This window comes from Mus musculus, chromosome 9, assembly GCF_000001635.26.
Source record: "Mus musculus strain C57BL/6J chromosome 9, GRCm38.p6 C57BL/6J".
Classification (NCBI taxonomy): domain Eukaryota; kingdom Metazoa; phylum Chordata; class Mammalia; order Rodentia; family Muridae; genus Mus; species Mus musculus.
In genome coordinates, this window is record NC_000075.6 from 40,875,834 (window position 1) to 41,020,012 (window position 144,179).

Consider the following 144,179-nt stretch of genomic DNA (forward strand, 5'->3'; position numbering starts at 1 on the left):
ATTAACCGCATAGCACAGTACTCAGTGTTTGTTGGTAGGGGTCTGGATAGATGCAGGTGGACAATCCTTGTCCAACTTCGGACTTTTGCAAGCAAACTTTGAAGGCCTAACAGATAACTGGAAGTGTGCGCAGGTTCTGAAGAAGTTTCCCCAGAAAGATATATTTTTTCTTTTTTCTTTCTTTTTTTTTAAAGGGCCTCTAGATCTTTTATCTATTTTTCTTTTCTGTTTTCTTTGCTGTTTTTTATTTGAATTTTGGGATGGCCTTCTAGGAAAAGATCCCCAAGCGCTATTTTGTGGCTCCTCTTCCGGCTGTTATTGAGAGATGGGTTCCAGGAGCTTTGGAGCAAGTAGGAGAGAGGGAGGGAACGCTGGGCGCTGGGATGGAGTGGAGCGGGAGGATGGAGGATGCTTCCTCCGAATGCGGGCTCTGTCCGTCAGACTGCTCTTGTCTCTGTAGGGATGCCGGTCCCGGCGCTGTTCCCGCACCCGCAGCACGCGGAGTTGCCCGGGAAGCACTGCCGCCGCCGCAAAGCTCGCACGGTGTTTTCTGACTCGCAGCTCTCCGGCCTGGAGAAAAGGTTCGAAATCCAGCGCTACCTGTCGACGCCAGAGCGTGTGGAGCTGGCCACTGCCCTCAGCCTCTCAGAGACTCAGGTGAGCAGGAGTCGGGAGGATGCCCCGGATTCTGCGTCCTGCTCTTCCCTCCTCAACTCTGAAGTAGTTCCACAAGGATCAAGTACAAATGATCCTCCCTCCTCGCCTTTCAGCATGTTTCCAAGATCCGACAGAATTTATACCCAATTTTTACATTAGGCTTACCTACCCGGCTCTACTGGAGAGGGAAAATCACTTTGATTCGGCTGTCACCTCCAAGTCACACCATGGTTCTTTTTATTTCTCTTCTGCCCTTCATCCTAAGGGTGTGACAAGCTGGGTTAGAGAGGGTCTTGTTTGTGGAGGAACTTGAACAATTTACTCTTTGTTTTGTTTAGGAGAGGGTATCACTATGTAGCCCAGGCTGGCCCAGAACCCAATCTTCCTGCGTCAACCCCTGTGTGTGGGCTGCCAGTTCACACCACCCCTCGGCTTTCCTCTTACCCCTCCTCACTGCACCCCCCTCATGTCTTATTTCAGTCAACCTTACACGCACCTCAGCAAGTCTGCACAGATACCCCAGGGTGCTCTACATAGTTTACCTCTCCTTTTTTCGTTTTTGCTCTCTCTCTCTCTCTCTCTCTCTCTCTCTCTCTCTCTCTCTCTCTCTCTCTCTCTCTCTCTCTCTCTCTCTCTCCCTCCTTTCCTTCCTTCTCTCCTTTCTTTTTTGTCTTTTGTCCAGCCCCCCACCTCTTCCTTCATTTCACCTCATGATCTTGCTGTGAAATCATTAGCCATTCAGACTAAAATCCCCTCCAAAGAAAACCAGTCAGTTCATTCCACTCGCGACTACTAATCCACGAGTCCCGTTGGACCCGGGATTTAGGTGTTTTCATCACAGATCATACATTTAGTGTAAAGGAGACCCCAAGTACACAGCGCTTGCCCCCATTAATTACCATTGACCCTTGCCACTCTTCTGGGGCAATATCTCCTAGAATTTAGCCTAAAAGGATAACGTGTGACTTAATCAAAACGCGAGGCGACCATGGCGGTAGGACCGAATTCAATTCAGTAGACAGCGAGCCCCCCCCCCCAAGCTCCACCGATCACCCAGACCTTTCAGTCACCGTTTGTGTGAGGAATGATATGATCTTGTTTGTCTCCCCGACATCAGGTGAAAACGTGGTTCCAGAACCGGCGGATGAAGCATAAAAAGCAGCTGAGGAAAAGCCAAGACGAACCGAAAGCGGCAGACGGGCCGGAGAGCCCCGAAGGCAGCCCTCGTGCTCCCGAGGGCGCGCCCGCCGACGCTCGGCTGAGCCTGCCCGCCGGTGCCTTCGTGCTTACTGAGCCCGAGGACGAAGTGGACATTGGGGATGAAGGCGAGCTCAGCTCAGGGCCGCATGTGCTCTGAGTGGCCAGGCTGGGAAGGGAGACCCGGGCGAGGAGGCCGCGGGGCCAGACCGGGTTCTTCCCGGGTGGGAAGACTCGCGGAGACTCCAGACTGCTCCTGCGACCTGGGCTGGAAGAAAGAAAGGCAAGCGCAGTCCACTTAGCAACTTGCAGCCGCCAGCGACTCCTTCCCATGCCTCCACCCCGTCCAACGGTTCCCTGTCGGGGATCACTAATGTGATCGCTGGTTCCCGCGCCCCGCGTCTCCAGCGCCCCGGGACCTGCCGAGTGTCGCTGCTCAAACTAGCAGCTGGGCTCACGGTGGTACAATTCAACCGAGCGCCTCCAGCTCCGCGCGCCGCCAATGCAGAACCCCTCCATCCTCATGTCTCAGCCACTTGTCATCCAGCTCTGTCACTCTGTCCCCGCGGCCTCCCCACCTAGGCGGTCGCTCTCCCTAAAGCAGTTTAGTTGACCACAGATAAAGGAACCAAGTGTCTGGGGCTATGCCGGGATCCAGGCAGCGCCCATCGGATTCTCTAAACCTTCAGAGCCCTTACTGTGTTGTTGGCGGCTGTTGACTACTACTGCTCACACCCCTACCGGGACCCTACATCTCTTATTGAAATCTTTAGGCGAACCCCTTCTTTTGACTGCGCTTCCATCCTCGGGTGTCCCAAAAGTCATGGGTGCGCTCGGCGTCATGGGTGCGCTCGGCGTCCCCGGGGCGCTTGTAGCGCTGAAGGGCTGGAGGCCTCCACAATCCCCTCCCTACAGAACTGTGGGCAGAGAACGTCCACAGCGCAATTTCTGCTTCCTGAACTTGTTGCACTCTTGTCCCGCAACCCTTCCATGTCCCAAAGACTAAAGAGATTTTAAGCGATTGTCCTCGGGTTGTTTGCGGGTGCGCTCAATTCTGTGCAGTGTTTTAGCAAGGCTTAGCCTCGCGACGAACGCACTCAACTGCCTTCCGAATTAAAGCCAAGGGGGATGTGGGAGCGCACCTATTGGGGGGCCATTGAAGCTGTCTCTGTCGCGTCCCTCTTCTCCTTTGCCCCTGGAAGGTCTTCTATTCTCTTACTAGGTCTGCAGTCTATTTAGATAATAAAGGACTTGTGGGGCAAAAAATGGAAAGGAGCGCAGGTTTCCGGGAACCGTTTGTTGCCACGTCCCGCTGCTAGCACATCACCTCCCTTGTCCCAGACACTTTGTTATTCCCAAAAGAAATGAATTTGGCTAATAACCTTTACTTAACAGATTCCGCCTCCCTGACCCCGACTTTCCTGTTTTCAATAATTTGATTAATAGAGATTAATGAGTCTCATCCACGTGAAAAAGGTCCCCGCAAACAGTACCTTTTCACCGCAAAACGCTGAAGGGAGCGGGGCCTTTGGTATTTGGAATGTGTAACTATGCCAATGAACTAAGCGAGACGCGTCTCCAACAGAGCAGCCCTGGGGGTGGGGACTTCCGACCTGTCTAGGCTTCTGGCTGTCTTTAGGTCAGTGAGCCCTGAAGACTGGAAAGGAGTGAACTTAGCAGCGTGTTCCTCCTCCTCGGGACCAGAGATAAATAATTACAGGACTGCAATGGTGTGAGTTTTGGTTACATTTTATTCTTTTGTTTTCTTTTTTCTTTTCCACCAACGAGGAAAACAATCAAGCGAGAGAAAGAGAGCTTTATCTAGTCTGCATCATTTTGGAGGCAAAGGCACCAATCTTTAAAACAGAAGTGTACATAGTGTAGCCTTTGGACTGCCCAGAATGTTTGCTCTGTAATTAAAGGGGGTGTGAACCACAGATCAGGAAACTGAGGCTTGCGGAAGTTGAGGAATGCAGCCATGAAATCCTGGCTAGCTAACAGTGGAGGTGGAGACAAATTGATCTCCTTTGACTCTGCTACCTTCTTTCTGTTTGCTCTCTTCTTCTGTTTATTTACTTTCTGGTGCCGGTGCCTTGACTTGCAGTTTGCTGCCCCCCCCCACCCCCCCTTATTACAACGCTATCATCATTTCTTTAGTTTGTGTAGTTGTGGCCAATGCTACAAATCCAGGTTCAGATTTTTCCTCTTCTGTTTACATAATGATAGCATTTTTTCAAATCCAGACTCTCTCCAGGCAAGCCATCTACTTCCAAACCATACCCCGAGCCATACTGAACCTTTTCAAAGGAAGTAGTTTATAGAAAATTGTAGGTTTGGGTTTTTCAGAAAATGCAACACACATACACAACAATAAAAACAAACAGCAAAAAAAAATCCTTGGGTTAAAGGAGAATGATTTAACAGAAAGATGCTCTTACATGAGAACATGGAGCCGGGGGGCGGGGGGGGGGGACGACACACTTACATTGTTCCAGTCCTGCACACAACTGCTAACAGGTTTGAAAATAATCTTTAAAATGAGTGAAAAAAAACACGAGAGAGAGAGAGAGAGAGAGAGAGAGAGAGAGAGAGAGAGAGAGATTGATTTTAAATTAGAGGATGAACAGAGAACACAAATTCGAAAGCACAGGGCATTTATCTTTTCTGTTCTCAGAAGATGCAGTTGACTTACTCTATGAGGAATGGAGTAGGGCATCTCATGAGCTTTTGTCTTGAACAATCAGGTAAACAGAGAAGCTTCTAGCTTAAGAATAGCTCTTCCTGATTGGGGCACAGTGAGTCTGGAGCCTTGGGAACTCCAGTCTGACTTAGGAGCATTGCCTACTTGGGAAGATGTCCCTCCTGGCTACCCTGGACTTTACTACTGGAAAGGCTGGGGTGGGGTGGATTCTGAGTGCAGAACCAGTTGTATGACTAAGACAGGGTTTTCTTACCAGCCCCACTCCTACCCTGGAATTGTGGTAAATAAAATAATAGCTAAGCCCTGTCCTCTCCTCTCCTCTTCTCTGCTCTTCTCGCCCCCCCTTCCTTCCTTTCTACCAGATCAGAGATGACTTTAAAAGACAGATGCAATTTAGTCTCAACTGAATGTAGCACAGCAGCAGGTTTTTGCTTTTGACTTTTGAACCGGATTGAGTCCTCAGCAGTCTGAAAACGTACCTTGTTGAACTGGTCCAGGCTTTTGTCTCAACCCAGTTCCACTGGTTAGTAAAGATGCAACAGCACTATGTTCATTATATTATAGAAAGACACATGGGCCTGATTTTGAAGAAACAAATATCTTTGAGTAGCTGAGGAAGGCAAATAATTTCTCATTTGATCCCAGATGGGGTCCGCCCTCACCATTTTTGTCTCCAAGACTCTGATTTTGAGGGACTTGACTTCAAAGCTTCTGAGAAAGACGTCTGGTAACATTTCTCAGCTTAGTGTTGGCTGACTGTCACACTAAGACGTGCTTAACTCGAATGCATGACGCCACTTAGAGAGGATTGATTCTCTGAAAAGCACCTGTGTGGAGAGGGACACTAGCTGGAACTTCCTGGAACTGAGGGACTCATGCAATCAGCAACTCCCTGGCTCTGACTGAATTTGACTCAGTCTACAAAATAATGAATTAATTGACATACTTATATGTTTATGTGTTCCTGCCACTACACTTCAAAGAAAATATTGACAAGCTAAAATTCCCTGAGCATGCAGAAACCTGGGTACTTATTGCTGCTAAAAGACAAAACAAAACAACCCCCTCCAAAAAATACCCCATAAATAAAGAACCATTATTAGCCTTTTGGCTTGTCAGAGGAAGGCTTTAGGGAGGGGTAGATGAGGGGGCTAGCTGTGGTAGCTGTAGGGGCATCTTTTCTGCCATTCTAAAGATAAGACTGACTCTAGGAATAACTGAGTTAGTCCACAAGCCACTAAGCACATTTTCACTAGGGAGATTTAGGCTGCAGTAACAAGACAAGTCCAAGGTATTTTCAGTGTGAAGCTGGGCTAGATACCTCCTCCTGGGAATCGAACCCACAGCCTCGTGTATTTTAGGCAGGGCAGTGCCACTGAACATGATCTCCAGCCTTTATGTATGTGGTTCTGAATCTTTAAGCTCTGACATCATATGTCCTCTTTCTCCAAGAAAGAAAGCACAGGTTTCACTTTATTTAGATGGTCTGCCATTTCATGAAGACTTCAGTTTATGCATCCTAATTTAAATAAATAGATCCACAGCAATTATAAGACTTAGGAGAAATGGAGCAGGAGGAGAGTGCATATTTTAATCCATTAGATTCCAGTGCTTCACTCTAGAAAGTGGATGAAAACAAACTAGCATTTTAGTAAGTTAAGGACAAAGCTACTCTCAGGAAGAAGTTATCAGTATTAGAAGACACAGTTAATGAGTCTAAGCCCTTCACTTTATACATGATATGTGGGAGAAACCAAGTCTCAGATGACCACAAAGACAGAGTGGCAGGCTTAGAGTTTAATACCTTACAAACCACTCAGGTTGTTATGGGATGGCAGGTCTTATTGTAGCAAGAGGAGGAAAGAATTGTAGCAAGAGGAGGAAAGAATTGTAGCAATTTTGGATGTAAGACTTAAAAAGAAGTTGTAGTTGGCAATTGTCTACTAAAATCTCAGGTCAACTTTTGAAAACTCTTCTGGCCAAGAGTAATCTGAACTTGAAATGACTTTCCCTGTGAGGTTCTGAGTCCCTTCACACTCTTCATTCAAGCCAAGGTTGGGCAATCCCTTACTAAGTAAGGTATTGCATCTAAAAGGATGAGATAGATCTTCCTGAAGAAGCCTCATGTTTGCACCTCTCTCTTCTAAACAAAACAAAACAAAACAAAACAAAACAAAACAAAACAAAACCCAGCTAATCTCATTACAAATGAGTCAGTTATTCATACACACAGAGAAACATGCTTAGTCATACAGCTTGTTTGGGCCATAGAGTTGGTACATCTAGTTGGTCAGAGAAAATTCTAGTAAATATTTATGAGTGGGAAGAAAATTCCAAGTGGTGCTCGAATCTTTCTCCAGTGTATTTTGTAGTCAAGTCCCACCGTGTAGGGCAGGCTGGCCTTGAGCTCATGATTCTTCTGTGTTAGTTTCTCAAGTGTTAGGATTGCAAGCTTGCGACCCATGCCCAGGGCCCTTGCATTTTTGATTGTTGTTACCCCTCCCCTCCTATCTCTTAGAGTTACTAGAGGATGTACCAGATAGTCAAACCTCTGTGATTTTGTTTGTAGTTACCCCTTTCTCTTTATCTTGCGCTTTTCTTGTGGTACTGGGGAGTCACAGTGGGAGTTCATAGCCCTTGTCTGGATATGCCCCATAAAGGAGTCAAGAACAGTAGACAGAGTGAAGGGTAAGAGCTGTGTAAGGATCTATTATGCTGGCTCAGCTAGAAAAATGTAACAGATTACAACGTGGGTCAGAACGTATCAGTTATAAAGTCCCTGACACCAGACTACATAGGATCTCGACCCGTTTATATATGTCACATGGTTCAGTAGATACCTAAGCTTCACTACTTCGTCACAAAGGGGTTGGAAAGTCCCCAAGGAGCTGTGTGTGGGGTCCTTTCACATTTCATCCTAGTTTTTGTTCTTAGAGAGGAGTTTTATTTCCACAGCCCAGAAGGCATTAGTAAAAATGGCTTCCTTCCACTGTGCCTTCCCTTGCTTTACCTATCCCCGACCCATTCTGCCCTAGGGTTTCTGGTATCTGGTTTGGTGACAGGGCATATAGAAAGGGAGGTTCAAATTCATAGGGACCTTTTTAAGTGACAAAGAAGTGCCTACAGTCTTCAACCTATGAAGGGAAAGACAGAATTTAGGTTCTAGCTGAATCTTTAAGGTATCTCCTAGGAGCGCAAAACCAAAAACCAATTCCCTCCAAAAGCCAAAACAAACTTGGGCATAATGGTCCACATCTGCCATGTTGGCATTTGGGAGGTGGAGGCAAGAAGATCAGAAGGAAATTCAAGTTCACTGTTGGCTTGACATATGGATAAGGAGAGAGAGAGGGGGGGGGAGAGAGAGAGAGAGGGGGAGAGAGAGAGAGAGAGAGAGAGAGAGAGAGAGAGAGAGAGAGAGAGAGAGAGAGAGAGAGAGAGAGAGAAATGAGGATAGAGGAAGGGTGAGCCCAGTCTGTGGAGGCTGGAGAGATGGCTCCACAGGAAAAGTGTGTACCATGCAGGCCCAGAGACCTGAGTTCCATCTGGGGACCCATGTAAAGGTGGAAGGAGAGAAACAACCCCACAAAGTTATTCTCCGACTCCCACATATCCACCATTTTAAAAACTAGTTGAAATATTGATGAATATATTCTTTAAGGAGCAACTGACTTTCCCTCATTCCTTGTCTCTCTAGAGTCCACATTATACTTCATGAGGTAATAATTTGCTTCAGTGTAAGCCAAAGAAGAGCCCACTGATGTTTTATTTTATTTTTTAAGATTTATTTTTATTATTTTAGAATCATGTACACATGTGTGGTTTTGTGCATGTGTAAGTGCAGGTGCTTGCAGAAAGAATGTGGGATCTTCCAGAGCTAGAATTACAGGTGACTACGACCCACTCAACACGGTGCTGGGAACCAAGCTCGGGTCCTCCATAGAGCAATGTGTACTTTTAACCAATGAGCCCTCTCTCCAGTCCCATAGTAGATTTCTTGGAGACAGGGTTTTGTGTAGCCCAGGCTGATCATGAACTCACTATATAGCTGAGGATGGCTTTGAACTTGTAATCTTCTAATCTCTACTTCTTCTGTGCTGAGGCTACTGGTATACACTGCCACACCCAGTTTATGCAATGCTGGAGGCTGAACACGAGGTTTCATGCGCACTAGACAAGCTCTGTACTAATTGAGCCACACCCCTGGCTACTCAGCTAGCCTTTATTCTGCTACCACAGTGCTTCACTTAGGATTTCAAATGGGAATTTATAAGCTAAGGGCAAACAAAACAAAATAAAACACAACCCCCCAAACAAATACAAACAAACAAACAAACAAAACCCCCAAACCATATGCGTGTACACGAATGTGTGTGTGTGTGTGTGTGTGTGTATCATAGCATATGTGTGTATGTCAAAGGATAACTTACGGGAGTTGGTTTTCTCTTTCTACTATGTGGATTCTCAGGGTTGAACATAGGTTAACGTTTACCCACGGAGTCATCTACTTCACTGACCAAATCTTTCCATTTTCTTTACTACAGGGACAACTAACCATTTTCCATCTTGGGCTGATGATTTTGGTGTGTCTTCTTATTTCTAAGAGATGCCACTAAGTCGTTGCTTTTTAGTATTTCTGGTCTAAGAGCCTCCTAGAGCATCAGGCCAGAAAAGATGGAAATAGTTTTCTATCTTTTCTGCTTCTGCTACACATGTGTACTCTGTCCTTCTCTCTTCTTAGTAATGTCACGTTAGGTATGTCACGATGATGATATACCTGTGCAATATCCAGCTACCCAATGACCTCACTGTGGGGCTTACTTTCCATTGACTGAATTATCTCATTAAAAAAAAAAACTTACTGTGTTTGTGACTCATTTACTTTTAAGCTCTCCTGTCTGTCTCCCACTCCTGAGGTAGTCATAGACTTCTAACATTTTGTTTCCCTGAAAAAAAATCTCTCTCTGAGACCCTTCTGGGATGCAGTCTACTCTATCCTCAGGGTCAAAGCACCATCCTTCTTTGTCACCCTGGGGATTCCTTTCATTTTCTTCTGTTCTTTCCCATACAATCTTCTTTCTTGTGTTTCCCTCTCTTGTTTGGGTTTTGTTTTATGCTTGGGACTAAGGATCAAATGGCCGTCAAGAGCTTGACTATGGAGCTACAGCCCTCGCTTTGGGAAACGAATCTGCTGTGCTTTCTGAAAACCGGTGCCTGATGGGTAAAAATATGGAACTCACGCTTATCTAAAGCAAATCTTTATTCTGAGGTCGTGACTCTTAGCGTTTCTAAGTAGAGATGATAATTTATGAGTAATTCTGACTTCTAGACTCCATTGGTTCAGCTGCCAATTGCAGTTGTTAATCCGAATCCCCCTTTGTTCTTGACCGGTTGCTGGGCTGTTTCTCTGTGTCCTTTCTGAAGCCAGCAGGATCCTCTCTTTGCAGCTAGTGTACTGAAATTCGATTCTGCAGCTGGCTTTGGCTCTCTTCACCTCTTCTTCTGCACACTCAATGGGCACCGACAGTCGGAGTGTCCATTCGGTCTTTCAGTGAGAAGCGGTTTGCTTGAGTTGTTTCTTTGCTGACTCTCTGTTTCCCTGTTTCTACCTTATCTCATGCTCATGCTGTGGATCGTTACCCACCAGATTCAGTCCCTACGCTTCTTAATCTCTTTCCTTTATTCCCGTCCCTTTGCATTTCCACTCTGATCGCTGGGGAAATTCTTTTCTGTCATTTTCTAACCCTCCTGTGCTTGTGTTGATTTCTGCTGTCACTCCGTCCCTTGTCTCTAACTCAGATCGTCTCTTTTAAGGTCCCTTTGTTCTCCTTCTTTTTGAAGGTGTCCCGTGTAATATGCTCAGACGCTTGGAAATCCCAACATTCTTACCCTATTTAAATGAAAGATGGACATGTCGGTGAGAATCTAAGAGTTCTGGGCTGGGGTGAGACGGGAGCTCTATCACAGGCAGCTGAAGAACCTCTGAGGCCAGGATTTTTAGGTCTTGACAGAAGAGTCTTGTGTAACTTAAGTGGAGTATGTATTTAAATGACGATGAATTTGAACTTCTAGCCCTCTGCCTCTATTTCTGCGGTGCTGAGATTATAGGCATGCACGGCATTTCCAGATTCTGTAGTCCTGGAGATGTAACTAAGTATGCTGTGCAGGTTTGGAATCACTCTACCAACTGAGATACATTTCTGCCCCCTAAAGTATGGTCAAAACAACCTCAAGTTAATAGTTTCCTCCCCTCCCCTCCACCTCCCCAGTACTAGGGATTGAACCTAGGGCCTCCTGTATGCTATGGGATTGCTCTACCATTGAGCTCCAGCCCCAGGGCTTTTCTTGTAGGCTAGTCAGACTCCCTAAGGAAGAATTTTCTAAACTCTTCCTTGTGAGATGAAGTCTCAGCTTCCTGAAAGCCAAGTGAAAGAGGACTAGGTGCCTCCATGTGTGCACACATGCCTCCTGCAGTGTCCCTTTTTCCAGAGGCCCTCTTCTGACATCTCCAGAAGGTGGACCATTCCTGGGGCAGGAGAAAGCTGTGGCTTAGTGGCATGGAGGGTGGAGGATGACACAGGTCTACCTGCTTTTGAACACATTTTTACCCAGTCCTCATTTACCTCCTCATATATACTCCATTCTCTTTCTTCTCCATCTTAAAAAATACCGTTATTCTCTTAAAATATGTAATCTTAGTTTATGCATATGGGTGTTTTGCCTGCATGTATATGTATGTGCCACATACATACAGTGTCCCTGAGGGTTGGAAGAGGGCATTGAAATTCCTGGAGCAGGAGTAACAGATGGTTATGAACTGCTATGTGGATGCTGGGAACCAAATTGAGTCTTTGCAAGAGTAGTAAGTCCTCTTAAGTCCCTGGGCCATGTCTCTAGCTCCTCGGCCCTTGTTCTAGAGGTGATCGCGACCCTATCAGCTCTTGCACAGCCTTGCTGTTTACTAAAGTGAGGCAGAATGATTCAAGGCTTTTTCCAGTGCTAGTTTATAATATACTGCTTCTGGAGTTTGTTAATTTTTCTGAAGTGTGGCACTCATCTGTTTCTTCCTGCTTTTAAAAGTTCGTTACTGCTGTCGATTCGCCTCCTTGGGACTTGTTAGAATGATTGTTGTGTAGCATTTTTCTCTAAGATTAAAACCTTCCACCTTGAGGTAAAATTACTCTATATTCTAGTGAGAAGGTGAAACGTTCCATCCTGCAGGGAAGCTGCTAAGGACATAAACACCTCAAAAGACATGCAGGAAGTCCCTGAAACGGATCAGATTCACTGGGTTCCTCCTCTTCCAAGCAGGTGCATAGGCTGTAAAGACAGCTGAGAACCACTCTCAGACAAGCTGTGCTGCTTAGATGAGCTCATGCTGAGCAACCTGGGGGAAACAAAGACAAGACAATTGACAGAACTGCTCGAAACAAAAACAGAAACAAAGACAAACAAACAAACAAACAAAAACCCAGAGACCAGCTGAGCTGGCTGGAAAAGGCTCAGACCAACACTGTACTGCTGGGAAAGGACACCCTCAGACCTGTTGAGCTGCCTGCAGACTGTGCAGTGTGCTTCAGGGTCCCTCTGTGTGAGCTGTCACCCATGCTGGGGTGCACCTTAGTGATGCAGCTGTCTTTGAGTCATTTCTGCTCCTGTAAGTAACCCTCACTCATATTTCTATAAGTAACCCCAATGAAATTCATTGGCTCACTGAGTTTGGTAGCATCTGTACTTTGATCTGTTGTGGGTTCCCTATCTGGGATTAGTGAACTTGTTCATATTTCCCCAGGAATAGTGTTACACAACTGTTTCTTAGGATTCATCTTGAAAATGAAACGAGTGTGTGTAGTGTGTCTGTGTGTGTGTTCAGTCTACCATATTTATTCAAAAGTTTTACTATCTGAAATTTTTTGTTACTTTTGGCCTTTATTTGTTCTGACATTGGAATTGAATTGATTCTTCATCTTTTTTTTCCCCTTGGGAATGAAATAAATTGGCTGAGATATGGGGAAATCACTTTATCAACTAGAACAGATTTAAATCTGGGGACATGGGGAAGCTCACAGCCCAGTAACAAGGTGGGGACAGGATAGCTGGGCTCATCAAGGTGATTTTGACAGTGCTCTAGGTGGCCAGGCTAAAGTACAAAATTAAGATGAGGGATACATTTGTCACCAAAAGCAAGTATGTAAAGAGCCCAAAGAACTTTAGCATATACTTACATTCAGTGAATTCCCTCTTTTGTGTAGAAGGAAGGAAACACAGAATAGCCCTCCTGACGTCACAGTAAGAGATGTATACGCACGGCTTGGGAGTTATGAGGATAAGAGCATAGAACCTCAACATTGCGTCTGTGGAAGGCTCTGAATAGCTCTACGTGTTTGTGGAAATCGCAAGGAGTAGATTGGAGACATAACTCAGTGGGTAAGGGCACTTGTGGCTATTCCTGGTAAACTAAGTCCCAAACTCAGGATTCACATGGTGGAAGGAGAGAGCAGTCTCATGCACATAGAGACATGCAAAATAGCTAAATGTAGTTTAAAAAAAAATTCCTAAACATGGTTCTCTGCATTCGTATGATGGGGTCCACAACTGTGGAACCAATCACCCATTGAGAATATTTGAAAAGATATGTTTTCTGTGGGAACACGTTCAGTCTCTTGTTGTCACCATTCCCTGAACAATGCAATCTGACAGCCATGTTTATGGCATTTACCTGTGCTATGCTAAATGTCATAAATAACCTAGAGTGGGAGGATATGCAGAAGTTTTACACACACACACACACACACACACACACACACACACACACACACACACACTCCACACCATTTTAATCAAGGGCCTTGGATAGCCACAGAGTTTTCCTAGCTGTGGGGAGTCCTGGATCAAATTCTGAGGATGTTGGCTTGCCATTTTCTTGAATCAGGCTTAATTTAAAAATCTAGGAATGTAGCTGAGTGAAGAGAGGGGAGAAGCAGGAGAAAAGAGAAGGTCTGACAGGACACAGACAGATGGACGGATGAATGGACAGACACGCTTGCATATGCAGGCTCTCAGGAGAATGAGATGAACAGGACAGGCAGAATTGGAAGGTGACCAATTAAGACATTAAGTGTTTTGTGACACACGGACGCGTCTGTATTGGGCGCTGATAACAAGGCCATCAGCTCATTTTCAGGGGGCTGCTGCCTTCTTCAGCTCAGTCCTCAGATCAAAGCGGAACTGTCCGCCCGCTTTTTTCACCCGGAATGGGGATGCTAATTTATACTCCTTAATGTGTGACGGTGAGAGACCCCTTCAATTAACTGAATTCTATAGCCAGCAAAATAAAGTGTACACAGAAAAGAGGTGCAGGCTGGAAGAGCCGAAATTCTCATTAAATCAAAAGGTCCAGTATTCATTACCTCATGCATCTGAGGCTAAACACTAAACATGGGGATCATCAAAGGAGATTTAATGGGTTAAATTGAGACTATAATCTAATTAAAATATTAGACACGGCTAAATAGTTCTTTGATATTCATCTAAAGCTTTCATTAAAAATAGGTGCTTGAGGTTTGTAACATAGGAGATTATCAATTTTAAGTAGGGACAACAAATTTAGGGACCTCATCTGCACCACTTCAAAGTGTCACCACTGTGTGGGTGCAGGGAAAACAGGGAGGGACCTCACTGCCAGGTGACAGAACTGCAATGAGAGGCAGGGCCAGCCAGTCTTTATGATGCCAATTTCACCACCACTTGGATGTGAAAGACCATCCTGAAGTACTAAATGGGGAGAGGGGTTGCCATAAAGGAAAAAAAAAGGGCCCTAAATTATTCATTGTAGTTTATTCAGAGTATTCTCTGCCTTTCTCTGTGTAGTTTTTCAAAAGACTAGTTTTTTGAGTTTTTTTTTTTTTTTCTGTCATATTCAGAGTATGGGTGTAGACTTGGGACCCAGGGCCGGGGAGACAACATGGTGGACAGGAGTGCTTGGTTTGTAAGTGTAAGGGCCTGAGGTGGGATTCCTAGCTGGCTGCCTAGGCTAGACCTCAGCACTAGGAAGTAGAAACAGGCAGCTCAGCAGAGCTCACTGACTCCGCACCTTGGCTAAAACATCTGTGAGCTTCTGGTTCGGTGAGAGACCCAGTCTGAAGGCAATAAAGTAAAAAACAGCAGAGAAAAACACCCAACGTTTTGTCCTAGCTTCTTGCATTGAACATGGCTGTAGATACATAAATTTACACAGAGCTTGGGACTACAACAAAGATGATCAACCAAAAGGCAGGTTAGCGGTCCCCTGATCGTGGCTGGCCTCTAGGAACTGACATTGCAATAAAAGAGTCTGTATGAGGTCTTCGGAGGAATGCCAAGGCCTAACTAACTAAATTTGCCTAGAATTCTCACATTGCTGTCATCCTTCCAACCTGTTAGAGCGATGTAATAGCAAAGACCATTTATCCAGCTTATTGAAAATTAATTACTTATGTGACCTAGGTTTGCAAAGGGGAAATAAAAAGGCAATGGAGAGGCAACAAGAGACATAAACCTATCCACCAAATTCTTTTTCTCTCGTTTCACGTTTTCTAAAGAGCACTGCTCGACAGATAGCTGAAAAAAAAATACCCATTTATTTTACACCTTATTGAAGCCCCAGCTTTCCAGTTAATTTGCTGCACAAAATTAAGTCGTCAACAGTAAAATCTGTGGATGTCTCAAGCTGTGTAGTGATTTAGGGAGTGAGCTGAGCAGATGAGAAACTGGCTGCCAAAAGCTGTTAGCCTGAGAAGTCGGTATCTATGTTTTCTCAGTCGCTTTATGAGAGGGGTGTGTGCTGCTGCTGCTGCTGCTGCTACTGCTGCTGCTGAAGGAAGCCACCGAGTGGAAGTGGACATGATACTCAGTATGGAAGCAGTGGGCAGGGGACAGTGCTGAATGCCACTGGCTTTCAACCGTGCTGAGTTTAAAAAGTGAAATAAACTAAACTTAACTTTGAGTGTGCTTGCAGGCGCATGCTTGTGCGTGCGTGCATGCATGCGTGCGTGAGTGTGTGTGTGAGTGTATGTGTGTGTGTGTTTAGGTGAGGGTCAAGGGTAGATGCTGGGTATCTTCCTCAGTTGCTCTAGTTTCTCGTTGACCTCGGGGCTCATTGAGTCTGCTGGGCTGGCTAGGATTACAGATGTGTGGGTACCGGGGATCCAATCTCAGACCCTCACACTAAGCCATCTCCCCTGACCTTAAATGTAAGCTTTTTTCTCTAGTTGTAAATTGTCAAAGACTGCATGTTTCACCTTATTTTTTTTCCTTTATAGCATAGAAATAGTATTGTTTTCTTTGACATGATAGACAATTTCTTTTTCTTTTTTCTTTTTCTGATTTTTTTGAGACAGGGTTTCTCTGTGTAGCCCTGGCTGTCCTGGAACTCACTCTGTAGACCAGGCTGACCTTGAACTCAGAAATTCGCCTACCTCTGCCTCCCAAGTGCTGGGATTAAAGGCGTGCGCCACCACTGCCTGGCTGATAGACGATTTCTTATAAACACCAGTGTAGAGTGAGCACCATGGACCAACAAAATCTGTCCCAAAGCAGAGATTCACTTTGTTGCTAAAGTCTCCAATCCTTTCCTCCCTGGGAAATAACGAAAGAGGCAGATGGAGTATTTTGGTGCTCTTGTCTGTTTCTATCCACTGGGAACAGACACTATGGAACCATACTGAGCCGTAGGGATGGGATGCACTCACTATGCCTAGGAGTACTTGAGAGTTGGCTAAAATTTTTATTATCCATGCTTTGCTACATGAAGTAACAGTAATACTAAAAAGATCATACTGGGGAGAGCAATTGTAATTCTTTCTTAAGAAATTCCTATTTCCAAATGTTACTTCTAATGCAACTATATATATATATATATGTATATATATATGTATATATATGTATATATATATCATGATTATGTATATGATATGTATTTATATACCAATAACATCTTAGGGAGATTTAGCTAAACTTGGTATCTGCAGACTGATGGCCAAATTCAATTTCCTTCCGTGCTATTTTTCAATAAGTAATTAGAAAAGAAACCCCGTCTGAGTTGACCGAGTCTGCTATTGTAGGCTGTTTGCTGTCAACTCAAAGTTCTCAATTAGCTCCAGTGTTGGTATAATTACTGGACGTGTTTTCAAACAACTCCCAGTTAATAACTGTTGGGATGAAGAGTCATTTTCTCACTGTAGATGAGACTGTGCACGCTCGTGCTTGCTGTGATGTTTTGACAATGATTCATTAACCAATAATAAGCCCCAATTGGACCCATTAGGCACCATTGCCTGCGCTAGGCTTACCTTTCATTTGGTTCCTCAATATTGTCTTTTCTTGACTTGGTTTCTGGATATGTCCCAAGAGACTCCTTACTACACAAAACAATATTAAGAAGACAGCTGTCATTAAATTCAGCTACTTGTAAAAAAAAAAAAGGCTCCATGTGAGAGGATGCTCTTGTTGAAACTTAAGATGAACAAAGCACTGTGAAAAGAAGGCTGTGATAAGGAGAATGCACGGCTTAAAGAGCCTTTATCTGGACCAGCTACAGAGACTGGGCAGCCTTTCAGCAGCTCATATAATGCCTGGTCAAATACATCCTCCTCCCCAGCACCCCCCTGCTGTTTTCCTCACACTACCACTCAAACCTGAGCTTCTCCTTGCTTCTTTCCTTCTTTGCTTACATGCCTCTGCTCTTTCATTCTAGTAGCCATATCTATCCGTGTGTCTGTCTGTTCATCTGTCCACCCATTTGTCTGTCTATTTATGTATGTATGTATGTATGTATGTATGTATGTATGTATGTATGTATGTATGTATTTAGTGTGTCAGAGGACACCATGCAGGAGTCAGTCCTCTCTTCCCACTCTGGGCCCCAGTGGATGAACTCAGGCTGCAAGGCTTGTGTGGCAAGCACCTTGACCTGCCGAGATTGAGACTCTTGCTAGCCCTCCATGTGTTCCAATAGAAGATTTTGTGCCTTGTTGGTCGATATGGTAGTGTTCATGGTTTCCTCTTTTTTTTTTAATTTCTGAAACAAATGCTATAAAATTAATCACTTAGGCTTATGAAATCAATATTATGCAATGAAAAGAAAGAGAAACAGAGACAAAGCATTAGCCCTTCGCTGTTCTGGCTCTTATCTGTGTCTGGACGATGGTAACTTAGTGACATTTCACTGAATTTTTTTTTGTTGTTGTTGTTGCTTTTGTTTTTGTTTTTGTTTTTAGAGACAGGGTTTCTCTGTGTAGCCCTGGCTGTCCTGGAACTCATTTTGTAGACCTGGCTGGCCTCGAACTCAAAAATCCGCCTGCCTCTGCCTCCCGAGTGCTGGGATTAGAACATTATGAGCATATATCGAGGTTACAGGAAGGCCCGTTGGATTCGTTCTTTGGCCTCAACCCCAAACTGTAAGCAGCTATTGTATTTCTTTAGCTGAAGTATTTTAAATGCCATTTGGCTCTGAGTAAAGAATCGTGGTGTCCTAGGACAGTAGTTCTCAACCTTCCTATTGCGTCCACCCTGTGATACAGTTCCTCCTATTGTGGTGACCCTTAGCCATCAAATTATTTTGTTGCTACTTCATAACTGTATGAAGTACATTTTCTACTGTTATGAATCATTATGTAAATATCTGCAATATAGGATATCTGATAAATGACCCTGGGGGTTATGACCCACAGGTTGAGAACCACTGTTCTAGGGTCGGTGCGCACGAGAGGGGTGGGGGGGATCCTGTGAAATGGTGTCTGCAGTCTACCAACCCATTTCCCCTCCTTCAGCTAAGCAGTGGCTCCTGAATATGAGTGTGGAGGTGGTGGGAGGAATTGAAATTCGTTAACATCTTTTGGCCACAAGTAAGTGAACTTGGCTATCAGCTCTGTTTGCAGCTGTGAGTGGAGGATTCCCACAGGCAGTGTTCGTACCTATCAGACACATGCAGTGCAAATACAACTCCAAAGTGTGTTTCTTTTGTTGTTGTTGCTTTTGTTTGCTTGCTTGTTTTGTTTTCTGAGACAGTGTTTCTCTCCGTAGCCTTGGCTGTCTAAGAATGAAGAAATCGGCCTATCTCTGCCTCCTAAGTGCTGGGATTAAAGGTGTGTGCTACCACTGCCTGCTACATTTAGAGTGAATTTCTAAAGTCAATCCTTCTACCATGTGCATAGATTTACCTTTGGTTGTTAAAATAGCCCATTTCTGCACATACTCATCAAAGGATGCAATATCCAGCAAGCAGTAAATCTTTTAGTAAATTTGTTGTTGTTGTTTTGAGACAGACGATCACTATTTGTTACTATATATCCTCCACCTTGAAACACCCCCACCCCCACTTCCTCAACTCTCCAGTGCTCAGAGTACAAACACAAGCTGACACTCCTGACTCTTCAGTAATTCTAAAACTATGAATTTTGATAATGCTTCTAAAGAGAAAGAAATAAAATGAATATGAATATTTACATTCGTCGTAAACTCTGAAGTACAGGCATTTAATAATATTTGAAGATAACCACAATGATAACAAGATGCCCCATAAATTTATAGATGTGGAGTCAGTGGCTTTGACCATAAAGTGATCTGCGGTGGATTTCCCTACACTTGTGGGATTTATGATTAATGCCTTAGTCTGAGTGATGTGTTAGAACGAGATCAGGATTTTTTTCCTATTTCAATCTGCATATCTAGATGAATTTTCAAATTGTCAACTTTATATATAAGACTTTTTTGAGACTTGAAAGCAAAAGTATTATTTTGGACATGTTACCTCTGTGACGAGGTCAGCCAAACTCATTTTCAGGAAAAACTGAAGTATGTACATATGTTATGTTATGCTATGCTATGCTATGTTATGAAGAAGCGCAAAGGTAGTTTGACAAATCAGAAGATCCAATATAAAACCAAAGGCTTTATTGTCTAGCCATCTATCTGTCCAAATTCTAACAGATTTGAAATAAATAATTGTATGTATTTTTCTTTCCAGAAGGTTAAACACACCACCATTAACTTCTGCACAGTGCAGACAAGGGTGGCGGGCAGGCGGCAGTGCCAGCTTACCACTCACTGTGGAACTGTCTACTTTTTTTTCTCCATGTCCCTTGCATAGCACTTTTGATCCCCACTAAACGCTGTCTAGACGATGTGAAGGACTTTGAAAGCAGCCACAGCCTGCTTTTCCCGCTCGTGTCTGCTCTGCAGGATCTCCAACAGGGAAATTTCTGGTAAGCCTCCTTCTTTTTCACTGTGCCTTGAGTTCTTAGTTTTCTTTGCTGTTTGATCAGGTAGATTTGGTGGTTTGGGTTTGGGGATGGTCTTAGCATAGTCCAAAGCCTAAGGGCATAACAAGAAAATAAAAACTTCATTTAAACTGGGAAGTTAGTCTTAGGAGAGGTTTATGATATATAGATGGAGAGAGTTGCTGTAATATGGGCAGAAATGGTGATCATATAGAAAATGCAGACGACACATTGTAAGGCATAGGCTGAACAAAATAAGTTAGTCATGGACAGCATGCAATGAAGCAAAACGAAGCCGGCGAGGGATGTGGACAGCTGCTATGTCATTTGGACGTTTTATACAATGAAAGATTCTCGTGTTTGCAAACTGATTTCTCGTGTTTAATCTGCCACCTCTCTGAAAGTCTTGCTAACTTCAAACTTCTAATAGAATTACACCTTCAGTTAAGCCTTTCCACTCAGCAAAGACTTGTAGCTGCAGACTGAAGGCATCGCCTGCAGTTGATGGGAACTGAACTTTGTTCATTACCTTGGATCCTCTGAAACTGATGTTACAGATGGTGGGGAGCTATGATATGGGTGCTTGGAACTGAACTCCCGGACCTCTGTAAAATAGGGAGTGTTTGAAAGCCCTGAACTTTGTTTTGTTTTGTTTTGTTATTTTTGAGACAGAGTTTCCCTGTGTATCCTTGGCTGACCCAGAACTCCCTCTGTAGACCAGGCTGGCCTTGAATTCAGAGAGATCTGCCTGCCTCTGCCTCCTGTATACTGGGATTAAAGGCGTGAGCCACCACTACCTGCCTAAACTTTGTATTTTAAGAAGGATTTATTGAAAACTTATATGGGAATGGATAGTAGTTTCAAGTATCAGAAGGGGAGGGGGAACCCAAGTCATAAAAAGTTCACATTCTACACATGAATGAGATAGCTATGGGAAATTCCGTAGATTTGTTGCTGGTGAACAACTTTATGGAAATGTAATTGGCTGGAGAAAGAAAGAAACGGCACCATAGGCATTTGGTGAGGACGACGAGGTCATCAAGGTCTGAGGAAGAATTGATAAGACGATTGGCAAAGGAGAGCACGCAGCACACGTTTCTAAGGGCAGCATGTTCCTCCTGCGAGGAGTCCCCATGGCAGTATAGGAGTAAATCCACTGAGGCAGGGGGTTGCAGTGTGTTGCCACAGTACACATTTCACTCACATCCGACTCTTTGTTGGATGGCATCTCGGAGGACGGATGCTCTGTATTTTTTGAAATACCCCCCCCCCCACTGGAGGAACCCATACAATCCCTCTGGAAAAGCACAGAGAAATGAACTTAAAATCAACAATCAACGGTTTGTTTGTTTGTTTGTCTGATGTGAAGAGCAACAAGAGAGCTCTGTTCCCTTGAATGTTGCTTAATGATAGAGAATGAAACCGAGAATTAATTTGACTGCAGGCTCTTACCGAGAAATCACTTTTGTTATTTCTATGTGTGACAAAATTAAGACAATATACTGACCCGTGTGTGTGTGTGTGTGTGTGTGTGTGTGTGTGTGCTCATGAGCATGTGTGTGTTGACATCAGTATTTGTGGATGACCTGTAAGTGTAGGAATGACTGTTTCTGAACATCCAAGCTCATCTCTTGAGGTGAAGAGGTGACCAAAGTGTCCCTTTTAGTTCTGACTGAAGCAATAAACGCCCCACACGAGCTTCTTACCTTCTTCCGAGAAATCGCAGATTTACTCTCGGTTTTTGATGTCTGTGGTTTGGACAGAATGGACAGGGCCTTCATGTTGTAATCCTTGACTTGCTGTGCGTATTCTTTTTGCTGCATTAACATTTGCATCTGCTCGGAGAAATGGAGGAGAGTGAGCGACTCTCTGCTAATTCTCTCGGTGACATTGGTTTTGCAGAGGTGGGCGGCTCAGGAGGGTGACCCGTGTACGGGTGGCAGCAGTGAACTGGTTAACGTTTCCCTGGAGAATCTGCTGAGTGCACCCGCTTCCCCCCCCCTCCCCGCACCCACAGTGTTCTCTTGACAGGGGCTGAATCCTATTCAGCGTCTTCTTTGTTGCATTTACCCAATTTATTTTCATTTTTGCTTCCAACTTTGAACTAGACTCTTTTTATGCCTGAGTGCAACTGTAGTTCAAACACATTAAATGAAGATCTCCTTTCACCAGAGGAAAAGGAATAAAGTGGATGCAGTTCCTAGGGCTTGGGGAACTCAGATCCTAAGTGTCTTCTCTGTAGCCACTTCAAAGTTATCAAGACAACTCTATCAGGGAGCCCAACAGCCGCACAACACACACATCCTTTTCCACACTCACGCGCCCGCTCTTCTGGGCGGCTTTCAAATCTAACGGAAAGGCAGAGCATAAAATAACACAGGCTAAGAAGTTTTTTTTTTTTCCAGCAGAATCTGGGACCCTATCATGTCTGCATGGCTGTTTGTGAGGGGCGTTTACTCAGTGCCAGAGGTTTGCACTGGCGTTTGATGCTGGGGTGCATCTTTACCCACACGGCTGAGAACAGGTAGAGGATACTGAGGCTGAAAAATCCCACATGCTGCTTACTTTGTCTCTGACGGATGCAAAGTCAGGTCCCAGGCCTCCAAGCTTCACGTCTCTTTTCTGATAGCCTTTCAGCTTGGAACTCTGAAAATACAACCACAGAAATGGTTCTTTCCAAGGACTGGTGTCCCTTAAAGAACTCACTGGGGCATAGGGAAGGAAGTACAGTGAAGACCAGAAGCTCTGGTGGGAGGCGGGCGAATGAGTATATTTCTTGGCAATGGTGCTATTTCATGGCAGTTACTGATCGTAGTCTATTTGGCATTTGTAGCTGGTTAGCTAATGTGTTCTGAGCTTTCTACTTCTGAGATAAAAGAAATTGAAATTCTGAAATAATAAGTAATGTCAAGGAAATAATTCGCTCTTTGGCTAACATTTTTTTTTTCCATTTTTTATTAGGTATTTAACTCATTTACATTTCCAATGCTATACCAAAAGTCCCCCATATCCACCCACCCCCACTCCCCTGCCCACCCACTCCCCCTTTTTGGCCCTGGTGTTCCCCTGTACTGGGGCATATAAAGTTTGCAAGTCCAATGGGCCTCTCTTTCCAGTGATGGCCGACTAGGCCATCTTTTGATATATATGCAGCTAGAGTCAAGAGCTCCGGGGTACTGGTTAGCTCATAATGTTGTTCCACCTATAGGGTTGCAGATCCCTTTAGCTCCTTGGCTACTTTCTCTAGCTCCTCCATTGGGAGCCCTATGATCCATCCATTAGCTGACTGTGAGCATCCACTTCTGTGTTTGCTGGGCCCCGGCATAGTCTCACAAGAGACAGCTACATCTGCGTCCTTTCAATAAAATCTTGCTAGTGTATGCAATGGTGTCAGCGTTTGGATGCTGATTATGGGGTGGATCCCTGGATATGGCAGTCTCTACATGGTCCATCCTTTCATCTCAGCTCCAAACTCCGTCTCTGTAACTCCTTCCATGGGTGTTTTGTTCCCAAATCTAAGGAGGGGCATAGTGTCCACACTTCAGTCTTCATTCTTCTTGAGTTTCATGTGTTTAGCAAATTATATCTTATATCTTGGGTATCCTAGGTTTGGGGCTAATATCCACTTATCAGTGAATACATATTGTGTGAGTTTCTTTGTGAATGTGTTACCTCACTCAGGATGATGCCCTCCAGGTCCATCCATTTGGCTAGGAATTTCATAAATTCATTCTTTTTAATAGCTGAGTAGTACTCCATTGTGTAGATGTACCACATTTTCTGTATCCATTCCTCTGTTGAGGGGCATCTAGGTTCTTTCCAGCTTCTGGCTATTATAAATAAGGCTGCTATGAACATAGTGGAGCATGTGTCCTTCTTACCAGTTGGGGCATCTTCTGGATATATGCCCAGGAGAGGTATTGCTGGATCCTCCGGTAGTACTATGTCCAGTTTTCTGAGGAACCGCCAGACTGATTTCCAGAGTGGTTGTACAAGCCTGCACTCCCACCAACAATGGAGGAGTGTTCCTCTTTCTCCACATCCTCGCCAGCATCTGCTGTCACCTGAATTTTTGATCTTAGCTATTCTGACTGGTGTGAGGTGGAATCTCAGGGTTGTTTTGATTTGCATTTCCCTGATGATTAAGGATGTTGAACATTTTTTCAAGTGCTTCTCTGCCATTCGGTATTCCTCAGGTGAGAATTCTTTGTTCAGTTCTGAGCCCCATTTTTTAATGGGGTTATTTGATTTTCTGAAGTCTACCTTCTTGAGTTCTTTATATATGTTGGATATTAGTCCCCTATCTGATTTAGGATAGGTAAAGATCCTTTCCCAATCTGTTGGTGGTCTTTTTGTCTTATTGACGGTGTCTTTTGCCTTGCAGAAACTTTGGAGTTTCATTAGGTCCCATTTGTCAATTCTCGATCTTACAGCACAAGCCATTGCTGTTCTGTTCAGGAATTTTTCCCCTGTGCCCATATCTTCAAGGCTTTTCCCCACTTTCTCCTCTATAAGTTTCAGTGTCTCTGGTTTTATGTGAAGTTCCTTGATCCACTTAGATTTGACCTTAGTACAAGGAGATAAGTATGGATCGATTCGCATTCTTCTACACGATAACAACCAGTTGTGCCAGCACCAATTGTTGAAAATGCTGTCTTTCTTCCACTGGATGGTTTTAGCTCCCTTGTTGAAGATCAAGTGACCATAGGTGTGTGGGTTCATTTCTGGGTCTTCAATTCTATTCCATTGGTCTACTTGTCTGTCTCTATACCAGTACCATGCAGTTTTTATCACAATTGCTCTGTAGTAAAGCTTTAGGTCTGGCATGGTGATTCCGCCAGAAGTTCTTTTATCCTTGAGAAGACTTTTTGCTATCCTAGGTTTTTTGTTATTCCAGACAAATTTGCAAATTGCTCCTTCCAATTCGTTGAAGAATTGAGTTGGAATTTTGATGGGGATTGCATTGAATCTGTAGATTGCTTTTGGCAAGATAGCCATTTTTACAATGTTGATCCTGCCAATCCATGAGCATGGGAGATCTTTCCATCTTCTGAGATCTTCCTTAATTTCTTTCTTCAGAGATTTGAAGTTTTTATCATACAGATCTTTCACTTCCTTAGTTAGAGTCACGCCAAGATATTTTATATTATTTGTGACTATTGAGAAGGGTGTTGTTTCCCTAATTTCTTTCTCAGCCTGTTTATTCTTTGTATAGAGAAAGGCCATTGACTTGTTTGAGTTTATTTTATATCCAGCTACTTCACCGAAGCTGTTTATCAGGCTTAGGAGTTCTCTGGTAGAATTTTTAGGGTCACTTATATATACTATCATATCATCTGCAAAAAGTGATATTTTGACTTCCTCTTTTCCAATTTGTATCCCCTTGATCTCCTTTTGTTGTCGAATTGCTCTGGCTAATACTTCAAGTACTATGTTGAAAAGGTAGGGAGAAAGTGGGCAGCCTTGTCTAGTCCCTGATTTTAGTGGGATTGCTTCCAGCTTCTCTCCATTTACTTTGATGTTGGCTACTGGTTTGCTGTAGATTGCTTTTATCATGTTTAGGTATGGGCCTTGAATTCCTGATCTTTCCAAAACTTTTATCATGAATGGGTGTTGGATCTTGTCAAATGCTTTTTCTGCATCTAACGAGATGATCATGTGGTTTTTGTCTTTGAGTTTGTTTATATAATGGATTACATTGATGGATTTTCGTATATTAAACCATCCCTGCATCCCTGGAATAAAACCTACTTGGTCAGGATGGATGATTGCTTTAATGTGTTCTTGGATTCGGTTAGCGAGAATTTTATTGAGGATTTTTGCATCGATATTCGTAAGAGAAATTGGTCTGAAGTTCTCTATCTTTGTTGGGTCTTTCTGTGGTTTAGGTATCAGAGTAATAGTGGCTTCATAAAATGAGTTGGGTAGAGTACCTTCTACTTCTATTTTGTGAAATAGTTTGTGCAGAATTGGAATTAGATCTTCTTTGAAGGTCTGGTAGAACTCTGCACTAAACCCATCTGGTCCTGGGCTTTTTTTGGTTGGGAGACTATTAATAACTGCTTCTATTTCTTTAGGTGATATGGGACTGTTTAGATGGTCAACTTGATCCTGATTCAACTTTGGTACCTGGTATCTGTCCAGAAATTTGTCCATTTCGTCCAGGTTTTCCAGTTTTGTTGAGTATAGCCTTTTGTAGAAGGATCTGATGGTGTTTTGGATTTCTTCAGGATCTGTTGTTATGTCTCCCTTTTAATTTCTGATTTTGTTAATTAGGATTTTGTCCCTGTGCCCTTTAGTGAGTCTAGCTAAGGGTTTATCTATCTTGTTGATTTTCTCAAAGAACCAACTCCTCGTTTGGTTAATTCTTTGAATAGTTCTTCTTGTTTCCACTTGGTTGATTTCACCCCTGAGTTTGATTATTTCCTGCCGTCTACTTCTCTTGGGTGAATTTGCTTCCTTTTTTTCTAGGGCTTTTAGCTGTGTTGTCAAGCTGCTAGTATGTGCTGTCTCCCGTTTCTTCTTGGAGGCACTCAGCGCTATGAGTTTCCCTCTTAGAAATGCTTTCATTGTGTCCCATAGGTTTGGGTACGTTGTGGCTTCATTTTCATTAAACTCTAAAAAGTCTTTAATTTCTTTCTTTATTCCTTCCTTGACCAAGGTATCATTGAGAAGAGTGTTATTCAGTTTCCACGTGAATGTTGGCTTTCCATTATTTATGTTGTTATTGAAGATCAGTCTTAGGCCATGGTGGTCTGATAGGATACATGGGACAATTTCAATATTTTTGTATCTATTGAGGCCTGTTTTGTGACCAATTATATGGTCAATTTTGGAGAAGGTCCCGTGAGGTGCTGAGAAGAAGGTATATCCTTTTGTTTTAGGATAAAATGTTCTGTAGATATCTGTCAGGTCCATTTGTTTCATAACTTCTGTTAGTTTCACTGTGTCCCTGTTTAGTTTCTGTTTCCACGATCTGTCCTTTGAAGAAAGTGGTGTGTTGAAGTCTCCCACTATTATTGTGTGAGGTGCAATGTATGCTTTGAGCTTTACTAAAGTGTCTCTAATGAATGTGGCTGCCCTTGCATTTGGTGCGTAGATATTCAGAATTGAGAGTTCCTCTTGGAGGATTTTACCTTTGATGAGTATGAAGTGTCCCTCCTTGTCTTTTTTGATAACTTTGGGTTGGAAGTCGATTTTATCCGATATTAAAATGGCTACTCCAGCTTGTTTCTTCAGTCCATTTGCTTGGAAAATTGTTTTCCAGCCTTTCACTCTGAGGTAGTGTCTGTCTTTTTCCCTGAGATGGGTTTCCTGTAAGCAGCAGAATGTTGGGTCCTGTTTGTGTAGCCAGTCTGTTAGTCTATGTCTTTTTATTGGGGAATTGAGTCCATTGATATTAAGAGATATTAAGGAAAAGTAATTGTTGCTCCCTTTTATTTTTGTTGTTAGAGTTGGCATTCTGTTCTTGTGGCTGTCTTCTTTTTGGTTTGTTGAATGATTACTTTCTTGGTTGTTCTAGGGCGTGATTTCCGTCCTTGTATTGCTTCTTTTCTGTTATTATCCTTTGAAGGGCTGGATTCGTGGAAAGATATTGTGTGAACTTGGTTTTGTCGTGGAATACTTTGGTTTCTCCATCTATGGTAATTGAGAGTTTGGCCGGGTATAGTAGCCTGGGCTGGCATTTGTGTTCTCTTAGTGTCTGTATAACATCTGTCCAGGCTCTTCTGGCTTTCATAGTCTCTGGTGAAAAGTCTGGTGTAATTCTGATAGGCCTTCCTTTATATGTTACTTGACCTTTCTCCCTTACTGCTTTTAATATTCTATCTTTATTTAGTGCATTTGTTTTTCTGATTATTATGTGTCGGGAGGAATTTCTTTTCTGGTCCAGTCTATTTGGAGTTCTGTATGCTTCTTGTATGATCATGGGCATCTCTTTTTTTATGTTTGGGAAGTTTTCTTCTATTATTTTGTTGAAGATATTAGCTGGCCCTTTAAGTTGAAAATCTTCATTCTCATCAATTCCTATTATCCGTAGGTTTGGTCTTCTCATTGTGTCCTGGATTACCTGGATGTTTTGAGTTAGGATCCTTTTGCATTTTGTATTTTCTTTGACTGTTGTGTCGATGTTCTCTATGGAATCTTCTGCACCTGAGATTCTCTCTTCCATTTCTTGTATTCTGTTGCTGATGCTCGCATCTATGGTTCCAGATCTCTTTCCTAGGGTTTCTATCTCCAGCGTTGCCTCGCTTTGGGTTTTCTTTATTGTGTCTACTTCCCCTTTTAGTTCTAGTATGGTTTTGTTCATTTCCATCACCTGTTTGGCTGTGTTTTCCTGCTTTTCTTTAAGAGCCTGTAACTCTTTAGCAGTGCTCTCCTGTAAATCTTTAAGTGACTTATGAAAGTCCTTCTTGATGTCCTCTATCATCATCATGAGAAATGTTTTTAAATCTGGGTCTAGATTTTCGGTTGTGTTGGGGTGCCCAGGACTAGGTGGGGTGGGAGTGCTGCGTTCTGATGATGGTGAGTGGTCTTGATTTCTGTTAGTAGGATTCTTACGTTTGCCTTTCGCCATCTGGTAATCTCTGAAGCTAGCTGTTTTAGTTGTCACTGTTAAGAGCTTCTTCTTCAGGTGACTCTGTTAGCCTCTATGAGCAGACCTGGAGGGTAGCACTCTCCTTAGTTTCAGTGGGCAGAGTATTCTCTGCAGGCAAGCTCTCTTCTTGCAAGGCAGGTACCCAGATATCTGGTGTTCGAACCAGACTCCTGGCTGAAGTTGTGTTCCACTCACTAGAGGTCTTAGGATCACGTGTGGAATCCTGTGTGGGCCCTTGCGGGTGTCAGGCGACTCAGCTGGCAAGGTAGCCCGGGGCTCGAGTGGAGTGGAAGGGGTTTGTGCCCCAGATCAAGCCCGGGTAGCCTGCTTCCCTATGTACCGCAGTCTCAAGTTCCGCGCGATTGGATTGGGGCAGGCACTGTGATCCACTCACCAGAGGTCTTAGGGTCCCGTGGGGAGTCCCGTGTGGACCCTTGCGGGTGTTGGGCAAGACTCTGCTGGCAAGGTAGCCCGGGGCTCGAGTCTCGAGTCGAGCGGAAGGGACTTGTGCCCCAGATCAGGCCCGGGTAGCCTGCTTCCCTATGTACCGCAGTCTCGAGTTCCGCGCGATTGGATTGGGGCAGGCACTGTGGTCCACTCACCAGAGGTCTTAGGGTCCCGTGGGGAGTCCCGTGTGGGCCCTTGCGGGTGTTGGGCAAGACTCTGCTGGCAAGGTAGCCCGGGGCTCGAGTCTCGAGTCGAGCGGAAGGGACTTGTGGCTAACATTTTTAGCTGATGCATATATATAATACAACTCTCCCCAGGCAGCTATCACCATGAGCAGTTAGAAAAATCAAAAGAGCCCTCACCAATGGCAGGCAGCCAATACACTGATTCAGAAAGTCCCTGTCCACGGAGGTGAATCCTGCCTTCCAGAGACACCTCAGAAGACAATGCAACTGCAGTTCACTGGTAGAACAAGAGATAACGCTGAAGATGAAAGTCAACTGTCATACATTGATAAGACTCAAAAGAGAGCAGTTGAGTCTTGGCAAGACCTGCTGAGAAATTCATTTTGCTCTGTTAGTTAGTGTGACTTTGGAAAATTTGATGGGCACCCAGAAGTCAGAAGAGCGTGTTGGATCTCCCAGAGCTGGAGTTACAGATGGTTGTGAGCCACCATATGGGTGCTGGGAACCAAACCTGGATCCTCTGTAAGAACAAGTGCCCTTAACCGCTAAGCTACCATGCCATTCTGATGGGCTGTATATCTGGTGAGCCTTTTCTGAGGTGCAGTTTGGCAATGATTATCCGATGAATGAAAACATTTTTCTCAGACTTCCTTCATGTAACTCCATGATCCTAAGAATGAACTATGCATACATTGTATCAACTGTCCGTCCCAATATGGTTTTTACTTATAGCTCCACTGGTTTCTCCCTGGACCCCTCCCACTGCAGAAGCTGGGAAATCCACTACAGTTAGTCGTCTCATATCACCTGTGGGTATTTGGTTTCCAGGGCATGCTGTGGATATCGCAGGCTAAGATGCCCAAGTCCTTATACAACGAGCAATATCAGCCTATAACCTGTGTACACTGCCCATATGTTTGCTTCCTCTCTGGATTACTAAGACCTGTCATAATGTAAGCACCACTTGGAGATGCTATAATGACTTGGAAAAGTCAGTTACATTCGACAAAAGGTACACTGTTTCCAGAACCCATGGATATGGTCCAACTCTTCCCCTGAAATCTCTGCAGCACAGAGTTCTGGTCCCATGAACTATATTTGAGTTTGGTAGGGAGGCTGGCATGGTCCCTCCCGAGTTCTCATTTTTATTTTTTATCTCCAACCCAAAGTGGATGGGATTCCTAGAGCTGGAACAGCACTCCTTCAGGCCGGGGGAGAAACAGGAGAATCACACAGTTCTTGGTTCTGATGGTTTGAGCTGTGGACACCCTAGTGTTAGCAACTGCTTACCTCTGGGTTAATTGTATGAAAGAAGAATGAACCCATGGTTTTGAAATTGCTTGACAGCCTGTCACCGCTGTGAAAGGCAATATCCCCAGCAGGCCGGGGGCTTCAGTGTTACTATTCAGAAGGAGCAAAATAATGTACCACTCAGGTGCAACACTTCTGCACTTCAAGGATTAAAGGCTCTGTCAACAGAACTGGCCCTGTCACGATGCTAAACATTTATGCTCAAAACTCTCTCAGTGCATCAAAGTCTAAAGAATGAGAGAAGGTATGATTTTATTTTAAGGAAGCCTTTGGTCTGAAATCATTAAAACTAACATTAAAATAGACGTGGGGAATTATTGTTTATCGAAGGACATGCTAAAAGTGCAAATCTTTAGGAAAACAGTCGTTCCCAAGATAGAAGCACCAGCTCTGCTCATGTCTACTGTGTGTTTGTTTGTATCTTCCTTTTGGGAGGGTTGGGCAGGCACTGTAACCCTGGCTGTCCTTGAACTTATACCTTCTTCAGCCCAAGTGTTGGGATCACAAGCATGTGCCGCTGTGTTTGCCTTCTTCACACTCTTGTTTTTAATACGAAAGAATTTTTAGTTAAAAGCATTTATTTATGTGTGCTTGTGTTCTTATATCTATAAAAGCATTATATACTACAATTATTTTAGTAATTTTACTAAACCATTTTGGTACTATACTTACCTGACACCAAGCAGATTTCAAAAATGTGAATTTTAGGCAAATATTCTATCATCGAGTATCATTAAGTAATCTAGTTATTTCTCTAAATGTTGACCATTGAAGATACACTGAGGTAAACACTGTATGTTATTTTAATTCTTTGAAATAAATTGATTGAAGTATGGCTATTAAGATCTAATGAACACTTACAGCCACCAGTCAGTATTTCTGCCACCACGGGAGTGGGAAGACGTTCCTTTTTCGAACCTTGGTTACAAAGTTGGACATTAACGCTCCTTAAAAACTTCAGTTGTTTTTAATAGTTGGCTGAGCTCAGAAAGCCTACGCTTATGACTACAAGTCTAGTCCTCTTTCATGTGCCTTCTGTGTCACTGTCTTGAAATCACTAACTTATGATCTATTTGCCAAAGTAAAAAATAAATTACTAAAATAGGTTAAAAAATAACAACAACAAATAAACCACCACTCATACCCAAGCCATAAATCCAATTTGTTCAGTGATGATGAGAAAGAAATGATCACTGGGCAGAAACCTTATCCTTAGCCTGGTGCAGCTTAACTTTTAATCATGCTACCAACTCACAAAGGCCGTGCCAGGAAGCATGGATAATTGTGTGTCGCTCTTCAGCCGTGCTTCTTGCTAGCAACTTCAGTAAGCATCAAGGTTGGGGGTGGGGGTGGGGGCAGAGCCAAGGATCTAGCATTCCATACAGACTCAAAGGGAGAGCATGTGGCCCAAATGGGCCATCCCCATGGCTGCTGATCCCTTTACAGGATGAGCTGCCCACAGCACTGCGACATTTCTCAGGGGACAGGGGGGTGGCTCCTGGGGGAGTTTGTTCCGGGTGACTGGTGGTGAGAATCTTGGATCTGCTTAAGTTTGGCGCAAGTAATCAGGGAGAGCCCGGCGCTGTGATTCTGTTTGATCTCTCTCCACCTAAAGCCTTAACAGCACTGTTGGGGTGTAATTCTCATATCACAAAATTCACTCATTTAAAGCTGTTCAATTCTTTTTTTTTTGGACAGTCACTGAATTGTGTAAGCATCACCCAATCTAATTGCACAACATTTTCATTATTCTGAAAGAAATAAAACAAAACAAAAATCCTCCAGGACCCATTAACCCTCATTTGTCCTGCCCAGTCCCTACGTGTCCAGCCCTAGGTAGCTAAGCTACTTTAAGCTTCTTCAATAACCTTTTACAACCAAACAATCCCCAACAATGAAGATGTTATTTTCATTTACTTCTTGGTTTCCAAAAGACTAAAAAGCAGCATAATGCCAAAACAAAGATGCTGGTGACATTGGTGATAATGACAGTGACACTGACAATTCTAAGAAATAAAAATTGACAGTCCTGCTGAGTCTCTGAATACAGGGATCAGACAAATGAATATAGAGGCACACTCTAGACAAATGTCTAAGCACTTATCTTCACTTATCTCTGCATAAAGCTCACAGGAACCCAGGCTCGGTGGCTTTCGCCTGTAATACTAACACATGGTAGGTTGAGGCAGGAGGACCACCAAGAGTCAGGTCAACTTGGGTTAGAGAGTGAGTGACACCCTGTCTTAAAAGATGGGGCTTTCCTGGGGAGGAGGTCCCTACTAATCATTCATGATTCTCTCAAGCAAGGTGTATGACTGTCACTGTGTGCTTCAAAGAGTATGGCTGAATTGAAGGGACACACTGGCAGGTCTGGAAGCGTTTGTTTCGGTTCAGAAATGTTAAACCCTGCTGGGGGTGGGGGGAAATGGCTGCAGATCTATTCTCCAGAAAATTCCTCCGATGCGCAAGACTGAAAGTTACTGAAAACAAGATAAAAACAACGCCTTGGATGCCGGACAGCAGCCAGCAAAGGATATGTGCTCTGCGGTCACTAAAATTAATCCAACTAAACCTGTTCTTAGGTGCAGCCAAGCAGCAAGCCCCAGATTGTCTGTGACAAGAAACACCGGTTAATTACAGAAGCTCAACTCTCATCTGCCAGGGAACTCTCTACCAAGCCCTTATTTAGTGGTGGCTGGAGCCAGCAGAAGGATATTTTGCTAGTTTGGTGTCCGCTGTGCTGTGTTGATTTCTTAGTCTTAAGCCTGGATTTGATGATGGGAACAATGCCTTACATTCTGAAATCGCTCTCAAACTGCACTGCCAGAAGAGGAAGGGGGCCTCAGGCCTATTATCTTTACAAATCCTCAAAATTTTTACTGTGATTCGGGACGATTCCCTTGGAAACCAAGAGATTTGACGTGGCCAGCAAATGGGCGTGATGTGGATAATGACTCCCTCTGTCTGGTGCCCGGACTACCTGCTGTCCTATACAAATCACTCAGGTCCAAGTCACTTCAGCTTCTGGAAGGGCTTAAAGGATAAAGAGCACTCCTCTGTGTGTGTGTGTGTGTGTGTGTGTGTGTGTGTGTGTGTGAAATGTTGACTAGAGGTACTGGATTGGGAAAATGGATATGTATGGATTGAAGCCACCCTAGCAGAAAGTGGGGAGGGCTGGTCAAGAGCAGGAAATTACCCCTGCTCTCCTCATCTTTCCATGGCCTTAGCTTCCTGGTATCAAACACTTCTACCAGGGCCTTTTCCTCTATCCTTTCTTAGCACAACATGGACTCAATTTGTGAAGAAGGAAAGGGAAATGGCATTTAATCAATGTGTAACCTTTGCTAGGGAATAAGCCGAGGTGTTAGTACATTATTTCATTTACACTTACACCACATCTGAAAAAAAAAATGAAGAGTAATTCTGATTGTTCTTATGAGTAATCAGGGACGGTGGTAAGTCAGTAACTCTTCAATTGAGAAAATCCCTCCATGAGATGTGGCTGTAGGCAAGACATTTTCTTAATTAGTGATTGATGAGGGAAGGGCTCAGCCCACTGTGGGTGGTGCTGTCCCCTGGGCTGGTGGTCCTGGGTTCTCTAAGAAAGCAGGCTGAGTTAATTGGTGAGAAGCAAGCCAGTGAGCAGCACCCCTCTAAAGTTGCTATGAGATGGGGCTGGACCAAGGACTGCCGCTGGGAATTCAGTTCAAAAGCTGCTGTTTTCAACCATAGGAAAGTTCTCTTCTGAGAGGCTGTGTACCTTGGGCCCTGGGGATCTATACGCTCTGGAGTGATCAGGCAGCTGCTGTGCTGTCAGAGGTGTGGGTTGCAAAGGCTGATTGCATGTCTCCATGGAAATGATAGGAATGATGCCTGCTTCCCAGTCTGGTCTATCTGTCTTGGCTTATTTGAAAAACACTTGAAAGTGGTACAAGCAGTACTTTAGAATGGAACAACCATGCAATGACGTTTTTCTGGGAGAAGTGACCCGTGAACCCCAGAACTCAGGCCTCCCTGTCTACACGGGAAGTGGGGTCTTCCGGTGCCAGGCTAATAGGAGCTCTTTCCATGTCCCAGAATCATGAGCTAAATAAACTTCATCATAAAATAACCTGCCTTCGGTATTTTATTATAATAGTGAAAAACCAAACATTATTCTGCCCTAGAAGCAAGTGGTCTTCCTGAGAATTAAAAAGGTAGCTTTTAACAAGATATGAAGAGACTAAACTGTTCAAAAGAGCTCACTGCTTTTTGACCCAAACTCTAGATTAAGAATTCAGCGAAAACCGAGTGGTTTGGATAATTTGCTGTCGAAGATGAGTTGAGATGTGCACCAAGAGGCATGTTTGATGCCGAGGAACCAGTGGTGGAGGGTGAGAGACTGTGGCTTACACTCAGCCCCACTCTCTCTCCAGATATGAAGACATGGGACTCAGTTTAGAAGTGGGGTTGGGGTGAGGAAAACTGATGGTTGAACTGAGGATAAAAGCAGGACTATTATTGCCTACCTGCAATGTAGACTCTTCCGAGAGCGGACATGAGAAGGAAGTAGGAGTATGTACCCTTGGCAACAGAAACTTCTGGAAAGGTGGGGAGGGAAACTCAGGGAGTAGTTTGGACTGGAGGGGAGGAGGGCTCTCAGTTCCTGGACCACCTTGCTGCGTGAGAAGCTAAGTAATGACCAGCCCTATTCCAGGCCTATCTGTGTCACCAAAATTCACGAGCGACTTGGCTGACAAGCATGCTTTTATCACCTTTGTGCTGCTTCGCTTCCTGTGTCTCTTTCCTCTCTCCAGCTGAAGCAGGTAGCCTTCCGAATTACTACGGGCCATCTTCACCTGGTGTCTGTGGCTTCTCTCTGAATTGAGCTGCGATTCACTTTCTACCCTGGACAGGATAGGTGGGAGTATGATGCTGGCCAGAGAGCCCTCGCTGGGCTGCACCTCTGCCAGCTGCATCAAGGCTTGCTGGTGCTGTTCCATGATCTGGGCAAGCCGGGAGTCTGGCGAGGCACTCGCGGGTTCCATGTCTGAGGAAGAGTGGAATTTCCTTTGGAGAAAACACAAATGTTTTTTTGTTTTTTTGTTTTTTTGTTTTTTAAATAAAACTTGAGACAGAAGATGGCCTAGTCGGCCATCATTGGGAAGAGAGGCCCCTTGGTCTTGCAAACTTTATATGCCCCAGTACAGGGGAAACACCAGAGTCAAGAAGTGGGAGTGGGTGGGTAGGGGAGCAGGGGGAGGGGGAGGGTATAGGGGACTTTTGGGATAGCATTTGAAATGTAAATGAAGTAAATACCTAATAAAAAATTGGAAAAAAATAAAACTTGAATCCATAACACTGCTTTCTGTTAGAAATCTTTAGGAACCATTAATCTTTTCAGGAATACATTGATTTCTTGTCTTCAAACCCTCCTCTTTTTCTTTGGGACATTCTGATTCCTTTTTAAAAACGTTTATCTCATTTACTTAAGTGTCTCTCTATATGTGTACATGCGCATGCAGGTGCCCTTAGAGTCTAGAAGAGGATGTCAGATCCCTACACCTGGAGTTACAGGCATCGCGAGTGAGTGCTAGGAACTGAACTCAGGTCTTCTAAAATCATATTCTGCTCTTACCTGCTAAACCATCTCTCCAGCCCCTAACAGGAAAGTCTCCTTAAAGACTTTCAGTTAATGCATGAAGCATAGGATAACAATCAGGTAAGCAAGCAAGCAACCAAACCTATCCAAACCACCACAACAAAACCCGACACATCATTTTGAAAACCAAAGAGCTTCCCGTTACACAACAACTAGAAATGATGTATTCAATTGAACAAGCATCCTTTAAATGCACAGTTGAATGTGCCAGGGAAAGTGGGAATCTCCAGGGGTGGAAACAAAATGGAATTAAAGCCAATCAGGTTCTGGATCAGCTAAAGACATGGCTTTTGTGAGGGACTTTTGGGTAAGAAAATTCAAGTTTTAAGAGTTATACTGGCAGTCTGGGAATGTAGCTCACTTGGTGGACAAGCCAGCAAGCAAATCTTGAGATTTTCTTCTCAAGTTGGGAGGCAACTGTCCTTTCTGAATGTGCACACCTTTGAGATTTGCATTTATTTATTTATTTATTTATTTATTTATTTATTTATCTATTTATTATTTGTAAGTACACTGTAGCTGTCTTCAGAAAGAAGAGGGTGCCAGATCTCGTTATGGATGGTTGTGAGCCACTATGTGGTTGCTGGGATTTGAACTCAGGACCTTCGGAAAAGCAGTCGGGGGCTTTAACTGCTGAGCCATCTCACCAGCCCGAGATTTGCATTTCTGAAGACAGAAAAATGTTCTTATATGTGTGAAGTATCAGGGATAGAAATTAATTGGGCTGCCTAAGGAAAAGACTGAGAACTGGCAGGAGGAGCCTTCAGGCGGTCCACTGACCATCCCACAGAAATCCAGAGTCAGTAGGGCTTTTCTCAGCTTTCGGAACAACAATATGAACTAACCAGTACCCCGGAGCTCTTGTCTCTAGCTGCATATGTATCAAAAGATGGCCTAGTTGGCCATCACTGGAAAGAGAGGCCCATTGGACTTGCAAACTTTATATGCCCCAGTACAGGGGAACGCCAGGGCCAAAAAGGGGGAGTGGGTGGGTAGAGGAGTGGGGGAGTGGGTATGGGGGACTTTTGGGATAGCATTGGAAAATGTAAATGAGAAAAATACCTAATAAAAAATTAAAAAAAAGAAAAAGAACTGAAAAAAATTTTCAGATTGCCAGACAAGTAAGACCAGTCCTAACGCAGATGCAAAAACAGGTAGAGAAAGAGAAAAAACCCAACCAACCAACCAACCAGCCAACCAAACACAACCTACCAGCACCAACCAAAACAAGGAGGAAAGGAAATTAACAACATTTAAAAAAATGTCAAAAAAGGCCCTTACTTGCCATCTCCCTGGTTGAGAATGGAGGATGCCAAGGACTGTTGCTGCCTGCTTGGTGAGAGGCTTGCTGAGGACTGTCCAGTCCCCAGCACTGGGAAACCCAGCCAGGAGGATTGCCAGGAGTTTGGGGATAGCCTCGGTAACACACTGACCATTTTAGGCCCTAGCAAGTACTCTAAACTTAAACTCTGTCCCCCAACCACTCAAAAGGAGAAAAAGTAATAGCAGGAAATAAGAACGTGACTACAGATATACAAATGTGAAATAATAGGAACCAATGGCGTGAAAAGTTTAATGGTAGCCCTTCATAAAACCGGAAAAGTATTAAGTTTTCCTAGAAAATGTAACTTATCAGAGACTGACTAAAGGTGAAACAGGAACAGCGTAAATGAAGTTGAAAACCCATGATGATAACGAGTAGGGGGTTCAAATCTGCTCACAGGCAGTAACTGAAACAAGGCTGGACACAACCTTGATCCAAGGGGAAAAAAATCTATTGTACTTTTATGTAACATGTGCTTACAGCCTGTCCCAAAGGATATAAAAGAGTAAGAGAGCCCAGGCTTCAACATATGCATAGACATGCCCCATGCTCAGGTCACCCCTTCCTCAGATAGCCCAGTCCGACCAGTCTGACCAGGAACTCAAACCGTTATTACTGGACTCCTCACCTTGACATGACCTTGAGCTCCTGATTCTTCTGCCTCTATCTCCCAGTGCTGGGACTGCAGACCTGTGCCACCCTACCTGGTCTGATAGCATATGGACAACACATCTGGACAAGCCCAATGGGAGATAGCAGAGATGTAAGCCTATCTTCCTTCATGCCTATGAAGGTCATTAAATCCTAGACAAATAAATTAAGCAATCTAATCCGGTATGAAGGGCGGGGGATATAGCGTGTGGTGGAGTCCCTGCCGAAAATGTACAAGGCTCTGGGTTCCATCAACAGCACCAGAAACAAAGAGAAGACCAAGATGACAACAAGGTGGGCTAATTTTAGGGACAAAAGGACAGCTCCACAGTAAAAGCCTGGGAATGTATTTCATTACATTATAGAATCGATGAAACATTTGATTAAGTTACAAGCTCATTTATAACAGACGTGCTTTGCAAAGAAAAATAGGAACAGGCAGGAATTTTCTACTAAAAACTAAAAATTATTTATTTTTATTTTGTGTATGTGGGTGTAGTGTGTTTGCATGCATGCACATGTGCGTTCATGTATGTTCGTCTGAATGATGACATTCACATGTGTGTTCCAGTGCATGTGTGGAGGTCAGAGGGTAAAGTTTGGGACTGGAACTTGAGGCATTAGGCTTACAGATGTACTTCTTGTTTGCTGTCAGGTTAACACTACCCAGCCTAGGCTGTCCTTGAACTCAGTATCCTTCTTCCTCAGCCTCCTGCGTGGTGAGATATGACAGGGGTGCACACAACCACACCCAACTTAAATATTATTTGTAATGATAAAAAGGTCAGAAGTCATTACTCCAAAGCCAGAGAGAAGATGACAAAAGTGTTTGCCAACCATCGCTGTCTCTCCAGGGAACAGACTCTGAACCTTACTAAATGTATATCCTAGACTGTCTGGTATAGAATTTATCTCCCTTCTAATTTATAAAGTTGTGCCCCACTCTATTTTTGAAAACAAGTCCCTTGAAGGTGCCCCATGGTATCAGACTGTGTGTGTCTTCTGTGTGCTTTAAAGTCAAAGTCATCACATGTCAAGTGTCCAGAAAACACATTTGGTTAAGGAACATCAGGGATGGTGTCCTGAAATTACTTTTAAAAATTGACTTTCTTTTTCTTGTTTATAGAAGTAATGGATCTACAGTGTAGGGAACTCGAACAATTCTAACTCTAAAGAAAGAATGAAAAATAACTTGATTTCTCTTGCCAGAGATAACCACTATTTCTTTTCAAGGTTTGAAAAAAGAATTTAGTTCTCATTTATTTACTTATTCACTTATTCATTTATGACAGGGTCTTACTGTGTAGCCTTGGCTGGCTTGGAGTCTGTTATGTAGGCCAGACTGGCCTTGAATGCATAAAGATATGCCTGCCTCTGCCTCCTGAGTGCTGGAATTAAAGTGGTGCACCATCATACCTAACAACTTTTATGTGTCTGGATATTTTGTTTACATGTATGTCTTACACCACATGTATGCTCGATGCCTTCAGAGAGCAGAAAATGGCATCAGATTCTCTGGTACTGGAGTTACAGATAGTTGTGAGCCACTATGTGGGTGGTGGAAATCAAACCCAGGTGCTCTTAACTACTGAGTCAGAAATAACCATCACTCACCATTGGGTGGGCTTTCCTTCCATGTGCTCATTAGGATGGTAGAGTTTATAGTTCTTGGGTGTAACCCTGCACCTCATTTCCCTTCCCTCCTCCTCCTCCTCCTCCTCCTCCTCCTCCTCCTCCTCCTCCTCCTCTTCTTCTTCTTCTTCTTCTTCTTCTTCTTCTTCTTCTTCTTCTTCTTCTTCTTCTTCTTCTTCTTCTTCTTCTTCTTCTTCTTCCTCTCCTCCTCCTCCTCCTCCTCCTCCTCCTCCTCCTCCTCCTCCTCCTCTTCTTCTTCTTCTTCTTCTTCTTCTTCTTCTTCTTCTTCTTCTTCTTCTTCTTCTTCTTCTTCTTCTTCTTCTCCTTCTTCTTTTTTTGGTTTTTCGAGACAGGGTTTCTCTGTGTAGCCCTGGTTGTCCTGGAACTTACTTTGTAGACCAGGCTGGCCTCGAACTCAGAAATCTGCCTGCCTCTGCCTCCCAAGTGCTGGGATTAAAGGCGTGGTAGCCCGGCCATTTCCTTCTTCTTACAAGAGCATTTCCTCAGAGGCATATTTGTTAAATGGTCACAGGAGACTAAATATCACAATTTCCCTTAAACCTTTTCCCACCATTGGATTTTTAGGTAATTTCTGTTTAAGTGATGGCGTGTCTGTGTCTACAAGCTCTTTTCTAGGCTATGCCACTCCAGGCTGGAGATAACTGTTTCTCCAGCCATTACTCAAATCTTTCTAAGCATGTTAATTTACTTTCCCTGGGTCCCTGTACCCTCCCCTTGCTCTAACTTCTAGCTTCATTACCATGGAAACAATAGAGGGGATTAGAAGAAAATGAAGACTACCAGAAGTCGGGCAGGAATCTGAGGCAAGGGAGGGGTTAGTTGGTTAGTGGCCTCACCTGCCCAGGGACTCCACTGTCCCCTTCTTCCTCTCTTTTCTTCCTCTACAACCCCCTTATTTCTCCTCTATAAAACCACTTGAGATAAGGAAATTCCAGGCAGTTGTGATGGCTCTGTGTAAAATCACTTACACAAGTCCTAATGTCCCTGAGCTAATCCCCAGATACACACATTGTCTCTGACCTCCACATATGCTCCATAATGCATTCTCTCTCTCTCTCTCCCTCTCATGTGTGTGTGTGCATCATTCATATGCATACTTGTGCACACATTATGCACAGGTGTGCATGCACACACATACACACACACAAACCTATGTACATTAATAAAAATAAATAAGGGGCTGGCGAGATGGCTCAGAGGGTAAGAGCATTGACTGCTCTTCTGAAAGTCTTGAGTTCAAATCCCAGTAACCACATGATGGCTCTCAACCACCTGCAATGAGATCTGACGCCCTCTTCTGGTGTGTCTGAAGTCAGCTACAGTATAGTTATGTATAATAATAAATAAATCTTTGGGCCGGAGTGAGCAGGGACTGAGTGAGTGGATGAGTGGAGTTGACCGGAACGAGCAGAGGTCCTAAAATTCAATTCCCAACAACCACATAAAGGTTCACAACCATCTGTACAGCTACAGTGTACTTACATACATACATAGATAAATAAATCTTTAAAAAATAAAAAGTTTGAAAAATTTAAAAAGACTTCTCACCAGAGCATCTCTATGTTCTTGTATTTCGTCTCTGCCTGCGGTTGTTTGGCTGGCTTCTTTGTCTTCGTTGACCTGTGTGTGTTCATGTGGTGATCGGACTGAGGGGCTCTCTGGCTCGGGGACTCGTGTCTGTGAGGAAGTTCATTAAAGTCCTGCAGATGTGTATCAGAAAACACGTAGATGGGCTGCGGCTGATACAGAATTCTCTCTTCCTCACGTCTGTGTCCTCGTCTTTTATTAGCGTTCAGTCCTGAGATGGAGTTTTTATATAAAGCTCTGTCTAAAGCCTGCTTAGGTGAAACGAAAGAGTCGGAGGTGACTTTGGGATTGTGGGTGAGCGTTCTGGCGTCCTGTAAATTGGGGTTAGAAGCGTTCGTTTGTGCAGCCAGCTCATGCTTTGCTGAGGCATCCGCAGTCTGCCTTTGGTTCTGTGGTTGCTGGAAAGGGTTATTCTGATTATTTTGACTGACAACAAGCTCTTTTGTCCCAAGAGATTTCAGGCCTTTCTGGTGTTTCCTCTGTTTCCGAACCCTGGCCTTGGCAGTTCTTCTGGAAGGTTGCTGGCCATTGGCTGCATCGGAAGACTGACCTCTTGGGACATTGCCTGATTTTGTATCTTCGTACTGAGACAGATGTTCTTGGTAATTCTAAAAAAGATATTATAGTTAAGGCAAGATCAGAAGATGAATACTCTTCATAAATTTTCAATTAATTCTTTTTTTAAAAAAATTGGGGTCAAAATGTCTAGGAACATGACCATGGATGGTAAAAAAGAGAGTACGGGAGTTCTCTCCTAACTGTAGGTGATTGGAGGGTGAGCAGCCGAGATGTTAGATTGTGAGCCCAGACAGAGCTTGAGAGCTTAAAACAGCTCTCTGACTGGCAAGCTAGGGAGGTGTCACCAAATGGGGAATTAGATGGAGAGAAACTTCACCTCCAAAGAGATGCACAGAGAAAGAATATAGATCAGTGCCAACAGGTGCAGGCTTATGAGTATTTCCAGAATCCCACCCACATGATGCCAGAGGTGTGCCTGTGCCAACCAGGTACAAGCTCCATCTGACTCACAGTTCGGATCATCAGCTCGGCATGCACACGCAGGTCAGCAGCTAGAAGTGACCTCTTCACCCGATGAAACAAATTAGACCTCATTCAGAGGATCATGAAAGAGCCAGAGCCGTGGTGGGGCGGCCATGAAAACCACAAGAGTTGTTTTTGCTTTCTGTTGCCTAATATAGCCTACACTTAGGCAATCAAACATCTGGGGGAGGGGACTTCAATCTCAGATCGGTCTTCAGGCTTTTCTAAGTCCGATAACAACAAAATGTACTCCCGGAACAATAGATACACTGTGTAACTAAATTGTGCCCTGCAGCCATTTAAGAGTATTTCCTGAGGAATGGCACACTCATTACTTTGTGGAAAATGAATGGGGTAAAGAGGCCTTTGGAACGAATGATTAACTGCTTATTGAAGCAGTAAGATGACCACATGCATCGGTGTGTTATATAACTGCAATATCCCTTTTCCCCTTTCAGGGCTCACATGTAAAAAAGGAACCCTTCACGACCCACATCTGTGCAATGCTAATTGGAAAATGCAGCCATCAGGTAGCAGCTCATTGGATGCCAGTGAGAATCCTCAGACTGGGCAAAGCCTGCCTTTTCTTGTTTGGATTTGTTTTAGTTGATGGGGAAGAAGGATCGTATCACGAGGATGCAGTTTTAGGTTTTCTTTCGCCCCCCCCCCCCGCCCCGCATACAGTCTGCAAGGCTGACAGCATGAGCCTCTGCATATCCCCAAGTGATAGTCACGGCCCCTGTTTCTAGTAGAACCACGTTAGGATGCTAAGGACAAGACTGTTAAACTTACAACAGCAATATACAGTATCGCTTGTGGTATCCGTGTTTGTTAAGAAGGACTGCTATTTGAAATGCAGCCTGCTTTCTTTGGGACTTGAGCCATTTGAGGAATGCTCTGACTCTCATTGGCTCTTATAAAGGATTAGTTTTCAGCTGCAGTGCCCCGCCCCCCCTTAATAAAAACTGACAAAAATAACAAATAAACAAAACCCTCTCCTATGCATCCAGGTAAGAAACAGGTTTTCTTCCACATGGTTTATCAAGCTGCACTGAGAAGCACATGGGTAAAAAGACTCTCCAAAGACGTGGCCCCAAGTACACGCTTCCTTGTGGTGGGCCCTCAAAAGTGTTATACTTGGATTTTATTTTTATTACATTTATTTGTTTGTGTGCATGTGCGGACATCAGTTCTCGCCTTCCACCAATTGGGACCCAGGGAGAGAATTTATATTGCCAGGCTTGGCCGCAAGCGCCTTCGCTTGCTGAGCCAGCCATCTTGCTGGCCCAGAAATTGCTATTTGACAGATGTGTTCCTAAAACACAGTGGCTCTCCTCATGCTATCAGCATGCCAGTAAAGGTTGAACAAGCCTCTCTTGGTTATGATCTATAAACTTTAACTCAGACTGACCAATCATGGCATTCTTTGCAACATTTGTTCAGCCTTTCGCTGAATACTGGAGTAATAATGAAGCAATGATGGAATAATAATAGAGTAAGTAGGCTTTCAGTCATCTCCTGGCTTACATTTCCCCCATTTTTCTCCTTTTATTCCAACTAAAATAAATAACCAACCAAGCCCAGGAGAAATTCCTCTTCTGGGAAATCCCTGGTAGCTGCTTGACTCTCTCCATGTTGTCTCCTTTGTTGCAGCTGATTCAGAGCACAGCAGCCTTCCTAGGGTGCTTTGTCAACAAAGGCCAAAGAGACATCATTTTACCAAACCTGAATTGTCTTGAGTGTTAAATCCTCTATTCACACCGACTGAAGTGCCTGAAGATGTCATTTCAGTCCTCGGAAAGCAAGACATTTCTAGACTTGATAGGATTTCTTTCACCTTCCAAGTCGCCTCCTTGAGATCTGCCCTGTCTGGAGATTTATTACCCTACAATTGAGGCATCAGGTGTCACTCTTTAGGTGGTGAGACCTGAGTCCCCTGAAGTTAATATACAAAGCCATTCTCAGGCTATTTAATCCCCATCAGCACGGAAATCCGCAATTCCATTCTGTTCTCACTAGGATTCCTTTGTTACCCACGCTGGCAATTGGTATACCCTCCATGCACCCAGACTAACGGCTTAATGGCAGTAGGTTTTCATGTCACATGTGGAGTCACAGCTTTGGGGACTCTCCATGCCTAAAGCTGAGATGAGAGTGGTACTGTGAGACTCATCCTTAGTCATCGGGTGTCACCCACAGTGTGCCATCACAGTGTGCCCTGTGAAAGGCACTGCCTGCCTGCTTCTGTCTTGTGGTTCTTCTGCTCATGTGTCATAAGTAGAAAGAAGAATGCACACTCTTATCCCCATCTCCTCTAACATAAGGTCCACTGTTGCTCTTAGCTGTCCTAGCTGGGCCCTGGGGTCCTGAGAGATCTACCCAGGCTCCAGGATTGCCTCTGGGCTGGGGAACTTTCTGTTGTACCCTGTTTATCTTCTGTGTTTGTTAAAAATAAAATGCGAGGGCTGGAGAGATGACTCAGTGGGTAAGAGCACTGACTGCTCTTCCACAGGTCTTGAGTTCAATTCCAGTAACCACATGGTGGCTCCCAACCATCTGTAATGGGATCCAGTGTCCTCTTCTGGTGTGTCTGAAGACAGCTAAAGTGTACTCATATAAATAAAGTAAATATGTTTTTTAAAAAAATGTGACCTTAGGTTTCAAATTTTATCTAATATTATTTTATGTATATGTGAATTTTGTCTGCATATATGTCTATGAACCGTATGTGTGTGTGTGTGTGTGTGTGTGTGCTGTCTATGGAGGCCAGAAGAGGATGTCAGATTCCCTAGGGCTGGAATTAGAGATAGTTGTTAGCTGCCATGTGGGTGCTGGGAATTGAATCCAGGTCCTCTGGAAGAGCAGCCATGGCTCTTAAACACTGAACCATTTCTCTAGTCCCTATCTAATATTATTAAGAAACATCTAGGGGGCTGGAATGATGGCTCAGTGGCTCACAACCATCAGTAATGCGATTTGAGGCCCTCTTCTGGTGTGTCTGAAGATAGCTACAGTGTACTCATATACATGAAATAAATATTAAAAAAAAGAGAAACATTCAGCATGAATTATTAACTAAGTCGCTCACTGCCAGCAAGGAAGAACTTCAGATAAATGGAAGCCTGTGTTAACCAGACCAAAGGTACAGCTCTTTAGAAAGGTGAGGACAGGGATGGTCTCAGGGACTTGATGGTGATTAGTGAGGACTCTATGCCATTTCATGATGCCACCGCTGCTGCTTTTGTTCTGGGTCTGGGAAGATCTTCTCTCTTAGGCCACCTGGAAGGGTCTCCTGGCTAAGGACATACCTCAGCATGGCTTCTGAGGACCTGATGCCTTCAGTTTGGGCACGACAGTGAAATGGGACCTCTGAAACCTGTGAGACCCACAGAAGAGCACTGAATGCAGCAGGACAATACAGTCCCAGGAAAGGTCCATGAAGAGGTCATAGCAGGATGCAAAGATCTTACGTGGACATAGGAATCTGACATGAGAACTATGATGACCCAAGGCTGTCTATCAGACTGACTAGTGGACCCTATTCTCCACACCCCATTGCCAGGAGACACTTCTGTCCTCATCTTTTTAATGTTTCGATGTGGTCTCCCTGAGATCAGCTTTCAGGAAACTCTGAGTAAGTGACTTGATTTATTTACTTATTTCAATTCTATCAGTAGCCTGGAGACCTGGTGAAGACAAGAGAGGGTTTAAGATGTCTGCCTTTTCTAACGTCTCTGATGCTTGGAGGAACTTTAATACTTTGAACTTTACAGTTGCTTCATGTATGACTTTAATTGGTGATACCAGCAGGTTCCTTAGGCTTGGTGATTTCAAAAGGCTCACCACCTCACCCCACTGCCCTTGAGACAAGGTCTCACTGTGTAGCATTGGCAGGCCTGGAACTTGCAATGTAGACCAGGTTGACCCCTGACTTGCAGCCATCTGCCTCCCTATGAGTGCTGGAACACTGGAATTAAAGATGTGCCACCATGCTCACCCTTAAGCAGGGATGGAGCCTGTTCCAAGAATGAATTCGTATAATTCCATGTACCGACCCAGGAAATGATCAGCTAAGAATGACCTTTCTATTTCTTCTAGGAATAGTGGGACAATTACCCATGCCCCAACTATACTTATGAGTGTCCATGGCAGGAAGGAAGCCATCATACTGAGATACCAGTTGGTAAGCTTGCACATTCTGGAAACAAGGCTTGGTAGGGTTCCGAGGGATCTTATTCAGCTTCAGGGACAGTGTCTCCAGAGTCTACTGGGTAGCTATTAATGCCCAAAGGAAACATATTATTTTTCCTCTGCACATCTCCACCCCTTCCTTCTGTGAGGTTTTGACTCTGTATGTTTGGAGTGTGAAATATGGTGTTCTAGGACAGGGGACCTTTCAAAAGCAGTTAGGGTTGCTGGCGGAGCGAGCATACAAGGTATGGCAGAAGGCAGTCTTAGGCATATGTAGGTAGGCATTCTAGGCTTAAAAGAACCCTTAAATAACAAGAACTCAGTGACAAACATTACTCATATCCAGCAGTATCACTTGAAGCACACTTAACACACAATCTAGCAGGCGACCTTGAGCTGCTTTGCTCTCTGATGCCATTTGTCCTCAGGATCCATGAAAGTGTTTTCGACTTCTTTGTCATTCTGGACAGTCATCTTGTCAGTATCTCTGACGGGGTAGGAAATCTAAGAGGATAAAACGCACAGGATGGTAAGTGGCGTATACTGCATCCTAAGTGGGTTCATTTCAACCTTATAGCCATGGGGCCCCGGTCTCTGTACTCTGTACTCTGTCCCGCAGAGGCAGGCTTTATGTTTGGTTTATTGCAAGGGTCAATTTCAGTTCTCGGGCACTTATGTCAGTCAACCTTTCGTCTTTGCGATAAAAAAAAAAAAAAAAGAAAAAGAAAAAGAAAACAACCAAACCAAAAAAACCAAGATAAACAGTTTCAAAGGAGGAACTGTTTATTTTCGTTCATGGTTGTAGAGAGAATATAACGATTGCAGAGGGTTCAGCTCATGGTCACTTAGCTCTGTTGTTTTGTGGCCTGCGGTAAGGCAGAATATAATGGTGGAGAGTGGTTTAGCGTACAGCAGCCTGGAAGCAGTAGACACAGGGGAAGGGGCTGATATCGAAGTGTGCTCTTCAAGGGCACAACCTGTGGCTTACTTCCTCAAACTGGTCCCTAGCTCCTAAAATTTACACCATCTCCCCATGGAACCATTGTGTGGGGGCCAAGCCTTCAATATCTGAGATTTCGAGGACTATCTGGGATAAAAGTCATCAGAGGGAACTGGGCTTCTCTCAGGGAAGATGAAAATAAAGGCATGGAGAAAGAAAGGGTGACTTGAGGTCCAAATATTCCTTGTTTAAATGTCCCATACCTTGTCAGTAATCACCTTAGGGCAGTTATTAGAACAGAATACTGCAAGGAACAAGTAACCCCATCAACAGACACATGATGCCATACCCTTTACCTACAGTGGGGACTATGTCCTGATAAAGTCATCATAAATTTTAAAAAAATGTATTTAATACCCATGCTGACTAGTTTTTGTCAACTTCACTCAAAAGCTAGAGCCTTTTGGAAAGAGGGAATCTCAGTTGAGAAAATGCTCCCACCAGATTGACCATTATCTTGCTTGATGATTGATGTGGGAGGGCCCAGCCCACTGTGAGTAGTGTCACTATTGTGCTGAAAGTCTTAAAAGAAAGCAAACTGAGCAAGGCAGAAAACAGGATTATGCTGTGGCCTGTGCTTCATTCCTGCCTTCAGCTTCTTGTCTTAAGTTCCTGTCCTGACTTCCTTTGCTGACAGAGAGTTGTTGGTCAAGGTGTTTCTATCATAGGAACATATACCCTAACCAAGACATACACCTAAACACAACAGCTCAGCTTAGCCTACTTTATAATTGTGCCCACACAGTTGAGCAGCTGCGGTGGGGCACACCTGTCATTCCCTGCTTGGAAAGCTGAGGCAGGGGGATGGAGAGATGGTGGGAGGTGGTGGAAACTTTAGGAGGTGGGGTCCTAGCTGGAGAACACAAGGCACTGGGAGTTTGCCTTTGAAGGCCACAATGGGTCCACTTCCTGATTACTTAATGTAAATAACATTTTCCTCCATATGCTATAACCATGATATCCTGGGCTATCAGCTCGGGATCAACGAACCCAAATTAACCAAAACTATTACATAATGAACCTCTGAAACCATTCGCAAAACAGATCTTTCCTTTTCTATCTGTTTTCTCAAGTATTTTGGGTCTTTGGTTCATATCAAGATCCAGCCATCTTCTATAATCGGGCAAGGCTCCCAGCAGTGGGAACTGGGACACCAATCTAGCCATAAGTCCTTCAACCTATAGTATGTCCTGCCTACAAGATGGGCAAGGCTAACAGTGGAGCAGAACTTGTGGGAGTGGCCAACCAATGACTGGTCCAGCTTAAAGCCCACACCAAGAGAGGGGAGCCCACACCTGACACTGTGTAGATGAACAAGAACCAGAGGCTGGTCAGCCCAGAGACTCAAGATAGAACCAAATATGACTGGCTAAAAAGCAAAGTCACCGAAATGATTCCTAACGACCTGCTATACTCTCAGATCAATACTAGCCTCGTTGTCATCAGAGGGACATCATCCAGCAACTGATGGGGGCAGATGCAGAGACCCACAGCCAAATGAATGAAACCAGGGGAACCCTAAAGAAGAAGGAGAAGAAGGATTCTAATCTAACTACTCTAATTCTATTTTGCTCTACGCTATTCTATTCTACTCTAATTCTATTCATCCAGACTGCCCGCATCTCCTGGTTGGCAGTGTCCAACTGACTCAGAAGTTTCTCTTATACATTCTTCCTACTGTTTCTGTCTCAAGACTGGTCATCCATTCTCACTGTGACACACCGACCACTCCAGTTAGGTTCTGGTGACTGCTGTCTGCTTCCTCGCCTATGAAATGCCAAGTCTCTTCCCTTCTGAATGGATGCAATCCAGTCTTTAAATGTAACTTTAGGGCTTTGCACTTTCTTATCTTGTTCAATTTCCTGTGGTGGCTGTGGAGTGGGGGGTGGGGCACATGCATGAATGCAGGATGGTAGGGACTGGATCTGGTGTATGGAGTGGCCACGTGCATGAATGCAGGATGGTAGGGACTGGATCTGACAGGCTTGAGTTCAGATTCTCCCTCTGCTGCTTGGGCGGATGCTTATTGGATACCAAGAGGGAAATGTGTTTGTTGATTATTTTGTGCTAAGGAAACATTTGACATTGAAGACAGTCTCACCCCTTTCCATTCAGGATGGCATGTTTAGTTCAAGAAAGGTAAACACTGCTTCACCTCATCTGTCTCTAATAAGTTCATTAAATTAGAATTACCACACATACACACACAGACACACAGAAATATAAACATGCACACACACAGACAGACACAGACACATACACAGACAGACAGACAGACAGACACACTCACACACACACCAGGAAAGGAAGATAGAAATGTGGAAGCTTAGAAATTGAAAGTTGATCTGGGACTGGTGAGATGGCGCAGACGCAGTGGCTCTCAACCTTCCTAATGCGGCAACCCTTTAATACCATTCCTCCTGTTGTGGTGACCTCCCCAGCCATAACGTTGTTGTCATTGCTACTTCATAACTGTAATTTTGCTACTGTGATTAACCATGATGAAAATAGTTTTGGAGCTAGACGGTTGGCAAAGGGGCCGCAACCCACAAGTTGAGAACCACTGGTGTAGTGGGTACCATTTGCTGTGTATGTTTAGCAACCTTGCATGTAAATAAAGGCTGAAGGTGAGACTGATCTTGCAAAGTTCTCCTCCGGCCTCCACATGTACACTGGTGCACACAAGTGGCATACTCATTCATCACACACATACATACACAATAATAATAATAATAATAATAATAATAATAATAATAATAATAATAATAATTTTTTAAAAAAAGTTGATCTGAAAGTAAGAAGAAAGGAAAAAAACAACTGTTTTAATTTTAATCCTAAAATACAGATGAAAAACAATGTACTGTTCAACTATGGCTACCTTCTAACTGGGCATGACCATCTACTTTTGAATGAACAACCTCTTCTGCAAGTGGATGCCCTCACATCATGAAATAGTCTAAACTTTAGAATGCTCAAAGAAGGCTAAGAACTACTCCCCAAATTTGCATCAGGGCTCCCCTTCTATAACTGTTCCCAGAAGCACCCTGAATCACAGTTAGGGCATCATTGCAAATGTTTCTGGTTTTTGTTTTTGTTTTTTTAACGTTTGAGACATGGTCTTGCTATGTACTAGGCCAGCCTGGCTATCATCCTGCTGTCTTAGCTTCCAGAGCACTGGAATTCCAAGAACGGATGTCCGTGCCTAGCTACCATTATCATGATGTTAAACAGAAACCTGACTTGCTTAAAAGAAAAATCAACTCTGATGAGAAATGAAGAGAAGGAAACATTCTAACTAGGGTGACTAAGCAGGCAAGGATACTCTTTTAATCTTGAAAAGGCTTAGCATGTCTTCTGGAGGGAACAGGAGAGATGACCAATAGGAAGTAGATTCCCTAGCTTTTGCAAAGGCAAAGAGAAACATAAGATGTGTTTTAGGTTATGGGGATTATCATTGGTGACATTAATTTTCTATTGACAACTGTGATGGTTTGTATATGCTTGGGTCAGGGAGTGGCACTATTAGGAGGCATGCCTTGTTGGAGTAGGTGTGTCACTGTGGGCATGGGCTTTAATACCCTAGTCCTGACTGCCTGGAAGTCAGTATTCTGCTAGCAGCCTTAGATGAAGACATAGAACTCTCACTTCCTCCTGCACCATGCCTGCCTGGATGCTGCCATGTTCCCTCCTTGATGATAATGGACTGAACCTCTGAACCTGTAAGTCAGCCCCAATTAAATGTTGTCCTTATAAGAGTTGCCTTGGTCATGGTGTCTGTTCACAGCAGTAAAACCCTAACTAAGACAACAACCATGCTTGCATAGTTCTGTCAAAAACTTCACATATTGCTAATCAAGCATTGGCTGCTTCTTTTGCCAGGGAGTGAAGGACACACAGTGCTTTTGTGCACAATATTTTGGTGAAGCTTGGCTGAATCACCCCAGAGAGCTCGCTGGGCAGGTAAAACATACTTCTACATTAGCTCTTTGAAAGTGGAGTGGGACACAACCTCTGCCATCTATTTTTTTCTTTTTCTTTCTTTCTTTTTTTTTTTGTGAACCATTCTATTAATACCAATCAAATCGAGAAAATGATCAAATGAAATTGCATTTTGAGCATCGTAAGCTGTGTAATGTCTATTCTGTTAAATTGGGGCCTATAATTGCTTCTGTACTGAAAAGATACAACAAAGACAGCAATCATGGCATGTCATTATCCCAGACTAGAAAACCGGCCTTTGCAGGGAGGACTTCAAAGGCTTGTGGTTCTCAAATTGCATTTGGCTGCTATTGTTGAAGCGCAGGCAATCTTGATTAGGTGTTTACACTGAGGTAAGGCGAAGAGCAGAGAGTCTGAGTGCCTGGGTCTAGAGCCATTAAAAAATTGTACATTATGTTCCTTGCTTTGAAGTGAGGGTTTGTAGGGAGGAAAGCAACTCAGATTGAGGACAGCTGAGCTAGACTGGACTGCGGCTTCCCTCTCAAAGAAACACATCGGGTTCTTAGAGAATCGCATGGCGCCGCCGAGAGCAGAGCCAAGGCTTCGCCCAGAGCCGTGTGACACAGCAGATCTGCATAACACACATAAACACATGCTTCGCAAACACACTAATATTAGAAAGTTATCCCTGTAGGCTGTGCCCTTGTCTCCCCTTGTATCCTGCCTTTGCTACTGTCTATATGGCGTGATATCTGCCACAGGGAGCTTCGCGTTAGTTGAGAAGGCTTTGCTATGCATGTTGCTAGTACAAATGTACTGGCAACTAGCCACATGCCCAAATTAAATAAGCCAAGGTGTCAGATCAAAGAAATATTTTATTATTGTATGTAAATGTGTCTCTCTGTGTGTGCATGCATGCATGCATGTGTGTGCATGCATACATGTGTGATATGGATGCTACAGTGCACATGCCAAGGGCAGAGAACAACTTGAGGACTTTGTCCTTTCTGCTCACCACATGGACCCTGAGTGTCAAATTCAGGTCGTCAGGCTTGGCTGGAGGCCTCTTTACCTGCCGAGGCACCTTGCCAACCCACAGTCAGGGTTTTTGTTGGTTTCTTTGTTTTTATTTATTTTTTAAATGTTCTGATATATCAGCTACTCACACTCCCACTTTGGGCATAATCACTGGGTCTAGTGAGGGCTTCATTATTTGTTTGGCTAACGAGTGCTTGCAAGCACTTACTCCTGGCACATTTCGCCCTGCGTTGTTTTACACCTGATGATGTTTCCATGGCCAGCAAAACAGAGACTGATTGAGATTCTACTACTAGGAGGTGACTCGGCTGACACTCAGCATGGCTGCTTAAATTATCAAAGGGTTTTGTGTTTTTCAGCTGCTTAGAGACAACACACACGGAATATTTGGACTCTGTCGCCAGCCTGCCTCCATTCTTTTTTTTTTTTTTTCAGAGAAGAAAATCACTTTATTTTTAAAACTACAATGCTCAGCAGTTAGCAGCACCAGCTACTATTCCAGAAGAGCCGGGTTAGATTTCCAGGAACCGCATAAGGGTTTTCAACGGACTGCAACTCTAGTTCAAGGGGATTTGATGCTTTTTTTCTGGCATCTGCTGGAATGAACACACGAGTGTTGCCTGGACATACATATAGGCAAAGGCCCATATACATAACAGTCAAAAATAATAAATAATGATCTCCACAGAGTACAGTGGCGATGTACCTTGTGATCCCAGCACTCAGGAGGTAGGAGCAAGAAAAAAAAAGCCACTTTGAAGATAGCCTGGGCTAAAATCAAGTACAAGACCAGCCTGGGCTACGTGACAAGATGTTATACCAAAGACAAACACAGCATATACATAAAGCCCAAAACGATTAAAAAAAAAGTCATCAATCTTCTCATTTGAAGGAACCTCAGAACACTAAACACACTCAGGACAATATTATCACACATACAGAATAAAATGTTACCATCTTTGTTTTGGCTTCTTTGGAGACAGGGTCTTGCTACTGAAGCCAGGCTGGCTTTAAACTGCCACTCTTCCTGCCTCAGCGTAACAAGTCTGTGTTTCCAATGTGATTAAATGCCTCTACCTGTCACCCCAACTGTCCAGAGGATACACCTTAATGTCTGCGGGGTGCTGAGCACTCCAGGGGCACAGTGCAGCCGTCTCAGGAGCTGGGACCTGAAGACCTGCTTCTGCACCATGCATCCAGCGCCTGCCTGACTCCTACCCTTACTTAGATGCTATAATTCTGAATGAAATCAATCACTGAACCCAAAGTCACTAAGGGAAGATAGAGAGGGGGGCTGCATTATTTTTTAGAGAGTCTTCCTCTGTAGATACGGAAAGAGCTTACACAGTTGAGTGTGAATTGAGGAGGCTCACCAGGTGTGATGGACACCCTAGTCACAGCACAGGCATGTGTGTCATACATGACAACAGTATGACACCAAGAAATGATAATGGAGTGTGTCAGTAAGGACATAGTCATAACAGACTTGGGTTTTCCCTGCTTATATCTCCCTCCATCTTCCTTCCTACACATACCGTTCGACTACTGGATAACGTTAACACATACAAGCCCTTCACTACTGTTTCCACACCGGTCAGATACCACCACGGTGGAACCAACAGCCGGCTCCTAGGTCCACTCAGCTTGTCGTTTAACTGTACCTGCAATCTTTATGGCTCCGGGATCTTCTGACACTGGAACAAGCCCTTCTTTGACTTCCATCATTGTTATTCAGAGGCCAGGGGGAATGGGATGGGGTGAGGAGGAAACACTTAGTTTCCACTTACGCCATGGGTGAGGAGGAAGAGGGCTTAGAATTATGAAAGAGACTAGCCCAGGACTTTACAGGCTGGCTAATGGGGATGGCGCCAGAGGCAGGGAGCGAACTTTCGGCAGGAAGTGACTGGCTCTGGATTCGCAGGGTCCAGGTCTGCAACCTCGTCGGTGTGCAGTTCTACCCCATTGGCAGCAGTGTCCTCGCCCGGGGATTCAAGTATTTTCCAATAACAACTGAGAGGTTCTCAGTAGTACTGGTGCCAATGTAGGGCTACGTCCCAGCTGTCCTTAGCAGGCTCTGCAGGGAGGCAGGGTTGCTCAAAGACAGCTTTATGGCAGCCCTCATGCAGCCCTGCAGTGCTGGCATCACTATCCAGTGTCCTGGAGAAAGGACTATCAGGGACAGACGTCTGTGTGTGTGTGTGTGTGTGTTTGTGTGTGTATTGTTTTGTTTGTTTGTTTTTTGTTTTATTTTTTGAGGCAGGGTTTCTCAGTATAGCTCTGGCTGTCCTGGAACTCACTCTGTAGACCAGGCTGGTTGTCCTGGAATGCACTATGTAGACCAGGCTGGCTCAAACTCAGAAATCCACCGCCTCTGCCACACACCCAAATTCTGGGATCAAAGACACGTGCCACTATCACCATAAATAAATAAATATATATAATGTTCCTTTTCAATAGAAGACTCTGGAGCTGTTAAGACCCACAAAATCATCACTGTCTCTTACTTTAAAATACTTCCTTACTTTCTATTGCCCTTAATCTTTTCAAGTGTGCAAGACGTGTACCTTGGGTTCCTAGCCACTTCTTCAGGCTGGAGTCCTCACTCCATCCTGAGCACTTCGAAGTCCCAGTAATGGTTGCATGGACCATTATTTCTGGTTGGGTGTGAAGACCATTCTCTGCTTGGAAACTACCCTTCACTTTGTTATCTACATTTATTTATTTTAAAAGAGATTTATTTATTTATTTATTTATTTACTCACTTATTTATTATGTACACAGTATTCTGCCTGAATATATGCCTGCATGACAGAAGAGGGCACTAGACCTTGCTATATAGATTGTGAGTCACCATGTGGTTGCTGGGAATTGAACTCAGGACCTCTGGAAGAGCAGTCAGTGCTCTTTTTTTTTTTTTTTAATTTCCTTTATTTACATTTTAAATGTTTTCCCCTTTCCAGGTCTCCCCTTCGGAACTCCCCTATCCCACTCCCCCTCCCCCTGCCTCTATGAGAGTGCTCTCCCACCCACCCACTCCTGTTTTCCCTCCCTGGCATTCCCCTACACTGGGGCATTCGATACCCTCAGGCCCAAGGGCCTCTTCTCCCACTGATGTCCAATAAGGCCATCCTCTGCCACATATGCTACCGGAGCTATGGGTCCCTCCATGTGTATTCTTTGGTTGGTGGTCCAGTCCCTGGGAGCTCTTGGGAGAGTGAGGGTCTGGTTGGTTGACACTGTTGCTCCCTCCATGGGGCTGTAAATCCCTTTAGCCTCTTCAGTCCCTTCTCTAACTCCTCTATCAGGAACCCCATGCTCAGTCCAATGGTTGGCTGCGAGCATCCACCTTTATATTTGTCAGGCTCTGGCAGGACCTCTCAGGAGACAGCCATATGAGGCTTCCATCAGCAAGCACTTCCCAGCATCCACAATAGTCCCTGGGTTTGTTAGCTGCATATGGGATGGATCCCCAGGTGGAGTAGTAGCCTCTGTATGGCCTTTCCTTTAGTCTCTGCTTCACACTTTGTCTCCATATTTCTTCCTGTGTGTCAGTGCTCTTAACCTCTGAGCCATCTCTCCAGCCCCCCGAATTTATTTATTTTATCAAGGATTGTACCTAGGGATTTGTGTATGCTAGAAAAGCTAGATCCTTATCCTTAATTTTTTTTTTTCTGAGACAGCATCTCATGAAGTTACCCAGGCTGGCTTCTAACTCACTATCCTCTTGCTTTAGCTTCTGGAGTAGCTGGGATTATAGATGTGCACTATCTATTTACAGTATCAGCCTTGGTCCAAATGTAACTTTCTCCTGAAGTCTTCCCTGATTCCCAAATGAAGCAACCATGAACACACTTTGTATTTTCCCTCTCGTAACAGAAACCACTGTTTGGTTTGTGTTTTTTTTCCCCCCTTTGCTTTACTCATGGTTATCTATCATTGCTGCAAGGAAACACTGTGACCAAAAGCAACTTAGGGACGAAAGGGTTTATTCTGATTACAGTTTCACAGCTGCTCATCACTGAAGGAAGTTAGGACAGAGATTCAAACAGGGCACAAACCTGGTGGCAGGAGATAATGCAGAGGCCATGGAAAGGTGTTGTTTACTGGCTTGCTTCCCTTGGCTTGCTCAGCTTGCTTTCTTATAGAATCCAACCACAAGCCTAGGGGATGGCACCACCCACTATGGGTTGGGCCCTCCTCAATCAATCACTAATTGAGAAAATGCCCTACAGCTGGATCTTATGGAGGCATTTTTTCAATTGAGGTTCCCTCCTTTCAAATGACTCTAGCTTGTGTCAAGTTGATGAAGAACTAATCATTTACAATCAATAAACACCCTTCTTTACTGCAGTTCCGTGAGGGCAGAACAGAGGGTCTATGGCAGGGCTGCCCTCTTGTAAAGATCAGGGCATTGTGCATTTGTACTTCCTAGTGGCTCTGAGTGTGCCTGGCATAGAGATGGCCACCAAATAGAACTAGATGACAAATTTGACCCATGATGCTCCCTGAGCTATCCCAGCTTCACTAGAATAGATACAGTCAGCTGTTTACACAGATTCCATATCCATGGGTTAAATCAGGGTCGGGCTTGGTTTAGCCCTTCCTTAGCATGAGTTTAATACCTAATACCTCAAAGAAAGAAACGCAAAACAACAAACACGACCAAGCAAATATCCAGCTGACCATGTTTTGTGTTTGTTCTGTTTAAAACACACACCACACACACACACACACACACACACACACACACACACACACACACACACACACACACACACACAAACACACACAATACACCAACACTGAGTATGTCCAGACTCAAGCCCCAACCCTATTACCCCCAGAATAATACAGCATAATAGCAATTGTGAGGTGAGTAGTGTAAACAAGAGCTGTCTGACAGTTCACATGAGGACTCACACAGTGTTCAAACAAATACCTCACCGTGTAATAGAGGGACTGGAAGATTTTAGTGTCTGACAAAGGTCCCCCTATGGATATCGAGGGACAGTTAAAATTATTTAATTACTCAGGCAGGTTTGGGGTTTATATCAAACCCAGGCAGTGAACTGCCAATAAAATGGGGGTGAAGAGTAGGGCTCTGTCTTGTCTCCCATTCTTGCTCACTGTGCCCTGGGTCCACTGGTCCTTCAGCCCCTCAACCTCTCATGGTTATCCCTTCCCCATGTATCATTGTCCCCAAATATGTGTGGCATGTTTTCTCATGGCCTCCATATCCTCAGAGAGAGAGAGACTGCCACGTGACCTAGTTTAAATTGGGATTTCCCCCGCCTTGGCAAAGCTTTTGATATCTTCTCTGAGTCATTTCTCCCTTAAGGCAAATGTATTGTGTCTATTGTCCACCCCTTCTACATACATAGTCGGTCTCTGTCTTCTCCCCCCCCCCCACTCCCATCCCTTCTTTTCTCTTTTCTCTTCCTTTCACCATTAGAAATTAGGTATAGACTTTTCTGGTGGCTCAAACGTTTTGGATTTGGGAATGTTTCAGAATTGGTGTCTGGGATTAGTGATTCCCAGTCTGTAGCCCAGTTTCTAGAGAGTTCGGGTTGATTACATGTCTGTTTCCCTCTCTTCCATAGGATCTCAGGAGGAGACGTGCACACAGTACCATGACATGTCCACAGAGTCACGGCAGCCTGGGTCATTTAATACAAATGACAAAAATATCATGTGCACTGCTTCTGACTTTGATTCAACTCATGCAGTGTGCCCTGTGATGTAAGACATCACAGAATTAGCCAAAGTGATGGGGACATTTTTGAAAACTTAGAAGTGACTAATCCTTAAGAATGATTAATTGTGTGCGATTTCCAGTTTGCAAATGGGCATGCCTAAGCTACATGGGAAGTTTCCTTCTGCAGGGATCCATCTTCAGCCCCGTGGATTTAATGAAGTGTCGCTCTAGAGTGCTGAGCAGGGCCCACCAGAAGGATGCCTCGGAAATGTCTCATATTGAAAAAACTATAAAGTTCAATTGGAATTACACAGTCATAAGTAAGTGCTCTTGTGTTGGTATAGGACAAAATAAGAAAATCTATCAATCAATGAACAGCCCTGGAGTCCCTGCTGGGCGGAAGAATAGCTTCTGGAAGCGCTGTAGAGCCAGATCTCAAAAGCAGCGCTAAATGGAACCATTCTATGAGTGGAGTCCATGCTTCCAAGTACAGTTATAAAAAGGTGATCACAACTTAAATAAGAGAAAGCTAGATCTTACAGAGAACTCAAAGCTTCCCTTAATTAGCACCCATGGAAAGAAGAGTAATTTAGTCCTTGGATGCTAGTCTTCTCAATAGGAAACTGTAAGTTCATCTTAGCATTCAATAACAAATACATCATATAGGGACCATGTGACATTAAAAGCGTCCACATATGGAATGTCATTTGGGCATCCCAATAATCCTGAATCTGCTGTAGAAAGTCAATATTTGTGGGGTCTTGTTTTTGTTTTTTTGTTTGTTAATTTTTTTTTTTTGGGGGGGTTGCGGGGGGGGGGGAGACATCATCTCCTGTAGTCCAGTTGGACATGATAGCTCAGGGTATCTGAGGATGGCTTTGAACTCTTGACTGCTTATGCCTCCCAAGTGCTGGGGTAACAAGTGTGTACCACCATGCTGGGTTTATGCAGAAGCAGGTGGATCTCTGTAAATTCAAGGCCAGTCAGGATAATACTGTGAGACTTCAAATAAACAAAAAGATAATAAAGACATAATCAGAATTGTAGCCAAGCAGACCTCTAGAGAGGTCAGATTTGAGGAGGGGAAATGTTGAAAGGATTATGATGCAAAATTATAATTTAAAACCAAAGTATTAAATACTGTGTATATGACCAAAAGTTATGTATAAGTTCCTTCTCTTAAATCAAAGCTCAACTATTAAAGAGATGTTCCAACTAGGTGGATATAAGATTGCAAAGTTTGAAGGCCAGTGAGACGCTTGGTGGTACAGGTGCTTGTGGCCAAGCCTGACAACCTGAGTTTGATTCCTGGGACCCACATGGTAGAAGGAGGGACTCAAGCTCTACGAGTTGTCCTCTGACCTTCACACGATACAGTGGCAAAACACGTGCCAAATCAATCAGTCAATAAGTGATAACCACAATAAAAAATGATAGGCATTCCATAACGCATGGGCAGAGTTTGATTGAGGATAATTATGAGACAGCATTTTCCAAGAGACTCAACTAAGAGTGACAGACACTCGCCTGGAGTATGAATGTCTTGATCCCATAGGCTGGTTGTCTGGGTGAAATAAAATGGGGGAAGGGACATATCCCCGAGCCCCCCCTTTCCTGGCCAGCGTAAAATGAGCTTCTCTGTTCTGCCACACCCTCTCCTACATGACAAGACAGAAACTGGTTTCATAGAAACCTCTCTTCCTTCAAGCCGCTTTTCTCCTGGATATTTTGACATACCACCATCAACAGCAAAAATGCTGTCTAAAATGGATCCCCTTTATAGATGATCTTTAAGTAGCAATACCAGAGATGTCACATTATACACAACAGATATCATCTCATATTCAACCACACCAGGTCTGTCCTATTGTGTCCTTCTGTCACCTGAGATCCTATCTTTATTTCTGGGCATTGTTGCTTAAGATAAGAAAAGATCCTTTAGGAGAGCCTGTGCCTTAAGTAGTTTCCTTTCCTATAGCAAAAGGACTGTGAGTACGTGTACACACATGTACACACATGCATAGACATTTGTGCACGTGCACACGCAGGTGTGAATGTGGAGGCCAGAGAAGAGCCTTGGATGTGTCCTTTCTCAGCTCCCTCCTTTGTTTGTTTTTATTTTGAGACAGGGTTTCCCTGTGTAGCTCTAGCTGGTCCTGAACTTGGAGATCTTCCTGCCTCTCCCTTCCATCTGCTGGGATTAAAGGCGTGTGCCACCATGGCCTGGTTCCTTCCTTCCTTCCTTCCTTCCTTCCTTCCTTCCTTCCTTCCTTCCTTCCTTCCTTCCTTCCTTCCTTCCTTCTTTCCTTCTCTTTCTTTCCTTCCTTCCTTCTCTCTCTCTTTCCTTCTTTCTTTCTCTCTTTCTTTCTCTTTCTCTCTCTCTTTCTTTCTCTCTCTCTCCCTCCCTCCCTCCCTCCCTCCCTCCCCTCCCTCCCTCCCTCCCCTCCCTCCCTCCCTCCCTCCCTCCCTCCCTCCCTCCCTCCCTCCCTCCCTCCCTCCCTCCTTCCTTCCTTCCTTCCTTCCTTCCTTCCTTCCTTCCTTCCTTCCTTCTTTCCTTCCTCCCTCCCTCCCTCCCTTTCTTTTCTTTACATAGGGTCTTTCACTGGCCTGGAAGGTCACCAATTAGGCTAAGCTGGCTGGCCAATGAGCTTCAGGGACCCCCTATCTTCTCCTTCTCAGCACACACTACCATCACCAGTCCTCCCCACCCCCAACAGGAGTTCTGGGGATCAAACTTAGGTCCTTGTACTTGCTGGTTGAGCCATCCCCCCGCCCCGTGCCCTAATATCTTCCCTTTACTGCTGGTCCAAAATATGTCAGGAGCTTTGTATAAAGTGTTCAAATAGTCTTCCAATCTAGAAGTTGTTGACCCTATAAGCAAGATAAGGTTTCAAAGAGTCCCTTGCTCAAACACCTGGCAAGGATTTATGCTGAGATCCAGCCCACGATTCTCTGACTTCCCCTATAGTGTTTTACTTCAGTTTTATGGTTTTATTTGACAACCCCACCCCCACTCCAAATTGATTTGTTCCTCATGCAAGGGTGCTGCTACAAGGTGGGGCAAGTCAACATCTTGGAAGATCTCTGATGTGTCTGTCTTCTGGATTCATCCCTTTGGGGCTCAGCTCAAGTGATGCCTCTACATGAGACTACTTTGGCACATACAGCTTGTTTGGTTTTCGATGAGATGCTACTTGTTTCTGGTCTGGGTCACATGGACGGAAATCAGGCTCCTGGAGAGAGAGGCTCTATGTGCCTTATTTTCTGCTGCATTCTTAGTAAAGAAAAGAGAACCTAGGGCATAGTTGGTGCTCAGTAAATACTCAGATTGATTGGCCTGCTGTTGGTTCACAGATCTGGACAGTGGCCTCAGTTTATGGTTTTACATGGTCCTGAGGACTACAGACAATTGATAACCCTTCTGTATTTACAATTGTAAATTACCTATAATTTCTTTTCATGATGTTAGTAGGAGACACATGGATAAGGCACTTAGAGCTCTTCTGAACTCAGTTGAAACCTCACCTTCATCTTCAAAGTCTATCGAAATCAATATAGAAGGACAGTTTCTGAACACAATTTCCGTTAATGGTAGGTCATAAATTCTCGACTCAGATGCTAATGAGTTTCAAATGCTCAATAGGTGCAGACAGAGCCTAGGCCGGATGGTGATGCTCAGGTGCCCTCTAGTGTGTGCCGCCTCTCACATCAGCTCCTAGCATCACACACCACATGCCTAAACCCATATTGAAAAGTGTGTGCATGCCTTTAATCCAAGCACTCGGGAGGCAGAGGCAGGTAGATCTCAGAGTTCAAGGCCAGCCTGCTCTAGATCAAGTTCCGGGACAGCCAAGGGTGCATAATTATAGAAAAACCCTGTCTCAAAAAATATATATAAATAAAGAAGGGCGGAAGAAAGTATGTGGGTGTGATGGCTTGAATATGCCTGGTCCAGGGAGTAACACTATTTGGAGGTGTGGCCTTGTTGGAGTAGGTGTGTCACTGTGGGTGTGGCTTTAAGACCCTCATCTTAGCTGCCTAGAAGTTAGTATGCTGCTAGCAGCCTTCAGACAAAGATGTAGAACTCTTAGCTCCTCCTGCACCATGCGTGCCTAGATGCTGCCATGTTCCTGCCTTGATAACGGACTGAACCTCTGAACCTGTAAGCCAGTCCCAATTAAATGTTGTCCTTATAAGAGTTGCCTTGGTCATGGTGTCTCTTTATAGCAGTAAGACCCTAACTAAGACAGTGGGAATGTGTACCAACAGTTCTATAAAAAGAACAGTGAGAAAGACCATGAGAAAACTGAAGTTAGGGCTTGTGGTTCTGTTCTAATCATGTGTAGGCAGAACAAAAAGAGCACCTGTGGTGACTGTATGCAGCTACAGGGTGAGAACTTAATCAGGGCTATTTCAAAGTTGATATTGTAATTGACCCTTACCTTACATCCCTTCCCCCCCCTCTTTTTTTTTTTTTTTTGAGAACAAGATCACATGTATCCTATGTTGGCCTCCAGTTGCTATGTAACTAACAAAGACCTTAAACTTCTGGTACTCCAGTCTCCACTGTCCATGTGCTACCATGCCTGGTTAATATGGTACCAGGGATGAAACCCAGGGCTTTGTGCATGTCAGGCCAGCACTTGACCAGCTGATTCGCAGCCCTCAGCCTCCCCTGGCCCTCATTTGTTGCTATTTTTCTATTCAGTTTTTTTAAAAATTATGATTATAGTATATAGGTAGGGTTCAAAACCAAAGACACAGCCAGGTGTGGTGGCGCATGAGCTTAATGCCAGCACTCCAGAGGCAGAGGCAAGCAGATCTCTGCGAGTTCCAGGACAGCTAGGGCTATGTTGTGAGACCCTACCTCAAAACAAAGGAACAGCAAGAGAAGGAATAAGAAAAGCCCATGGGCATAAAAAGGCAGACAGCAGGAAGCTCTGCCAGCCCCCCTCACTCCTTCCTATTTATCACCTATTCAGCGGTCCACAGTGTCACCTTATCGTCTAGACCTAAAACTTATAATCTTCCCGCATCAGCTTCCCCATGTGCAGAGGTTACAGGTGTGTGTGTGTGTGTGTGTGTGTGTGTGTGTGTGTGTGTGTGTGTGTGTGTGTGTGTGTGAGAGAGAGAGAGAGAGAGAGAGAGAGAGAGAGAGAGAGACATCAACTTGACAAGCATTTTTATTCCTTCTGTTTTGTTTTGTTTTGTTTTTTTATATCTTCCTGTTTTGCCCGTTGAATTTCTCCTACTGATAAATCCTGTTAAATTGACCAAAGCATTTCAGAGTGAGTCTTCATTTTTTAAACAGTCACTACTTGCTCTTTTGTGAAGATCTATCATAACTTCCGTAACTACTCCCTCCAAGAGGATGGCTATTTGGGTGGCTTCTGATCTTTTTATGTCACAAAGCTGAAATGAATCATCTTGTATAGGTGTTTTTTTTCCAAGACTGCACATATCTATCTAAGATAAATACCTAGGATTGGAGTAGGTTGCGTCAAATAACAATACTAATTACAGAATCATATGCAGCCCTTACTGTGAGTCAGGCACTAAGGTAAGCCCCCTCTGTATACCAGCCTACTCATTTCATATTCTTAACCACCCTATGAGGAAAAGACTGTTATTATCTCCTTTATAGATGAGAACGCTGTGGCACAAAGAGGTTTAATAGCCTGCACAAGGTCACAGAGCTAGCACAGGGCAGAGGCAAGCAGTGTGGCTGTTTTTAGACATCATGTTCTAGTTTCCCTGGGAATGTAATTATATTTTACGTAGTCCTTTATTTTGGTTTTGATGATTTCTCTTCTCTTCCTGGCGTTACTGTGCAATTTTATCAACAGATCCTCTGCTTATTAATTGTAGGTGGAAATGAATCTCGATGTAATGTTAACTTGCTCTCTTATAGTGACAGATGCTGAATATGTTCACAAGCACTCAGTAGCCACGTTTTAGCTTCTGTGTGACTCTCCATCTGAGCTTTTATGTATGTTTCTATGGTGACTTCAGTCTCCCTCTTACTGACCTGGAGAAGGATATCTTTATGTATTAGAGATAGAGTTTTATTTGTGGTATAAATTAGAAAAAAATTCTTCCTAGTTTGTTTCTCATATTTTATATTGTCTATACTTTTCTCTGGTAAATGTTTTTTTTGACACATTCAAATCCAAATTATTAATCTCATAGGCATTCTTGGCTTTTTAAATAATTCAGGCTCTGAAGAAAACCTTCCTATGTTTTTTTCCTAGTGTTCTGATGGTTGAAGTTTAATAATTAAACATCAGACCCATTTGGAATTTATTTTATATGATGAGCATATGAATTCAGTTTGCTGCCTTCCTTGGGGTTACCCAGGCTGTTGTATTGATAAGGGCAGCATTTCTTATTGCGCTGCATGTATAATTAGGTTCTCTTTATAGACTTCCCACTCTATTGTGGTCCAATTTTCTGTCTATATATGTATTAAATATTACCCTATGAGTTGAAGCCCTGTAATATATCACCCAGTAGAACTCCATCATTCATTCATTGCTCACTTGTGTGTTGTGTCATGTGTGGCTGTGTGTGTGTATGTGTACCAGTGTGTGCACATGCAGTTGTCAGAACAAGGCTTAGAGTGTTTTTCTATGTTATTCCCATCCTTATTGCCTTGAGGCAGGGTCTCTCGTTGAATTTAGAGCTTGCTGTCTTGTCTAGGCTGGTTGGCCTACAGTGAACTCCTGGGATCTGTCTGTTCTTAGTGGCTCACATGCTGGGTCATAGGAACACATAGCCTTGCTGGACTTTTTATGTAGGCCCTAGGGATTTGAACTCAGGTCCTCCAGCTTACAAAGCAAGTGTTCTTACCCACTGAGCCATTGGCCTCTTCCCAGGCTCAGTAGAACTCTTAATTTCCATAGCTTGCTTTATTATGAACTTAATAATCAACCTTTTAGCTTTAATTAAAAATACAGCCAACCAACCAAGATCAAAAATTCAAGGCCATCTTCAGTTACAACGAGAGTTCAGGGCACGAAACTTGTGTCTCAAAATCCAAAACAAGATAAACTAGCAAGCAAACAAAAACCCAACAAGACATCAATGGGGGAAGCTGTCACATGTTTATATATAACAATTCAAAAAGAACATACAGTATTACTGACTGTATTCATTAAAACAAACGATACATATCATTATGGCTTTGTTAGGTCAAACATATTTCTATGCTTTAAAAAAGAGTAAGAAGAGTAAGAAAAAAAAATGTCCATCTTAGAGAAATGGTTAAGAAATGGTTTCAAATGGTATAAGCAGTGAGAATTAAGACATTTGAACCCAGAGCATGGATGGGCAAAGTCAGTATCTCCTTCAAACAGCAAGTCAAGAGCTCAAAGTCAGAAAATCTAATGTAGATTTAAAGTTTCCTCTGTGAGAAAACACAAGAAAAACCAGTCTATGATAACACTGACAACCGAAGCACACCAGGTAACTCCTACAAAAATGAGCAATTCATGGGTTAGCCACAGAATCGATGGTGAAAATTTTCTCTTTGTATACTGAAAAGATAATTCCTATCTCTGCCTCACAATGGCCTCTCCTTCATGAGCGGAGAGTCTAGGAACACTTTTGAATGTCATCTTAGCACCCAAGAGGTTGAAGCAGGATGATTGCTGCAAATGTGAGGGTAGCCTGGGGCAGCCTGAGCTACCAAGCAAGAAATTGATTCAAAACAGGAAACAAGCTAGCAATGAAAAGTGTTATCCTAGGCTTGGAGAGATGACCAGCGATAGATATTGTCACTCTTGAATTCATTTATATTTTAAGTAAGCAATCAAGTGAAATTTCAAATTTCACAGTTTTGCTTGTTAGCTTCGTTGTTTGTTTGATTGTTTTTTGAGACAGAGTTTCTCTGTGTAGCCCTGGCTGTCCTGGAACTCACTCAGTAGACCAGGCTGGCCTCAAACTCAGAGATTTACCTCCCTCTGCCACCCAAGTGCTGGCATTAAAGGCACATGCTACCATTGTCTGGCTGACATTTCACAAAAGTTTTATGAAAAAACAATAAAATATGTTTACATTTAAAACAGTAAGAAAATGTTGAGAACTAATGATGTTTAGCTGTCTTGAGAGTTCAGTTAAGCATTCTCTACACATTCCTGTGTTTTACTGGTAGTTACAAAGGCAATGATGTCACATATTGCTAATCCTTGAAAGGGACTCCACCCTCTTAGGTGTTCTCCAGCAGGGATGTGGAATTGCTGGTTCGGGTGAGCCCATAGTTCATATGGCATATTCACTAGGAGGCAAGCTGATAGGGTCATCTTTATTTGTGTCCATGAAATAAAGCTATATTTACTTGTTGGAATAGCACGTTTTCTTGTTGTTATTGTGTATGTAAATGTGTGTATGCAGATGTGTGAATTTTGTGTATTTGTATGTGTGTGTATGTGTATGTGTGGTGTGAATGTGTTTGTGTATGTGATTGTGTGTGTGGTGTGAATGTATTTGTGTGTGTGAATGTGTATGTGTGTGTGAATTGTGTGTAAGTGTGTGTGAATGTGTGTGTGATGTGACTATATTTGTGTGTGTGAATGTGTGTATGGTATGAATGTGTTTGTGTGTATGATTTGTGTGTATATGTGTGTAAATTGTGTGTGAATTGTGTATATGTATGTATAAATTGTGTGTATGTGTGTGTGAATTGTGTGTATGTGTGTGAATGTGTTTGTGTGTGTGAATGTGTTTGTGTGTGTGGTGTGTGAATGTGTATGTGTGTGTGGTGTGTGAATGTGTTTGTGTGTGTGGTGTGTGAATGTGTATGTGTGTGGTGTGTGAATGTGTATGTGTGTGTGTGCTGTGAATGTGTTTGTGTGTGTGTGTGTGCTGTGAATGTGTTTGTGTGTGTGTGTGTGTGAATGTGTATGTGTGTGTGAATGTGTATGTGTTTGTGTGTGTTGTGTGTGAATGTGTTTGTGTGTGTGGTGTGTGAATGTGTATGTGTGTGTGGTGTGTGAATGTGTATTTGTGTGTGGTGTGTGAATGTGTATGTGTGTGTGGTGTGTGAATGTGTATGTGTGTGTGGTGTGTGAATGTGTATGTGTGTGTGGTGTGTGAATGTGTATGTGTGTGTGGTGTGTGAATGTGTATGTTTATGTGTGTGTGAATGTGTATGTGTGTGTGTGGTGTGTGAATGTGTTTGTGTGTTCCTGTTTCCGACAAGGTCTTGCTACACTGTTCAGGTTAGTGTCATATTTGCCATCCTCCAGTCTCAACTCCTCAAGTGAAGAGACTACAAGTGAGCACCACTGTGCCCGGTGTCCAACATGCCCATCATTTGGGTAATAACTTATTCTCAGAATGATCAGATGAGGAAAAGAGGGCATTTATTAGTTTTCTGATTTTACATAATGGAGTGTCTACGCTGTAATCATTTCATATTGCTCGTGCAGGACAATGAGGGACAGTGCAATGATTAGCAATGGGAATTGGTAAGATAAGAGTCATTTGAAGAACTAAAAAAAAAAAAATCTTCCATGCTGGGTTCTGCTTCATAATACTACCCCATGCCACCCCCAGCTCAGCACCCAGGACCCAGCTCCTACAGAGAATCTGGATGTAGAACCACTTCCTATGCAAGCTTGGTTCTTGGGGTGAATGCGTCAGATAAATGCGTCAGGCACGCTACTCCAATGTACTGAGGTGCTTAGAAAGATTGCAGCCAATGGTAAGGTGAGCACAAAGAATCATCACAGGGGTTAAATGCTCGGCCCTGTGTTTCATCTACTGGAACACACAACATAAATTCCAGGGTCCACACTTGGTATACAGACATCCATGCAGGAAAAAACACTCATGCACACAAAGTAAATATTTTAAAAATTCTATGGGTCTTTGAATGAAGACATTTTAGATATAGTGATTGAATTGTAGCAGTTACTGCACCGTGAACCAGGTGAGCTTTATTTTGAGCTTAAGAACGTATGGCGTTATAACCTTCATTCTACAAGAAGCACCTGGGCTTGCAAGATGATGCAGCAGCTACAGGCACCACCAAGCCTGGTGACCCAAGGTGGATCCTTAGGATCCATAAGATAGAAGAATTGACTCCTTCAAGTTTACCACATACACAACCACACATAAACATACGCACGCCCCCACCCCACCGCCACAGACTAAATAAGATGAAAGGAAGAGGAAGAGGAAGAACAGGGGGAAGGAAGAGCAGGAGGCAAGAGCAGGAGGTGGCAGAGGAAGTCACAGCAGCTGGGAGGACAGCCTGTAACACTACGGAAGCATTAGCTCTACCGGGACAAGTGGTAACAATGGCCTCATTGCCCAGAAGGAAAAGACACCCGGCCATTCAAACACACGGGAATCCCAGGGCAGCTTCAGAAGAGATGTTTAAGCAGCGACTACGCACCTGTTCGAGGCGGGTCTCTCCTCTCTTCTTATTGTGAAGTTGAAGGTAAGAGTCTGTTTTAGGCATAGGTAACCCCAAAGTCAGCTTGTTTTTTTCCACAAAATATTGTTTGGACTTCCTTCTGCGCGGGCCACGTGACCCCGGCAGGAAAACGTCGTTGTGTGAGCTTGAGCTCTTTAGGTACTGAGACAGGCCGCTGGATTTCTCCTCCTGGTCACTGTCGCTTAGTTCTGAGAAGAACCCATTTTGACGGGTGCTACGTTCATACTTTGGGCTCAGAAATTCGCTTCCAAGTAAGGAGGCTTCGCTCTGAGGACTCTTCTTTTCTTTGCCTTTCCCAGCGGAGAGTCCCATGGATGGCTCTCTGGAAGGGTAGAGCGGAGCCAAAGGCAGGTTTTCTGAAGAGCTATCTGCAGACCCTGGTAATGCTTCTCCAGCCAATGGCTGCCCCTCCTCTCTTTTGTTCTTCCAGTTGGGATCATATCGGAGGTCTGAGTATTTGTCTTCTACCTGATGTTGGCTGTCCGAAGCAAAAAAGAAAGAGAAGTCCTTAATTAAAGTAGATTCCCAGAGGGAGAGGAGCACCTTCAAATGACAGCCCCCACCTGTAACAGACCCAATAAAAAGATCACATACACACACACACACACACACACACACACACACACACACACACACACGAAATAAAAATAAACTCACTCATTCGATTCACTTCACCGTTTCATTTAAATTCAATCTCAGAGCCCTTCCTCTAATTTCCTTTCACTATCTAGCTGGTGAGGGTGCATCTAAGTCTCAAATTAGAACCACAGAAAAGATCTAATTAGCTGAGTTCACTGAAATCCGTAGTCAAAATGTTTGCCAACTAAATTCTAAAAGCAAGAAAACAAAGATGAAATGTCTTCGATGTTCAAGCAGTGTGTCTATACGGTCCCAAGATTCCTATTGTTTCCCAGTACCAACGGCGATCTGGGACTTGATCTGTAGGATTCACACTGAACCGCTGGGCTTGGAGTTCAGTGGAGAGAGTGGCTTGCCTGGCGTGCATGAGGCGTTGTATTTTATCACCAGCATTAGTCCACCTGTGGTGCACTCTTGTGGTCCCAGCACCCGGGAGGTGGAGGGGGGCAGGTGAATCGGAAATTCAAGGTTATCCTTCACTACAAGATGCATTGACAGTCAGCATGGACTACAGGAAACCCTGTCTCAAAAAAGAGGGAAAGAAGCACTAGGGGAAGGAGAAGGAGGGAAGGACAGTTTCACCTTATAAGGTATAATGTTGTTATAAGGTACAACAATTTATGCCTTGGCTGGTTCCCTTAGCTGGTTCTATGTATATTTGAATATTTGTTTATTTCTAGGAAGGGAAGTACTCCTCTTGAGAGGTGGTTAAGGTTTTTTATCCCAATTGAATACCTACATACATAGGCTCTTCTTGCTTTTCAGGAATTTTGGGTTTCAGTCCTTTTCTCTATAGATGTTTATCAAACATGCTACAGGGAGGTGCACAAAGCTTAGAGTCAGCCCGTGGTTTGGAGGGTTGTCAGAGCCATGCATACGAGGCTCAGTAGACAGGTCATCCATTCTGGGCCTCAAGTTTTAGGACAGTCTCTCTGAATTACGTTTAAGCACGTTGTCCTATCTAAGGAAGTAAACTAGACCCCAAATAAAGTCCTCCCGTCTGCCATGACAGTCTCAATTCGTAAAGTGGCCCGTAGTCTTAACTGGGGGGGGGGGATATGGCATACTTAATGGCCTCTTTGATCTTCAAAAGCTAAATGGGAGAGATTTTTCCTTGTTGAGGACAGTGGACGAAATCCTCTAATCAAAAAGAAAATGTAAATCACCTAGCTTTTTATGCTATTTGATATTCCCGTTTACAGAGGACATAATTTTATCTGGGTAAACAAACTAATGGTCCCTATGATGCCAATTTACCCTTCTTAATGTGGACCTGGATTTCTTTGATTCAGTGTAAAGCAAAAAATCTCATATGCTAGTCTAAGTTGTCACTGTGAGTTTTCCAGCTCTCTGAAGAGGGTGGGGAACTTTCCAATGGAGGGGGGCTCTTCCTTTTCCCGGATGGGATTTCCCCAGCAAAACTGTTGGGAAATGGGACATCTCTGTGTCCCCCACACAGATACCACAGCTGTCCTGTCTTCAGGGCCACAATGGGCAGGCACCTCCTGTGGGTTATCTGCCTTACAAACTTCAGTATTTGGACAATGGACCTTTCACCTTTCGTCGCTGAGGCAGTTTGTCTCAAATGGGGATTTTGTATTTGACCCATTTCTCCTGGCTGACTAAAGATTGGCGAGAAGACACGTATCTTACAGTGCTCTGCACATGTGTTCATTAGCTTTATACTGGGATTGCGTTGTCACTTAACTAAGTCACGAACAGCAGAGGCTGCAGTATGCCCTCCTTCCGTAATTTCTACCTTAGTACACTGCGGTGCTCTATGGGCAGACAAGTTAAATGCTTCTAGAATAAATAACTGGATCTCCATAAATACTCCAAAGTAAATACAGCAGTTGATATTTCTTTTAAAAAGTAGCTACATAATTATAATCTTAACATGAAGCTGCTTCTTGCACTGGGATAAATTAGTGGTTGATTTTAGGGTTTATTTTATTATATTAAGTGGCCTAAGGTTTAACTGCAGCTGTTTACATGGAGAAGAAAGCTCAGTTATTATCTTTAAGCAAACATGACTCTTTAAGAACAAAAACAAACAAACACAGGCTGTATTCCCACACCCATAGTTTACTGGAAGGAAAAACTGAGTTTAAGTTTACTCAGTAGTTCTTCAGTAGTTCACAGTTGTTTTAACACGTGTTTGCTGAGCACTAACTAAGCTGGGGAGTCGCAGTGTGCTAAGAGCACAGTGCTGTCTTCACAAACTGGTGTCCCCACAATTAACACTGTGGAGTGATGCCTGTGCTGATGGGGACCCCAGGGGACCTCGAGTGTGTCTCAGGAGGTTGCGGAGAGCTTTCCACAGGAAGTCATGGCCATGGCCTAAGCCTGAGAAAACATGTCCCAGGCTGAGAGGACAGCAGGAAAGAGGAGTTAAAGGGACAGAGCAGCTTCCCTTCCCAAGAGCAAATGCTCTGCAGATGGTGGAGCCTGGGAAGAGGAGAGCTGAGGCTCACAGCTCAAGACTAACCAGAGTTCAGATAGGCAAGGACCTCAGTCAACTCTAGAAGAGTTTGAGCTTAGCTACATTATACGAGTACTTAATTTCAGAGAGAAGACTGGCCACCAATGAAGAATAGCCAAAGGGATGAGCTGCAGGATGGCCTCACACACACATTCTTTTGAAGACACTTAGAAGAGTCTTCTCAGTTACTGAGCTGGTCGTCACTGGGCTGGAGGGATGACTCATTGGTGAGGGGTACTTGCTGCTCTTACAGAGGACCTGGAGTTGGGTTTCCAGGACCTACATGGTTTCTCATAGCCACCTGAAACTCCAGTTCCAGGGGATCCATGTTTAATTGTTCCATAATATCTCAAAACCCATCCACCCCCCCAACCCCGTCATCCTGTTAGCCTAAGATAACTCAGTTCCTGGTATAACTAAGTAACATCAGAAAGATATATATATATATATATAAGAGACCCATGTATTGAAGGTTTGGTCTCCAGCTTGTGACAGTACTGAGAGGTGGTGGAATCTTTAGAACATGGGACCTTATGGAAGGAAGCTAATTTCCTTCCAAACCATGCCCTTTGGGCCAGCAGAGCTTTGCTCTCTGTGTGTTTCTTGGCCTCCATGAGGGAACAGGCCTCCTCTCAGAGATGCTCTTGTCTTCATATTGCCACAGGCCTAGAGAAACAGGGTCAAGTGCTCATGGAAGTGTGAGCCCCCGAGAGATTGTTGTTCCTTTCACAGTCATGGAAAGATAACACAGAGACCTCTGATATTTGAAAGTGTATGCATGTATTCTTATCCTTGAGATAACATTAGAAAAACTGGAGCATGCTTCCGGTCACTGCTCTTAATTAGCCTCAACCAGTGACGGCCGGCAGCCATCTATACATTCACTATGCGTTGTTTCTCCACATAATTTCTGGTGCCACAGAGTAGTTGGTGAATAATGGGCAGATTATTTAACGTCTGTGCCTGGCACAGAGAAAGACTGGTGTAAGCACTAGCTCTGGGCGAACACGTCAGTGAGCCTTATAGCCCGGTTTTGCTCACTGCCTACCGCACTCAGTATCTAGGATACAACATGGTTGTTATGTTCTACGCTTCCTGCTGATGAAGCTCAAGGGATTCTTCTCCCTGCAGGCCTTAAGATATTTCAAGAGCATCAGGTTCTAAGTGGTACCCTAGTGGCCTGAAAGATATAACACCATTAAAAAAAAATCCAGTTTTTCAGTCACAATTTAGGGAGTGGAATTAAGAAATATCAGTTAATCTACATAAAATATTTTAATCACCACTAAACCGAGATAAGGGAGATACAAGTAAGAGAATTTAAAAATTATGTTGTGCCTTCCAGAAAACCCATAAAGTCAAGGCCCTAGTGGATTTCCTTTCTTTAAGAAATGGCTGCTTGAAAGGCCATCTTGTTCTAAGCAGAAACTAGACCAAAAGGAAAGGGGCTGGGAACAAACGAGAAGAGACGTTTCTGAGACGGCCGTCAGAGGGAAACACTAAGGCAGGTGTATTATCTGGAAGTGAAACCGAGACCACCTACCCTGGCAATGGCTGCCTCCAAACGTCCCCTTCACCAATTCCAAATGGAAGACATGTTGAAGCTAATGAGGGGCTTTTTTTTTCCCCTTTCAAAATCATGTGCATGGAAAATTGTAATGCTTCCCAGAAATAAATCGAGTTGTTGAAACAGAACATGATACTAAAGCACCCTATTGTACCGAGCTTGGGTGCTAAGGAGCCCAATTGTGTTTTGCAGTCTGGGTCAACACACGGGGACAAAATGAGTGTGAAGTGCTCTTTCACAGGCAATCGTCGGCACACAAAACACGCACCTCTTCTCCTCCTCATCCGCTGGGAAGGTCACGCGGACAATGAGAACACAACTCCTTTGTTACCCTTCAGACAACAGATGTCGGGGCTCCTCTTCAGAGCCCCGGGTTAGAAATGGATGCGGAGAGGAGAGGAAGTGGGGCCAGGGATGGGGGCGGGGGGAGGGGTTGAAGCACGTCTCCCATGCGTTCAGTGGGGTATTTGCTGCCTTTAATGGACCGTGTTTGAGTCCGTGCTGTGATAACTTCAAACAAAATAAAATCAAATCTCCATTTAATGAAGAGCCTCATACTCAGTTTGTATTCAATCAAAAAATTACTAAAATTAGAGCATGTTTCTAGTTCAATTAACATCCTCTGCACTCAAATAAAATATTCAATAACTGGCCATTTTGCCTGTTGAGGAGGGGAATAAAAGCAGAGCCCCCGTCCGTTAGCTCTTATTTATTTGCCTCTTTATGTTAAGCAGCCAGTTAGATTGAAACTGCACATATTATTACTGATTTAGGTTTCATTTAATCCTTTGAAACAGAATAATTATTCCCAATTTATATGCCATTAAATCTTTTATGCACACGAGAAGCAAATTCAATTTCTGCTTAAGTGTAGAGTTTGTGATGCTCTTTAGAGGAGCCTCAAAACTGACAATTGTTTCTGAGGGTCCTAAGTCCCATTGCATCTTTGCTCTTCTTATCAATGGCTTTTACGGAAACAAAACGCAACAAATCTAAAAACGATCAGAAATTCACTTTTGCAGGAATGAAATAAAATGTTGCCATAGACACACTTTGTGGCGATTACTGGTAACCCATACATTTTCATTTAGTGGAGGCATTTATTTTACTTAAATAATTAAAGGTTTTAATAGAAAAACAATAGCTTAATGAACTGAAGGTAAAACCTGTCTACAGAAACACACTAAAATGAAGGGGGCGAATTGTTATTCAGTGAACTTTGCTTACAGCAATTACATCATTTGGATAATTCTGACTCAAATCCCTTTCTTTGTTTCAGCAATAGATTTGCAGCTTTTTGTTGTTGTTTTGTTGAGACAGGGATTCTCCACGTAGCCCTAACTGTCATCCTAGCATTCATTCTGTAGAACAAGCTGGCCTTGAACTCACAGAGATCTGCCTGCCTCTGTCTCCTGGGTGCTGGGATTAAAGGCGTGCACTGGACTTCAACAACGCATTTGTGACGGTTATAAGCAGGTATTTGTCCCAAGTTGTGGTTCGGACCCCACTTCAATTCAGGATAATCTGGGAGTAAAGGGAAGTAAATTATCTAAAGTGCTAACACTAGAGACCACAATGTAACAGTCTAGCTTCTCACTTCTATTGCGATGACAGTTATGCAGGACAAAGGCTACATCTTCACAAGAACTGCTGTGTTGTTATAGCAGCCTTGAACCCCACTGAGGAAAGGCTTTCTCCTTCTGGTTAAGGGAATGGAGTCTACCGCTGGTCTGGGTATGAACCTAACATTCCAAGCTACTTAAAACACAAGAGTCAATCCGATTAGGTCAGTCAGTCATCTGGCTAAGGAACCACCACCCCTCAGGGAGGTGGACTCCCTTAGTACGACTCTTGCCTTATTGAGATAATGTACCTTTCCTTCCCGGAAATCTCCATGTCAGTACAGTAACTACAGGTCTGCCAGGATGCTCTGCTAAGTCTGTCTGCATTTCTGAGCCCTGACTCAGAAAGGTGTAATTCCTAACCCTTCTGTTTTTTGGGGGTTTGTTGTTGTTGTTGTTTGTTTCTTTTTTCACATGTTGGCCAGAGGATAAATACTTTTTCTCTGGCACTTTGTGCTTCCCCCTTTTTCTCTGAACCTCCCTCCCTTTTGCCCTATAGCTGCTCCCTGAACCTCTATGTCTAACTCAAAAGGGTGCAATCTTTTTCTCTTATTAGTTTTATTTATGTATTTTTTATTTCATGTGTATGGGTGTTCTGCCTGTATGTATATACATGTAAAACTCACACGCAGCGCCTTTGGAGGCCAGAAGAGGACATCAGTTCCCTTGGGAGTGGAGTTACAGAGGCTCAGGTACTGTGTCCACCCTGTGACCCAAACCTCAGATCCTCTGTGACAGCAGCAAGTGCGCTTAATCACTGTGCTCTCTCTCCAGGCCCTCTCTCCATATTGGTTAGTAAGATGGGGCTCTCCCAGATTTCCAGGAATTATGACACAGCACTTGGAGTCGAAGTTTTTCCTCTCTCTGTGAGTGTCGATGACATGACTTGCAGAAATTTTCTATGCAAGTTTTCGGGTGCTCTCTTCATTCACCACAACAGTGGCGAAGAGTGGAGAGTTTTTGTTTTGAGACGGGGTCGCTAGCCTTGAATTTCTTATGTAGCTAAGGATGAACTTTGAAAGCGCCTTACTCATACTCCTTAACGTTGGGATTGCAAGTATATACCACCATGCCCAGTTTATGCAGCGCTGGGATTGAACCCAGGGCTTTGTGCTAGGTAAGCTCTCTACCTATTGAGCCACATTCCTGGCCCAAGACTTCAACTTTTAAGACTTTCTGTTCCTCGTTCCTCCTTTACAAGTGTACATTTTATATTTTAAATGTACGATTAATGGTACTAGAATTTATATTTGATATCATTGGAAAAACAATAGATATGACTTATACCCTTGTGTGGTAGTTTGCATAAGCATGACCACTGTAGGCTTGTGTGTTTGGATGCTTGCTCTCTAGTTGGTGGAACTGTTTTGCGAAAGATTAAAAAGTATGTAGTCAGGCTAGAGAGATGGCTCAGTGGTTAAGAGCACCGGCTGCTCTTCCAGAGGTCCTGAATTCAATTCCCAGCAACCACATGGTGGCTCACAACTATCCGTAATGGGATATGATGCCTTCTGAAGACAGCTACAGTAGATTCATATACATAAAATAAATAAATCTTTATTTTTAAAAAAGTATGTAGCCTTGTTGGAGGAAGTATGTTGCAGAGGTGGACTTTGGGGTTTCAAAATCTCATGCCAGGCTCTCTCTCCCTCTCTCTCTTTCATGAACTCGTGGGGGTGTAAGCTCCCAGTTATTGTTCCTCCCTGCCAGCACTCTGATGATTATGGACGCAACCTCTGAAACTGTAAGGAAATCCCCAGTTAAATTATTTCTTTTAGAAGTTCCCTTGTCACAGTGTCTCTTCATAGCAACAGAGGAGTAACTAAGACCCCGGGTTCTGCTTCTGATCAGTGGTGTAAGCTTGAGCAAGTCGCTTCATTTCTCCAGGCCGTGGCTCCCCGTTGTGTATAACAGGACACTGGCCAACCCGCTAGCCTCTGAAGGTTCTAATAATCTGGCAATTTTTGAGTTAGGGTGGGTTTACTGTATAAAACTTCTCAATGTTAGTAAGTTTTGGGAAAACTCACTTCATTTAAATGCAATACACTAAAAAGTATACAAATGAGATTGTAATAGTAAAACTAAAACTGCATTAAACTGGCCTGGAGGAAGCCCAGAGGGACTCTCAGCAATTAGGAAGTACTCTGTGAGTTCAAAGCCAGACTAAGTCACACGGTGAGACCCTGTCTCAAATGGCCAGACAGTGCCTCAAAGAAAGGTGTTCTGTCCTCCTGACCAACGTGGTAGAAGGAGAAAACCATCCCCCAAAGTTGTCTTTTGATTTCCATGACTGCACCATAACATCTGTGCTCCCCTACACAAATTAGTTTTCTTTGAAGAAAGGTTGTTGAAAAAATATAGTTACCAAAGTTTTCTATATTTCCCAACTTGCTAGGAATTGGGATCAGATGGGGTATAGGCCATAAACTGAACTAATTTTTTAGTACTTGCTATCATCTTCTTGATAAATGCGAAGAATTATGGGTAATAAATTGTATTTTCTACGTTTTTATTTTTTTTGTGTGTGTTTTTTTTTGTTTGTTTTTTAAACTGGCTGTTACTGACTTGAACAAAAAAGCACACCCCAGTTTTGAAATAAATGAGGAAGAAACTAGTATTTGTTTCTGGCGCAATAGTGGAGAGCCTCCATGAGCCTTCATGGCTTTAGCATTTCTGGCAGGAGCTTGGCTTTTAATAGATACAATCCATGTTCCCACACACTTTTCTATGACAGCCTGCCCGTCATGATGGCCCCACTCTTGCTCTGAGGAGTGCACGAGAGTTTAACTAAGACATGGTTAGTGAGAAAAGAAAAGAATGTAAAGCAGAAACAGCTAGTACCCACAACAGCTAGTACCTACAACAGCTAGTACCTACAACAGCTAGTACCCACAACAGCTAGTGCCTACAACAGCTAGTACCCACAACAGCTAGTACCTACAACAGCTAGTATCTACAAGAGCTAGTACCTACAACAGCTTGTACCTACAACAAAAAGCACCACTTTGATATAACCATTTTCACAAAGAAGATTTTAGCTGCTATCCTCCCAAATTGTTTAGGAGTCCTAAAGCCCATGGCACACAGTATCTATAAAGAAGTTGGCCAACCTATTAATGGACAGTAGAAACTGACATAGATGAGTAACATCGGAAATGAACAGGAATGAAAGTTAATTCCCAGAACCTTCTGGAATGGTCTTTGAAGTTCTAGAACTTTAGAACCAGTCTCAATTGTTTTCCTTACTTTCCCAACTGCTGAAGGAAAACATCCACAACCATTATAATGGACACTAGTCTAGTCTCAGCTTAAATATTTTCCAAGTGTTCTAGAAAGCAGCTGGAAGGAAGAAAGAAAGGAAAACAGCTGGAGAAATTTGGGGGAAACGGGAACTCCTGATATAAGATCATCACTAAGACTTTCTTAACATCCATCCCCCCGCCCCGTGTTTGTTTAGATTCTTCAATACTCCTCTTCAAGCTCTAGAATCCAATACTTTTCCTGATTCGTGTATAATTACTAGAAGCAACATGTTTTCAAGTACAAGGAGGGGAGAGGGCTGTATCCTATAATAAAGTAAAAAAAAAAAGTTGATTATTACAAGTCATTTCCCCATCCATTTCCAACAGTTTTTGAATGTCAGTTAGCTAACAACTGGTTAACTAAACTATAGTGCCTGACTAGGCAGCCAGCCTCCCACCAATAGTTCACAGTGCATCCTTACACAAAGTCCAACCCCTCCTTTTGGATACTGATACTGTGGTTTCAAGGCGATATGAGAGGAACTGCCATAGAACACTCTGGAAGAGACATAGCTGTGTCCTAAGGGAAGTGGTCAAGAATAAAGGCTAATGTGACCCCTGACCTCAGTACTCAAGGAGAAATACCACAATACTTATACTTACTCTGAAGATTCAGTATTCTTCAGACAAATGGGTTACTACAAAAACGTATAATTCTGTACATACATTTAATCTGGCTTCAGTTTAGCCCACCCTGAGAGTGTTCTATTTCAGTCTTTACATTTCTGTTATTATTAGTGTGTGTGTGTGTGTGCATGTGTGTGCGCGCACGCGTGCGCACATGTCAGTCAGTGCTGGATTGGAGGTCAGAGGACAACTTGGAGGAGCTGGTCCTCCATTTCCACCAGGTGGGTCCAGAGGAATCAAACTCAGACCCTCAGACCCTCAGGCTTGGCCATTGGTGCTTCCACCTGCCAAGCCATCTCAACAGCCCCTCTCTTTAATTTTCTGCTACTCAAGTAAAATGCAATTCTTTATCATATCATTCCACAATTGCATATTGCATTTTACTGCATTCCTTTATTTATTTTATGTGCATGAGGGTGCACACGGGGAGGTCAGAGGGCAACTTGTGGGAGTCAGCTCTTTCTTTCTCCTAGATGAGTCCTGGGGATCAAACACAGGCCACCATGCTTGGCGGTAAGTAAGTACTTGATGGTAAGCCATTTTGGACCCATGGTTACATTTTTAGATATTCACAATTAGAGCCTTGGACTGAGTCACTTAGCAGCTTCTGGTCTCTGCACAGGTCCTAGAGATTCAGTTTCTTATCCACAAAATAACGGAAATGCTTCAAGACAGGGACTCACATGTAGGGTTCATATGTGTGAAGGAAGTCCTGAGTTCACTCCCTAGAACTACAATAAAAACTAATTTTTAAAATTAAATTAAGCTTACCTCGAGGCTTCAACTAAGATAAAGGAAATGACATATGAAGCTAGTAGTTCTACAAATGGAAAGGGTTGTGTAAGTATTCCTATAAACAAGACCTTATTAAGCACGCGTGCTAGGTACTGGCTGGCTGCTTTCTGATCTTCTTTTTAATGCACAAGACTTCAGAAGGCTTCGGCACTGAAGACGTTATTTCTGACGCCCTTGGCATTACATTGATCTGCTTCTCCGTGAGTGCTAAGTGTCACAAGGCTCGTTCTGGAGTGGGGCTTAAGGGTTATCACATGATGGTCCTCTCTCCACTCATGATTCATTCACCACTCTCAACGCTGCTCCAATTTCCATTAAGTAAAGGGTTTCCTCTAATCCATAGACACTGAACTGTGGCTTTGACTTCTGGAGATTCTAGTAACATCAAAACACAGGTGTGGGGCTAAGTGATTTGTCAGGCAGCTTTTAAAACTATTGCTTATAAAAGCGAGAAGAAAGGTTTGCCTTGGTTTAAGGCCAAGGCTTGAACTAATTTTTTTTTTTTGAACTACAATCCCCAGAATGCCATCTACCTTTGGGAAATGAAAGCCTGCTTCAATTTTATGTTGAGAGCTTGAGATCAATTTATTTGTTCCATCGCTCATAACTACTTAGATTTGAGGGACAGAACACCTAGGAACTGTGTAACTAACTCGAGGCAGAGAAAGGATCAATATCCAACCATACTCGAATCACATTTTTGAGACAGTATTTGGATGAGTCCTTCAGTTTGGGAAACTGGTCCTTTTACACCCAGTGAAGGGGGCACTATATTCTAACAAGTTCGAAGGATGCAGTCCATTCTAACCCTATCCTGCAGTTTACAGTCTATCATTAAACATTACCACGGCAGGGCAATCAGAGGGAAACAGAATTATTTAAGGGTTTCTGTGTCAGGAGATGAAGAACCTAGTGATAGCTTTGACTTTTGGAAGTACAATCCTTTATTTTGAGACACTATGTCATAATCAAATGGTCCCTTGACAGTTTGAACAAGGTTAAAGTATGGTGCCTGCTAAGCATGGTATCAAAGGAAGAAACATCAAACAACTGGGGAAAACAGGTGGAGTCTTGTCTTTGTTTTGTTTGTTTGTTTGTTTTTTGTTTTTGTTTTTGTTTTTGTCTTAAAAGTCAGACAAGAAAATTTTGTACAAGGCAGAAGGTTTTGGGAGCTGGAGAAATGGGGGCTTAGTCATTGGCTAAGAGCACTGGCTGCTCTTGCACAGGACCCATGTTAGAGTCCCAGAAGTCACATGGCAGCTCACAACCATCTCTAGCTACAGTTCCAGAGAATCTGACATCATCTACTGGGCTCTGTGGGCACTGCACACATTGGAGTACACACATACATGCAGGCAAAACATTCATTGTACCGTTTGGTTTTGTGTGTCAGCTTGACACGTTCTGGAGTTATCACAGAAAAAGGAGCTTCAGGTGAGGAAATGCCTCCATTAGATCCAGCTGTAAGGCATTTTCTCAATTAGTGTTCAATGCGGGGAGGGCCCATTGTGGGTGGGGCCATCCCTGGGTTGGTAGTCCTGGGTGTTATAAGAGAGCAAGCTGAGCAAACCAGGGGAAGCAAACCAGTAAGTAACATCCCTCCATGGCCTCTGCATCAGCTCCTGCTTCCTGACCTGCTTGAGTTCCAGTCCTGACTTCCTTTGGTGATGAACAGCAGTGTGGAAGCATGAGCTTAATAAATCCTTTCTTCCCCAACTTGCTTCTTGGTCATGATGTTTTGTGTAGGAATAGAAACCCTGACTAAGATATTCATACACATAAAAAATGAAAAAACAAAAACCAAAAAGCCTTCTTTTATGATGCCCTTATTTCTATAAGTGAAACCATTACCATTTCCTATCTTGAAGAGAACAGATCTCCCACATCAGAGCCAGGATAAAAAAAACATAGAGCATCAAGTCAGACTGCATGAATGGTCTGCTCCAGTGCCCACTAGCTACAAGTGGGTATTGAGGCAACTTCATGAAGCCCCTCTGGCAACCTTCAGGATGGGCTGACTATAATATCTACCTCCCAGGACTGCCATTGGACTACACAAGGTAACATATATCCAGCATTTAGTATAATTACAGACTCACAAGAGAAGTTCTATACATGGCAACTGTTATTGCCCTTCATTTGTAGCTCCCTTTGTTCTTCAACCTCTCTAGCTAATCTGTCACCAAGCTCTGTCTATTCTTTCATTTATACATATGCACATGGATGTAATGTATATGTATATATTATGTATGTATATGAAAGAATACATATTATATATTTCAGTTAAAACATTGTTTTTTAAAAAAAGTCAACTGGGACACTGGTATCTACCCAGGGTGTTAGACAATCACTTAATGACACTTTTAGGCACTGGAATACTGTGTGTAGCATGAGACAAGTCCATAATCAAAAGTACAAAATATATGTTCTATTAAGTGAAGCTAATCAGGCATTGAAGAGTATGTCTAAATTGACCTATTTTGGCTAAAAACATATAAGTCACAAGGGACTAGCAGTTAAACTTTACAAAAAATAGAATGTTAGAACCTCTCAGAAGTTTAAAGTGTCTCGGCCACTGTGAGGTCTGCAAAGCTGCAGGCACTGGGCATCCGTTCCTCCTCCTAAGATTCGGTACTTCTGCATACATACACCCTAACGGAACTCACATCTCCAACAAGCCACAGAAGGATGCACACAGACACGTGTGGGAAACAAGAACTGGAGCAGCCTAAATATAGCCATCAGTAGACAGGGTGGTTAATGCCATTTGTCAGCTCCACAGGAACTAGAATCAAGTAGGAGACATGCCTCTGGGTGTACTTGTGACGTGAGATGACCCACCCTACCCGCTGGACAAATAAGGAGAGCGAGCTGAGAGGCAGTCTTACCCCGCTGGGCTTCCTGACCACAAGATGAGTGTGTGAAACTCCTGCTGCCATGAGAGACTGTATCCTTGGAACTGTGAGCCAGAACATGCCCTTCCTTCCTTAGGGTGCTTCTTGTCCAGTGTTTGATCACAGCACTGAGAGAAGTCAGTTACAGTAGGAAGTGGGCAAGCTGCCCTTCCGCACAATGTAACTTGTTTATAAGATAAGCCGAGACATAATAGGAAAATGTCAAAAAACGTAATGTTGACTGAACAAAATAGGGATGTTGTATATGTATGTGTATACATCATCAGCGATTATATGCACCCATGAACAAGTGAAAGAATGTTACAAAGGGTGTACAACCACAGCAGTATGTTTTCATCATTTCTGAGAAGGAACATGGAGAAATGATATGAAAAGGGCACAAGGAAGCTAGTTTTTGTTTTCTTCTTAATCATGTGTATATCTGTGTATCTCTGTCTAGGTGTGTGCAGTTGAATGCAGGTTTCTGCAGAGGCCAGAGGTGTCAGGTTCCCTGGAGCTAGAGTTATAGGCAGCTGTCAGCTGTCTGTTGTGACTGCTGGGAACCAAATTTGGGTCCTCTGAAAGAGCAGTACAGACTCTCAACCATTGAGCCATCCCTCTAGCCCCAACAAGGAAATGGTTAGATGATATTTATGATTGTGACTTTAAAATAACCCAATATAAATATGATTTGTGTCATTATTCCCTTCTAATTTTTAATAGGATAGACTATTTTTTTCAAAATTAAAAAGCATTTAGGTGTGTATCTGGCTCAATGGCAGAGTGCTTGTCTAGTGTGCCCAAGGCTCTGAGTTTGATCCATAGTAACAAAAACAATAAAATATGACATTAATAGCAAAAGAAAAACATGCCTTCAAACCACTATGACCTTTGACAAATGATCTCTTCTCTGTTAGCCTCGTTTCTACCAACTTTAATGTAGGAACCACAACCTGTCCCTATAGAATTACAATGAAGAAGTGAGAAAAGGAAAAAAAGAAAGGGGCCTTTAAAAATGTCCACAGTATTGATTCTGTTGTAGTCATCATTGCTGTTCCTTTGTCCATAGTACTTATTTGGTAGTACTTATTCTCTAACTCAAGGGCACAGCTTCCAGAAGCTTTGCTTTGTCACGCTGTCCCCTCTGCCCTCTCCCAGTTGGCTCAACCAGTCTGTTCAGCTAAAGCCATCCTAAATTCTCCTCTGCCTTCAGCCTTCCAATGACAGCATTTATCATCTTTTCTTTTCTTTCTCTCTTTTTTATTTTGTGAGCATTTATGTGTTCATTTCTCTCTGCTTTTTTTTAATTAGGTATTTTCTTTATTTACATTTCAAATGTTATCCCCTTTCCTAGCTTCCCCTCCGAAAATCCCCTATCCCGTCCCCCATCCTCCTGCTCCCCAACCCACCCACTCCCATTCCCAGTCCTGGCATTCCCTTATACTGGGGCATAGAACCTTCACAGGACCTAGGGCCTCTCCTCCCATTGATGACCAACTAGGCCACCCTTATCTACATATACAGCTAGAGCCACAAGTCCCACCATGTGCTTTCTTTGATTGGTGGTTTAGTTCCAAGGAGCTCTGGGAGTACTGGTTAGTTCATATTGATGTTCCTCCTATGGGGCTTCAGACCCCTTCAGCTCCTTGGGTACTTTCTCTAGCTCCTTCATTGGGGACCTTGTGCTCTGTCCAATAGATGATTGTGAGCATCCACTTCTGTGTTTGCCAGGCACTTGGCAGAGCCTCTCAGGAGACAGCTATATCAGGCCCCTGTCAGCAGGCTCTTGTTGGCATCTGCCATAGTGCCTGGGTTTAGTGGTTGTTTATGGGATGAATCCCCAAGTGGGGCAGTCTCTGGATGGTCAGTGTTTATCATTTCTACTGAAGTTCTGAGACTCCCTAACATGCAGACACGTTTCTTTTACCTTGGTATCGCCAGTGAAATGAAGGAGAGGAAGGAGGACTGGGTGTTAATTTTTACTCTTAGAGACCTCACTATGACTCCCTGGACAAGTTCTTTAAGATGTGAAATGTGCCCCCTATAGGCTTGTGGTTCTATTTTGGGAGCCCTTGCAAATGTGGTCTAGTGAGGAGAAGCAGCAGGTCTTTGCAAGCCGGACCACTTCAGGGTCCATTGGACTTGGCTTCCTGTGTGTGCTATGCATGAAGCTGCAGCTGCAGCTTCCTCCATCACAGACCAAGTCTCTTCAGCTTCCATGTCTTCTGCACCATGGCAGACTGTACCCTCAGAACCACGGGAATAAATTCATTGCCCCCACCTCTGTCTTGTTGTCACAGCAACAAGAAGACTAAGACAAGTGGTTATACCTGATGACCTACCAAAGTGTCTCCTGGTACTTAAGGCATGTTCTTGACGCTCCTACACCCAGTCAATAATGACTGTATTGGTAAATTAAAGAAGAGGAGAAAGAGAGAAAAATATGCTGAAATTGGGGAGCCACACTGCCCTTGGTTGCTGGGAGACCTGCTTTTGCACAGTGATCATTAAGACATCCATCCTTTCTCACCTAGCAAGGTACCAGGGATTATTTCACAAGCCAGCTCCTTACCTGTGATTCACACCAGCATCATGAGCACTTAGGTCTTCCCTGTTAGTGTTGTGGGCTGCTTTTCTGTTCACTGCCTCTTCTGTCTCACTTGGGCTGTCCTCCTCCAAGCTGTCAGGCTCCATATCTTTGTCCTGGATTTGGTCCTTAATATCAGACCAGGACTTAGCCTCTTGAGGGAGGCTTTCTGAATCCGATTCTAAGGAGTCTTTTGAAATCAGGTTTAAGAAGTCTTCTTTCTTAAAGGGTCTGCCCGAAGGCGGGATCCTCAAGTTGGTGTGATGGACGGGAGACTGGCTAGAGAGCTTGGGAACGGGTTTATATTTATTCATCCTGAAAAATAGAAACATGAACAGGAACACTCTTGTTAATAGAAGCAGTTAGCTGATATTTATAATTGTGGCTCTCCAAAGCATTGCTTAAAAAATTTATGTTACTCTGCTGCTACTGAAATCATAATGGCGATGTTTATCAAAAATGTCAATGAGCAAGAGAACCTTGTTATATTATCTGCAGGCTTTTGAATGCACCCTTTTGAGTGTATGAGCAAGGAAGGCCTATTGGAAAAATGATTGTTTTTCTCTCTGTAGAAACACATCTGATTTAGGGCTCATAAGCAGCCTGAGCAATCGAATGAGGTTTTATTGAGGAAATCAAATGGCTGCTTGAAAGCCGATTCTCTTTCCAGCTTCTAAGGGCTTCTTACAAACAAGCCGGAACAAAGCCAAACAGTTAATTGTGAGCAGTGCTTTTTGGTGGCTTTATTTCAAATGCTCAGGGCAAGTGTGTGTGTGTGTGTGTGTGTGTGTGTGTGTGTGTGTGTGTGTGTACACATCTTGTTCAGCAGCAGCCACAGATGCACTCAGACAGGTTCATGGCTTACCATTTACAAAGTAAAGGAGAGAAAAGCATGGCTTCCCCACCGTCACTGTAATATACAGACTGTTTCTTTCCCAGACGGATATAAGCAGGCTCCAGCATTTAGAAAAGGCTTTTGCTATCCAGGATGCTGCTAGAGAGGAGTGTACAACCAGGTGGCCATTATATGGAGATCAACCTCAGCTCAGGGTTAAACGACAACCATGTGACAATAACGGTTTAAAATGTTCAGGAAACAAGGTTGGTGAATGCTGGTAAGCTAAGCACTTCAGAGGGGGAAGGAGGAAGACCAGGCATTGGAGGGAGGCCAGTTTGGGCTGCATGAGACCCTATCTAAAACAAACAAACAAACAAACAAACAAACAAACAAACAACTGAAACTGTTTAACAAAAGGTCTGTGAATCCTGTCTCAGAGCGACTCAAAGCAGAGGCTGGCTGTCACCTACCTGGAATAGGTGCTACTCTTGAGTAGGGGAGGCTGGTCTGCATTTCAGCTAGGAGTCGAGGTGTCCCTTGTTAAGTATGTAGGAGTGTGATTCCAAGGGAACTCTCAGGGTCGCCAAAGGCTCCTCTAGTGACCCATGAGATGGTTTACAGAACAAGTGCTCTGAATCAGCACAGGACTGGAAGGTGATTGCCTTCCACTGCTACCCAGGGTTTCTCTTTTGGTTTATTTTCTCTCTCACTGCCTTTATGCTGTAGTGTGTGTGTGTGTGTGTGTGTGTGTGTGTGTGTGTGTGTGTGTCACTGCCTTTATGCAGTAGTGTGTGTGTGTGTGTGTGTATGTGTGTGTGTGTGAGAGAGAGAGCTTTACCACTGGAGGCTACGCTCAAATTTGTTTTGACTGGCTGGCTCATGTTCTTTTGACAAATCCAGTTTTTAATTAAAAATACCTTGACCTGATTCCTGTTCCTTGAATTATTATTATATTGACCTTGTTGCTAGGGTTTCCAAGGACACAGTCTGCTCCTTGGATGAAAGCACCTTTACAAACATGACAGACAAAAGGTAGCGCTCATACTTAAACAAACATGAGCCAGTCTCTGCTGAACTCCAAGCTCCCTTAGTAGACCAATATATCATTGCCTAATTTTCAGTTAGTTTGCCTGCAATCAGTCTCTGCTTTAGTATACACATTGTGCTCTGCCACATTTTAATACCAATTTCCTTTTGCAGGATGATTTTTAGAGAGCAGCAAGCATGAAAACATTTTAAATCTAAATCTCTATAAACACCAGCTTTGTTATTTAAAAGCTCACTGTACTTGGAGTCTTGAAAAATAAGCTGAAAAAAAAAAACCCTGAAAAAACAGGGAATGTGATGTAGCTCACTGCTAGCACATTTATGATGAATGGGGTTTAATCTACAACTCCAGCAAAGCGGGGGTGGGGGAGGTAGGGATGGGGTAGGGGGTGATGTTGGGGAGGGAATCTCAGTTCATTTAGAACTGTTTTTCATCAATAATTAAAATCATTCATTTTGTCTTTTCTTAAATGAGAACCCAGGATTTCTTCGTAGTAATAAAGTAGTGATAATAATGTAGTTGTTGTTGAGAGAGTAGAAGAATTTGTGAAGAATGTGAAAGAACAGAGCGAAATATTCCCCCAAATTGGGTTTTCTGTGGCGGCCTGACCTTAAGGGGGTTAGGGGGAGGAAGAGAGTTATAGAAAAAGAGCTGATCACTCGAATAAATTTAGTTAAGTGGGCTATATTTCACGAGTAACTAACTCGCTAGTGATGCTCCGTACCAAAAGAAAAAAAAAAAAAAAAAAAAAAAAAAAGAAAGAAAGAAAGCAACGGTTGGGCCTTAGCGATTCCTGACCAATCCACTTCTTAGTAAACAAGGAAGGCATGGGGCAAGTCCTCTAGGGACTAAGAAACCACCAATTCTGGATCCTGCTAAGGTCTTCTGTCTCTGCCACTGGTTGGGGTCAAATCCTCTAGGGCAGGGAACAAGGAGGCCCATTTAGGATGAACAGTGGATCCAAAGTTGCCCTTTTTGGAACAGGTGGGGTGCTGCCCCATGGGGATCGCAGGGTTTTCGCCCGTTGTCTCTTTCTAAGGGTCAGGAAAGCTGCAGGGGGCGTTTGAAGGTCCACAGGTGGTGGGTTGGAGACCGGGACAAGGGGCTGGGGACAGGGCTGCTCAGCCTGGGGGGTCGCAGCCCTGTCTGGGCGCGGTCCTTCCTCCCAGACCACAGACTGTGCCGGCTCCCTCGCGCCCACCCCTGAGTTCTCCGTACAGCCCGCCCGCGCGGCCCCTTCCCACCCGCCGGGAACCGCCCGTCACCTGCCGGCACCGCTGGGCAGCCGCGCCCCTGGCCCCGCAACCTCCGCAGCCCCGGCTCCCCCGGCGGCTCCCGCCCCGCCCGCCGCTGCCTGGAGACGGTGGCCAACACCGCTCGCTCGCTCGGGGCCGCGGGCCCAGCGCTCCTCAGCTCAGCGGCGGCGCGGGAGACCCCGGCTCGGCTCGGGATGCTCAGGTCTAGCCAACCCAACTCTGCGGAGGAGGAAAAACAGGGAGAGAGCCCAGCATCGGTGATGCTGCTGGGGTAGGAGAAAGGAGCCAGTTAGTGAATGGAAGGGAGGCAAAAAGAGACAAGGAGAGGACGGAGGGAAGAAAACAAGTGGCCAATAAGCATTTGCCCTTTATTGGAAAGGAACTTAATTCGTTAATAATCAGAAGAGGGGAAATTAAAGCCACGTAGGCGAGCACACTCACCACACGGTCATCTTAGGGCGAAAAGTTGGCCATGTGTTGGTGATGCCACCTAGGAGTCTCAGCACTCAGAGGGAGTGGCTGAAGGATCTGTACTGTGAAATCCTGCCCTCAGAGCCAAAACACCCGTAGGAACAGAGAGTAGAGAAACACGCCTGCTCCAAGGGCCAAGTGTATAAAAGACATAAGGATGAAGGACTCTTGGGTGTGTGAACTAGCAGCACTTTGGATTTGACATTGTCTGGGCTGTGCAGGCACTCCTTAGTTCCTAGTGACTCAGCTTTAGACATTCACCCAAAGGAAGAATGTGTTTTTATGCATCTTGATAGCATGAATTTGAAATGTCCTACTCGGGTTCTTGGATTTGAACACCTGGTTCCCAAGCTAGGCCTGGCCTTTGAGGCTTAGAGCCTATTGCTGAGTTCTCCTCTTTCCAGTGATCCAGGGTGTAAAGGGCTTGTGCCACGCTGGTCCCTTAGACTTGGCCATGCCTTTTTCACCTTGATGGACTGAAACCTTAAGCCTAAATGAGCGTCTCTTCTTACTGTCGGGCATTTTGCCACAGCTTTGAGGAAAATATCTCATACGGCATCCAAGCTGGAGAATGTGGGAACATAAAAATTAAAGACGAGTTTACTAAAAATTTCCTGGGTTTGTAGGCATGCACACACAGCAAAGCTAAAACTTAAAAAAAAAAAAGGCCAAGTAGACTAGAAATTTATGTAAGATTAGGAGATTAGGATCTGATCAGCTGTAGAAGGTATGGGGAACAGTGCTTTTGATACAATATTTCTTGACTTTAGTGGCTGGTGCTCTTTTTAAATACTTCTTTAAGGCGTACATTTATAGTGTGTAGTATGCCTTACTGTCAAAAATATTTTCAAAGACAAAGAAAGGACATGCTGGACATTATAGTCCCATTAAAGACATAAGTAAATCTAAATAGCTAACTACCTTCCAAGTAGCAAGCTATCTACAGACCCATTGCTTCACTAATAACAGAAGACAGGAAATTGGAGAACAACCTCATACCTAATGTCACCACCTTTCAAACTCGTTCTTATTATAGCTGATTTTCTGCCTTTGCTTTGACAGCGGGGACCTTTCCTATACATGCACAGTAAGACCCTGTCCACTGACAAAATTAAAACGAGCTATCTGAGGAGTTTGTGTTATTCTGCCCACTCCGTTGCACAACTTATAATTACAGGAGCTTCAAACATGCAGAGGAAACCCACGCTAAAATATTCATTCTCCAAGGCAGATTCTGGTGTGTGTGTGTGCGCGCGCACGCATGCACGCAGGCTGTTCCTAGGAGTCAAGTGAGAACCATTCACACCTGCCCACCTTCTCAGCCACACTGGTCAGCGCAGGTCGCTGCTGCGATTCTTCAGGTCCTTCAGTTGCTTTCTGCATCATCTGGAGAATGTTCCTTCTGGCTTTCTTTCCGCAAGTCAGGGACCTTGTGGGAGTCACAAGTGCTGAGATCCAGCAGTTACTGGAAGAGACACCCCACCCTCTTAACACAGGACCCCTGAACTTGGCCCACCTACCCCCTGTAACAGCTATCCTGCTTACTCTTTGGTGTAACTAAAGGAATGAGGAAGGTTGAAATAGGAAGCACCAATGATAGGCTGTACCGGGAGGTCAGAAATGGCACTTGTTGTTCTAATGGAGATAAGTTAATATGAAGATATATTATGGAGAGTTGAGAAGGAGAGACACTTCTCATGGGTTCAGTGACCATGGGCAGCATCTCTGGCCGTTATGGCTGGAGGAGCCCAGGGATGAACCTGAAATCATTATCCTTGAGAAGCCAGGAGCAGGGCTGCTTGGAACAAGGATCCAGGCCTCTGGGGGGATGAGGAAGGACTAACAGAGCTGGCTCTGGGAGGGGCAGAATGGGAATCAGGTGCTGCTACTGAAGCATGCTGGGCTCCATGAGGATGGAGAGGCCCGGTCAAAGGGTCTCGGAGGAAACAGAAAGCAGAGCATCAGTCCCTGTTCCTCCTTCACCATGACCACCACCAGGCGAGCCAGCAAGAGCCTGCTGGGAAAGGGACAGTTGTGGTTTGCCTAGTAATCACAGTGTGTGAGTCGTGTATGTGTGTGTGTGTGTGTATGTGTGTGTGTGTGTGTGTGTGTGTGTGTGTGTGTGTGTGTGTGTGCAGTGTTTGTGGGTGATTATGTCTGTGACTGCAAGAACTGAGGAGGAAAGAGGCAATAGATTTCTCCTGGAGTCAGAGTTATAGATGGCTGTGAGTTCTTGGATGTGGGAGCTGGGAACGGAACTCCAGTCCTCTGTGAAAGCAACATGCACTCCTAATGGCTGAGCCAGCATCCCTCCAGCCATGAACTTTTCTGTCTTAAAACAAACAAACAAACAAGGGCTGGCAAGATGGTTCATTGGGTAAGAGCACTGACTGCTATTCGGAAGGTCCTAAGTTCAAATCCCAGCAACCACTTGGTGGTTGAACCACCCATAATGAGATCTGATGCCCTCTTCTGGTGCATCTGAAGACAACTACAGTGTACTTATGTATAATAATAAATCTTTGGGCCAGAGCAAACGGGGTTGACCGAAGTGAGCAGAGGTACTAAAAATTCAATTCCAACAACCACATGAAAGCTCACAACCATTTGTACAGCTATACTGTACTCATATACATAAAATAAATAAATCTTAAACAAACAAAAAGTTGGGCAGTGGTGGTGCATGCCTTTAATCCCAGCACTTGGGAGGCAGAGGCAGGCAGATTTCTGAGTTTGAGGCCAGCCTGGTCTACAGAGTGAGTTGCAGGACAGCCAGGGCTGTTACACAGAGAAACCTTGTCTTGAAAAAAAAAAAAAAAACAAAAACCCAAAACCAAAATCAAAAAAGACCTATTGTTTCACAGAGCTGAAAGACCCTTGGCAGAATTATTTTCTCTTTTTAAATATTTTCTCTTCTTAAATATGAATACCGTTGTTCAGTTGTTTCCCCGAATTTAGGCTTTTCTAGAAATTCAGTAGGATGGCTTTAAAAGACAACCCTGTAAGTTGTGTGCTTCATGTGGAATGATTACAAGTCATTGCTTCCTGTGAGGAAGCTTGAGGGGGAGGAGACAAGATGGGGAAATTAACATATTTCAACCCTGATAACAGACCTGCTCATGAGCTCATTACAGGGAGGAAGAGGCCATCTTCTCCCTCAGAAGGCTCAGGATGGGGTTTAAAAAAAAAACCAACCAACCGTGTTTCATCTAGATCAAACTCCCTTTATGAATATAGCAAATTGCCACGACTTCAGCTGGAGGAAGTGATGGGAGATTATGTTGTTGGGTTAAATTAGTGGGCTCATTAATGGTCAGCAGTTCAAACCACCGTCTTCATCTACAGGGAGTCTCGTGACTTCAGGATGCTCGGCCTGTTGGGTGGTTGTCATTTTCTCTGTTATTTTCACCTAATAACAGATGGTATGGGTGATGTGTGGAGCCAGAATTGATTGATTGATTGATTTACTCACTTAGGGCAGTAGGATGAGCATTCTTTTGACTTACTTCCTGAGAGGCAGCATGGAGCAGGATCTGTCCATTCTTCTCTGACTCCATCTTGCAACGAATGAGAGGTCAAGAGCATGAAACTGCCTCTTCTGTAGGAAGGAGGACAGCATCTTGCCTTGGGCTAAGGTCCTATTCCCAGGTGTCTTAACTCACTGGTTACATTTGGCTCTGCTTGACTGTGTCTGTGTCACTATAGTTCAACCAGTAGAGTGGATGACTTGGGTCAGTCTTCCAGGATAGTGGCTTCACAAACCAACCTACTCTAGGACTTAAAGCTGTTCCATTAGGGAAGAAACTGCAGAGCCAACTCATCTGGCTTGAGGAACTGTTGGGTCTCAAAGTTCTGACACAGAAACTCAAGACCAGCAAGAACACAACATTTCCCCTTCTCCTCCCTATTATGTCCTCCCATAGTAGTATGGCCCTTGAAGGGTTAATGGTGGCCCCAAGCATCATCTGCATTACATTTTCCAAGAAGGATGGTTTGAGTCCAAAGGCCTCTTTGATCACTAAGTGTTTTCTGTGTCAGGCATGAGACAGGAACTTTTGTACATTGGAGGCCATCTTGGGCCATGTGGCAAGATCCTGTCTCAAATATGTAAAATAGCCAGGCAGTGGTGGTGCACACCTTTAATCCCAGCACTCGGAGGCAGAGGCAGGCAGATCTCTGAGTTCCAGGCCAACCTGGTCTACAGATCTAGTTCCAGGACAGCCAGCGCTGCACAGAGAAACCCTGTCACAAAACAACAACAACGACGACAATGACAACAACAGCCTCCTGAAATATGTAAATAAACAAAAATATATTCCAGAAATCTATCAAGAACAGTGTTGTTTTACGTCATTGCATTTTTGCCACACTTATTCTACACCCACGGATGTAACAAATCTTAGCTGTAAAAACAGGTCGCCTCTGTGCTGAGCGTGGACAGACAACTCTTGTCATTATGCCAAAAACAATAGACTGCAAAGTGTTATCTATGCACCATTTATATCACATTAAATGTCACTCATAATCTGGAGGGGATTTACATTTTCAGAAGGACGTATGTGGTTTATAAGTGAATCTCACAATGTTTTATACAAGGGACTTGAAAAATCTGGTGTCCTGGGAAATGGTGCCAGGGAGGTCCTGTCCCCTCTCCTCCCACATACCACAGGGACTATTCTTTGTGATTAAGGTACATTTGAACTGGATTAAATAAAGCTACAGGCACTCCATTATTGCAACTTACATCATCAAAAAATTGCAGATATTTATTCTCTCTCTCTCTCTCTCTTTCTCTCTCTCTCTCTCTCTGTGTGTGTAGATGAGTGTGCCATGACACACATCTGGAGGTCAGAAGACAGCTTTCTAGGGTCCATTCTCTTCTTCCACCATGTGGGTCCCAGATCCTGAACTCAAATGATCAGGATTGTGGCAGAGACCTTTACGCACTGAGCCATCTCGCCAGCCCAGGAAACTTTTCTTTCTCATTCAAAACTTCTACTAATATTTGTAGGATATCAGTTTCCCTCAAAATATATTTTAATGCTTGACATAAACTCTCAGACCCTAATTTGAATATTCTATCTGTAAAATTAGACCAGGAATTACTGGCATGTGAGAAATTGATAAATATAACTGTTTTCTTGGAAAGTTTCTCTGCAACAGATAGATGATATACTCAATTGGATAATACAAGGGATTTAATAAACTAGATTCAAAGCTTTGAGGGAAACAAAAAGTTGCCGAGGATATTCCAACGTCCACTTAAACAGATGCAAGAATGAAGCAGATAAATTTCAGAACCAGAGAAAGAGAAAAACACCTGAATTGTAACTAGAGTTGAGGAATGCAGTCAGTCCTGCTAACCCTGGACGTTTGCTGCTCTCTCACATCTGTTGGTACTTCACACTCTCTCCAGGGAGATGGAAAGGGGTCACAGCGTTGTAGCCCAAATCATCACTCTCCCAGGGCAAATGAAAGATATTAAACACAGCTCCCACCACCTCATTCCATTCTAAATGTCCCCTGCAGTCCTCTTACTACAGCAATAGAGGGGCCATGGCATTGAGGCCAGGTAGTCTTGGATTGCTGTACAGTGTCTATCCTTAGTTGTTCGCATAAGCTTGGCATGAATATTTTAAAGTGATAACCAGGAGTCCATGATCACCTCGACTGCAGGATTCACAGTTCACTTCCTCTTTGAAAATGTCTGGCTGGTGCTTCCCCAGAGTTCCCCTACCAGGCGGTAGACTCTTTAGAAAATACTGATTCCAAACGCTTCCCTGAATCTTCTGACACCAGCCGCTGGAATTGAACTGGGGAACCCCTGACAGGGGGATTCTGACAACTCTGGCTCAGGGCTTTTCTCCACTCTGCATGCTGCTGAGTTGTTGGTACATTCACTTGATTCCTGATAATGGGCCTGGAGAAATTGGGGGAGTCACCGGAGGCAACCTGCGGGAGGCTTCGCTGCAAACATAGACTCAAAATTGGCCAACGTATGCTTAATCAACAATGATTAGCACCACTCTGAGGTAAGAGTGCTTCCCTCTGTATTGTTTTAAAACTGCTGTTGGCCTGATGGATGACGGGCACAGAGATGCTACAAAACTATGAATGGCATGCCACGTCTAGATGTCTTTGCACACTGAAACTCCCTTGGAATGCAGGGTACCTGGCTCATTCCCTTCCTCTCAACCCCCTACAGGTACACTCTTCCCAAACAGTTCCATCATGAAGACAAAGCAGGAGGCCATACGAGTGTGAGGAGGAACAAGTGGAGCTCCAGAGAGAGTATGAGAGCCCCAGCCTAGGAAGGAGTCAGTGCTCCACATGGAGCTACCCTTGCCCACACTCTCAGTTTGAATGGGTGAGAAGACTGGCACACAGCAGTGTCTGTGCACCTGTGTGCATGTCAAAGGCTTCCACACAGAGGGGCCACACATGTGAGGTCGAAGAACCCATGTTTAAGGAGCAGAGAACCTACATGGAGGAAGCAAAGACATGGAGCCTTTGCCGGAGAAGGACATCTAAGGGCAATGGGCACTGGTGGAACTGGGAGATGACCTCCAAGAAGGGAACTGATAAATTGGCAAATACACTGGGGATACAAAAACATCTCTCAGAGGATGGAATTATGAATACAAAAAAAGAATAAGCTCATGGTTTCAATAGACAGATTTAAACATACACCAACATGCACACACATATACACATTACATACACGTATAGAAATAATTCAAAGTTCTGTCCATTGAGAGGATCCAACAATGATGATACCTCAAAAGCCATGGCAACTATCACAAATCCTGGATCCTAAATGCCAGAGTCCATTGCAGACTCTCTTCGAGACTTGTCATCTCCCCACAATCAGCCCTTCCTCTCTGGGATAGAATTATAAGGCTGTGGCATTCTGTGGCATTGCAGCCCATTCCCCTAAAAGCTGCAAGATAAATGTATGGTCCTATCCAGTACCTGGCTCCTTGTCATGTAGGCTGTGTCAGACCAAATCATATAGTGGAGAACTTGCCACCAGCCCACCGAAGCACAAAGGTTAGGTATCGGCTTTGTTCAAGTGATTTCTCTGAAGGCACACCCCTCCTTTCTTCAGGTGCCCCCCCCCATTGTATTGTCCACAGTGGCTATCTTTTCTTCTCTTCAAGTTATCCTTAATAATACACAAGAAAGTAAAACTCAACAGGCTTCCTTGAGAGCCCAGGACAAGTGTTACTTGAACCTAATCTCAAAGAAACATTGGACAAAACCCAACTGAGAGCTGCTCTGTGAAATAATTACCCTGTATTGCAAACACCCAGGCCTTGAAAACAGAAACAGACAGAGGTGAAGATGAAGTGAGAAGCCAGCTGGGGCCTTCAGGACAGTTGGGACAACAGGAAAAGCTTGGTTGGTGTTTGCCTTAGTCACTGTTCTATTACTATGAAGAGACATCATGGCCAAGACAAGTCTTATAAAAGAAGGCCATTAATTGAGGGCTTGCTAATAGTTTTAGAGGGTTAGCCATTATCATCACGGTAGGAAGCAGACAGACATCTTGCTAGAGCAGTAGCTGAGAGTTTTACATCTTGATTGGTAGGCAGCAGGAAGAGAGAGTGAGGCAGGGCCTGGTTTGGGATTCCTCAAAGCCCATCCCCAGTGACACTCCTTCTCCAACAAGGCCATACCTTCTAATCCCTCCCAAGCGGTTCCACCAACTGGTGACCAAGCATTCAAACATGTGAGCCTGTGGTGACCATCCTCATTCAAACCATCACAGCATCCAAGGACTGTGAGTGGAAGACAGCGATGCTGCTTTCCTGACTTAGAAGTTTGCTCTGCTGTGATAGGTGTCTTTCTTGGGGTAATCAAAGGGCTTAAAAGGTGTTGAGTATCAGGCCCACTCACTCTCAAATAAGCGAGGAAGGTCTATGCTGTCTTTATATTTTGCTACAATTTTGTGATTGTTAAATGGAAAAAAAATTATCATAGGAGGGATAGGACCAGGAAGAGCTGGGGTCTACAATAACACATTCATGATACAGGTGTGTGTGTGTATATTTGTTTGTATATAGGGGTGGGTACAAGTAAGTATGTATAAGTGTGTTCATGGGTGTGTACAGCATGCACAGGTGTGTTCATGTAACACTTGCAAGCTGTTTTTTTCAGATCCAACTAATGAGAAATGTTTCATTTCTATGAAGTCAGTTTGCTATTTCGTCTAAATTTTTCTTTTCTTTTTTCCTTTTCTTTCTTTCTTTTTTTTTTTTAACATAAAGGACTTTTCACACAGATAATCAATGGGCATGACAGCCTCTAAAAAGACACATTCTGGTCTTTATTAAAATTCTAAAAGCCAGTCACAAATTCAACAGTCTGTCAACCAAACTCACGGTTTGCTTCTGTCCCTACTTTTACCATGGTGTAATTAGGATAAAAGTGGCCCGTCAGGTTGGCTCATGGTTAGTCAGGAAGCCTCTTGTCAGTTGAACTCAGTTGAGAGTTGTGGCTCTCTGGGGCATCATGTCCACTGCGTGCTGTAACATCCCACATTTCTCTGTTGCCCACCAGGCCTCTTCTGAGAGGCTGTCTTGAAAGCAGGCTGCTGGCATCTCAGGTCTCCTTGGGGTACTTCTCATGCTTAAGTTCTTCTTGACCAGAAGGAAAGATTTTAAACCAATTCAAACAGTTCCACTCCAGCCCCAGGTCTAAAAAGCTGTTCCCTTCGAGGTCAGCTGCTCACTGGTCATTTTGACCCTGATCCAAAACGACTTAGCAGAGTTCTCCAGCTCTGAGGTAGTGTCAGTCATAATAGGTTCTTTCTATGTTTTCCTTTCAGCGAGGAGCTTTCTGTCCATGGCTTGGTCCTCATGTGGCTGCCCTGGCTCAATGGACACTGTCTTGAATTGTACTCAATGGACATTCTATTTTTTTTCATGTCACAGTACTTACGATCCTTTCCAGGGCCTGATGCGGCTGCCCTGAAATCCTATCTTCTATTGCAGGGAACACTACACAATACTCTCCGGGACACGGCTGTGCTTGCCTCCGAGCTTCCAGTGCTGGGCACTCTTCTTTGTTTTGGCTCCCGAGTATAACCGCGTGATGTAGTTCATGCAACGCTTAGACTGGGGAGCTGAAAGAGACACACAGGAGAGATGAGCTCTGAACAGTGTTGCACCCGTGTATTTGAAGCTCCTCGGAGGTCATGCTTTAGTTATAAAACCCAACCTACAACAATCTCACGTATGTGAATGTTCTAAATACATTGTTGAGTCTTGGTTAAAAAAAAAAAAAAAAGCAACTTACATTACATAAGCAATACGCTAGCCAAACAGAAATAAAATACTCAACTGCAGAAAATAACACATTGTCTTCAGCAAAATCACATAGTAGAAAATAACAAGGCCTGTGGGAAACATTAGGTTGGGGCCGAACTCTCAAAGCCTGGAGCTGGAGATGACCGCAGACACTGATCTCTGGAAAGCCTAAAACAATGTGGCTGCAGTGTTGGGTTTGAGGCACTGAGGCAATGAGGATTATGCTAATTATCTTGGCTGTCAACATGATTGGACTGACAAACATCTAGAAAGTTCAGTAAAGCATGGTTCTTGGGTATCTGTTGTTTCTAGTGAGAGTGATGTACAGCCTGCGTGTGGGAAGCACCAACTGACAGGCAAGGGCCAGTGGGATAAAAGGAAGAAAAATGAGGAAGCCCATGAGCAACTGGGTTCTCGCTCTTCATTCACTTCCTGGCTGCCATGATGCAAACTTCCGCATTCCACCATATTCTCCCCACAACCGTGGACTGAGACCTTTGAAAGTCAGAGCTAATATAAAGCTGTCTTTCCTTTGTCTGTCCTTTGCTACAGCAGTGAAAACCAAACCAAACCTGACGAACACAGGAAGAAAATGGAAATCTGAGCCCAGGAGAAAAATCCTTCTGCCTATGAAGATGGAAGGCTCCCCCACGTCACCTTCTGCCTGCCCAGGGAGCCCTGAGTGCAGGCATCTATTCCAAGTTTTCTTAAAATGGAACCACAAGGGCGCTCACTTATTCAGCGCCTGGGGTGAGGGCTTTCCTTTCTCTGCTGAAGCTCACGATTCTCTTCCCACGGTTTTTACCTTCCCTTGCAGAGGGAACACACCACAGGCGCCTACACAAATCATGTGGATACTGGTGCTCTCAACCTGTGCTTCACATGGCAACAGAAAGTAGGTAGTTTCCACACATTTCCCCATCATCTGGTCACTGTGTCTCTTTTCCTAGTAGAAGCCTGTTTCAAACTTGGAAGGGCAAAAAAGTAACAAAAAGGCACAGGTGTCTCAAGACTAGCTCCTCCTACAAAAACCCTCAATCAAAGAAACAGAATGAAGCAGCAAAGCTCAGTACATTTCTTGAAACGCCTGGCAGGTAGAATAAGTTAATTTGTGGAGGACTTACAGCAGGTAGAAGGTATAAAATCCTTTCCTTGCTTTTGACCCAACTTCTGCCTACTAGATTTAAAAAACAAACAAACAAAAAAAAAAAACCAAAAAACAGGAATACGTGTGTGTGTGTGTGTGTGTGTGCAGATCCATACTCCGAACCATCAGCCCACAACTACACACTCTCCTTGCCCTTTAGAGAATTTTTTTTACTCTTATTTTGCTGAAAGCATTGCATCAAAGTCATCCAAGGACCCTAAATACTTCTCTTTGGATTAATTAGGCCTTGCATTGATGTGTTCAGTGAAAATTTATCAGACATGCCATTGGTGTCAGGCTCCGTGATAGACTTCAAGGATGGAGAAAGAGTTAGATCACCTACTGCCTGACCAAATGATGCATGGGGTGGTATGGAAGGTACGTTATTGACTGAGGTTTTGTGTAGATGCTGTGCATCTCAGGCCACACAGTGACCCTGAGTGTGACAACAACATCAGAGCTGGCCTTTCTAAAGCGGAAGGCTTTCTACTGCATGAGTTTAACCATTTATGAATTTATCTTTAAAGGTAAATCCCTTAGATACTATAATCAGATGAAAAGCTATCAAATCCAATCAAACGTTGACTCTGTTTCCTCCCCACTTTTCCTGAGGTGATTTCACGGATGGCCCTCACCTTTTAGTCTCAGGCCACACACTGCACTCACCCTGGCTGCTATTCTCCTGGGAAGATGTCTCCTCGTTGTTGGATCTTGATCTGTAACTTTCTAGAGCTTGCTCTGAAATTTCACTTTCTGCAAGAAAAGAAAGCTAGGTTAGTGATTTCTGACACGGCAGACAGCATTTGACATGGATGTTTGAAGATGATGAGAGCATGTCATTGCTGAACCGTCATGTCCTCCTGGACCTCAATGGCTCGCCATTATGGCATTTTCATGCATAGTGTGCTGGTTTAAATATGAACGACCTGCATAGTCTTCACAAACGTGAATGCTCCGTCATTGAGGCTTGCAACTGTTTGGGAAGGATCAGAAGGTGTGGCCTTGTTGGAGGAGTTATGTTTCTGGTAGTGGGATCTGAGGTTTCAAAAGCCCACACCAGGCACAGTCTCTCTCTCCCCTCTCCCACACCCTCTTCCTCCACCTGTGGATCAAGATGTAGAACTCTTAGCTACTTCTCTAGCACCATGCCTGTCAACCAGCTGCCACACTCCCCACCACAATGATAACGGACTAATCCTTTGAAACTCTAATCAAGTTCCCAGTTAAATGCTTTCTTCTATAAGTTGCCTTGGTCATGGCATCTCTTCACATATGTTTTGCTGTAGTTTTCTCGTGTTTACCACCCACCATCTCTCTATTACCCACCCCTTGGATCTCTCATCTCCTTCCACCATTCCTCCCAGGCTTCCTTCTGCTTTCATGTCATATGCATTCTCTGCACTTGAGAGGAAACACAAGCTATTTGTCTCCCCCTCCTTGCCCACTCTTGGTCACCCCCTTGGAGTTATCTCTCATCCAGATGAGCTCGTACTAAGCTATCAAGGATGATGCTTTTAAGTCAGAGATGTTCAAAGATGCAGTATTTCGAGTCATTACAAAGAATTGTCTGTGACCAGAGGCCTTGGGCCATAAGTAACTAAATCAGCTTTGTCCAGCAGGCCTGTAGGCCAGGACACTTAGAACACTCTAACAGTTACAGTCAAAAGGGGGAGGAGGAGAAATCAATTTCACAATATATTTTAGTTAACTGGTATACCCCAAATAACATTATGTTTGGGTAGCTTATAGAGACTCATGTCAATTCAGGGGCTTGACAGCCATCTTCTGGATATTGCAATGGACAGTATAGGGCTAGATAGTTAGTTGGGTCTGAAGAGAGAATTTCTTCAAAGTTGGTTTTTAAGGGTTTGATTTCTATATGATGTATTGGGATCATATTCCCCACCACCATTGCCTTTTTCCATGTTGCCTCCCACTCCTGCTGACCTTCTTCACCCTTCTACTATCACAACTTTTTGCGTGTTTGCAGCTCTTATACAGGTGGTCACAGTTGCTATGGGGTCCTGATGCCAGCAGCCATGCCGCATCTGGAAGACACCATTTTATGGCACCCCCTCGCCCCATCCTCCAGCTTTTACAGTCTCCCAAATCTCATGAAGAGGGCTTTCATCCTATATATACATGTTTATGAAACAAATTTATAGAATTATTCTGGACAACTTCGAAAGACTTGTCAAGCTCTGTTTTGTTTTGTATTGTTTTTCAAAATTTATTATATTTCTATGAGTACACTGTAGCTGTCTTCAGACACACAAGAAGAGGGCATTGGATCCCATTACAGATGGTTGTGAGCCACCATGTGCTTGTTGGGAATTGAACTCAGGTCCTCTGGAAGAGCAATCAGTGCTTTTAACCACTGCGCCATCTTTCCAGCCCTTGTCAAGCTCTGTTATGTTGAGTATATGTATTTTAACAGGGATCTTCTATACTATGTTATTATTATGACTGCTTTTATTTTGGTTTTGATGGTAACTCTTTCATTAGAATGCTTAGAGGGAAATGACTGTTGTCTTTTTTTTTCCCCCGAGACAAGGCTTCTCTGTGTAGCCCTGGCTGTCCTGGAACTCACTCTGTAGACCAGGCTGGCCTTGAACTCAGAAATCCACCTGCCTCTGCCTCCCAAGTGCTGGGATTAAAGGCTTGTGCCACCACTGCCCGGCATGACTGTTGTCTTAAGGATGAGTAAGGCTGAGCACATTCTTAATACATACAAAGGGCAGCAGATGTTTATCCATATGTAGAACATAAGGAAGGCAGGGATCACCTGTCTCATAGGCTCACATAGCCCCAGCACCTGAAACAATACCTGGCATGCAGTGGGAAGGCTCACAGAGTGAATGGGTGAAATGGCTCAGCTTTTTGTCAACAAGCACATCCATAGTTCAGCACTGACTCCCATAGCTTCTTTAGTTTCTGTCTGTCTGACACTTTTCAAGCATGGTCCCTGGATACCCACAGCCCGGGGTTGTTAGGAAACAAATGATTGCTTGTTGGAGTGACACTCTTACTGGTCAGCTTGCACCTTAGCTAAGAGAGGAGCTTCGGTCGGCAGTCTTTCCCTTTTGTATAGTTAGCTGTTGGACTCGTACAGACCTCACGGGGTTCTCTGTCCACTTACCCTTCTTCCATACCACGTGTGCTTTACGCAGCTTCATGATGAAGAGCTGAACGATGATGAAAAGGATGAAAATGAGGAAGGACACCAGTGTGAGCAGCAGGATACCACTCTTCCTCCGGGCCAGTCCTGTATGCTGAGCACTGGCTTCTGTAAGGAGAATGAGAGAGCATTAGGCAGTTTGGACTTTGGTCATCATGGAATGTGATCGTTAGTTTTTGTCTTTCTTTCTCTACTGTTCCACTTTTTTGAGATAAGGTCTCATTATGCAGCCCTGGCCAGCCTGGAACTTGCTATGTAATCCAGGCAGGCCTTCAATTCACAGGGACCAAGTTGTCTCTGCCTCCCTAGTGCTGGGGTTAAATGGCATGTGATACCACACCTGGCTGGGATGCTTAATTTTTAAAAAAAGATTTATTTATTATTTAAATGTAAGAACACTGTAGCTGTCTTCAGACACACCAGTAGAGGGTGTCAGATGTCACTACAGATGGTTGTGAGCCACCATGTCGTTGCTGGGGTTGAACTCAGGACCTTCAAAAGAACAGTCAGTGCTCTTAACCACTGAGCCATCTCTCTAACCCCGTGATGCTTAATTTTAATTGTCAGCCTGACAATGTATAGAATCACCTGCAGACAGATGATCTCAGTGAGGGAGTGGCTAAAAGGTGATGGCCTGCGGGAATGTCTGTGGCAGACTCTTGACTACATAACTTGAATGGGAAGACCCAGCCCATTGTGGGTGGCACCATTCCCTCGGCTTGGGTTCTGGTCTGTATAAAAGCAAAGAAAGTGAGCTGAGGAACAGGCATGCGTGCATTGATTCTCATTCTGCTCTCAATTATGAATGAGACCAACTGGCTCAAGTTCCTGCCTTGACTTTCCCACAATTAAAGACTGTAACATGGAACTGTAAGCCAAATAAGTTCCTTTTCCCTTCAAGATGCTTTTGTGAGGATGTTTTAACATAGCAATGGGAGACGCAGCCAGGACAAATACACACATACACACACACACTCACACACCTCTATCATTTCTCCAGTGCAGTATGTACCAAAAGACAGCTCAGCTCAGGAGATGGGCCAAATTTACCCCAGGAGGTATGCAATGTATACTGTTCGATTCTCTTAGACAAGCAAACGGGCGATAGAGATGAAGCCACCCCATGGATGACTTGAAAAGTTGTTTTGTTAAATGACATAGATATTTAGTTCTTTTTTTTTTTCATTTCTAGAGAAAGCACACGAGAATATTGACTTAAATTACAGTCTGGGAATTTTAAGTAGCTATGAGAAATGCTTGTTCAGCACAATGTAGCGCAGTATCCCAGGAGACTATTGAGGGGTTTGGTAAAAACTATGCAAACAAAACAAAATGCTGTGTACCTTGACTACGTTAAATGCTGTCCTCATAAAGGCATTAGGGAGACACTGGACTAACTCTTGAAAATCATTTTAAACTAGTATGTAATTTTGCCAAATGTCCTTCACCTTAGCCAACAGGCTCAGGATTAAGGAATGGTGGCTATGTGGAGAACATAGTACTTGAACTTGCCTAGGACATAATTCCTATGCCTTAGGGGATCATTTTCTCTTTATACTAATACATACATTAAAAAGGCAAACAAAAGTTAGACATGCTAACTTCGAGAACCCTGTGCACTTATAGAATGCTATATCTAGGAATCCAGAGACAAGTGTGGACTCTGAGGCTGCTCACATCAGGGAAGCTTCAGGAGACTTCAGCCTTGGGAGAGAAGTAAGGCCATCAGGGTGAAGCCTCTTCTGCTGTGGGGTAAGGGGAGAGACAGGGCGGGGCAGCTGAGACAGGACGGTGCCTTCAGAGCATCATGAAACACGCAGGGGCTTTCTAGATGCAGGGATGCAGAGGTAGGTATCAGAGTTCACCTTATACAGAAGAAGGGCTTATCTTGTATGTTGGAGATTATGGGAATCCAGAAAGGTTCTCAGAACACCAGTGTGCAGGCAACAACGCTGTTTCCATGGTACTAAGCCTGGACCAGAAGAAGAGCTGAAGCCACAGGTGATTAGGGCCTATATTAAGGGAATGACTATGGTCATAGGCAATACACCTGGAAGAGAAGACTCAAGAGCCAATGGTGGCTACTTGTGTGTGCTTGTGTATGCATCTAGATCTGTATCTACACACAAAAACGAAGGCTTGCAGGTATACCATGCTTTGAACAAGCTGTTTTGTGGATAAGGATGCTACTTGTATTTTTAGAAATGTTGAGCTTAGAGGAGAGGACATTTGACTAAAGGTATGGAAAGAATAGAATGAAAGGGCTGGTGATATGGCTCAGCAGGCAAGGGTGCTTGCCACCAAGCCTGGGGACCTGAGTTTGATTCCTGGGACACGCATCATGAAAGGGATGAAGCAGCCCCCGAAATCAATCAATCAATACATAATCATGTAATAAACTTCTCATAAATGGAACACAGAATGGAATTGAGACTGATAACCATCAAACACTCTGTAAATAAAAATATGGAACTCTTCCACGGATAGGCAGCAAGAAAAAACTCAGGAGCAAATGAACTTCCTATGAGCAAAGGAGAGGTGGGTGGGGTCTGTAGCTCAATGTAGGGTCAATGCTTGCATAGCATGAGTGAAATTTTGGGCTTAATTCCCAAATAACAAAATACAAACACAAGGCGAAGCAGTGAAATTGAGACTTTAAGAACCCAGAGGAGGAGTGGAAGAGATGGCTCAGCAGTTAAGAGCACTGCTGTTCTTTCAGAGGTCCTGGGTTTTATTCTCAGTTCCTGCACTGTGGCTCACAACAGTCTCTAACGCCAGTTTCAGGGGATCTAGTGCCTCCTTCTAGCCTCTTTGGGCACCAGGTACACACTTGGTAGACATAACAAATACTCAGGCAAGCACTCTTACCCATGAGAAAGAAATCCTTTTAGAGTAAAAGAACCCAGAGGAAGAAGTAAGGTGAGTTAAGCAGAGTTAGTAGTGATGCAGGACACACCACCAGGAGGTCAAAATATCACATCTGTTCCAAATGCAGTAGGTGACACTCACCAGTGGACAAGCCAGGGTCTTGAGTGGCATGTTCTTTCTCTTCCTTGTCAGTCTCTGGTATACTGGAATTTTCCATCATTGAGACTAAAGTAAGAGTAAGACATGATACATACATATCACATATATGTGACTCATCCTATAACTATTTCTGGCTTGACCATTCCTCTAAACCTCCTGTTGACATTTACTTATGATGTGATGGTGTGGACATGTGGGCCTTTAAGAGACGTTTAGGTGCAGAGGGCTCCACCCACATGAAAAACTAACACTATTCCATGAGAACAAGCTCCTTTAACAAATATATTTATTCTATGTGAATGGGTATTTTGTCTGTATGTGTGTCTGAGTAATACAGTGATTGCCAAGTACCCGAGAAACCCAGGCAAGGCTGTCAGATCCCCTGGAGTTACATTTGGTTGTGAGCCACCTTGTGGGTGCTGGGAATAGAACCTGGGTCCTCCAAAAGAGAGCCAGTGCTTTTCACGGAGCCATTTATCTAGCCCAGATCAAGTTCATTTAAGGAAGTAGTTTTGCTCTCTCTCTCTCTCTGTCTCTGTCTCTGTCTCTCTTCTCTCTCTTCTCTCTCTGTCTCTCTGTCCCTCTGTATCTCTGTATCTCTCTCTCTCTCTCTCTCTCTCTCTCTCTCTCTCTCTCTCTCTCTCTCTCTCTCTCCTATACCAGGCAGCCCCTGGTTGGCTGTGGCTTCTTGATGGACAGACCTCAATTTGGGGGTCACCTTCTTCATCATCCCCCCGGCCCCCGTGTAGATCAGGCTGGCCTTGAACTCACAGAGATCTTCCTGTCTCTGCCTCTTAAGTACTGGATTTAAAGGTGCCCGCCATCATGCCCAAGCCTCCATCTTATTTTTCTGAGATGGGTTCTCTCTCACAGGACCTGCTAGCCTGACTGCTCAGTGAGCCTTGAGGCAGCGCCATCTCTGTCTCCCCAGGGTTGAGGTTAATGTAGTTGCAGGCTCTTACATGGGTACTAGGGATCTGAACTCAGGACCTCATGTTTGTGCAGAAGGCACTTTACCCACTGGGACGTCCCCCTAGCCCCTGTGATAGGTTGTTTTAAACTATGGATACCCTACCATGCTGCAGAACACTAGAGATTTGTCCCCATCCCTAACTACCCTTCAGCACTCATTATCCGACCTCCTTCCTTCCCCTTCCCCATTCCTCTCCCCCTGAGTGTCTACTACTAATAATTACAGTTCTATTCCCTTTTTTTAGGTCAACATTTTTAGCTCTTACATATGAGGACAGGGACGGTATCTGGGGATACATTTGGATACGAAGGCGCGCTCCGCAAAGCTTTTAGTCACGGCAAACCTTTTACTGTTCTGCTAGAGTCTCAACTGCCATTCTAGTCTGGATGGCTCGCTTTTAGAAACAGGATGAATTGTGTGGTTTTTGTAGGTGAACTGGAACAATAGGATAGCTTTTCTGGAGTTTTGTTTTGTTTTTGCTTCCAATTCCCTTTTCCTTGGCTGCAGGATTTTATCGGCGCACTGCACAGCGCCACTCTGTGGCCCCAAGGGGAATGAAGCCTCCTGTCCTCTAAACAGAGATTATTAACAGTAACACAATTGCAGAAATTGAAAGCTGGAAAGAATTTTACAGACCATGTCTCTTAAATCCTACACTGGATATGAAAATGCGGAGCAGAAAATTGAGTTGTTCAGTTGTGGTGCCAGGCAATTTAAAAACAACTGGATTCTAAACACGTTTAAAAATATTGGATTATTAAAGCAAGGATGTGGCTGCCCCACTTCATAATGTTTTCAATTTCCACCACTCTTCAAAAAAAAAAAAAAAACCACGCATGGTGCATATTGTATTTTTCAGTGTAAAGAACTCCCAAACATTTACTTTTCAATATTATTCAGGACACAGTGTTTTGTTTTGTTTTGTTTTTGATTTTTTTTAAAAAATGTGATCTGCTGCTCAAAACTATGAACAGGATAATGACCCGAACCATTTACCCTACCTGATGGAATTATTATAGATAGAGAACATGAAGGAATGCATACCTTCCTGAGAGAGGCTAACATTATACTCAAAACCAAGAAACTCACTCACTCATTCATTCATTCATTCACATGCCTACTTACTTGTTCTGCATTTCCTGAGTGCCCACTATTGCCACATACAGTGTTGCATGAAGTTAAATGAACTACACGACAATGTCACCCAAGTTAACTGGTTCATTCTTTATCTAAAATACAAGACTTTCTCAATCTTCTTATAGCTCAACCCTATCAAAAGTGACCCATGTTCTTAGTAACCAAGTGCCTTCAAAGGTGAGCGAGTTCATTGTTATTGACAATGCTCCTGTCCCACACTCTTACTCTCTGTTGGAACGAAATCTTCATGTTAGGAATGATGTACACAGAAAACCAAGTGCAAATCTTATCCTAAACGACTTCAGCCCTGACTTTATCTCAGAGAGAATTCACATGCCACAGTCATTTGCGCAGGTGTGTGTGTGTGTGTGTGTGTGTGTGTGTGTGTGTGTACTTAAACACCTCAAACTAAAGATCTCTGAGCTAATAAAGCCCTATGACACCAAGCTCATGAAATAAGAATTCTTGACCCGACTCTATCCCAGGACACCACAAAACTGGACCCAGTTAAACAGAGATCTATGTAATCTTCAGAAAAATAGATCTAAAGGCTGGGGACATGGTTTAGTGGATAAAGTGTCCAGCATGCAGGTGTGAGGGCTTGAATTTTGTTACCGATAACTCACATGAAAGTCAGACACAGCAACACATGCCTGCAACCCCTGCACCAGGACACTGAGACAAAAGGATTCTGACAGGCTTACTGGCCAGCCAGTCCAACTGAAATGGTGAGCTATGAGTTCAATAAGAGACCTTGTCTCAAAAATCAATCAACCAACCAATTAATCAACCAACGAACCGGCCAAGCAATCAGAAACAGGCAGAAGGAGTGATTGAGGAAAGAAATTCCTATATCAACCTTTGGTTCCACACAAGTATACAAGTGAGTGCACTCATATGTATAGACACATGCGTACATGAGTTTCTAAAAAATATTCTTTAAATGTAGGCTGAAAGATGTGCACTCCCCATCAGGTTTTGAGGTTTCAGTGACTCTGACACTTACCTGTACTTGTGGGCTGCTGGAGGGCTTGGGAGGAGAGAGAGCTCTGCTCAGGGGCATCTGAAGTTTCTTGATCTGAAGTTTCTTGATCTGCAACTAAAAAGGGGGAAAAACAAAATTCTGCTACCACCGAGATGAGCTTTAGCCACATCGTGCTCAGTGTCACAGCACAGAGAGTCTGCCTGCTACCCTCTTCTGAGGGTTGTGCTAAAACCTGGAGTCCAGCACTTTGTGTTTTGAATCTTTCCCCTGCTGCTTGCCCATCTGCCAGGTGACCTGGCTGGAGCACAGCATGCTGGGGCCTCTATGTGTAAGGACACTTGGCAGTACCAGGCAAAGGGCATTTCTTCTGCACAAACCTACCAGTTTCTGTCTGTCCATCTGCATATGGATATTTTCCTATTTCCATAGGAAATGCGCTTCCATATCATTGGCCCATTTTTCTGGTCGTAGATTGAGCCGAATCTCAGAGCTACTGCCTGCATGATCCTTAGTGATTAAAAATGCTTAATTTACCCAAATACTTAATTTCTCTTATTGTGAAACACATTTGCTAGCTTTTACCTTGTGTGTGTGTGTCTCTCTCTCTGTGCGCACGTGTGTGTGCACTCGCGTACGTATGTGCAGTAATAACTCCGTTCATATAAGGTGTTTAGTACAATGCCTGTTTACTAAGTGAGATGCTCACTAAATGTTGTCCTGTAACAAAGAAATGTTAGTGGATATTTCCAGAGAATCAGCTTAGACCATATTCAGAAGTCAATGAAAAGACTGGCATCCAAGAAACACATAAGGGTGTAAGCGTCTAACTGTTCCTGTCAACATACAATATGTGATGGGTGGGTATCCTTTCCAAAAATGTATGAGTACTTCTCACTGCTCATTTAATCAAAGAATTTTCTGTGGTTTAAAATGGTTATTTTTGTATTTATTTAAATACTTTTTTGTTTACATATTATTTAAATACTTAAGTATGGGGCTGGAGAGATGACTCAGTGGTTAAGAGCACTGACTGCTCTTCCAAAGGTCCAGAGTTCAATTCCTAGCAACCATATGGTAGCTCACAACCATTTATAATGGGATCTGAGACCCTCTTTTGGTGTGTCTGAAGACAGCTACCGTGTAATCCTATATATATAAAATCTTTAAAAAGTCTAAATACTTAAGCATTTAAGTAATTAAGTAACTGTTGGTAAGAACTTTGAGGAAAACAAGGAGAATTACAGAAATCTCATTAAAATATTTCAGGAGTTCCCTTTACCCATGGTGATACAGTTCTGTTTTCTCTTTGAGACAAAGTCTTGCTGTCTCAAGACTGGTGCTTGTAACATGGTTATTTTTCACAAAAATATGCAATGCTTGTTTACATATAGGAGACTTAATATTTTAAAATAATTTAATCGTGTCTTTTCAATTTCTCAGTTTTAATTGCCAATAGGTAAATATTATCAGAGACAGTTCAAATAGGTAAAAGTTCTTTGTGGTCCTCAGTTACACTTAAGAGTGTGAAAGGTGGGCTGGGAAGATGACCCAGTTGGCAATGCCTGTTGCTTAAGTGACCCGGGGCTGGCGAGATGGCTCTGTGGCTAAGAGCACTGACTGCTCTTCTGAAGGTCCTGAGTTCAAATACCAGTAAACACATGGTGACTCACAACCATCTGTAATGAGATCTGATGCCCTCTTCTGGTGTGTCTGAAAACAGCAATAGTGCACTTATTTATAATAATAAATAAATCTTTGGGCCGGAGCAAGCAAGGACTGAGTGAGCGCAGCCCACCAGAGTGAGCAGGGTTGACTGGAGCGAGCAGAGGTCCTAAATTCAATTCCCAACAACCACATGAAGGCTCACAACCATCTCTAGAGCTACAGTGTACTAATATACATAAAATAAATAAATCTTAAGAAAAGATAAGTGTGTTGACCCGAGTTAGCAACCCCAGCACCATATGAAAACCAGAACAGCATAAGCCTGTACTCTCAGGACCCAGAGGCAAGAGACAGACAGATCCACAAACCAGTGATCTCCAGGTTCAGTGAGAGACTGTCTCAAAAAGTAAGATTAGCCAGTGACTGAGGAAGACATGTCAGCCTCTGGTCACACACACATTCACCTACACCTGGAGTGGCACATCATGCATACACCCACATGAACACATACATACACACACACACACACACACACACACACACACACACACACACACACACACACACAGAGTATGGGAGCTGCTTATATTGAAAACATTTGAGAACCGTGACTCAGTGCTGTAAAACCCCACTCCCACATTAGTGATTTAATATTTAAAAAATAAATACAAAATGAATTTTTCTCATTAACATGGTCGTAACATGGTTACTTTTCATAAAATCATCATGCAATGTTTGTTTATATATAGTAGACTTACTATTTTAAAATAACTTGACCGTGTATTTTACATTTCTCAGTTTTAATTACTAACATGTAAATATTAGCAGAGTCAATTCAAATGGGACTAAATGTTCCTCATTTGGAATTCTGAACAGATGAAACAAATTGGTCCCTAGACAACATAATCCTTGCTCTGGTCTAGAAACATTGCATATTCCTAAGACTGACCTATGTTCTCTGCATCCCACCAAGAGGATGGTGCAGGTGAAAGGGCTCAGAATGCTTACCTGCAAATATGCTTTAAAGCAGTCTCAGCTATTAAGCGTGTTTTAAACTGACTGGGTGAACAAGAAATTTGTGCTACCTTGTAGGGGTGGGTCTGATGCTAAGGTCCTGTTCCCCAATTGGTTCTTGATCTATCAGTAAAGATGCCATGGGCCAATTGCCGGGTGGAAGGAAAAGGTGGGACTGCTGGGTCCCCACAGGCAAGGGGCAGATGCAGGAGAAAGAAGAGGTAGTTTGTCATGCTTAAGAGAGGAAAAACACAAAAGCTACATGCAACATTATCTGTGTGGCTCATCAAAGGAAAAAGACAATAGACAAATAGGAGCCACCAATGGCTGACACTAACGGGCCACTTTGGATATTTCCTGGAGATCTGACATGGTTAGAGTCCATATGTAGCTGTAATGGCTAACGTCTTTTCGACACACTTGGGAAGAGGGGACGGCAAGTGGAGAATCCCTCCCTTCAGATCGGCCTTCGGTGGTATCTGTGGGGCATTGTCTTGATTGATGACTGACATGGGAAGGCTTAACCAGGGGTTGAGTTGTGCCACCCCTTGGCAGGTGGTTCCTGGTTCTATCAGAAAGCAGGCTGTACAAGCCATGAGGAACAAGTCAGTGAGCAGCACTCCTCTGTAACTTCTCTTCAGTCCCTGCCTTCGTGTTCCTGCCCTGAGTTCCCTGGAACTCTGGTGACCCGAGAGAGGTATGATTAAATTAACCCTTTCCTCCTTTAAGTTGCCTTCAGGCAGTGTCTTATCACAGCAACATGGAAGCAAACTAGGACAATATTGCAATATTGCACTAAACTAAAGACAGCTAAACATAACTGCTCTTCTTACCCAAATCTTCAAACTGGAAGGGGGCAACCAGCTTTCTCCCGTGCAAGCCCTCGTGCTGGATAATGCAGTGCACGGTTGAGTTTTTGCCGTATGCGCGGGCGATGAGCATGCTGCTGGTGTTACATATTTTCCCATCAGCTTCAAATTCATGGTTGAGTTCACCTACACAGCAATTTCAAGAGACAGGAAAGGTTATGGCTATGGAACTCTGTTGGACCATTCTGCACGCAGAACCGCAGTCTCACACTCAAGTCAGCTGCCTTGGGTGGGTTGGGCGTGGCCACAAGGACAAGCAGCAGTGGATCAAGGAGCCTGGGCAGATTTCTACAAACACTTTGCTATGGTGGGGGAATGATCCAAGCTTGCAGTGGTTGCACAGGAAGGGTAACATTGTCACAAAACACAAAGCCCCACGAGCCTATGAAGGTTACATTAATGTATGAAGGAGTTTCATAATGAAGTAGGTTTCTGCCAGACTGGAAGACAGATCTGAGCCTTAAGGCTTTTCTGCTTACCACTCTGTTTCATGCCCAGTCTTCTTGGCAGTGCACAGCCCCTCAGAGCATTAAAGGGCAGAGATAATTTGTACAGCTAGCAAAGGCAACATGTACTGAAACGGCAGCAAACACTGTGGAAATGCTTCCCTCCAAATCACAATTAGTTTTCTGTTGCCAGCAAAGATACTTATTTTTATAGTATGAAAAACATTTTTAATGCGGGGTTCAGGAAGTAGTTCAAACTGGCCTGGGACTCATGATGTAGCTCAGCCTGGCCTCAAACACACGACCCTCTTGCCCCACCCCACCTTCCAGACATTGGGACTGCATGTATAACCCACCACGCATGCGTCTCAGAACGTCTTCATCTGTCTCTGTGTGTTCAATAGTGTCACATATATAAGGAAGGCTTTGTGTGTTTAATTACGGACACTTCCTGACTTAGGCCTCAACTAGGACTTCTTACCCGTAAAATGTATAAAGGCACACACGTGCCCACTCGTAGGCACAGGCAATGGTTCTTTGTTCTAACTGCCTTCAGCACAGAATTGGATACAATGCATGCATTGCTGGAAAACGTGCTGTGGAATATGCTGTGTAACAGAAGATGTTGCTGCTGGAGGGATAACAATGTAAGTGTTCAACGTGTGTCGGAGGTTGATTAAGTTGTTTGGTGAATTGGAGCATTAAGAAAATTTTCATGAAAAATACTTCAGTTTATTGTAGTTTCTTGGGATACCGCCACCTGGTAAGCAGACTACCTCTTGCACACATTCAATGTTACACATGTTTCTAATTTTATAACTTTGTTTCCAAGTTTATGCTCAGCATTACACTTACTTCAGGGAATTTTGTCAGTTTTTTTAAAAAAGTATTACAAATAACTCATTTTATATTTCTATCTTAATTTTTAAAAGTGTGATTTGAGATAGCCTTTTAAAAATTATTAGATATTTTCTTCATTTACATTTCAAATGCTAGCCCAAAAGTCCCCTATACCCTCTCCCCACCCTGCTCCCCAATCTACCCACTCCTGCTTCCTGGCCCTGGCATTTCCCTGTACTGGGGCATATGATCTTCGTAAGACCAAGGGCTTCTATTCCTATTGATGGCTGACTAGGCCATCCTCTGCTACATATGCAACTAGAGACACAGCTCTGGGGGCGGGGGGGATACTGGTTAGTTTGTATTGTTGATCCTCCTATAGGGTTGCAGACCCCTTTAGCTCCTTGGGTACTTTCTCTAGTTCCTTTATTAGGGGCCCTGTGTTCCATCCAATAGATGACTGTAAACATCCACTTCTGTATTTGCCAGGCACTGGCATAGCCTCTCAAGAGACAGCTATATCAGTGAGGTAACCCAATCACAAAAGAACACACATGATATGCACTCACTGATAAGAGATATTAACCCAAAAACTTAGACTATCCAAGATAAAATTTGCAAAACACATGAAACTCAAGAAGAAGGAAGACAAAAGTGTGGATACTTCTTTCCTTCTTAGAATGGGGAACAAAATACTCATGGAGGGAGTTACAGAGACAAAGTTTGGAGCTGAGACGGAAGAAAGGACCATCCAGAGACTACCCCACCTGGGGATCCATCCCATATCCAACTACCAAACCCAGACACTATTGCATATGCCAGCAAGATTTAGCTGACAGGACCCTGATATAGCTATCTCTTGAGAGATAGCCTTTTAACATTAGATGAAATATTAGTTATTATAATGCTAATTTCTCTGGAGCAGAACTGATAGAATGATGTCTTTAGACAGTGTGTGCCACCAGAGGGCACCATAATACTTTAAAAAGCTCTTGGAGGACAGAAGGAAAGGAAACAAAGAACCTTCTTTCTGTGCACTTACCATAGATCTCCAGACCTTCCCCCAGCAGCCAGGTGATTTGTGGCGGGGGCTTGCTTCTCTCTGTGGAACATTTCAGCACAACCGATTTCTCTCCATTCTGCCTTCTGAGAACCAAAGCTTCCACGGTTGGCTGGAAAGGAGTCACTAGAAGAAAATGAATTTTTCTGTGCTAAACTAGTTGTAGGTGTGCATGTGTGCACAGACATGTAGATACCAGATATAGGTTTCAGGCATACTCTTTGCCTGCTATCTATCATTGGATCTGGAGTTCATGGATCCAGCTAGGCTGGCTGGCTAATGAGCCATAGGGACATACATGCCCCTATATCAGTGATGGAGCTAAAGATGCCTGTGCCCAGCCTTAATGTGGGCATCCTAACTCAGTTTGTCAGGCCTGCGTGATAATCACTTTCCTGAATGAGGCAGCTTCCTGTCCACCTGGCCTGTGTATGTTGAGAAAAGAACATCACCTATAAATCTTAGGGATTGCTATAAGATAATTCTTTAATTACAGGTCATATTTCTTGCTTAATTTTTCCCAGAATCCATTTGTGTTGTTCTTTCAAAGAACCAAGTTGGCTAAAGTCAGGATGTGTGTTACTGAATATGGGATGAGTTCCTTAGAATTTCCAAAGAGACTTTGTTAGAACAGCAGTCTGGATGTGATGTCGCATTATGTTTGGCTGCTAGCACATTAGGGAGAGACCTGACTTTTAGTCTCGCCTCTGTCACCAGCTGGAGAAACTTAGACAAATCCTCCGACTTCTTGGTACATCGGCTGTAACACAAAAGGTTGGCTTTTCAGCTCTAAACTTTTGTAAGTTTATGCAAATAAGGGCAAAGTGCATATCTTAGGCCCTTCCTCACACCCAAAGAACATTTCTATTCTCAAGGACCCTCTGGCCATTTCTCTTTGTACTTCCTCCCCAGAAATCATTTTCAGCTGGGCATACTTCCTTTTTCCAATTCTACTTTTGTTTTCATGGAGAACCGCACTTGTGGGCATTTACTGGATCCATGCAGACACAGGGGAAGAACTGGCTGAGCTAGGCAGGCTCAGGATTACTTGTTGACACCACAGAGATGGGAAAGAGAGACCTCTCAAGGAGCGGAATAGTCTGGCTTTGGGTTTAGATCCTATGCTTTTAGTTAGAACGGCAGTTCTCAACCTATGGGTCACGACCCGTTTAGGGGTTGAACAACCCTTTCTCAGAGGTCAGTTGTCTAAGACCGTCAGAAAACACAGATATACACACGATGTTTCATAACAGCAAAGTTACAGTTATGAAGTAGCAACGAAAATAATTTAGTGGTTGGGGGTCATCACAATGTGAGGAACTGTATTAAAGCCTTAGGGATGGATGCTGAGCACTGCTGGGTTAGAGGAGCCTGCAGTGGGACTCAGAGCGATGGCTCAGGGTAGAACATGTGTTCACCATGCCCAAAGCTCTGGGTTCAATCCTTAGTAACATCACAAGAAAGGCAGAAATGATCCTGTGCCTAGCGTTATGATAGGGGAGCGTGTACGGCGTTACAGCAGCCCAGAAGCTGTCTTAACCAGGATGGCTAGGCATGTTGCCCAGTGGTAGAAATAAGCAGCTGGCAAACTCCTTAAGGGCAGAGAGCATGCCTGTGTCTTTGATTCTCTAGAGTCTCATATGGTGACTGGCACATAATCACAACCTATAAAACACGAATATTACTTCTGTTTAGTTTCCTGAAAACAAACAAAACCTAGTTGGTGCCCCAGGCAAGTGTATTAATTTACTTTTGAATCTAGAGCTTCACACACACACACACACACACACACACACACACACGCACGCACTCAGGTCTCTTTAATTTTCTTTCAATAAAAGATGGCAGACATGCCCTCAGACGCTCCTGTTACAGGTAAAACTTTTTACATTAAAATACCAAGTTTAAAAATGGTACTTCGTGGAGTTGGGAGGGGTGGCTCAGTGGGTAAGAGAGAGTCTGGGACCTGTGTTTGGTTTGTAGCACCCATGTTGGGTGGATCACAATCACCCGACAGCTCCCTGGGAGCTGTTTGGTTGTTTGGGCTTCTTCCGGCTTGTCTGGGCACCTACACTTTATCCTCACATAGACACAGACACATACTTAAAAATAAATCTTATTAGCGATTCATTGTAACTTCAAAGTGGGCTGGGGGAAGTGTCTCAACACAGCCAAGTTCATGCTACCGAGTCTAAGTTCAATCCCCAAGATAAATATGGCAGGAGGAAGGACTGGATTCCTGCAAGTTGTCTTCTGACTTGGGTGTGAGCCCCATGGCAATGCTAATCCTCGAATAAGCTTTTTAAAATAAAAGTAAGTAAATAAATAGATAGATAAATAAATAAAATGGTTCATTTTGTCCATCATGTCCCTGGGGAGTTACCCTGCTGGGAACATACCTAACACGGTCACTCTCACTTGCTTCGTCTTCACAGAACTCCCGTAGTGCAAGCATGTATACACACCTTCCTCTCGGAGAGTTACATTGGACACACTAATGGAGAGTTGTGTAGCTGAATGGTGAAGAAGCTGGTATTTGGAGCTTTTTAAAGCTGTACAAGAGGCAAAGAGAAGTTGTTATGAGGAAAACTCGCTCACAGGAGAACCTGCCCCTGCCTCCCAGTGCCCAGATGAAAAGGATGTGCCCCAACGCCTGGGTTCCACTGCTTTCCTGAGTGCCCTGCTGTGATTTGCTTCTTTGAAACCTGATGTGCCTGTGGTTTGTCTTGAAACGACAAATGTCAGCAGTAGAAGAGAAATTCACCAGCTGAGTGCCTTCAATTTTTAATTTTAAAAAATGTTTGTTACTATTTGAGGAGTCCTGCGGATTTTGGCAGAGTCCTTCGAGGGATTTGGCCAGTAGTACAAAAAAGCCAGCTCAGACAGCACTAACCCAGCATGGAGGGTTCCTCTTCATCTTATTTGACCAACTGACCTGGGAATTTCACATGAAGTAAAAGATTCCAGGGCAAAGCTCTGGAAACAGTGAGTTTGTTGATTTACCTTTTCATCTGTTAAAGGTGCATAATTTGCACAGCGTAAACAGAGTTAAACCTGGGCTGGGTTAAAGCCTGAGGATGCCTGTGTCTCTAGGGACCTGATGCCTCTTGAGCTAGCACTCCGGGTTTGCAGCCTCATCTTGGCTGACACTGGAACCAAGAGTTCTTTGCTATGGGGCTTCAGCAAGAGGCAGATGCTTAGTGCATGCTTGGTGACTACCTTCCAGATCCCAGAGCCGGCAGGCACCCCACTCCAGATTTGTGACAACTTCAACAATTCTCGGAGACTACCAAATGCCAGGCAGAGGTGTGATGACCCTCACCTGGCAAGTCTTCCACGTGGATCAAGGGGTTTTGCTGAAGAAACCTCAAGATGTCTAACTTCTCATTCTCCCAAAGAGAAACAACAGAAGAAACGTTTTTGAGAGAACGATTCCTACTCAAACTTCACTTCTCTACAACTTTTCTCAGCTCGTGTCTTCTTAGTCTGCCGGACTGTACTATTAACAGCCGGTAAAGCTTGCGACAAACTATTTGACTATTTTCTATCTACTGCATCAATTAAACAGTATCGACAAAGCATATCTATAGGGGAGGGGCTCTGTGAACATAAACGGGCTTGAATGGTTCTTGTTTTCTCAAATACTTGACATCTAGGGGTTTTAGAGATATCTAGTGGCCTCATTATGAAAGAGTCTTTGGTAAATTCCTGTCCATGGTCTAAGCGATGTGTGAAGTTTGTCCCTCTCTCTCTATCTTAAGCATGCACCGTACACTTCATATGTGGCCCGAGAAAGTGACTGCTGAACATCCTGTCAATGGCCACTGCCCAGAAATCTTGGTCTGAAGTCCTGCAGGGGAAGAGGAGGCGCTCACTAATGTGACTTCTTTGCAGCTGGTTCTGGACAGGAGGGGATGTGTCAGAGCCACCAGGAAGTCCACCGAGGCGGCCTGCTGCCTGCCTATGGCTTTGCTGTGGGTGTTTCCTGGTCACTGAGAGTCAAAAAGTGATGTGGGGGTGGGATGTTGGCGTGGAAAGGTGCTTTGTAATGTGAGCCCCCTTTAGTAACCTTTCTAATGGGGTTTCCATTTCAGACTTCCTGTCTCCCCCAAAGCAGCCCTGTGTCACATAACAGGCCTCTGAGGTGTGAGTCACGTGTAACAGTGGGTGGTCTGTGCCCACTTTTTGGGTGACTCATGTGAGCCTTCCGTCCCACTAACCTGCCCCAGTTGGAAATCCCTTAGGTTGAGGCTTGTCATTTTCTCCCCACAACCCCACTTACCAGGATGCTGGTTTAAAAAAATGGTGAACCCAGAGGGAGCCAGCCACTGGAGAGAGACGTTTTTTGTCTGAGAAGTAACACACGTTAGAGTGAGCGTTTGGCCTTCCTCTACCGTGACGGTCTCCATTTTCAGAAAGGCTGCTGCGGAGGGAGAGATGGGGGAAGGTCAGGCAGGGCGCATGCGCGTGTGTGGTAGGGCGTAAGAAGACCAGCCCAGACACTCCGTTCTCTGCCAAGCGAGCCCCATGATTGAACCCAGGTTGTCAAACCTGGTAGCAAGTTGCCCTGGCAGCAAAAGCCATCACCTGGCCCCAAAGAAGAGATCTGTTGCTCAGTTTACAGATGAGTGACCCCATCTGGCTCAAGGTCACAGAAGCCACGGGACTGGAATCAAGGTGTAGACTTCAGTGCACGCCTCTGTATCGACATAGACCTATCATAGTGATGAACGCCCTGAACACAGCACTCATGGCCTCAGTTTATAAAATGGGTGATTTACAAGTTCAAGTATTACATGGCCTATCTACAAGCCTCTCTCTCTCTCTCTCTCTCTCTCTCTCTCTCTCTCTCTCTCTCTCTCTCTCTCTCTCTCTCTCTCTCTGTGTGTGTGTGTATGTGTGTGTGTGTGTGTGTGTGTGTGTGTGTGTGTGTGTGTGTGTGAGTTGAGGGGGTAGTGGATTGGAGTTCCTGATATTGTTGAGTTAGGTAAAGTGCTCTCTAGCCCTGGGTTGAATCACCACTACCACCACCACTACACACACACACACACACACACACACCAGTAATCCATGGGGCTTTGGTAACTTTTGGGGCCTGTTGGCCACTGGAGTAGATAAATCCACCCACATAGCTTCTACCACTGAGGGATTACTCTAGCAAATGTAGGAGTCCAATTTCTCCGAATCACACCGTGCCCCCAGAGAATGATGAATTGACTCAGAGCAGTGACAAATTTATTGTCCCAGAAAGAAAATAAAGGAAGAGTAAACTTACTTTTTTTTTTCCTTTCTGAATTGGCACATTTATCAGCACTGCTTCACATTTTAAACAAAATTGTTTTTCTTTGGCATAATATAATTCTTACCCAGGATGGTGTAAAAACTATCAACCAGAAGAACGCTATACTTATAAATTATGAACAGCAAATGGTTTATAGACCTATCTTCAACCTAAAAATGAAAAAAGGAAGGAAGTTTATTTCCTTTTGATATACACGCTGTGAGAAGGATCGTCTTCTTTTTTCTCCCAATGTCTCATGTCACCCAGACTGGCCTTGAACTCACTATACAGCCCATGCTGGATCTGAGCTCCTGATCCTCTTGCCTCAGCCTCCCAAGTGTTGGGATCATAGACATGAGCCACCATACCCAGCATCCTTGAGATAAATTTCAAGCACCAGGAAAAATGCTCTGGGAGAATTCCCAAATGCTGAAGATTCACTTCGTAGAGCCTATGTTTTTGCATCTAGCCCTAGCCTTTAATTTCCATGTAGGTTGTAGCAATAACAACTCAGAAATTTTTATGTTGCATTCACACTGACTTTCATGGGGAAACAGTTTGTTTTAGTTCTAATCGACAAACATCTGTGCCATCAGCCAATGTGGACAAATAACCCTGAGTCACTGGTGAGGCTGGAGAGATAGATGGCTTGACACGTAATCATGGAAATCTGAACTTGGACCGCAGCACCCACGGGAAATATACAAGTGCAGAGTACTCATCTCCAATCTCAGTGCTGTGGAGGTGGAGACAGGAGGACCCTGGAGCTTTCTGGCCAGCCAGTCTAGCAGAATAGATGAGCTCCAGGTTCAAAGAAAGACCCTGTCTAAAACAAAACAAAACACGGTAGAGACCAATGTCGAATACACTTAATGTTCACCTCTGGCTTGCACACACATGTACACACCCCCATACACATATGTGTACACATATACTTAAATATGTGTATACACATACACAGAGAGAGAGAGAGACAAAGACAGACAGAGACAGAGACAGACAGACAGAGATAGACTGAGAGAGATTGATTGGTTGATGAGTGGAGCTGAAACACAGTTCCAGAGGTAGAATACAGGTCTAGCATGCCACAGACCTTGGCTTCAATTACTAACCAAGTCACTAAGTAATCAAAACACCTGTGTTTTCAAAAACAGGCGATGAGGTCTCTTGCCAGAATTCTGCTTGGGTTTCCTCCTGGAAAATAATCTCCTGCCCATGAATTAAATAGAGTCAGGAGACTCTTACAATGTCTTTAGATTGTGACTAACTGTACTGTGGCTTTTAGCACAGGCGAAAGCAGTTTTTCCGCCCTAAAGTTAGTAATAGTCGTTCTTGCTGCTGAGAATTTAGTATGTGGCTACTGGTCAGAGTGACCTCGTCTACTGGTGCCACAGATACATACGGTGATTGAAGCGCAGAGCTTGAGCTGTCCCACCACTCCTTGCTCTGGGCTTTTCCGGTCTTATCAGGGCTCCATGTTTGATTCTGCCTGCAGCAGGAAACTGGTGTAGAAAGGAAGACTAGCCGGGAGGTGGTGGTGCACGCCTTTAATCCCAGCACTTGGGTGGCAGGCGAATTTCTGAGTTCGAGGCCAGCCTGGTCCACAAAGTGAGTTCCAGGACAGCCAGGGTTATACAGAGAAACCCTGTCTCGAAAAAACAAAACAAACAAACAAACAAAAAAAACCCAAAAAACAAAAAACAAAAAAAAAAAAGAAAGAAAGAAAGACTAGTCCACTGTAAAGCCACGGGGGCGGGGTGGGTGGAGCTCAGTGGGAAGTTTTTCTGTCTTCCTGTCTTCTCACTTTTCTTTCACCTAACTTTGGAGTCAAACTTTCACCTGTTGTCAGAGCAACAAGGTGCTAGTTTTTTTTTTTCTTACCACTTCCTCTCCATAGATGCTGAAGCTATACTGACAATATTCTCTCTCACCCCTAACTTTTCTCAAGCTCCACATGCCAACTTCCCACTTCTCCCTGTTTATGACCTTTTGTGGGGGGTCAGAATGGGGGGCTGTCGGGTCCAGGTGTTTAGACAGGGAAGCGAAAGGTTCAGTCCTACACAGAGTTTGGCACTGAATGGCTGTAAGGTCTCACCATCTACTTAGGTTTGTGTTGCCTGTGTGCCTTACTGGTTTCTGCACTTTTGTTATCTCAGGAACTGCGTGCGTGCAGTCACTAATGGCCATGTGTTATGAGGCCTCTATTTGAGCCCAGTTCTTAAGGTCTGTGCGATTAGATTTCATCACTATGCAAATGCCACAAAGTACACTTATTTTTACAGTGCTGAAGGTGATCCTGTGGTGCTGACTTTTTTCTTTAAAAAAATACATCTATCTATGTATCTATCTATGTATCTACCTATGATCTATGTATCTATGTATCTATCTATGTATCTACCTATGATCTATGTATCTATGTATCTATGTATCTACCTGTGGTCTATGTATCTATGTATCTATCTATGTATCTACCTATGATCTATATAGCTATCTATGTATCTACCTATGATCTATGTATGTATGTATGTATATATATATATATACACATATACATATATATATGTATCTATCTATCTTTCTATCTATGTATCTATCTATGTATGTATGCATGTATCTATCTATCTATCTATGTGTGTGTGTTTCTGAATGGATTTCAGTGAGTACATCACAGTGCACATATGGAGATCAGAGAACAACTTGCACGAGTTGGTTTTCTCCTTTCACTCTGTGGGTCATTGGGATCTACATCACGTCAGAAGTCTTAGCAGCAAGTGCCTTAAACCCACTGAGCCCTCTCACAGGCGGCCTTTTCCCCTTTTATTCTCTGTACTTTGTATTTACACAAACTTGGAGAGTGCGGCTTGCTACATACTCAGACTATATGGTAACCTCATGGGGCTGTAGTGTGTGATGTATACTATAGACCAAGCCAGCACTATATCATGCATGGCTGTACAGGAATGGAACCTGGGTTCTTCCTCATCTCTTTCCTCACATAGTTAATATAATGGTCCTGGACTTGGAAGATGGCTCAGTGGGTAAGAGCACATGCTCTACAAGCATGAGGAACCTGAGTTCAAATCCCCAGCACACACATAGAAAGGAAAGCCAGGCATGTCTCTGTGTGTGCTGGTAACATGAGTGTTGTAGGGGTCAGAGACAGGCAGATCCCTGGAGGTAGCCAGTCTAAAAGAGTGGGGTTCAGTTTCAATGGAGACCCCCACCTCAAGAGAATGAAGGAGAAAAAAGCAATAGAGGAGGGCAACCAGGGTTCTCTACTCACCTCTGTATTGTATGTACTAGCATATACACACACACACACAAGGGCACATGCTTACACACACACACACACACACACACCCCATGCACAAAAACAAATAAATAACCTGTGTTCCTTTCCGGGGAGAGCTTCTCACCAGAACATTCATGACCAACTTTTAAGCAAAGGGTGGGTGGCAGTCACACTCAGCTCCTGAAGCACACGCAAGCTAAGCAGCACACACAGGTTAAGCCAAAGCCTTCTTAAGAATTCTCGGTCTTTCCCAAGGATAATGGTGGGGAATTTCTCTCTCTCTCTCTCTCTCTCTCTCTCTCTCTCTCTCTCTCTCTCTCTCTCTCTGTGGTCCTTTACCTTTATATAAGTAAAGGTATCAGAGAGAGTTTATATATCATTATATATCAGAGAGAGTGAAAAAATAATGAAAATATTCTTTTTTTTTTTTAAAGTTGACTTAATGTCAAATTGTTGCATACAATACATTCAAAGCCAAGCACAGCTGTGTGCTGCAGGGCCCCAAACTCAGCGTGTCCAGTTGGAATCTGGACCTGTCTGTTACCTGTGTCTCTCTATGTCCAGTGGGAATCTGGACCTGTCTGTTACCTGTGTCTCTCTATGTCCAGTGGGAATCCGGATCTGTCCTATATCCATGTCTCTCCACGTCTGGTAGTAATCTGGATCTGCCCTGTCTCTCCATGTCCAGTTGGAATCAGGGTCTGCTCTGTCCCCTGTGTCTCTCCATGTCCAGTTGGAATCAGGGTCTGCTCTGTCCCCTGTGTCTCTCCATGTCCAGTTGGAATCAGGGTCTGCTCTGTCCCCTGTGTCTCTCCATGTCCAGTTGGAATCAGGGTCTGCTCTGTCCCCTGTGTCTCTCCATGTCCAGTTGGAATCAGGGTCTGCTCTGTCCCCTGTGTCTCTCCATGTCCAGTTGGAATCAGGGTCTGCTCTGTCCCCTGTGTCTCTCCATGTCTGATTGGAATCTGTGATCTCTCCTATCCCCTGTGTCTCTCCTGCTCTCATAACTAACACAGATATGCTACAGGCTCAACTCCACTGTTTTCTTACATTAGTTAATGTGGTCACCAGCCATGGCATCCCAGACATTTGACCAACGATACACTAGCCTTTCCTCTCTCCCAAGCACTGATTTAATCAACCTACTCCTTTTTTCCCCACCATTGGTGTGGCCTTGGTTCAGGCCCCCATTGCTTCTTGCCGGGCCATTACATCATTCTTCCAGAATGACAAAATTTTAAAGACAGTATGCTTCTGCCTTCATTTACAATATTTCCTCGTGCTGGAGAGATGGCTCAGCAGCTAGGGGCATTTGCTGCTCTTCTAGAGGACAGTTTGATTCACATCACCTACTGTGGCTCACAGTGGCCTGTAACTCCAGTTCCAAGGAAGCCAATGTCCTCTCTGGCTTCTGAGGATACCAGGAATTCATATGAGTATACAGGCATACATGCAGACAAAACACCCATACTCTTAAAATAAAATAAAAATAATAATTAGAGAAGAGAAGTACTGTTCTTGCAGAGAGCCCGAGTTCAGGTCCCAGTACCCACATCCAGCAGTTACCAGCTCTAGGGGAATCTGACGCTTCTGGCCTTCACTGGCATCTGCACCCAATGCCCACACCCCACATACATATGAATGTTAATGATAAATGAGGAATATTTAAAAGTATCTCCTATGGCTCCTATTGTATGTAGGAATCAGGCTAAATTTCTGATGATTTTTCTCACACCTGACTCACTGGATGATGCACCTCCCAGATACTCCAAGTGAAGAGACACTTGTTGGATCCTGGAAGATTCTGGCTGCAAAGCCGCTGTTGCCCCGCTGTTCTTGTCTCCTCCAAGACTCTCCTTAAGGAGACTCAACCCCCTAAGTTTCAACTTTTGCCCGAACTTCCAAGTAGAAGGCTGTGAGCCCTGCTCGGTGGTGAGAGTGCATGCTGAGCAAGCCAGAGGATGGATGTTTGGATCCCTAGAGCCCACATGAATACTTGGTAGGGGTTGGGGGTGGCTCGTTTGCAGTTCCCTCACTCAGGAGGCAGAGACAGAGGATCCTGCAGCAAGCTGGCTAGGTTTGACAGAGAGAGACCCTGCCTCAAAATGAATAACTGGAGAATGATCAAGGAAAACTCTCAGTATCAAACATGGGCTTCTACACACATAGCGGCACACACATGTGCACACAAATACACATGGGCATGCATCACACACACACACACACACACACACACACACACACACACACACACACAAATAAAAACAAACTTAAAAACAGGTGTTCACCTCCTTCCCTTTCAACTGACCTGCTCTCTTTTCTAGACACCCAAAGGTTTTGAATGGTTTTGACTACAGCCCTTAGTGAGTTCCTTTGCACGTGTGTGGTTATGGGTGCTTCTCATTGATGGGTTGGTTACAAGTGGCTGGAAGTGGGGTGACTGGAGTGACCGTGGCATCCATTCACTATACATTCTCAGGGACTAGAATAAGGTTAGGTTGTTAAGATATTAGTTGAATTAATGGGCAAAAGAAACAAATGTAAATTGTCAGAGATAAATACTTTAATGGAACTCTAATTTTCCTCTGTAATTGACATCGAACAATAGAGACTGCAACTGGAACTGAAGCAAGGCTAACTACATAGAGAATTCTCAGACTCAAGCCTTGTTTCCATGGCTCTTGTGCAGACTTAGGCAGAAATGCACTTCACTGAAGAACATTACAAAAAGAGACTCTGTGTTATTTTTAGAATAGGCAGAGAAAACTACAGATGTGAAAATAAATTATACTTGTCAAAATCAAATCATTTTCCAGATTGTCACAAAGAGGCTGACGATGCAAGAGAACGAAGGAATTCTCTGGTTTGCAGAGGCCCTACCTTCCTGCAGCTACAAAAGAGGGTCAGAATTCTGCCCGGGTCAGCCCTTTCATTGTCTACAGTATAAATGAGAGTAGAATGACTTTTGGAAAGAAAAAAACAAAACAAAACCTAGACTCATTTGTGTTATATTTTATCCACCCTGGAGATTTTTCATTCCAGGAACCTTGAAAGAGGGGCGTGGTCCATGATGGTGAGATTATTTTGTCTGCAACTCTCTGGCAGCTTTAGAAGCCCCCACAGTGATTTTCCTACTGCCTTATTTGCTAAAGGCTGTTAACAATTTACAGCTGGGTCAAAGTAGCTATTTTGTTGCTTTCGTGTTGGCAAGAAAGCCGCCTGCCCAGCTCCTGAGCACACAGGACTGGGAAGGGCCGGAGCAGGTGTAGGTCAGTATCAGCAGCTGCTGTTCAAACCCCGCAGAGCTCCTGCCGCCGAGCTCCTGCGTCCTCAGCAGGGATGGATTTTCAGTTTGGGTTCTTTCAATATTGAATCTCTCAGAATGTCTAAGTCATTACAACTCTGAGTTTTTCATTCACCGGTAAGTTTCTGGGCTGGAGAGGTAGCTCGGCAGTTAAGAGAACACTGCTCTTGCAGAGGACCTTAGCCTGATTCCCAGCCCAGCATCAGGTGGCTCGTGTGACTCCAGCCCCAAGGGGATCTGATGGCTCTGGCCTCAGCAGGCACCAGCATACACACGCACACACTCCCACACAGACCTCTGTGTGTATACACATAATTAAAAGGGACAAAAGAAATACTTAAAACAGAATGTACTTTCTATGACATCCCAATGGTGCATGTGCGTGTACACACAGACACCCAGACACACACACACACACAGACACCCAGACACCCAGACACACACACACACACACACACACACACACAAATTGAAGGTTCCATGAGATCTAATATTTTACTGGGTTCTTCATAGGCTGATATTTACTTCCTCTTGACCTGTTGTGAAAGCCCATCAGGTTATTTAACTCCTCTAACCTCAGTGTTTCTCCTCTATAGACTGAAAGTACCAATATCTACCTTGGCATTTTCTCTAGGAATAAGTGTACTTAACAATTTGTCCAGCACTGTGCATGACTCGATAAATATTTTTTTCTCTCTCCATATAATCACAAGAGAGTTTCATATTCTCCTAGACTTGCTTAAGCTTGTCTTTTAGTTTTCTTATTTTTTTTGGAGGCAGGGTCCTGCTATGCTGCATTGCCTTTACGTAAATCCACTGTGTAGCTTAGACTGGTCTTGAACTCATGGTGGGCCTCCTGTTCTAAATGCTGATGTTCCAGATGTGCGCCGCCATCAGTTGCTCAGATTTGGTTCATCTTAAGATAGGGTTATTTTGCTGTTTATTTAAAAATCTCATGGGGCATTTTTTTTTTAAATATGGGAAAAGTTTGAAGGACGAAAAAAATTAAGGTCAGCTGAAGGTTTTAAATCTTGGAGTAACTGAAACTATACTCATTTTGGCCATCGAAAGGCACCCTGTCAGAATGCATTAGCTGCTCTTTAAGCCACTTACTGAAGAAACTAATGTCACTCTTTACCAAAACAGAATCCTTGTTAAGTGCCCCAGGGTACAGGGAACAGAAAGGAAGGCACTAAGTGACGTATAGAGCTCAGGGAATTGAAAAACCACGTAAAATAAAACAAAATCTTGCCGTCCCCCCCCCCCCCCGCCCCTCAAATCACATCCCTCAGCTGCCATTCTGAAATGAACGCAGATGAGAGGGGCAGGTGTGTGTCCTGACATAGAGCAGGAGAGTCACTATTTGGAAACAAACAAGCATTTGAAGCTGAACAGTGGCTCTGTACACGGTCCCTTTCTATACGTCGGACACAAGGACCATCAGAGACTTAGGACACCAGGAAATGATCCCTCACTCTTACCCCACACTCAGGTAGGAATAATTTTACCCAAGCTTAAAAGGTCACTGTATCTTTCTCTCATTTTCGTAATATGACAGTAGAATTAAGCTCCCAAAACCAAAGTATAGCAAAATGTGAAATAGAACTGATTTCTACAAAACAAGTAGCTTTCGGGGCCGGAGAGATGGCTCAGTGGTTAAGGGCACTCGCTGCTCCGGCAGAGGACTCCAGCTCATTCCCCGGCACCCACATGGCAGCTCCTGGCCATCTGGATAACTGCAGCTCCAAAGCCCCAACTCTCTCCTCTGAGCCCCTTGGACAGTGCACACACACGGCACACACACCTAAGCAGGCACAACACTCATACACATAGAATAATAAACACATGTTTAAAAGTAAAGAGTTTTTACTGGGTTCTTATTCCTCGGAACTAAATTAGAATTGATTAATACCTCATCACTTCCAAAGAGTGTGTAAATTTGAGATATTCTTATAATGAGCAGTTTGACAGGTCATTTCTTAACATCCTCATCTAAAGATGAAAAAAATTGAGTCGGATGGCGGTGGTGCACGCCTTTGATCCCAGTACTCAGGAAGTGGATCTCTGTGAGTTTGAGGCCAGCCTAATCTATAGAATGAGTTCCAGGATGGTCAGGGCTAAAAATGCAAAAACTGAATTTTAGAGAAATTAGGGTATTTGACAAAGACTTCTACATCAAAGACATTTTGGAATCTGAAATGAATGTCCTTCAACTGATAAACCTTCAAAAGATAGACTTAGGGCGCTGGTTTTATTTCATCACAACAGATTCCACAGATGCATGCCAGGCTGCCCCTACACCCTGAAGAGAGGTTCAATAAGAGACGGAGTAACTGCCCTTGGACGTGTGGGTTGAGCACAGCCAGAGAAGTATTAGCAAAGTTACCTGAGTTATCTTCCAGAGTACGACCTCCAAGAACACAGTTGGCTGACAGATAGGTTTAACAAAAAAGCCCATAAAGTCAGCTGAGCAAAAATATCCATTTACTCTAAGTCCTTACCTTGCACCGGCACCCAGAACAGCAAACTGAGGGCTCCCCACCACATGCTGGCTGTGCTGAACGGAGGGAGTCTCTGACAGCTTCCTGTGGGTTCTAAAGTACACACAGGCTTTTGAAGGGGGGGAGGCTGTAGCTCTGTGACCTTGCCTGTGTCACCTCCTCCACCTTCTCTGAGCCCCCTTTTAGTTAGCTGCCCCTAAAACACCTCCTGGTGGAACATCTTGGGGAACCACAGGTGTCCTATCCATTGTGGAGAGGTGTGAACGAGGTGTTGGTGACAAACACTGCTCAGCCACAAGTGGGTAGCCATGGCAAGTGATGACATGAGATTCTGGGGGAAGAGAGAGGGCAGGAGAGAGTAAATGTCTCTGTCTGGACATTGTTTTTAGCTTTTCTACTTTACTAAGCAAACAATAGCTAGGTAATTTTTGTCCAACCTTCTTGGATATTTTGTATTTCTGACTTGGACAACAATATCTAGTGGTTATTAGATGTATTGATTCATTCATTCACTTCGAAATCTTCCCATTTATCTACTTATCTGTCTTTCAGTCTACTTACTAATCTCCCCACCTGTGCACACTCCCTCTCCTCTCTATGCATCCAACATCTCTTACATGCCTCACTAAGATGATCAGACATGACACAAAAGTCCCTTCTCTGCTTGTTTGTTTTTAAGAAAAATGTGTTCGTTACGATGAGAGTTTAAAATATGCAAATAGACAATTTAGGTTCATTTCTCTCATTCACTGAGATAGACTATTTCATTTGGAGGAGGTTGTCATGAGTGACTGGACAGCTGAATAGACTCTCTTCTTGAGAAACATTCTTTTTTCGTAAAAAATAATTTTTGTATACATGAGTGTTGTGCCTGCATGTATGTCTGTGTACTTTGTGTGTTCTTGGTGCCCACAGAGACCAGGAGGAGGCATCAGACCCCCTGGAACTGGAGTTTCAGAGAGTTGTTACCTATCATTAGATGCTGGGAATAGAACCCAGGTCCTCTGGAAAAGCAGTCAATTCTCCTAGTCTCTGAGTCATCTCTCCAGCCCCAACACTACTCTTTACATTCTAAAGTCTAACATGATGCTTGACATAATTCTTCTAGAGCATTAAAGAAGATCTTACTGTTCTATTTAAAAATGGAATGTCCCTGGCTGGCTGTTGCATTTTAAACTAGGTCTGCAGCTGGTTTGTGTTGGTTGGGGAGCCTTTGGGTCATGGTGCTTAGCTGCTGTACATAGGCTAGTAGGAATGGGACATGGAGGTCACGGTCATCTCCAGTTCTGCCCTAGCTGTTTCCCTGATCTCCAAGATTGAAATGAACAGCGCTCTAGTTACCACACCACACACGAGTCTAGCTTTGATTGGCTGTGTGTCTGAAGCCATGAGCTGGTTACTCTAGCTGTAGGGAGATCTGATGTCCTCTTCTGGAGTCCACAGACACATTCACTTATATGTACATACACATGTACACACACACACACACACACAGAGAGAGAGAGAGAGAGAGAGAGAGGCAGAGATAGAGACAGAGCGCACACATGTATACAGATAATTTAAAATTAAAAGAATCTTTAAACAACAATAAAACTTTATTTAATGTTGCATGAGTCCATTGGTCTCAGAGATTAAGAACTTTCCCTGAAAGACAGAGCGGAGACTGAGGGCCAGTCCAGCCTGAGACCCATCCCATGGGCAAGAACCAATCTCTGACACTATTAATGCTACTCTCTCTGTTATGCTTACAGACAGGGGCCTAGCATAACTGTTCACTGAGAGGCTCCACCCAGCAGCTGACGAAACAGATTCAGAGACCCACAGCCAAACATTAGATGGAACATGGGAAGTCTAGTGGAAGAGTTGGGGAAGGACTGAGGGACACGTGGGGATAAGAACTCCATAGGAAGACCAACAGAGTCAACTAACTTAGGCCCCTGAGGGCTCCCAGAGAGTGAACTACCAACCAAAGAGCATACATGGGCTGGACCTAGCGCCCCCCGCCCTCATGTTGCAGATGTGTAGCTTGGTCTTCTTGAGGGTTCCTCAACAACTAGAGTGGGCAGGAGGCAGGTGCTGTCTCTGGCTCTGTTGTCTGTCTGTGGATCCTGTTTCCCTAGGTTTCCCACCTTGTCTGTTCTCAGTGGAGAGGATGTGCCCAGTCCTGCAGTGACTTGGTGTGCCAGGGTGGGTTGGTACCCAGCGGGTGTCTCCCTCTTCTCAGAAGAGAGGGAAAGGGGACAATGGGGAGAGGGGCTGTGTGAGAGGTGACTGGGAGCTGGGATAGGGCTGTAAAGTGAATACATGAATTTATTAATGGAAAAAAGTGTACTGTCCCTGAAGGAAATACTGCAAAGTGAGCTGCTGTATGACATGTCCTTGTGGTCTGCAAGTCCTTCCTAATCACTCATAAACTGTGCTTCAGCCTGCAGCCCACAAGTGTCCCCAAGGGGGAAAATTACAGACTATGACCATTCAGTGAGTGGAGAGAAATGATGAGGCAGGGTGATCATGGCCAAGGGGGGGCCTTCAACTATTCTGCAGTGAAGTGTGGGTGTGTGGGTGTGTGTGTGCATGTTCATGCATGCGTGCGCACACGAATGGGCCTTGTAGGTGGGAGGCCTCAAAAGCAAAAAACAGTTTCCTCCCATACTTTTCTAAGTTCTTAGCTGGAACCAAATAACAAAGGAGAGAGTGGGAAGAGAAGTAGTTTGTCTTTGTGTGTATTTCATATGGACATGTGCAAGGGAGGCACCAGCGAGCAAGCAAGCTTCAGTTTACAATTCTAAGACTGCCTTTCAGCATTGAGCCACGGAGTTTTACTGAGGTCGCAATATACTAAAAAGGATGGCTAGTCTCACCCAACAACTGTAAGGGATGTGTGGGGAAGGAACATCTTAGGGAGTCCCTCAGGGGCCCTCTGGAGGCTGGGAAGGGCCTGAATGTCCAGTAACTGCATCCTCAGAGGCCTGGGAAGGGGGTATCTTAATACACAGATGCCTGCTTTTTAGTAATGGGGTGGGCAGAGACTACTTATTTGCTTGTTGATTGTTTCTATCTGCTTCTTCTTAGGTGCCTACAGTGCTCAAAAGCATCCTTATCCAAAGAGTCATGTTTGGATGGGACATATTCTGGAAAAGGCCACAGTTCTCTACAAGGACCACAGAAGGTCAAGGAGAGAGTGTCCACCAACTTGTCACCATGGTTTCCATTCCATGAGGTCTTTGTGTTTCATTACATTACTCCCAGGGACTAACATTGGATGGGAAGATGAAGAGGGCCAGACCATAGAGAAACAAAAAGCAACCTCTCTCTCCACTGCCTGTCATTCCCGTTGTGGGAGGTGAAAAGGTCAGAGAGAACTATTAAATAGGCCACAGATGGACATTGTAGGGTCAGGGCAAAAGGGGATTTCCCCATGAACCAACACTATGGGATTTTTTTTAAGTAGTTCTAAGAGGGCCTGCACTTCTTTTGTTGACCTTTCATGCTCTTGTGAAGAACTCTGGCCTTTCCTAACCACACACAGTGGTGGGATTGCCTGTTTCCCAGCAGTCACTGCTAGTAATTCACACTTGGAGTAGGAGTCTTCAAGAACTGTTGTAAAACCTGCTGTGGGGGTTTCTAAGATTGACTGGCAGCCTTTGAAATCCCTTCTGGATCCAGACTATGTTTCTCAGGAGCAGCAGAGAGCATGAATAACAGTAGACATGAGAGGGATGGAGCCTGCCTCATCACCTGCACTTGGTCAAGCACTTTCCCTACTGAGACATCTCATTGGCCTCCTTAGTTTCTTTCGTAAAATAACACCATAGTACCTGGTCTGTTTACCTTGCAAACTTATCACCAAGATCAAATGAAGACAATTTTAATTATGGGTTGTTCAAGCAACTTTCTAAATAAAATTCACGTGAGGTCAGCCACCACTTGTGGTACATGACTGTACCATCAGTCTGGAAGAAGAAACGAGGGGATATTAGTATGTTTGAGGGCAGACTAGGCTGCCTGGTGAGAGCCTACCTTGAACAAATGACCCGACCTCAATCACGATTACAACAAGATCCCCACAGAAGCTAGTTAACACAGCAACTCTACTCATCCTCTTTTTACGAAACCCCACTCACAGGGAAAAAAAGAGAGAAGGTATCTTTAAGAATGAGGCTTCCATTCCTCACCCTTCACATTTCCAGGCAGGTGGAACCATCCATGAGGAGTTTTATCTTGGCCTTTAAAAAGCTGTGATTAGTAGGGCAGTGGTGGTACATGCCTTTAATCCCAGCACATGGGAGGCAGAGGCAGGCAGATAGATCTCTGTAAGTTCCAAGGCCAGCTTGGTCTACAGAGTGAGTTCCAAGACAGCCCGCTAAAATAAGTTTCGTCTTAAAAAAATTAAAAAAAAAAGAAAAGCAGTTATCTATGTATTCGTATGGTACATTTTGATATTATTAGTGTATTTTATATCCCTTTCCCCATTTGATTATTTTTAAAATTTTTTTCCTTTTTAATTTTTTGGTGGTGATGGTAGAGGGGACAGATTTTCTCTGTGTCACCTTGGAAGTCCTGGAACTCACTCTGTAGACCAGGCTGGCCTTGAACATTTAGAGATCTGCCCGCCTCTGCCTTCCAAGTGTTAGGATTAAAGGCGTGAGCCACCACCTCCTGGCTTCCAATTTGGTTGTTTAAAATGTGCTGGCAAAAGAAAAGAAGGAAAAAATTTAAAAAGAATAAGACATAAGGGAGGAAAAAGGACCATTCCTGTGCTCATTCTCAGGTGAGGTGAGTTGAAGGTGTGCAGCAACCAGCCTGAGCCAGTGCCATACCCAGCTTTGGTCCCTGGAAGCATCATCCTTACTACAGCCTGGCCTTTCCCCTGCCGACTCATTGACCTGGACAGCCCAAAGAACACAAGGACAACCAAAAGCTGACCAAGCCAGGACATATTTTCCTAGCCAGAAGCAAGTCATCTGGGGTCCACATGTGTATTTCTTGAAAATGCAATATTCTTTTTCTTCGAGAGGAAGATGTTTTCGGTGCGGGGAGGGTCCTGACACAAGAATAAAACAACGAAACCAACCCACACAAACAGGAGAAGCAGCGCATTTTGCTGAGGTCAGCTTAAGCAGATGCAAAGCACGCTGGCTGATTTTTTTTTGTTGTTGTTGTTGTTTTTCCTTTCTGGATGTGTAGCCACCTTTTGCAACAACACAAAAGGGCAAAATAAGTCTAGGGATCTTTGAAGCAGAGAACAGCTGAGAACCAGCCAGAAGGCTAAACATAACCTGGTCTTTTGTGCAGACTCCAAGCACTGGCTGTCACATTTCCTCAGGAAGCGGATCCTGCCAGGGCCATGGATGGCTGTGAGGATGGAAATCTATATTCATGTCCAGGGCACAAATTTGCTTTCATCAGCGTTTATTTAAAATCTTATTAGCTTAACACAGAGTTCAGAAATGGAGCCTGTGAGTGTAGAATGTAGCTTGGGCTCCATTTGTGCCCCCTCTTCCTTCTCCACCCCCCCCCATGCCTTTCATATTCTTGCTTGATAGATGATGCCTGACACACCAAACCTTCTTGAAATGGTCATTGGTGGGGAATGATGATACCAATGGGGTTCAGAACTGCCCCCCTCAAATATGTCACTTTGGTATAACTGAGGATTATAAAACAAAGGAGTTTGCAAGTGACAGCGGGAAGGTCACTTCTAATACCTGCCCTGTTCTTTCCTAAGCAGAGGAGAACCCTCTCATAGGAGATGCTATTCCAACAACTGGGAAAAGGAGGCCTTCGTGTCTCTGATGATAAAGAGACACTGTGGAGAAACCGAGCAGGTGATACGAGTGCCAGGCAGATCCTTACACAAAAATCATATTCGTTGCTCTACCATATTTCTTTACAACCACCCACTTGCCCTCAAATTTAGCATTATTCACTTGCCCTCAAATTTAGCATTAAAACATTTAGGCTTTAGCCCTGTGTGGTGGTGTGTGCCTACAATCCCAGCTTTGGGGCACGGAGACAGGGGATCAGGGATTTACAGCCAGTTTCAGTGGTTTAACTAGTTCAAGGCTAGCTATGTGAGTCTCTGTCTCAAATACCAATAAGCAATTATATACATGTATGTGTTTAGGTCTCATTGTGTACTGAGGATTGTAAGGCGATTTCTTTGTGAAGTTTTCCATGCTGTACAACTTTTAAACTTGTCTACTTTTCTCTTGTTAATTTGTATTTGTCCCAGGAGCCTTAGCTCTGAACCTAGAATCCATTGACTGAAAGGTATAGGGTGGCCCACGGTTTGCCTAGGTTGAACCGAAGGCATTGAAGAGTGCACTTTGCCCAGGACTACTGGGCTCTCACTTCTTAATCGGGATGCCTCACCAGAAATACCCAAGATGCACAGGGCTGCAAGCATTTCCTCGCCTTTCCATCAGCAGCTAGCATCCCTCTGACTCTCTGTTGGAAGAGTCATACCCTTAATGGACACCCACGCAGTCACATTGATCACTTTACAGTACCATGCGAAGACACAACAGGAAGAGACCACACTCAGGACTTAAATCTGTAGTTGTGCTGGGGCAACTGAGGGCACAGTTTCTTTTTATTAAGTCATCTCTGAACCATATCATGTCAGTGGATATGAACTGATCACAAAGCTGCCATAGCTCTATTCGGAAGATCAGCTTCCCGGCCATGGAAGCACGAACAGCATGGGGAGTGTACAAGGAACTTGGCAGACCAACTAGGTGTGGTTTTCTAGTCTTATAATTACAAACTTTTTTTCCCCCAAATAAATACACCCAAATCATATAGCAAAAAAGAGACACAAAAGTCTCACGCGTGAGAAAGAGACTAACATGCCTTCCTAACACAGCTGGTTCAGTGTGGTGTACGCAGGAGTCAAAGGCTCTGGGATGTTGTTTTTATCTTAGTGGCAACCAAAGAACCAGTATACATTGTTTCCGTTTAAAACATGTATCACATACAGGGTTCCATGAATAGTTGAACAGCTGCAAAATTTCTGTGCAAGGAACAGTGGCTAGGGAGCAGCAGGCAAATATCTGTGAGGACTGACTGTATATTGTCTGACTACTAATGACTCTAAATCTTTAACCTACACACAGCAAACCTAATACTATATGTATGTAACAGCCCAGCTATTTCTTCTGCATCGAGAGGCAGTGCCTACAGTCACCCTCCCAGCAACCAGTGATGAAGAGTTATAAAAGCCAATCCAATTCTAGACGTGTTTAACGATGAAAAGCACCACACAGCCCCACCCCCATCACCTTTGTAACATGAACAGCTCCTAAGTAGACATTAAGTCAGGTTGTCCCTTGCCCGCCGACAGCACAGGCTCATCAGACTAGACCCCCCTTTTTCTCCTCCTCACGTGCATGTGCCGGATTAGACAATTTAAATGCAAATCTCCAGGAGTCTCATTATCCAACTTTGTGCAGATTTGGTACAGTTGACTGTGCCGATGCCTGTGAAACTTAGTGGGAGGCTCATCTGTATTCTAACACACACATATACTGAGAGTAGATTCAAAAGAGCAATTCACCACTGCTTTGAAATGAAACCCAGCGCCTAGGTAACAGGGGAATTCTGTTCTTGGAGCACAGAAACGAAGTTTTCTACAAAGGCAGTGAGCTAGGACCTTCTCTTCCTGTTGCCACTGTGTTCCCCATGACATCAGATAACTGAAGTAAGAGTGCATTTTCACAGGGAAACATGTAGAGTGGAAAGGAGATGTCCAGGCCAGTGCTACACACAGCAGGATCCCACCTACACGGACTCCAAACAGAACTGGCGAGGAAGCAATCATCAGCGATTTACCAAGCCCACAGGGCTCCAGAAGGCATACTTCTTCTATTTTTATTTTTATTTCTTTATTTGCAAAATCATCTTTCAAATATAAGGTTACTTTAAAACAACTCTTTGGTTAAAGTATAATTAAAATAAAAAGCCTCCCAAGCCTTTCATCACACGGTAAAAAAAAAAAACCCTCTTTCAGCCATCAGATGGCCACGTAATGAGCCATTCAGGCTGCATGAATCTCAATGCAAAGGGAAAGAGACACTGTCATCTGAATGTTACTGGGACCCCAGGGTGAACCAAAGGGCCCCTCACAGCCAAGCAGCAGTGAGAAGAGCCTGGGAAAAGGGCAGCCTCAGTGTGTGTATTAACACGCACCAATTGTTCCAGTCAGACACCCAGAAATCACAGGGACAAAGTCCTACCTGGGAGTAATACTAAAGCATTTTCACACTTGGTGAAGTAGGACACTGTTTGGACTTGTAATCGCGTATTAAACCCTTCCACTAATTTCATCTCCCCTGAAATATTTCAGATGGCTTTCCAATGCTTTCCAAAAAGAAAAAAGGAAAAAAAAAAAAAAAGGGTGTTGGGGGAGTCACGTGATGAAAAAATTATTATTTTTTTCCTGCTCTGTCCCTAACCCATCTGAGCTAGCATGAGCTGCAGATTGAAAAGAGCTAGCCTCAACTCAGGGTCTACTGCCAGCAGAGCTAGCCTCAACTCAGGGTCTACTGCCAGCAGAGACATTCTGTATGCATATGAAGTCTGACTATCCAGATATCTCTCTACACACAGATTCAGTGTGACTCCCAAGACTGCTCAACTGGACCCAACCTTTAATTCTTTTTATAGACCAGTGTCCAACAAGATGTTAACTGGATTCAGATCACGCAGCCATTTCGATAAGCAATTTGGAGAATTAAACTTTTCTGTTATCCACTTAAGTTCTTCAGAAAGTTACTTCAGATTGTGCCCTCCCTGGCTCTGTAGACAGTTGCCCAGGACGCTGTCTATATTGGATTAAGGACAATGGAATACAGCCCAATCAAAGTGATGCATTTACCTGAACACCTAAGACTAAGACATACATGCACATACAGGCACATACAATGTGATGCTTCAACGACACATTTGTTTTACATCCGTGTTCCTTCTCAGTGGCCAGGGTTTCAATTTGCACACACACGCTACACAACGAACTATCTCGAACTGGGCTACTGTCTGTGGCCCTGATGGCTATCGGGATACACAATTAAATCGACATGGATATGGGATGTTTTGGTTTGATTGTCATTTATTCTTCTTTTAAATACACACACTCTCTCTAAGTACAGGAAGTAGGTGCAGTGAGAGCCCACAGATAGGCTCTGACTCTCCAGCTTCCTTCAAGTGGTCCTCCCTCCCGTCTGTTCTAAATTACCATAGAAAAGCAAAGAGGGCAGCAAAAGAAGCAGTGCAGTTGTGACTGTCACCATTCACGTTAGTCCCTGGGCTTCCTGGACAACCTAAAATGGGCTAACCTATGGACATTCTGCTACAGTGGACATGGCCTGTATGTGACCAACAACACGACCCTCGGTATAGTTTCTAAAAATATCTGTATTGCACTGGAGGTTTTTTTTTTTCTTTTTGTGTTTTTGTTTTCTGTTTTTGTTTTTTGCTGATCCAAATAGTGAATCCAACATAACATCCTTTCAAATGTCAATCTCCTTAACTGCTTAACACAGTCTAGAGTCTGGGTGGAAAGACACGTCCTGATTCAGGCAGGCTTGGGGACTTCACAGTTCATCCGGCCATCACAGGGGTAATTTCAACTTGGTTAAAATTCTGCAAGTAGCTCCACCTCCCATTCAACACACATCACTCGTTCTCTTGATCCCTCCTGAGTATCTCAACGTGCAAAGGGCTGTTCTCCCCATTTCACAGATAGAAGCATGAAGGGCCAGATTGCTCTGGAGATCAAGTGGTGTGGTACCAGGGTGAATGTCGGGAGACCTCAAGTGGGTGCCTCACAGCGGCAGTGAATGGAGTCTGCTGAGGGTAGAATCTGCTGTCTGACACAGGACTATTCTTACGGTCCCTAACAACCATCAAAGCACTCCTCAGTGTGGCTTTCCCTAACTTGCAAATGGAGTACAAAAAGACTATCCTCTCCCCAGTTGGATTCCAGACACAGTCCTTCCTCTTGCATGCCTCTCCGGGAGGGAGCAGCTCTCTGGGAGAAGAATGAGGCTCTTTAGCCATGCATAGCCTGAAGGAGGATGGTAGTTTCTGCTGCATCAGGTGCTCAGCCTAGGAAGACACTTCTCCAAAGCCTTGGTAGCTAGGCAAGTCCAGAGAGATGGATTGTTTTTTTTTTTTTTTTAATTTCCCCTCTGAATCACGACTTTCTCTCACAATCTCACCGTCCCCTAAGCATGAAAAGAAATATGCTAAATGATTCTGAGCTGTCTGCTTTGAATGCAGCGTGGGCTTTCCCACTGCTACAGGGCATCCTGAGGACTCATCTGCAAAAGGCCAGTTCTTCCCAGCTCTCAGGCAGCTTATTCTTGCAGGAGGGTCTCTCTCCAGTTGAAGCCCCCAGTGGGGCCATGGGTAAGGGGAAGGATGGGCGGGTCTGTCAGTTGCCATATTCCAGTTTCTCCCAATTCTTCGCAGGAACAGAAGCCTAGGTATGGGATCTGAAAGTAAACGCATCAGAGGAGGGAAAACAGAAGACCTCGAGTTAATGCCTTAACTTCTGTACTGACACAGGTACTCAGGTGTTTCCAGGACATGCAGGCAGAAATATAAAACCTTCCAAAACGTAACAAACAACCCCAAACAGATAGAACCTGTCAGGCTAAGCATTCAAATTGATGAGCAGGATTTGGCCAACAGTGAGCACCCCTACCCCATGATTAGAGATTGCTGGCTAATAGCATGGGAGAAGAGGATTGAAGTATGCATGGTACTGCCTTAACCACGGAGAGCCAGCCTAGATTCCTCATGGATGCCTAAAATTTGGATAATATCAAACCCTGTATATGGTTTTTCCCTATATTTACACACCAATGACAATGTTTAATTTATAAACTAGACACAGTAAGACCAACACCAATAATAAATAAAATAGAACCTTTTCTTTTTAACAATATACTATAACAGAAGTTATGTGAACATACCCACTTCCTGCCCTGCTAATATCTTACTGTATAATACTGTATCTTCAGAGCACAGCTGACCTCAGGGTTAGGGTCAGACTAGAGGAAGGCAGCTGTACCACCAGTTAACCTCCAATTGCATATATCGAGTTTAAAAAGCAGACCAATGACTCCTCACATTAAATTTGTGCGCAATGGGAAGGAATATCCAAGGTTTTTGAGGTAGGGTCTCACGTAATCCAGTCTGGCCTTGAACTCATTATGTAGCTAAGGATGGCCCTGAAATCTTGATCATTCAGCTTCTATTTCTCAAGGCATGTGCCACCACACCTAGCTGATTATTCAGTCAAAAAAAAAAATCTTGTTTTATCTTTTGGTGGGGGCACAGCACATATCTGTGACATTCAGAGAAGAAACCATGGGCTGTCATGGCAAGTCAGAGCTTATTTCTTCTGTGTTCTCTGTCCAGAGCCACAGTCATAAACAAGACAACCAACCGCTCTCTCCACCCCCGCCCCCCCACCCCCCCCACCCCCCCAGGTTACAGCCTAATGGGATGGACACTTGCCTAAGTGAACCTCTTTTAAAAATAAGAACACTGTGATTATTGAATTTGTACTAGAATTTCTGTTTGAAGGGAAAGAAGACAGCTGCCTCACCTGAAGAGGTGTGTGTGAGATGTGGCTGATGGAAAATACAGGCAAAAAGAAGACTCCAGATAGGCCAGCTTCCTAGGGCTTCGGTCTTGCCTTGGTCCTGACTTTATCTTTCAGCCTGTTTGTTCTCACTTGCTGCTTCCCTGGTCTGCCTACTGGGCCCTCTCTTCAGGCTAAGATCTCAGCTGTAATCCTGCTTGCCTGTGTTGTTCCCTCATCCCTTACAGTTTTCAGCTTCCTCCATAAAAAACCTTCTTTTTATACAGTTCTAATCAAATACCCTACGAAGCTCCACTGAACACATCTTGGCTGAGTTGATCAGTAACCGAGTCTTCTCGGCTCAGCAGAAAATTCTGCTTCAAGGAAATGAGCTTTTAGCCAATTGCCCAACAGTTATAAAAACACAAAGCACCACTGGCCCAATAAATGCAAGACAGAAATACCTTCCGGACCATTTGTACGAAGTCCTTTGAGTTCTGCGGGGATAGACCTTGGAGCTGACAGGTACACGCTTCGAGGGAAGATGCGTGGGCCACAATCAGAATGTTATTTCCTGGGAAATGAGAAAGGTTCACTGCAGTGGCTGTCTCACTCTACATCGCATATGCATATGTTGAAATCACACTGTATGAATATGTACAATTGCTATGTATTAATTAACAGATCTAAGGAAGTCGAGGGATGGAGTCCAGTGGATGGGCATTTCCAGCATGCAGAATGCTCTGGGTTTGGTCCTGGACACTGCAACAAAATAGGTCAATGTAGGGCAGGAGAATCTACTAAAACACATGTCGTTTGAAAATGTTCTAATACTATCTAATACACTGTATGATAATTTAAAAAGAACTACAAATTATTTTTAAAAAGATAAAGTAGAGATAATCACCCTACTGGTGTAAGGAGGTCTCAGGTCCCTTCACCCAGCCTCCTCCATGATTTGATGTTTCATGATGTGGTTTACCATCAAAACCATGAACATGGACACGGGTACCAGTCATAATTCTGATCTCACCAGGCTCATCAGCACGGCGGCTTTGTGTGTGAGCATACAGTTTATGGTGATGTCCTCACCATATCTCTGCGTAACCATTACCATAATCAAGACACAAGCCGACCGTGGTGGCAGACCCCCTGAGCCAGCCCCTCTGGAACAGTTTTAAATGTCACCACTGCAGAATTGTGAGCACTGGAGACCCTATAGCTGAGAGCACGCTTCATGGATCTTCAAAGTAGCATATCAGTAATAATTGTAATGAGGGAATCCTCCTTCCTCGGTTGCCCATGGCTACCCACCATTAGCATCTTTGTGGATCCAGCTGCATTCTTTGCTTCCAGAGTATAAATATATTAACCTAAGAGTCATGGTGGACAGTTGGTCCTACATGCCATTAACTATTTGAGATCAGACTCTAGAAGATGCAAATAGACTTGAGCCTCACCCGTCCCTGCTCTTGGCTGGTGATAGTAGGGCCCTTGTACGCATACATTCCTATGGGTGAGTTTGTGTGTAGGTGTTCCCATCTCGGATCATTGTAGGTAAACCAGGATGGAATTATTCTATGGAACTTCTGGGAATTACAGCTGGGTATCCCCTCCATAAGGTACAAGATGACTAGATACAATACTGATCCCAAGTTACTTAATGTGGTAATGGCATCATCTACTGGGTTCCTGTATGATAACTTCCATGTTAGATCCTCAAAGATTATCACAAACTGAACTCCAAGAGAGCCTGGACATTTGTCTTCTATTACAGTTGACAAAGCAAATTCAGACATCTCAACCGGTTCATCAAGCATGAAGGAGAGCTGTTCCCATACCTAAATATGTTTAAATGGACAGTCCCAAACAATGCCACCTACCTTTACTTTTGCATTCACTTATTATCTCTTTCGTCACCTGGAAACTCCTATTGATGTAGGTGTCATAGGATTCCGAAATCGCCAATTTGCTGACTGGAATGTGAGGTCTACAGTGCAAAGGCAAACAGAACAAGGAAACATTTTGACACTTCCACCCAGAGATAAAGTGAATGACATCATTCTAAATATGTCAAGGCCTCTCAGAGGAGCCCCTATTTCTGCTTATCCATTTCTCTGGAAAGGAAGGAGGCCCAAGGAAGAGACTTTCCATTATATGGATGTGAGGTTGAAAGATTATGGTACCACTGTGACTCGATAGAAAAACGAAGGATCCAGTGAGTGAATGCCTTATCCACAGGGACACACCTGAGCAGACTGACTACTTATTCTTGACATTAATAGTCATCAAGAGTCCTAATCACATGGCTAACAGGAAGCAAGGGGGAGACTGATTGACTCCGTTTGTATAGATCACCTGGGATGTCCAAGGTTCTCTCTTAGGCAGCCTAAGTCACAGTGAGCTGCAAGGAGAGCTTTGAAAAACAGTTGTGCTGCCCATCTATTTGTGAGTTTATGAAACCTCCATTGGCCACTCCCTTCTCTTTGTGTCTTATTTTAAACCATGCATCCAGCACTAGGAAAAGCCTGAGGGACATAATGATGAATTAATATCTCCACTTGAGAAGCTCTCTGTGTGAACCAGATCGGGGAGGCTATAGATGGAAACCATAGCTGTGATACCATCTACAGGGACTTTTAAGAGAGGGATCAAAGCACTCACCATGTTGACCAGCCCCTTGGGGCCCATCTTGTTCTGTTTACACTCGCCTTTTATTTTATAGATGTTTTGATCTAGGAGATGTTTGTCTTATCTTACATCCTATGCCTTTTCTATTTCCCATGCCTTTAATTGTTGAATGTGTGGAACCTGGTCCAGGCATTGCTAAGTTCTCTAATCTCACATGACATCTTGATTATAATTTGTAAATTATATACTGTTAAAATTAGTGCTAAAAATATTTACTGAGGGGCTTCCACGTGTGGGGGTATATGCAAGTGCAATGCCTGCATTCTTCTAGGATAATCTTTTCACAACATTTCCAAAAATTTTAAGCCTCTAAGTGACAGAGCAGGTCCCAAGGTGACAGCCAATTTGTTTGAGTCTTTAGTAACTCTTGGAGCTGAGGTCTGAATCTGAGTCTTGGATGTGCCCAGTGATCTGAACCTCTTACTTAAACAGGGCAGCTTCTGCTTTTCTTCAAGATCACTCATCTTAGTTGGGTATGCCAACACAAACCTGAAATTTCAGCTTTCACAGGGCTGAGGCAGGAGAATTGCCAGTGGAAGTTGAAGGCCAGCCTGTGTTACAAAGCAAAATACTCTCTCAAATACACAGGTCAGTCATTCAACCAAGCAAACAAGCAAACAAACAAACAACCCAAAATCAACCAACCAATCAAACAACCAAATAAACAAATGAATAACACACCAACCAAACAACCAACCAATCAACCAACTAACCAACCAACCAACCAATCAACCAACTAACCAACCAACCAACCAACCAACCAACCAACCAACCAACCAACTAACCAACCAACCAACCAATCAACCAACTAACCAACCAACCAACCAACCAACCAACCAACCAACCAACCAACCCAAAATCAACCAACCAATCAACCAACCAAATAAACAAATGAATAACAAACCAACCAACCAACCTAAAACCAACCAACCAACCTAAAACCAACCAACCAACCAACCAATCACCCAACCAACCAACCAACCATCCTAGAAGACCGCCCATTCCGTTCTCTATTTTACTATCAGGAAGCTTAATACTGTTGTGTTTGGAGGAAACCTCATTTTTCTAACCATTCAGCAGGCACATTTCTCCCCAGAGAAAGTTTCCTGATTCTCACTACCTGACTGAAGGAAAGGTAGAGGCAGGGGTCACCACCACTTGGGGATGAACATCTTTGTTCTGGAATGA

The 144,179-nt window shown here is 43.9% G+C and overlaps 4 protein-coding genes and 1 pseudogene across 16 annotated transcripts in view; 1 reads left to right on the top strand and 4 right to left on the bottom strand.

Moving 5' to 3' along the window:
- Bsx (brain specific homeobox) overlaps positions 1–3,129 on the top strand; it is a 4,836-nt gene extending 1,707 nt beyond the window's left edge. The window contains exons 2-3 of one of the 2 annotated variants that reach the window (NM_178245.3): positions 461–657; positions 1,775–2,139. In NM_178245.3, the coding sequence (NP_839976.1) occupies positions 461–657; positions 1,775–2,014 (437 nt within the window). In that variant the 3' untranslated portion in view covers positions 2,015–2,139. Of the gene's footprint in view, positions 1–460; positions 658–1,774 lie in introns of both variants that reach the window. The other variant, XM_006510306.1, reaches the window with a different exon arrangement.
- Positions 3,130–19,017: 15,888 nt separating this feature from the next.
- Jhy (junctional cadherin complex regulator) lies at positions 19,018–90,433 on the bottom strand. Of its 5 annotated transcripts, none has more exons than NM_001357359.1 (9): positions 88,648–88,720; positions 85,050–85,379; positions 68,508–69,027; positions 46,827–46,940; positions 41,166–41,812; positions 35,103–35,397; positions 22,375–22,455; positions 21,516–21,644; positions 19,018–19,903 (listed from the first exon to the last, which is right to left on the bottom strand). In NM_001357359.1, the coding sequence occupies exons 1-9, from the start codon at positions 88,656–88,658 to the stop codon at positions 19,706–19,708; spliced, it is 2,325 nt and encodes a 774-aa protein (NP_001344288.1). In that variant the 5' UTR covers positions 88,659–88,720; the 3' UTR covers positions 19,018–19,705. The 5 variants fall into 5 exon arrangements, with proteins under 5 accessions (NP_001344288.1, NP_001074590.1, NP_001344289.1 ...); NM_001081121.2 differs by lacking the exon at positions 88,648–88,720 and adding an exon at positions 88,216–88,285; NM_001357360.1 differs by lacking the exon at positions 88,648–88,720 and adding an exon at positions 86,373–87,201.
- Positions 54,066–54,595, bottom strand: Gm18586 (predicted gene, 18586; annotated as a pseudogene).
- A 6,531-nt stretch (positions 90,434–96,964) lies between the features above and the next one.
- Crtam (cytotoxic and regulatory T cell molecule) lies at positions 96,965–128,795 on the bottom strand. Of its 2 annotated transcripts, none has more exons than NM_019465.4 (10): positions 128,708–128,795; positions 118,612–118,752; positions 116,729–116,881; positions 114,312–114,455; positions 111,948–112,109; positions 108,457–108,549; positions 105,323–105,406; positions 102,275–102,418; positions 99,802–99,888; positions 96,965–97,804 (listed from the first exon to the last, which is right to left on the bottom strand). In NM_019465.4, exons 1-10 carry the CDS (start codon positions 128,751–128,753, stop codon positions 97,680–97,682), a joined length of 1,179 nt encoding a protein of 392 aa, NP_062338.3. In that variant the 5' UTR covers positions 128,754–128,795; the 3' UTR covers positions 96,965–97,679. The 2 variants fall into 2 exon arrangements, with proteins under 2 accessions (NP_062338.3, NP_001268883.1); NM_001281954.1 differs by having other exon boundaries at positions 102,275–102,421.
- A 6,131-nt stretch (positions 128,796–134,926) lies between these two features.
- Ubash3b (ubiquitin associated and SH3 domain containing, B) overlaps positions 134,927–144,179 on the bottom strand; it is a 150,933-nt gene continuing 141,680 nt past the window's right edge. For 5 of the 7 annotated variants that reach the window (XM_006510634.4, XM_006510632.2, XM_006510636.4 and 2 more), the window contains 3 exons: positions 142,184–142,290; positions 140,765–140,874; positions 134,927–139,203 (listed from right to left, as the gene is read on the bottom strand). In XM_006510634.4, coding sequence (XP_006510697.1) covers positions 139,066–139,203; positions 140,765–140,874; positions 142,184–142,290 — 355 coding nt within the window. In that variant the 3' untranslated portion in view covers positions 134,927–139,065. The remainder of the gene's footprint in view (positions 139,204–140,764; positions 140,875–142,183; positions 142,291–144,179) is intronic. The other 2 variants (NM_176860.6, NM_001357412.1) reach the window with 1 other exon arrangement.

Excerpts from the sequence above, each read along its gene's own strand:
- Jhy (NM_001357359.1), bottom strand. Across the intron at positions 35,398-41,165 it reads AAGAACATAGAGATGCTCTG|GAAATTCCACTCTTCCTCAG; the intron begins GTGAGAAGTCTT and ends TTTTCTCCAAAG. Across the intron at positions 22,456-35,102 it reads GGAAGCGAAGCAGCACAAAG|AGTTCCAAGCTGAAAGGCTA; the intron begins GTGATAAAAGCA and ends TTGTATTTTCAG.
- Crtam (NM_001281954.1), bottom strand. The coding sequence starts at position 128,753 with ATGTGGTGGGGAGCCCTCAGTTTGCTGTTCTGGGTGCCGGTGCAAG. Across the intron at positions 118,753-128,707 it reads GTTCTGGGTGCCGGTGCAAG|CAGCCTTTCTGAAAATGGAG; the intron begins GTAAGGACTTAG and ends CTCCCTCCGCAG. Across the intron at positions 116,882-118,611 it reads TTTTTTAAACCAGCATCCTG|CTTTAAAAAGCTCCAAATAC; the intron begins GTAAGTGGGGTT and ends CCTCTTGTACAG.